Source organism: Aulonocara stuartgranti, assembly GCF_965226115.1.
Source record: "Aulonocara stuartgranti genome assembly, chromosome: 15".
Lineage (NCBI taxonomy): Eukaryota > Metazoa > Chordata > Actinopteri > Cichliformes > Cichlidae > Aulonocara > Aulonocara stuartgranti.
This window is the reverse complement of record NC_138951.1, coordinates 34,448,413-34,576,186: the sequence shown is the minus strand read 5'-3', so window position 1 is coordinate 34,576,186 and position 127,774 is coordinate 34,448,413. Positions and strand designations below refer to the sequence as shown.

The following is a 127,774-nucleotide window of genomic DNA, read 5'->3' as shown; positions in this document are numbered from 1 at the left end:
TAGTTCAGTGAGAGAGTCAAAAACTAATGTGTACACTTATGTCTGCACTTTTATTTTGTTAAATACAAACAAATGATAGCAGAAGTGCTGCCACGTGTCCGGCCAGAAAGAGAGGACCAATGTGTTTATTTGGCAGTTCAATGAAAGGCTTCAGTTATTCAGTAACTACTGACAATTATTGCACTGTCAGCAGTTACTGGAAGGTCAGGAGAAAACCAGTCTTACTCCTTAACACTTACAGTGCCTTCCACTATAACTATGCAGTCTAATGGCTGAATTATGCTTCAGTGGGAAATCTATAGTGTACCTAACATACATAACTGGAAACTCTTTTTAACCGCTGTAATGTTAAGAGCCGTTTCTGGTCATGACAGACTGTCTAATAACCCTGGCCTTGGTATCTGTTGTGCTGGTCACACAGTGGATATTTTCAGGAATTTGAACCAGAGATGACGATAACTGAACAGAGAATGGGGAAATGAATACAGACTGAATTTAAACCAGGGAGAGAACTCAAAGTTGCATAACTAAACTAACCGTCAAAATAAAGCAGGACTGAAAGAAGGACCAGGAAAAAGCTCACACCCAGAAAAGGGTGTAGAGCCTGCTTCAGGTCAGTGATGAGTTACTACCCCAGGTGGAGGAGTTCAAAGATCTATGGGTCTTGTTTGTGATTGAGTGAAGAGTGAAACGGGAGATCGACAAACTGATCATTGTAGCATCCTCCAGAGCAGGGGTCTGGAAGTCCAGTCCTTGAGGGCCGGTGTCCTGAAACTTTTCCATGTGTCCCTGTTGCAACACACCTGAATAAAATGAGTAGGTCGTACCAGGAGGAGGCTCAGTGGCACACCCAGGACATGCTGGAGATAACTCTCGGCTGGCTTGGAAAAGACTCGGTGCCCCCCAGAAATATAAACTGCCCTGAGGCAATTGGTGTTGTGAAATGCGTGAGTGATCCTGGCCATGCAGTCATTACTATTTAGGTTGGCGTAACCTCTCTGGAGCATGTAGATTAATGTATCATCCACTTCCAGATTTGGTTGATCTGGGAACTGCCCAGGTGAGCCAGGGCCAGTCTTTCCGTGACCCATGTGGACATGGGCTGTGAATGAAGAAACTGTTCAGCTCATTTCCTATCTCCGGGCTGCCCACCGGTTGTCACTTTAAACCCAGTGATTTTCTTCATTCCACTCCACACATCCCCTGTGGTGTTCTGCTGAAGCTTGAACTCCAGCTTCCTCCTGAAGGACTTCTTGTATTTTTCTGAGCTCTTAGGCTTTGCTGGACTCTCCTCGGAGAATAAACAAATCGTTTTATCTCTCTCTCTCTCTCTCTCTCTTTATATATATATATAAAAATATTTTATACAGGACTTCATGAGTATTGTGCAACTGATACATAATTACGTGAACATATCCACTGTGTTTGTAGCCCATATGTATTATCACAGCAGGGCTGCTGTACATCGAATGACCAGCAGATGTCAGTACTTCCAAAGGGGCTTCATCACACCTTCAGAGCAAAGCTTTACCCAGCCGGAACTTTGAGAACTAATTAGAACTATGAGAGGTGTTCCTCTCACAGTTCTAATTAGAAGTCACTCTATAGAACACAAACACCTGAATGTTGAATATAATATGACAGTCCAGTGTGTTTCAACTACCCAGTCTTACCTGTCGACAAGGACCGCCTTGATGACGACTGAAGACTTACTTGTTGTGCCCCACCTCCCACTATTGGTGACGTCACGAAAGGACAAATCATTTTAGCGCGAGGTCATTCGGCCTCTTCGAGCAGCCGGTTACAGCGAAGCGGAGGCGCCATCTTAGGACACTGAAAGTGAGTCGTGCTTTTCTTCTTCAGAGAGAACTGAGGAAAGAATTAATGGCGATTAGTTTGTTATGGACGTGTAACTGTCAAACCGCGATTCATGTTGAAAGGCGGGTTTATTTTATTTCTGTCTCTAATGTGAAGCGCAGACACTCCTCCTTTAGGTCGCGTTAGCTTGATGTAGCATAGCATTTTACCGTGTCGTTAAAGCCAGTGTAATGCTAGCCTGCCGTGCATTTTGAGCTCATGTACAGCTGGTTGGTAACCTTTCGGCGACTTTTATTAACGTTAGATAACTGTTGTAGTTTAGGTGCGTTGAGGTCATTAAGCCAAGATTTTCCTGCTGACAGTCAAACTAAGCTGAGCAGCACGTGACCCACTCTCGCGAGTGGGTTGGTTGTGTTAGCAGTTAGCTTAGCTCACGCTAACCTTGTCTCTCATTGCACTGCAGCTCCGCCGGCAGGACGCCACCATGTATCCCACTACACTGACGCAGATCGCCCGGGCCAACCCGTTCAGCGCCCCCCTCTTCACCCTGCAGAAAGTGGAAGAACCCCTCCAGAGCCATAAGGGCCAGAGGAGCCGACGATTGGCAGCAGCTGCCACCGTAGACGGTAAAGCCGGCCGAGACTCCGAAAGGTCGCTGCAAGGCTAGCGTTAGCTTAGCTGAGCAGATGTACCCGGTTGCGGCTAACTACTTTCGCACATTATATGTAGTCGGACTTACTATTTGAGCAGGCACGTGTACTCGATTTGTTTTATGTACGGGTTAGGTGGTCCGGAGGACTGTTGGATGATGATGTTGGAGCAGTCGGGCCTGCCCTGCATACAGGCCGCCCGTGGAGGACACGGAAGGACACAGCAGCGCTCAGCCTTTGCACAGCAATGCGCTGTTTGACACACTTTAAGGATTTTCTGAACGCTAATTATAACAAAAATGAATGTGACCCTGACTCTGAGCTGCTCAGGGGTCACCTTTGAAGGCAGATGGCGCAATGGCTGTGGTACACAGTACAACAGTGTTCTTATCTGGGGCCTTGCAGTCTGCAAACAGGTTTTCAGAGAACCAAGTCTCAGCACAAGATTTGAACTTCCTTCCCTGCTCAAGTCTAGGCCCAGCCATTTGACATCAAGCTTGGATCATTTGTTTTTGAAACAGAAACTGCAGTTTTTACGTTTGTTAGTGTTTGTTTAAGTTTGGAAGACAAAATATCCAATTTCCTAGTTAAATGATACGGGCAGTAAAAAGCTCTTTGGGTAAGAGGAAAAGTGGATGACAAACTTTCCATAAGCTCACTGCTCCAGACTCAGTCATGCTGAGCTCATATTGCCCTGTTCTTAAAGTCTGTCCTGTGTTTCTTCAGAGGGAGACAGTTGTGAGTTCGGCTCACAGAAGTATTTCATCCTGTGTGGCTTTGGTGGGATTCTGAGCTGTGGCACCACACACACAGCTGTCGTTCCCCTCGATCTGGTCAAATGCCGAATGCAGGTCTGTCGCTGCGGCTTGCTGCCATCGTCTTTGGCCCACTTACCATAATTCTGTTTGTCCTTTTAAAAAAAATTAATGCATCTTTCCATGGGAGAAATGTCACCAGCATAGTTGTGGTGAATTTGTTTTTGCCATTAGTTCCCATTAATCTGACATGTTGGAGTGATCATAACATACCTGCATGATTTTTCACGGTATTGTTAAATGAATGCCACCCACAGAAGAGGACCAGTGTCTGAAGGTCAGAAGGACCGACCTGAGGGAGAACAGTTTCTCTTTTGACAGTTTTATTACACACAGCTGAGTTTGGCTTAGGCAACACACTGACTGTTCATTAACAGGACTGCAAAGACAGCCGTACGTTTGATACGACAGTTTCTCTGCTGTGTGTAATCATTCCAATGAAATGAATATTGTTTTATTTCAGTTTAATCAGACCATGTTTTTAATCAGTTGGGGATCCTGCTAATGTTTTGCATTTGTTTTTAGACTTACTGACATATTGACGATCTGTTGGAAGTTTGAAGTGTGTTAAGAAAAGCAGTAAACGAGGAGAGAGAACTGCCTAACTGCAAAACATTACTGTGGTCCCTGACCGCTCATACTGAATTTGTACAGTGATTTGATCATACTGTCCTAATGATTGGTGGCATGTTGGTGACAGAGGCATCCATAATGGAAGGGTGTTGGCACTGAATTGAAACAGTTGCGACCTGGAGCAAAACACACTTATTTGGTGTTTCAGTGGTGACTCCTTCCATTACTTGGCCCTGTGTTTGTTGATTTTTGTCCTGTTGCATGTGACCTTGCATGCTGCATGTCTTTGTCCCCTCCCTTCTACCACAGAGGAAGTCAGCTGCGAGTTTGGCTCCTCAAAGTACTATGCTCTGTGTGGCTTTGGGGGTATCCTGAGTTGCGGCCTAACACACACAGCAGTGGTGCCCCTCGACCTTGTCAAGTGCCGTCTGCAGGTTTGTATGGAAGCTGAACCTCCCAGTAGCCAGCATCTACGCCAGCCTCTCAAACCTTCAACTAATGAGTATGTTAGCAAGGAGTCTACGAATTATTGTATATTAAAATAAATATCAGTCATTGAGTTGAAGTGACTTTGAACAAACAAAGACAACTGTTTGCTTCTTGAGAATGTGGATCCTGAGTGTACAAGAGCTTGTTAAACCAAGCAAAGCAGAAATGGACAAGTTTAATTAACAGTAAATGACTCTATTTGCCCTCACACAGTATTATTATAAGTGTTATTAACAGTAACCTGACATGAAAACAGACGTCTCCAGTCCAAGTATGTTCTTAGTGTCAGCCTTCTGGTGCTGGTTACCTGCAGACAACACTACCCCTAAAACCCCTGTGTTCAGAGCTGATATGGTGATCACACCAGTGTTTCTGTTCCTTAGGTGAATCCTGATAAATACAAGAGCATTGGCAATGGATTTGCAGTAACGGTGAGAGAAGATGGTGTCAGAGGTCTGGCAAAGGGCTGGGCTCCTACCTTCATTGGCTACTCCATGCAGGGACTCTGCAAGTTTGGTTTCTATGAAGTGTTCAAGATCCTCTACAGTGACCTGCTAGGAGAGGTGAGTGGAACTTTTTGACACTTGACTGGGAACGCCTGCCAAAGCAGGGTGGGCACGAGTCATGCTTCTGGTCTACAGAAGAAAGATGGGATGAGTTTAAAGGAGTCCTTTGAGCGTTTATTGACCATGAAGCTGCTCTGAGTTGTCACATTATTTTGGAGAAATCTGAACTGCCTTCTTCATGTGTGTAAATGCAGTGTAGGCTATGTGTGACTTGCTTGGAACTACTCTTATTTTCTCCCACTGTGTGACCAACAGGAGAATACGTACCTGTGGAGAACCTCCCTGTACCTGGCTGCCTCAGCTAGCGCAGAGTTCTTCGCTGACATCGCTCTGGCTCCAATGGAGGCTGCCAAAGTCCGTATCCAGACCCAGCCAGGCTATGCTAACACCCTCAGAGAGTGTGCCCCCAAGATGTATGCAGAGGAGGGCCTCTGGGCGTAAGTTTGTTCCATAACGTGTGGTAGCACTTGATTGAATAATTAAACGGAGAACAAGTTTGTGATGCTAACACGCTCCTTAGATCCACCTCTGGAGGGCGCTGTTCTCTGAGCAGAGCTCCTCAGCAGCTTTCTGGCTGTACAGTTGGAGGTGCTTGAGTCATTGGCGTGTGAGAACAGTCTACCTGTCCCCCAGCCCATCTGCTGCACTGGCAACCCTGTCACTGGGCAGGGATCTCCCAGTGCAGCGAGCCTGGGGGACGGACACATTCGACATAGTCTCTGCATAGAGCTGGAAGACAGTTTGGAGTGATTTTTTTTTAATTTATTTTTTAAACTACATTTAACCAGCAAAATGTGTAAGCTACACAGGTACCTGAGCCTAAAACTTACTTTAAAATTAGGGGATATTTATCTCTATATGAAGTTCTAGTGCCAAGTGTCTCTGAGCTCATTCCTTGTTTTTTGCCTGTAATCCCAGTTTCTATAAAGGAGTGGCTCCCTTGTGGATGAGGCAGATCCCCTACACCATGATGAAGTTTGCCTGCTTTGAGCGAACTGTGGAGATGCTCTACAAGTATGTTGTCCCTAAGCCCCGCAGTGAGTGCACCAAACCTGAGCAGCTGGTCGTGACCTTTACGGCTGGTTACATTGGTGAGTTTGGGGATGTTTCCCTGCTGATGTTGATTAAATGCTGCCATGTATTTTGAGTAACTACTAGACCTTTAGTTGTAGCATGCAAAGTAAACTCCAATCATTTTTGCTGTATAAGGCTAGAAAATCAAGGTTGAGGTTTCTAATGTCTCGTTGCTTTGTGTGCAGCTGGTGTGTTCTGTGCCATCGTGTCCCACCCTGCTGACTCGGTCGTGTCTGTGCTGAACAAAGAGAAGGGCAGCACTGCTATGCAGGTCCTCAAGAGGCTGGGACCCAAAGGTTTGTATCAACATTATTTCAGTTGTTTCATCAGCAGTAGTATGAAACGAGGTTTAAGACCATCCACTGCTGGAGGAGCAGAGCTTCTCAGCAGCTCCTATGTTGTGGGAGGAGTTTGAGTCATGGCATACCTGCAATCAGGCCTCAGTTGTGTCTCAGGGGTTCAGGAGTGCAACTTTGTGAACAATTCACTTTTACACTGCTCACCTCCTGTACTTGGTTTACATTCAAGTAGGGTTGAATGATGACTTTGTGTCTAGCACATTTTTTGTGTTCAGTGGATAGCAAAGTGGCTTTTGTGTCTACTGAAGTAGGACTTGATTGACCACTGTTTTGTGAGGTGAGGAATAACGGACTGCTGTCTCTTTCAGGTGTGTGGAAGGGTCTTATTGCCCGTATCATCATGATTGGTACTCTGACAGCCCTGCAGTGGTTCATCTACGATTCTGTGAAGGTGTACTTCCGCCTGCCACGCCCCCCTCCACCTGAGATGCCCGAGTCCCTGAAGAAGAAGCTCGGTCTTACAGAGTAACCCATCTTGTCACTGAGCTGCATTCTCCAGAAGCAACACATTTAAACCCCCAAATTCCTACAGCACACAGCAGCCACTGTATTTATGTCCTCAGCTCCTGCTGCTCTTCAGGGCCCAGGGGTGCTACTTCTCATGTATATTTAAAAGCAAAACGGGCGAGAAGATGGAGCCGTCACTCTTGGCTGATCAAGGGTCTGACATAATTTTTCTCTGTAGAAACATCAGTCTGGTTTTATCAGTTCCTGTCCTTAGATTATTTGGAAATTCTAATTAAATATTTCCTGGAAAACACCTGTTGTCTGTTTCTGCTTTGAATTAAAGCGTTTGTTTTTAAGGTTATACAACATCTATCACAGTGCATCTGCCCTGTGCAGGAATATCAATTTTAAAGGAGCGCTACTGCTATAACTGGGAAGGTTCTGTGTATTACACTGAAATTTGCAGTGGTTTAAGGTGGTGTAGTTGTGATGCATCATATGCTGCTAGTTTCAGTTGCCTGAGGTCATCAGCATGGAGAACCAGATTTCTGTCAACTGTTTGCGTAGTGTAATACACTCACTGGAAGATCGGTACATTTTAATTAGAGATGACTGACTAGTCTGTTCACTGTTCAAGGTGTTCTTGGTGGGCCTGTGTTTTAGAGTACCACCAGAGGGAGGTCTTACTCCACCTTCAGGCTGAAGAAGTTGAGAGGGATGTTTCTCCTACCGAAAATGCTATGGAATTATATTTGGGTACGAAGGGAGAAAAATATATCATCTGAGCAAATAACTTCATTTGATGGCCACATTTGTTGTCACTCATGCAATCAACAACCTACCCATGCAGAACTCTGCAGCAATGCACACAAACCATTCAATATGCTGCGCAAGCACTGCTGCAGTTTGATGCACTCACTCTATGAATCAAGTGACTGGAGGGCAGAGCCCAAAGGAAGAGAACTCACAATGCAATTGGCCACACATAAGCAGTGTTCAGAATGAAGTTTCCCAATTATCAACAGTTGCTGTGCAGTAGTAGAAAGATTGACCATTGTCACTTTAATGCTGAAGAACAGACCTTTTCTGATTTTTTTTTTTTTCTCCTTCAAAAAATTATAGTGAGCATCAGGAAAGATCCTTATTTAGCAAATATAAACCTGGCCATTTCATTACCATACCCCACAACCTTAAATTTGAAACTATTGACAATTTAAGTGTAAAGTTAAATGATTACTAGCATCTTAGCTGCCTTTTCTTTTAAAAGCCACACTATTAGCCATAGTTGATGGTCACATAGGCATTCATTTTACTCTTTTACCACGTTAATTTTACCTTAATCACTCAGCTGTTGGGACTGCGGTCCTCTACTTCTAGTTGGCTAGAAGTAGGCCCATAGGCTGTGCCTATGAGACCTGCTTACTATTTGTTGTTGGTATTTATACACCTCTCTGCATTTAATTATTAGTTATTATAATATCTGGAGTCCAGAGGAGGTCTTTGTCCAGTCTTCCTCCCCTCACGCCACCCAGTCGCTGCCCCTCCCTAAGCAAGTCAAGTCAAGTGGCTTCATTGTCATTCCAACCATGTGCAGTGGTACAGTACACAGTGAAACGAGACCATGAAGCTACATATGACATATAACAGACAATCAACACAGGACTTTACAAAGTTCAATGTGCAAAAATTGCAAATAAACAAAACAAAGAGTGCAACACCAGACAGAGCAGAACGATATAGACACAACAGTGGAAACTGAGCATTGTACAAAAAGTAACTTGGAGGTGTGTGTGTGTGTCAGTGCAGTTACTCAGTGTTCAGGAGTCTGACGGCCTGGGGGAAGAAACTGTTCGGCAGTCTGGCAGTGACGGCCCGAATGCTCTGGTACCTCTTGCCAGAAGGCAGCAGGGTGAAGAGTGTATGTGAGGGGTGCGTGGGGTCCTCCACAATGCTGGTGGCTTTGCGGATGCAGTGGGTGTGATAGGTGTCTATGATGGAGGGAAGAGAAGTTCTCCGCCAGGTGGACACCAAGGAATTTGGTGCTCTTGACAGCCTCCACAGATGCTCCATCAATGTTAAGTGGACAGTGATCTCTCTGTGCTCTCCTGAAATCTTTTGTTTTGTCCACATTCAGACACAGGTTGTTGACTCTACACCAGTCCATTAGATGTTGCACCTCCTCTCTGCATGCTGGTGTGAGATTATAGCATAACATATGATCAATTATTCCATTGTCCTCATCTCAGACTGTGGTTGATGGTTAATGTAGAAGTCAAAAGCTGGAATTGTGCAATAGATATTGTTCATTACTGATAGATCCTATTTTCTAGTACAAATGGCACAGTTTTGTGTGTGTGAGAGAGAAAGACAATTTAGAATTTTATTTTTATATTTTTTTGCTCTATAAAAGTGATTGATTCTACTATTAAATATCCAAGGAACCAAAAGTAAGCTGTCTGACAGCATAGTGCTGTACTCGGGTGATATAGTACTGTGAGGTCTGAGGAATATAAGATGGGGCCTGATTATTCAAGACCTTCTATGTGAGGAAAAGGGTTTTTAATTTGCTTCTGGATTACCAGGGAGCCACTGCTTCCTGTTAAATTTTGCAGATACATTTGCATGCATCCACTATCATACGCTCACGTTGTGCCTCATGATCCTAATAGTGTATTTGCTAAAATGATGTAGTAGAGCTGTGGAACATAAAAATCAGACACTGCATTTCAAACTGAGTTAAAAGGAACTACTGTGTCACAAATGAAATGATAGCGCCTAGCAGATATACCTGATGCTCATCTAATGGGCCTGAGCCTGGCCTGGGTCACAGAAACTCCCCCTTACACACACACACACACACACACACACACACACACACACACACACACACACACACACACACAGACACACACAGTGTGCTGTTGTACTGATGGTGTCATTACAATCCATTTGTTGCCCACAAAATGGGCAGCTTCTACACTGGCAGCAATAGTGTTGTCTTCTATTGGGATAAGGTTGCATCTCAGTGGGTACAACAGGGCCGCCTGGCAGGATAAGGTTGCCGGGGGTCATGGGAAATGGAGTCTATTTATGTGTTCCCTGTTTGTGAGGCAACACTGTCATCTGTGAATGATTGAATAAAACATCAACACTATGGGGGATAAAAAGGTTTGTCAGACGCTCAGTTTACTCATCTCCTCTTTTTGGGTGGATCGCTCCAGTAATTTCCACGTTTAGGTAGAATACGAAGAATCCATTGATTTGATAAACTAACAGGGTTATTGCACATGCTGCTTGAACAGTATGTGTGGCCTATTTTAGTACTCCATCTCCAGCACGTCCCACTGTTGATGGAAATAGCAGTGGCCTCCATCAGGGACAGTCAGGGTTTAGCCTTCATTATCAGGTCCACTTTCAACTATGTTTCCATTGCACTGCGCCAAGTCCACACAGACAGGCAGATCATGCACCGAGGACCCCGTAAACTTGCTTTTTTCCTTTCTTTCTCTCTTTCTGTTTTGAGTTTTAAAAAAGTGTTTGTGCACTTTAGAGTCCAAAAGATTTCAGTTTTTAAAATATTTTTACTGAACACTGTAATGTGTCCTATGAAAAAACATATTAGATAACCTGCAAACGACTAAAAAACAAATGTATATGGATTGTTACAAACTTTATCATTTAGTGTTATTTTACATTAACAGTATTTTTGCCAACGTGAATGGTTGAACGAGGGCACTGGGTATTTCTGTCGCACCCTGTCCAAAGATTAAACCAAAGTTGAACTGTGTAGCATTAACTTGACTCACTTTGTCTGAAGGAAGAGAAAACCTTCTAATTAGCAGATGATCTGCTCTACCTCCTTAGCTACAGGCACCTCATGACAACAAAGGAGTTGGAACATTCTGACTGCCCTCGAGTTGCTCAACCTGGGGTCCAGACTTAAAGCTGATTACTCCAGAGCAGGGGTGTCAAACTCATTTTACATGATAGGCCACCTATCACTCTTAAGAAATATCTTTAGCAGTGCACATTCAGGCCTGTGAGACTCATTTAGACACTCAGACACTGAGCCATAGCTGTGTGCTACATGCATACATTTCTGCATCTATGCCATTCAAAGACACTTTGTATATACTTTAAGTAATATTCAATACTAAACTGTCACTTTAGTCTTTTTCAAGGAAGCTAATTTTTAACTCTGTATTGTCAGAACCCCCCCCCCAACTATTTTTATGGATTTGCTACTACTAGGGAGACACACACGAGGTTTAAGGCCTGGACAAATTTGAATCCTGCACAATGGAAAATAGCTGAAAAGAAAAACGGGTATGACTTTATCCAGGTCCTAGTCTTATAAAGTCTGCACTCAGCTTTGCGGTTTACAATAACAATATTACTGAAATTTAGCCAGATGCTGCTCATTTTATGTTTTCTTTCGTTTCTTTACTCTTTCCCGAGATGCTTGCATTTAAATCCGGTGTTGTGCCAAAAATGATCGCCAGCTGCCAAAAACCGATTTCCGGTATTTGCCAAAAACTGATTGCTCCTATTTAAACTGCTATAAATAACTTGTTGGTCTATAATACGTGAAACATATGTCAAATGTATCCCTCATCATCTTAAGCCACAAACAACAATCCTGTAAAAAGGTAGAAGCCACAATCAGTATTTGGCAGTGGCTTTTATATATCCTTTATTTATCTTGACATTAAAAATGTCTTTTTTTTTAAGTTCAAGTTGACAGCGGAAATTGCAACAAATATAAAAAATAGTTCTGTAAACATATTTTAAGTGGACAAAAAGGACCGGATTGGTTATAATCTAAGTACAATAAGACAGAGCTATAAAGATACTTGAAAAACAGGTCATTTTTAAATTTTATATGTAACCCCTTTGTAAACCCTGTTCACCGAAGTCTATTTACCAACATACGTAAGGATATTACACATAAAAAAAACATACGGAAACATTGGAAAACAGTTTTGGGCGCAACACCGGCTCCCGGCTGTCCCCTATCTTCTTTTACATAGTGATATGTTCCCAGTCTGTCTTTGCATGTGATTGGCCGCATGATATGCCCATCAAAATAAAGTCCCGCCCCTGCTAGCATGGATCAGCAGGGCTCCAGGACTGAAGATTCGACTATTAATAACGGACATATGAAATTATATAATTGTTAAGCTGTGTCCCAAAACCTAGGCCGCATCTTTCGAGGACCCGGCCTTCGCGGTCTGCGTGGACCGGGTCCTAGTTTAATTATCACATGGAGAGGAATAACATTCCAAGTGGAGTTGAGATATTTTTGTACATTTTTTACCCAATTAATGATAAATGTGTTGTTTAAAGTGCTAAAATCCAGAAAGTTTAGACCGCCTTTATCATATGTGTTCAAGAGAACAAGTTTCCTTAAATACTGAGTCTTATTTCTCCACACAAAGCTAAAGAGCATCTTGTCAGTGTCATTTAGAATAGAGTAGAATAATCCTTTAATTGGCCCCTAAGGGGAAATTTGTGTGTAACAGCAGCAAGAAAGACACATATACAAACAAACAGTACACAAGACACAGAACAGAAACACACAGTTTTTACATATTTACACCAAGGACAATGGTTCTGTTGGAGTGAATTGTTAAATGTTGTCATTTTTATGCCACCTCTGATGAAAGGAATTCCACTGTCCTTCCCCCAAGATTCTCGAGGTTCTGGGTGGGGGGCTGTAGTGTTTTATTACAGACACATCCTTGTGCTTTTTGATCTAAGCTTCCTGTGGTCAGCAGGAGGTCACACACACACACACACACACACACACACACACACACACACACACACACATTTTCACATAACACACACACACACACACACACACATTCTCTCACACACACATGCACACACACATTTTCACATAACACACACACACACACACACACACACACACACACACACACACACACACACATTTTCACATAACACACACACACACACACACACACACACACACACACACATTCTCTCACACACACATGCACACACACATTTTCACATAACACACACACACACACACACACACACACACACACACACACACACACACACACACACACACACACACACACACACACACATACACATTTTCACATAACACACACACACACACACACACACACACACACACACATTCTCTCACACACACACACACACACACACACACACACACACACACACACACACACATTCTTACAGAAGTTCACACATATACATACAATGCCTGGTCTTAGGACCATGTGGGCGTTGCTTTGCTGTGATGTGTTTTGTGTGAACTGTCTCTCAATAAAAGGCAGCGGGAGGAAGCCAGATTTGGGGTCATTTTCGTGGTGGACACAGACGAGGCCTCCCTTGCGCAAGTAATCGATCGATCGACTGTCTTGTTTTCTTCATGATGAATAAGTCTCTAGAATTAGCGAGGCTTGTGGAAACACAGACCCAGCAGTTACCAAAAGCAGAGTACTGTATCATTATTGAATTAAATTAAATTAAATACAGATAAGAGGCAAAACCTGGTTATAGTGTGAATCGGTTGATAAAATAGTGCAAGTTACAGTGCTGATGTAAACATCTATGTTTGTTGGGAGCAGTTCTGAGTCTGACAGCTGCAGAAGAGGAAAGACCTGCGAAACACTCCTTCATGCATCGAGAATGCAGCAGTCTGTCACTGAAGGAGCTCTGCAGTTCAGCAACATTTAAGAGTTTTTTTCTCCTCATGGATAGACAGAGCTGCATATATTAATCGTAAAATTCGCTCTGCTTTGGTGATCAAAACTCTTCCTCTTAAGAAGAGATCTCTAGGGGCCACTGGTTTAGTCTACTTTGAGTTTTCTGGAAGACAGATTTCACATTTAAGGATGTTCCTCTTGGTTGATCCTTAGTAATTATTATTCCCAAGTATCTCACTTCATTTTTAACTTGTATAGTACAAATAGATGTACTGAAATATTCCTTAAGTTCACACTTGTTAATATTCAGATCTACGCCAGAAGCTCTAGAGAACGCTTCCAGAGCTGCAGACGTGTTTTTGGTTCATCAGAAAAACAGCAGTATCATCAGCCATTTGACTGATTATCAGATTTCTGTCCAGCAGTGAGATACATGTGAGATCTAAAGATCTTGTAAAAAGAGGTACAGAGATGCAGGGCATCCTTGTCTAATGCCTCTTGACAGATCAACTTTAGGACAGGTTCCACTAATTAGTTTCACTGAGCCATTGCCGTTTCTGTATAGAGTCTCTATGGATTAACAACAGTAACTTTCAAAACCAAATTTATGTAAGGACTGTACAATGGACTGGTGTTCCACAGTGTCAAAGGCTTTATAAAAATCTAAAAAATAACATGAATCAGAATCAGAATAATCAGGTAAATGGTCTTCGTGAGTTTGGGAATCAGTGTGGTCAGTCACTGAGTCATAGTGAGTGGAAGACTTTCTTCATTGAGACGTTCCTTCACATAAAAACGAGCTAGCTCAGTAGCAAAAACCTCATGAAATTCTGCAGCTAGACTGTCTGTTCCTGGTGATTTGTTATTTTTGAGAAGATTAATAGTGCTCTACACCACTTACTGTGACTGCATATCATTTAAGGTCCTAGTAGAAATGGAATTCAGCAAGGAGTCTGCTGAGGCCTGTGGGAAATTGGATCTTTAAAGTTGTTTATAGAAGATAAAGATCTCTCCTGGTCAAAAAAACACAGCATCATGGTCAGTAAAGCCCTACAGCGACTCTACTTCCTCCACAAACTGAGGAGAGCAAGAACTTCGACCCCCATTATGAGCACCTTCTAGTGAAGCATTGTTGAGAGTATCCTCGCCAGCTGTATCACTGTGTGGTACGGCTCCTGCACTGGGTCCTGTTGGAAAAAGCTACAAAGAGTAGTGAGAGCAGTGGAGAGGATTGTGGGTACTTCTTTTTCCTCCCTCCAGGACATCTGCTGCACCTGCCTCACCTTAAAAGCCTTCTGCATTACAGGTGACTCCACTCGTCCGTCCAACAGTCTTTTCAGTTTGCTGCCATCGGGATGGCAAACTGTTGTGTATATAAGATTGTATTGTTCTCAGGGCTGGACTGGGACAAAAAATCAGCCCGGGCATTTTGACTAGTGACCGGCCCACCATGGTATTACAGGAAAATCCATAAAGCCTTTATAATAAACTTAAACCTACACCAGCCTCCCTATTCTGGTATTCTAAACAGTACTTAGCAAAAATATAAAACAACTTAATTTATAATTACATATACCTAACTAATAGGGTTGCCAACTCCCAGCAAAAAAAGAAAAAAAAGGGAACCACTCCCGTACCCTCTGCCTCAAGATGCTTAATTGACAAAACTGATTTTAATTTAATGCACGTATAAAACAAATGCACAGAAATCTATTCTTTTTCTCCAGTAATTAAATAGATTCAACATCTTTCTTCAACAGAATTGCAGACTGCACAGATGGTACCTTCCCAAAGGAAAGAATACTATAACTTACAAGGGTATATACTAGACTTAATATTTACTGAATACTATAATGGATTTCTGTACATTTTACATCAGATGAAAACTTTGGTTGTAAGATTCAGATAATTATTTATTAAAAGCTAGACATTTTAAATAAGAATAAGAAAGAAAAGTATTTCTTTGTGCCCCCCTTTCCCTGTTAATGCCCTACCTGCCCCCCTGGCAAAACTTTGCTAGACCCGCCCCTGCACACGTAGCTGTCAGCTACTTAGAAAAGGATCCTGGTGTTATTTGTCTCTCAGAAACACTTCATAACTTCCCTTCACCTCATTCATGTCACCTAAAAGGTAAACCTGTTTCCCCGTCACCTGTTCAGCTCTGATGATTCAGTAAGGACATCTCCTGGTTTCATCTTCATGTTTCCTTCTCACCAGATATCCAAACCGACATCATGACCAGCAGTTTTTACAGCTGTGGCTCCAGCAAACATCAGCTGATACTAGAAATTAATATTAAATAAATTCTAACAACAGCTGATCAAGCTTAAACGTGCTGCTGTTGTTTAGCGCGACCTCCGCTGGTTTCCTCTTTCAGTCATGAAACTTCATTGATCAGTTTCATGACTGAATTAGCAACTTTCTAGCTGAAGTAGTACGGGACAAATCGCGTTCCTTTTCACCTCAACTTTAAAGTTCGACCTCCTTCTGTAATTGGTCCAGCCCAGAGTCGATCATGACCAACTGGCCAATCCACCACCATTCATTTATACCATTAAAAAAAGAAGAAGAAAAGAAATAAAACCCCGTCGGCCGATAAAAACGAAAAATCACGAGCGGCCCACCGGGCAAATGCCCGGTATGCCCGATGGCCATTCCAGCCCTCATTGTACTGTATTGCGCATATGATTTTTATCTTTTTATCTTTTATATTGTTTAAGTGTAACACTGAGGGCCTTTGGAGCAATGCAATTTCAAATTCCCCTGTTTGATCTGCACATACAAATTTTGACAATAAAGCTGAATTTGACTTTGACCTAAATGTAGCGTACTGCTGAAAATGCAATGTCCAGATGAACAGAATCAACTTTCTGAGATTTTCTTACCCAGGTGATTGAGCATGCATCAATATATTTAATTTTGTTTGTTTCAAACTAGGACCTGAATATTTGATTACTGTTTTTTGGGATTGTTTTTTTTGCGTATTTCTTCCTCATGGAGACAAACTGATGACTGTTTATAATGATGGCTGGGAGAAATATTGGAAGCCGTTGAAGTGTTAGAGATAAAGAGAATGAGGAATACTGATAAGGCAAGAATGCAGCTACTATGATGGGGGTGGGGTGTTTTGTGACAGACTTTTGACTCTGCATGTCTTCTTGCACTTTCCCCAATATTCCCTTTCTTACTTCCCTTTCTGTTCACATACTGATTTTCAGTGTGTCTGACTGGGTGCCTTAAGGTATGAATGTGTTGCTGGATGAAGAGGGCAAGGCTGCAACATCCTATTGTTTTCGAGTTCCTCTCTCAGTCCTTTGTATTTCTTCAGCTTTTCATGTTCCTGATGTTGCTATTATTTGGCATAGCTACAGCTATCACTGTCCGGTTGGTTCGCCATCACCAGTTTATCTGTTTGTATCGGGAAGTTCCAGAGGATCTTAGCTCAGTCATTCTCAGTCACCCTCGGGGGTGTGTCCTATTTTGACCTTGGGACTTCCAGGCCATATTCGGCACAGATGTAAACTATGCCAGCCACTTCGTTATGGAGTTACATGTATGCACTGCCTGCTAGCATCTTGCACCCTGCTGGTATGTGCTGGATTGTCTCAGGGGCATCTTTGCACAGCCTGCACCTGGTCTTCCTGTTTTATCATAGAGAGTCATTTGATTGTTGGGGTTTTCTCTGTTTTCTTAGTATTATTCACACCTTAAAGCTCCTTCAGGCAACTGTTGTTATGATTTGGCATTATATAAAGGGAAATGACTTAAATTTAAATTGAACTTTGTGCACTCGTCCAAACTACTGGTAACAGTCCTGAACACATCCCAGTTGGCACAGACCAAGTAGCCTGAAGATATTATTTTACCTCACTGGACCACTTTTTGGATTTCCTCACGACAATTTCAGAGATTTTTAGTTTCTGCCTGTATGCAGGAATAAACTGGGTCATGACATGGCCAGAATGAGGAAGTGAAGGAGTTAAATGAGGAAGTGAAGGTGGAAATTGTAGATACATTGCTAACTGTAGTGTAATGATTTTCCAGAGTCGTTTACTCTTTCGGTCAGGCATTAATTAACAGTCTGCATTGGGGGAACTCGTGCTTGATAGTTTATTTGTTACAATCACCAAGGAACAATACAAAGAGAGTCTAGGTTGGTATGGTCCATAGTGGGAAAACAAAGATGCCAGTTTAAATATTGCATTTGCCTTATGCATTGTTGTATTTACCAACAATGAGCAGTTTCCATAATCATTTTTATTAAAAGTAGTCCACATGTAGTTTACCAGTCTTTAATCGTAGCAAGCGGAGAACGAAACTTGGAACCAAGGGAACATAATTTCACAGCACACTGATGTGGAAATTAAAAGTCTTACACTTTAGATATCGTTTGACGTTCATATATTTAAATGATCCAAAGTAAAGTGCTTGTGAGTACAATGATGTTTATGACTGGACGTCTTTATTGCTACAGATGGCAAAACTGCAGCTGATCTGAATCACTGAACGAAAGTCTTCATCTTCACCTATAAACAGCGCATTGACCACCACTAATGCTAGAAAGGAGTCTGATTAAACAGGTGTGAATTCAGGCAAGCAGGCGGACCCGCACCACCTCTTTCTCATAGCCAGCCTATTCACATCCACCTCCCTCTATACCCTCCCCCTCCTCACAGCAGCCCTTTCAGCTCCACACCACATTTCTGTTCATCCTTCACCAGCCACCGAACATCACCTTGTTCCTCCTCCGGGACCAGATAACGAATATCAGGCTTTCTATAAACCTGTAAGTCCATGTTCTTGTTGTTGTGGCTGTTTTCTGAAGCGGCGTCGTGTTCGCATCAGAAATGGATGCTCCGAGTTAAAACGGCAGCTAAAGGAAACCATTTTCAGTGAATAGGAAGTTCCACTAGTGTCTGCGCAATCTTTGCAGCATCGTTAAAATTGGGGCGATTTCACGCTTGTTTTGCACAGCTTTAAACACTGTTTAATATTAGCTTTTTAAAAATGATATAAAAAAATTATTTCAATTGGAGAGGCCCACTCAGGAAGCTAGAGCCGTGATGCAACGCGAATGTCGTCGTCCTTCCCTTTATGTGCGTTCCACCACATCCGTGTCGACTTATCGTTATCTACAAGTAATCGTTTTTCCCGCTGTGCGCGTGACTTTGAAATAGTTTTCTCTGCGTGAAAGCGGACGGCAGGACTCGGGCCTGGACTCTTACGTAACTAAATTACAATGCAAAACCCTTGAGGCATAGCACAAACTGGAAAAACGAACTCGGGGCGTGTTGAAGACGTGATGTACGTGGCTGACGGCTGAATTGTGCAATGGTAATTTTTAAGAGGGTAGGAAAAGACGTGCTGTTCAGCAGCTACATCCTGTGTAAGTGTGCACAGAAGGTGATCCTTTATGGAGACAAAGCACCCCTCCCCCACGGCCTGTTCACAAATTTCTTTGACCTTGGTATAGCCGAGAGGTTGGAGCTTGTTGGTAGGCTAAATATGACACAAGGTGACCTCGCTGGCTTTGTTCTTACCACTGACTGGCAGCTAAGGTCAGTGGCTTCCAAACACAGGCCCTGTGAACTTCAGAGATCTCTTTTTGGATCCTCGCCTAGCAGTTTTCGTTCAAATCATGTGCTGTATAACTGTATCTACAGTTCACACAGTCATTTTATTATATTAGTCATTTTGTTGCACTGAAATGTTACACTGTTAATACATCAGATTTGGCAGTTTCTGCAGATTGGACGTAATATTTTGGTAAGGTCTGGTTTATTTTATTTTTGTCTTTGACTTTTTTGACCTTGATGTGTGAGCCACCATATTTACAGCTGCACAGGTCAGGACTAAGGCCTCAGCCCCAAAATACAACTAACTGTCATTTAACTGTTATTTTGAAAGAATAATTTTCTGTTCTTATTGAGCCTCACTGGCTGTTAAGAAAGTAAGCAGTGTAGTATTTGGAAAAAGGAAATACTTTTATGGCTTTCAGCTGAAGATAACAGATAAGATAAACCTATATTAGTTCCACATGTGGGGATTTTTTTGGTCATGGCACAGAAGGTACAATTTAAAAGCAGTAAGAATTAGAAAAGAATAGAATAACATACTTTGTTATATTGGGAAATTGCACTCGGTACTATTGCACATCAAGCAGACATGGCGAAAGTTATCATTGTGTATTGGGGGTGTGTGTGTGTGTGTCTGCACGTACGTGTGTGGTCATCTGGAGAGACCATGTTGTAGAGTCTGACAGCAGTTGGACGGAAAGACCTGCAAAATTTCTCCGAAACCATTTCTGTCATCAACTACATTTTTATTTCCGAGTCTCCTGATATTTTTTGTCTTTTCAGGCAGAAACTTGTGCTCCAATGTGAAAATGAAAGAAAAGAGAACGGAAATAAAACAGTAGTTGACTCGTGGAGATGATCTTATTTGATTATTCAGCTTAACAAATATTCTTTTGTTTTTTACAATGACGGACTGATGTCACATAATTTGGAAAAAAATAAAAATGTTAGTTGATATAAAGAAAATACTTGTAATAAAAATGATTTTATTGTTTAGTGGTAAAATGTGGTATAGGCCTGAGCCACATTGCTTTGGGGACTAATGATCTGTCCCATGATGATGTTCATCAGTCAATGTAATGTGCTTTATGGAGTAACCTTGGCAACCGGCTGACACTGTTGCCAAAATTTATACCCGTGTGGTCTGTGTCAACAGTAGCACATAGTTCTATTTGTGGGGAGGAGCAGTTTATAGGTTACAGTGTAAGGTTTCAGAAGAGTTTGCAGTTACAATGTCGCAGATTTAACTCCATCACAGTCATGCTGTTTCCTCAAAGCTGTCTCTGACCTCAACACTCCAAAACCCAAATACTTACATCTTTTGTGTTTATGGTGTTTTTTTTTTTGTTTTTTTTTGTTTTTTAATGGTGATGTCACATCATTTGTGATCAAACATATTAGCCAAAGTCAACCTTGAGTGTGGTAGTGTTTAATCATTTTAACTTAATAATGATTAACTAATGAAATGAACAGCTTGTGTCCAAAACTCACTTTGTTTGACTTTTTGATGGCGTTTATAAAACCAACCATTGGACCCAATGTAGGTCATTTCACAGTAGACCCTCTGCAGGTTACTGAGACATTTCAGCCCCAAATCACATTTACATATGTTATTATGGTTTGTAAGTGTTTCATACCGATTTAGATGGGGTTTTTTTAAGTTTACAACTCGTACCAAACAAACATAACAACAAAAAATCTTCTTTTTGTATATACAATAGAATTTTTGTTCTCACTTGTAGAAAATGGCTAATATTTGCATAGAAATGGTCTTACCCAGTTTTAAAAATTACAATCATTATAATTATTATAATGATAGAATACACAAAAGACAAGATTATTTTGTTTTAACCTCCAGTGAATCAGTCATTCTGAGACTGGCTCCTTCTTACTGCCTGCAGTCTGAATACGGCCACACCCCTGTGTAAAGCGCTTTGAGTGCTCAGAAGAGTAGAAAAGCGCTATATAAGAACCAGTCCATAAGGAAACATTTTACCTGTAGGTGAAGTGGAGAGAGCAGTATCAGTGTTGAAAGAATAAACCCTACACCAGTTGGTGTAGTGTCTGAGGAGAAAGCCAGAACCTTCCAAACTGTTTCCACTGGTGTTTGTGGTTTAAAACGGTGTGAGAACAAGGAGCACCTGGGGCCCTGTACCAGGAAGCATGGTCAACAATCACAGTTTAAAATAAAACTCCGAGGTGTTCCCGAACAGCTGATCACAGGTGGTTCAGTCAACTCTGAGTTTAGCACATGCATAAAAGGGGCTCCAGCACCTCTGTGCCTAAGGACCACCTTCCGTTCATTGTGTAGCTGGTTCCTTTGATTGTTGTTATGAATGTGCCAGAGTATGTGTTTATGTGGCTTAACTAGTTTTTCAGGGTTTTTCCTACAAGGACAGTTTGACTGATAAAATATAAGAACCCTCACCCAGTAATAGGCCCAGAATGTTTAAAGAGGACTGGGAGGAAGTAAACTGGAAATGGGACAGTTTTAGCTCAGGTGAACATTTGAGCAAACCCACAAACCTGAGCTTTTGTAGTCTTTCTGGAAGTTTTTGGCTGAGTTTTGGAATTAAGACTGGAGCTAACTGGAATAGGAGCACTTGTTTTTTGTTTTTTTTCTCTTCTGGTGCTTAAAACAGTTTAGAAGAACTTTTCACAGATAGTTTTGGTCAGTAATATTTGCAGTTAATATTGTGCTTTTCTAGTCACACTTACCACTTGGAGAACGTTAGGATACGTAAGTCACATTCATGGAGTTTTTTTATTCTGTATGCATCAAAAAAAAAATTTTTCCTGCACATGCCCAATTTAGAGTGAGCATTTAACCCAAAGTTCATGTGGTTTGAGCCAGGAGCCTTCAGTGCCCTCTACTCTACCACCGTGCTGGCCCATCTTCAGCAGCAGCAGTCAACACAATCTGTTTAAATTTTTTTTTCCCTTTGTTTTATTTTGTCATTTGACAAGTTGACTGAATTTCCTGTTTCTCTCTGTCTCCCTGCAGGTGCAATCATGTCCTCAGTGCTCCAAAAGCTTATCAGCCCTCAGGCCGGCAGCGCTGCTGAGCCTCCCAGGAACAAGGTGACGGTGGTCGGGGTGGGCCAAGTGGGCATGGCCTGTGCTGTCAGCATCCTGCTGCGGGTAAGACAAAACTCCGCCTTCAGCCAGTGTGTGAAGGAAAACATAAAGCTGTGATGAAATTTAATTATAAAATGACCTCCTGTTTCCACCATTTGATCTAAAGAAGTGAGCACTCCCTGGGAGGCTGCTGTGTCTAGAAAAAGAGATGAGTTGTCACCACCAAAACATTGTTTCTCATTGGTTAAACCTGAGATGTGGTAACACAAAGTACCGTTCAGTGTGTCTCGTCTGTGCAGACCCATGCTCTACTGTCATGTCTTTGAGGTTTGGAGTCAGTTTCTCTGACAGTCTTAACTCATCCTCTGTGATTTATGGAAATTCTGGCCGTTTGACAGTTTTTCACTGATTTTTTTCAGACGTCATGATTTTTATTTTCACCAAACTGGTGAAGAAACTTCCACAAACTCACTGCTGTCTAATTAAAAAACTTCTGGAACCAGCCATATTTCTATAATAAGCAGAAATCTGTGTCTCATTTATGATCAGTCCCATCTGAGAGTTTCATGTTTAGTGCGAAACTATATATATGTTTTCATAGCAACAATCCACAGTCACATTTGCTTCATATTGCATGTTAAAAAGCCCACCGGAAACCTGAACAGATCTCCTATAAGGACACATCCTCATACACCTCTCTGCATTGAATCATTAGTTATTATTAATCTCTGGCTCTGTTCCACAGTATGTCTTTTGTTCTGTCTTCCTCCCCTCACCACAACCAGTCGCGCCAGACGGCCGCCCCTCTTTGAGCCTGGTTCTGCCAGAGGTTTCTTCCTGCTAAAAGGGAGTTTTTCCTTTCCTCTGTTGCCAAAGTGCTTCCTCATAGGGGGTCAAATGTTTGTTGAGGTTTCTCTGTATTATTGTAGTGTCTTTACCTTGCAATGCTCTAGCCTGGAGGTAACTGTTGTGAGTTGGCACTATATAAATGGAATAGAATTAACAAATTGACAACAGTTTTTTTTTTTTTTTTTTTTTTCTCCCCCCCATCTTTGGAGTCTTGGGGAGCTCCAGAGTCTCCTGGAATATGGCGGAGATGTGGAGAAATGTGTGGAAATACAGTAGTGAATTTTCTCCTGTGGTCAGGACCTGTGTGATGAGCTGGCTCTGGTCGATGTGATGGAGGACCGTCTTAAAGGAGAGATGATGGACCTCCAGCACGGCAGCCTTTTCCTTAAAACCTCCAAGATAACGGCAGACAAAGGTCAGGAGCTGGACCTGCACTGACCCCCATGCTACAGAAAGATGTCTGAATACATGCCTGAGCAGATCATGTGTTACTCTTTCCTTCCTCCTTCAGACTATGCAGTGACAGCCAACTCTCGCCTAGTCGTGTTGACTGCTGGTGTTCGCCAGCAGGAGGGAGAGAGCCGCCTCAACCTGGTGCAGAGGAATGTTAATGTCTTCAAGTCCATCGTCCCTCAGATTACCAAGTACAGCCCCAACTGCACAATCATTGTGGTCTCCAACCCTGGTAAGTGCAAGAGTTTCATAAAGACCCTTAGGAATACTATTTATTTATATTCATTTGGTTTTCGGCATTGTGTGTTTGTGTTTAAATGCAGTTGATGTGCTGACATATGTGACCTGGAAGCTGAGCGGTCTGCCGAAGCACCGTGTCATTGGCAGCGGCACCAATCTGGATTCAGCCCGCTTCCGTTACCTGATGGCTGAGCGACTCGGCATCCACGCCAGCTCTTTCAACGGCTGGGTGCTGGGTGAGCACGGAGACACCAGCGGTGAGTCCACACCCGAATTAGCTTCTGTCTAATAACAGCATTATAAAATCATATCTGCATGTAAAATCTCCATGAATTCCTGCTTCAGTGCCCGTGTGGAGCGGAGCAAATGTGGCCGGAGTCAACCTGCAGAAGCTGAACCCTGATATCGGCACTGATGCCGATAAGGAGCAGTGGAAGGCCACACACAAGGCAGTGGTGGACAGGTTGTACTTTGAACTCTATACCCTTTTTTTTTTTTTTTTTCTCAGATATTTGTATTAAGTTTTCTGCATCCATTTTTACAAAAGACAAATTAAACAATATGCCGTTTTCTTTTTGAAGAACATAAAACAATATGAAACATACACTCCCACCTCATAATTATAGGAGTACCAGTGGGTGTACAAAAAGAAAAAAGAAAGGATCCAATCTAATAATACGAATAGTAAACCCTGGAGTACAAAATAGCAGTTCCTGAGTGTACAAGAGAGATGTGGAGAGTTTCAGAACCCCCACACATACACAGAAAAAACAAAACAAACCAACCAAAAAAAAACAAAAACATAATGAGTGGTCAGCTTAGTTGTAGAGATAAGTCAGATCGGTAAGAGAAAAGAAGTGTGTGTGTGTGTGTGTGTGTGTGTGTGTGTGTTACTGCTGATCAAAGGGTCATATAACATGAAGGCAAACATCCTTGGTCAGGAAGAGGGTAGACCCCCCCCCCCCCGGTGAGGAAGTCCAGCAGTTCATCTAAACAGAAAAGCACTTAGACTAGAACAGACGTAGCTACGTTAATCCTACCATAAAACAATTAAGACAAGATGCGACCTCTTCCCATGCTCCCAGGATGTAGGTGTGCATTCTAGTGGAATACACACCAAGCCTCTGTAGCCTGTTAAAGATCACACAACTTATCACTACACAATTGATTATACACCTCTAAGAATATATGGTTAAATGTTTCCTAATACAAATGACAATAATAAAATCTAAACCCAACAACCACTTTCTCTTTTTTGTCTTTTTTTTTTTTTTTTTTTTTTGTTCCAAATGTACCCAGAGAGAAACTTGTCTAATTTAACAAAAAAGGAAATTGGGATAAATACAGGGACACACTTAATTGTATTTATGCGCCCTGCTACAAATACCTTTTATTTTAAAGTCAAACTTTTTCAAACATAATCTTACTACCTAATGCAAATATGTGTGTGCCATCAGTATATAAGTAAATGAAATCCTCTTCAGCATTCAGTAATCGGTAATTATCTGCATCACAAGCATACAATCAGAAAAATGCTGCTGGGACACTTAAACTGACTGCTAGAAGTTAAAACAGAAAATGGTAAAGGAAGGCGCATGGTGATCTGACAAATCAAACTAACAGATGTTCTGTTTTTGAAGCCAGTATCCTTCTGTAATTAAATATGTGTGTCATTCTGGGAATGTCTGCAGTTATTCAAGGCCACAAGTAATTACAGTTATACAGAAGGTGGCTCCAGTGGGAATAGAACCTCTAACCTCAGTCGTTGTATTTAGTTAGTTTCAGAGCTGAAGCTAATGTAAGTGTGCAAGGACTCGCGTCAAGGTGTGGGTTCTGTTAATAATTGTGCATTTAAGACCAGAGAGATGTTATCAAATTATACATGAAGCTGCTACTGTTTATCAGAAGCAGCAACTGTTACTGTGTACTATAATGTGATTTATTACAACAGGCAAAGAATGTCATTCATTCAAAGTACTTTTTTTTTTTTTATATGCATCCAGCATCATATCGCTTCAAAAAATAAACATATTTTCGACTTGCTATAAGAAGATCGAAGGCTTTATACATGTTGCTCAGAATGATTTACAATCCTGTAACTTTTTCCCCATAATAAAAGCCTTCCTGTCAGTGTGCCTGGGTAAACTAATCGAGCTTCCTGTAACACATTTAATATCTAATTGCAGACAGATGCTAATAATGGTGTTTTGTATCTCAGTGCCTATGAGGTGATCAGGCTGAAGGGATACACCAACTGGGCCATCGGCCTGAGCGTTGCTGACCTCACCGAGAGCATTGTCAAGAATCTGAGCCGTGTCCATCCCGTCTCCACCATGGTCAAGGTCAGACACGCACACAGACTCTGTCTCGTACAATTGGGGTATATTGTCTTACTTTGGCATGCAGCGTGCATCAAACCACCAGCCTTCTGACCTGCTCTGCCTCTTGAGCCACCGTCACCCCATGAAAACCATTTTTCACGTGGCGGCTGTTACACAGAACAGCACGTTGGCTCTTTAGGCCAAAGCTACATTTGCTGTAAATCACCAGTTAATTCTGTAGTGAATTCTCAACATTAGTCATGATTTATGAATCCCCTTTGGGGTTTTGAATTAGAAAGGGCATCTGGTGTGTTTCTTCATTTTGTGTTTGTGTCTTTTCCAGGACATGTACGGTATCGCTGAGGAGGTCTTCCTGTCCCTGCCCTGCATTCTGAACAGCAACGGTGTGAACAGTGTGGTCAACATGACCCTCACTGATGACGAGGTTGCCCAGCTGAAGAAGAGCGCTGACACACTGTGGGGGATCCAGAAAGACCTCAAGGACCTGTGAACACACCACGTACCACTCCCATGATGCAGTGAGGCCTGTCCTCGCACACGCAGTCCTTTCATAATCTTGCCCATTCTTCTAGCTTTGTGTTGCCTTATTTTGAAGAACAGTACCAGTGTTTTTAAGACTGTCAGGGAACTTTTCAGTTTTACATCATGTTTCTGCTCACTCCATGCCAATCACCAGATTATTTGTAGGTCTAAAAAAACACTGGTATGCTTTTTTTAAAAAAAGGGCACATTTGCTTTCCGTCGTGCGCTAGGCCTAAGTTACTGTCGCGGTGATTGTGTTAGCACATCTATGCCCTTTGTTCCTGTACTGTCTTTGGATCCAGAGTGTCAGCCAACATATGCACTTAGAAGTCCACACAAAACCCCCAAGAAAAACACACAAAGTGTCACTGACTGCTTCAACTGCATTTTCACGTGTTGTTTTAATTTAGAGCAGGGAGTCACTGAGCAAAATAATCAACAAAGCCAAAGGACAGCCTTCCTCTGACGTTGCTTCTTTGAAGCAGACAAATCATCACATACTTGGGTCTAGATGGGAAATCTTTCTTTCTCTGTGCTGTCGAAGCGAGGTGCAGTAGCAGTGGAAGCATGTGGGTATCCAGCTAGGACTGATTTATGGATACGAGGTGTGATTTTTCTGGCCTTGTGTTGTAAACAGCAGTGTGTGACTTAATAAAACTACACCTCCTGAATGTGTCTTTGATGTTTGTTCATGTTAATGTTACAGCCTGTAGCAAAATAATGAATCTGTTCTATCATCTGGTGGAAAAGTACAAATAACTTTTGATTGTGTTTGATGTAAAAGACAAAATGCAATAATTTAGAAGTCATTTGAAGGCTTTCTTGGCAAAATGTGATGAAGACAACATATCAAAGTTAAAAGTGAAATAATTTTCATTTTCTGAAATATTCATTCTAAATCTTGTGTCAGGAGCACATTTCAAAAAAGTTGGCAGGGGAGCAGTTTTGTATTACCTGTTCATTTAGCTCCAAGGAGACACAAAGTTTACTATGAACAAAGTTCAACACAGCCAGCTTTCTTTGTCTTAGCTGGCTCGGGGGGAAAAAAAATCCCTAAATCTCCTTTTGGAGATGACGGACATCATAACCACTTTCTCTGTTAACCATGGCTCTCTGCTTTAGACTGTGTGCGCTGACTTAAAAAGAGGGGTTTCATAGGTCGTGATTTTTCTGCACTGCAGAGATATTATCAGACGATCTGCAAAGAAAATACAGCAAAGGACAATACTGTCACAAGTATGAGACAAATGCTGCAGAAACGGGTTCATCTGATGATTTGTCAAACAGAGGGGGGAAAAGAAACATCTTAATTCAAGATAATTTTTTGTAATTACTGGGTGTCCTCTCAGTGTTGCTGTTTAGTTAATGCGATTGCTTGTACATCTATTTTTGGTGTGTGTTCTGTTTTATTAGCTGCAGTTCCAGCAGAGTAAGATATTTGATGTGTTCCTTCTTCAAAATAGTTTATCATTTGGAATGATAACCTAAAAATAATACTGCAATATCTCAAATCGAGCTGATCAACATGTAGATCTATAAAATCTTAGGCATTCCAATGACTTGTTTATCTGTACTGATAAAACTTTACTTTAAAGACTTGGAAAGGTAGCCTAAATTTGTTGAGTTAAATCTGAAATATTTAGTATGACTAAAAGTTTCAGTGTGTCTAAAATTGTACTACCACACATACACAGTACATTTGCACAATAACTGAAACTAGCACCACTGAATGAACAAGAACTACACATGGGTGTGCCATGGGTTCTCCAGTTTCACCCACTGTGGCTGACTTGTACATGGAAGAAATGAAAAAGAGGGCCATGTTATCCTACCCTGGAACACAACCACACCATCTGTGAATTGTGGTACATCCTGAGATTTGATTTTCGCCCAGGTGTCATCCACATACCTGAACCAATGACTTTATGGGGATGTGTTTTTATAGTTATTAAGTAGGTTTTAAGCACATGTAGAGAATCCCTTTAACAATGTGTTTTATTTACATTGTTAAATAGTGTAAGGATAACTCTTGTGAATCAAATAAAGGAAATAAGCTGTAATAACAATAACCAGTATTCTGCCAAAAAATGGTCTCATGTTCTGTAGTGCTATAGTGGACAATTACAACATTGCAAAATTTTATTATTGTTATTGGTAAGAGGAAATAATTAATAAAAACAAACTACCACTGAAGCCAAGAGAAACTAAACTAAAACTGCTCAAACATTAAAAAAAACTAAACTGAAACAATTAAACTCCCTCTGGAACCTAAATGGAACCAAACTGAATGAATTAGTTTTTAAAAAAGGAACTAAAAATAAAAAGTAACTTGAAACTAGAAGAACTCAAACTGTCAATTGACTTGAAATGCAATAAAGAAAAAACAAGTATATAACCATGGAACAAATGACAAGAGGGTTACCTCAATGTCAACTTTTTTTGTTTTTTTTTTAAATGCTTTTTTTGTTTTGTTTTTTAAAGGTATTATTTAATATTGGTACCTTTCCATGTTTGTTATTGTTCTTAGCGTCTTGGAGTGACTGTGATCACCTAATTTGCTCTGCTATAAATAAAATATTCTGATTCTGATTCCCAATAGACGCTAAATGAACATACCTAAAACCGGAGTCATAGAGAATCTCAAGGGTCAAAGAGATGTTTTCAAAGGTTATTTCTACATATGTCCCGGTAATAAGAAGCGCTTTGATCTGGATTGATTCAGCATTTTTATTTTATTTTTTTTACAATTCTACTAAACACATTTGACTATTTTCCCTGTTATTTAGTTTGCAGTGCCCTCTTGTGACTGCAGTCAATTAAATCACTTCATTACTACTAAGGATCTCCTCGTATAACTCATCAGATTATTAAGACGAGACACAGGACAAGACATGCTCTCTAAAAGTATTTTATTTACATAGTTCTCCTCTCCATTGTAGCATCTGAAAATAATTTTACATTAAAGATAGGTGCAAAAGTTTTAATCAGGGAAACCTTTTTTAAATAAAGAGTTTTAAGAACACTGCTGTCGCCGTTTGACTTTCCACCACAAATAACATACTTCCCCAGTTCATGTCCTCTGTTTCAGGTGGGCACCTCCAGTTCTCGCAAGAACAGAGAGAAGGGTGAAACCTTTTTCGTTCTGGCTCTTTTAACAGCTCTTCTGTAAATGTAGCCGTTGTAGCGTTTTCCAAAGCGAAGGCTGAGAGGGTTGTAGTTGAAATTACTTCTGCGATCATTGCAAAGGAGCTGCCTCTGGTCCTCGTTCTCTCTCAGGGAAAAGCAGAGGCTCGGATCCTCTGCCAGGAAGTCGCCTGCTGTTCTCCTGAATGCAGAGGACACTGCTCCTGAAGGCAAACCCCAGACACATCAGTCCACAACTGCAAATACACAAACACAGCAGAGTACGTGCAGCTGCAACCTGCTACACAATCTATTGAATCAGTCATCACCACACACACAGTGTTTGATGAGGTAACTCATGTATTTTTTTTTCTTTTTTAGATTATTTTAGTTTGACATGTACTTTTGTTTTTAAAAAGAGGATTTTATGACCATGAAATATCTATGTGTCAATTATTTTTATACCAAATTATGGGTTTATTGTTTGTTTGTTTTTTAGCTTCATATCAAAATTAAGACAGTCAATTACGACATCATAATTTTCACTTAAAACAGCCACAGGAGTCAACAAAGCCTTCATGGTTGATGCAAATATTTCATATGGATACCCTGTCTATTACTGATTATGTCCAAATCCTCTGCTAATCCATGAATCATAAGGAAAATACAGTCCTAATGATAGTAAGACTGTATATTGCTTTCATAATGATGAGAACAGGAGGCTCAGCGCTTCATCCTACAGCTACAGTTACTCAAACTTTTCTGCCCCACTTCAAAAGATGGAAACAGTTCAGATCTCACAATTTTAATATCAGCATTTTGAACAAGCCTCAACATTTTCCTTTAAGTCTATTTTGTCTGCAAAAGTCAGATTCATTTGATTTAGTTTTACTCCACATTGTTCTGGTCATCGGTGCAGTGGGGCCTGCAACACTGAGAAGAACTGTATTACAACAAGATAGTGTGCCAAAGTATTACGAGAAGGAAACAGGCACAAACTGCAGACATAAACCCCATCAAGCTGCTTTGGCATGAAGTAGACAGAAAACTGAATGCAAGACAACCTAAAAGTGCAGCAGATTAGTAGGAACAAAAAGTATATACATTAGAATCCGTATACCTATAGCAGGCTCAGCTTCTGAATGATTCAAACATTTTGATTCAATTTAGGGCTGAGAATTTCATGATTTTTTGCACCCCTCTAGCCTGTATTCTGAGACGTGAAACTACATTTTTTCAAACCCTTTATTTTTAGTGTAAATTCCAAATTCACAAAGCCTATAAAAACCTAACTGGCTGCAACTCTTGAGGCGACACGTTTCCTGTCTGTACTAATAGTGCTAAATGAATAGCATAATGCTGTAATAAATAACAAATAAAAAATATTAGACTTCAGTAGCCACCTGTTGCATGTGTTCTCTGTGCAGGGTCGACTCCTTGCAGAGCTGCTCCCACACTCCGTCCATCCTGGATAGCAATGAGAGCGCAAACCACAGCCAAAGCCAGTAGTCTCATCTTTCAACACCAGATCCAAAAATTGTTTGTCTACTGAGCCTTCCCTCCATTCAAACCTGTTTTATGTCTCCACCAGGTGACCGCCTGCGCCGCTTGGCTGCCAGCCAATCACAGTGCGTGCATCTCTGTCCTGTAAATTGTAGAGCTGATTGATGCTGCTTAAGTCATTTATCAGCGCTTCTACGAAATGCTGAGAACATCATTCAGTACAAATCACTATGCTGCATAAAAAAACCAAACACTTAAATCAAAAAAGCGATGAAGCTGTTGAGTAATGTTGCAGTTCAGTTTTTAATCCCATCTGCAGTCAATCAAAAAGCTGGAGCGGGAATGTGGAATGAGTCGTCGCTATAAAAATATTCTAGTTTTTTTCATTCTCCGTGTTGAATGCTGTACAACTAGTACAGTGCAAAAGTCTTTAGACACCCATAATTTCTTTATATTTTGCTTCAAGTGAGTCTTTTGTAATTTTTTTAAAGTGATCTTGATCACTAGCAGCTTCGTGAAGGGGTTTCAAAGTGTGTATTTGCTACTTTGCTACTCCTGCATCCTGCATCGTCCCGGTCCCCAAAAAGAACCGGCCCAATGAGCTGAATGACTTCCGACCGGTGGCACTGACGTCACATCTTATGAAGACTCTAGAGCGGCTCTTCCTCAACTTCCTCTGACCACAGGTACAACATGCCCAGGACCCACTACAGTTTGCATACAAGGCGGGTGTCGGAGTGGAGGATGCCATCCTGTACCTCCTACACAGAGCCCACTCACACCTGGATGGGGGAAAAGGCACGGTCAGGATACTGTTTCTTGACTTTTCCAGTGCCTTTAATACCATCCGGCCCTGTATGCTTCAGGAAAAACTGAACAGGATGGAGGTGGACCCCTGCCTGGTGGCTTGGATCTCCGACTACCTCACCGACAGACCACAGTACGTCAGGCTGAAGGACATCACGTCTGACACTGTGGTCAGCAGCACAGGAGCACCACAGGGAACTGTGCTGTCCCCTCTTCTCTTCACCCTGTACACCTCTGACTTCTGCTACAACTCTGAATTATGCCATATTCAGAAGTTTGCAGATGACACAGCCATCATGGGGTGTATCTGGGATGATCAGGAAGAGGAGTACAGAAGTCTGGTGAGGAACTTTGTCGCATGGAGTCACACAAACCACCTGCAACTCAACACCTCAAAGACTAAGGAACTGGTTGTGGACTTCGGGAGGTCCAGAGAAGGTCCACTGCCGGTTCAGATAGAGGGGGAGGAGGTGGAGGTGGTCAACAAGTACAAGTACCTCGGGCTGTGGGTGGACAATAAACTGGACTGGTCATGCAACACAGAGTACCTGTATAAAAAAGCCCAAAGCCGACTGTACTTCCTCAGGAGGCTGAGGTCTTTTAACATCTGCAGGAAGCTCCTGAGGATGTTTTACCAGTCGGTGGTTGCTGGAGTACTTTTCTATGCTGTGGTGTGCTGGGGGAGCAGCACAGCAAAGAAGGACTCATCCAGGCTGGAGAAACTGATCAGGAAGGCTAGCTCTGTGGTCGGCATGAAGCTGGACACTCTGGTGACAGTGGCAGAGAAAAGGACATTAAAGAAACTGCTGGACATTATGAACAATGCTGGGCATCCTCTGCACACGGCCATAAACAACCAGAAGAGTCTGTTCAGTGACAGGTTGCTTCTCCCCAAGACAAGAACTAACAGACTTAAAAACTCCTTTGTCCCACACGCCATCAAACTGTTTAACTCCTCTCTGGAGGGGAGAGGGAGGGGAAACAGGAGGACAAAGGAGGGGGGAACAACTAAGCTGTAGTGCCTCTGCACCTCACTGTACAATACCTTGTGCAATACTTTTTGTAAATAGTCAACAGTGCAATAGACTCAATACTTGAAATGTGCAATTCACTTGTATTTTATTTTTTATTCCTATTTATTCTATTTATCCCCTTTGTATATTTTATTTATATTTGTCTCTGTATTTATGTGTGTGTGTGTGTGTGTGTGTGTGTGTGTGTGTGTGTGTGTGTGTGTGTGTGTATATATCAATTCTGTAACTGTAACTTCGGTCGTTGCTGTGCTTTTTGGAAGTCGAATTTCCCAGAGGAACCCACCCGAGGGATTAATAAAGTTCTATCTTATCTTATCTTACTCATTTTTTTGTCCAGCTCTTGTATGTCATCCTTCTTTCTTTCTTTTATTTTTTGTTAAACACTTAACAGGGACCCGAGTCATTTAAACATAAAAAAAACCACACATAACTGTATGGATGACTGTAGAAAATAGGGACGACCTAACAGCTCCCCCAAAATGAAGCCAAAACATCTCTATCGCCCCCTGGTGTCTGGCTGCAGGATAGGTCACACACCCCCCCCCCCCCCCCCCCTTTCTCAAGTCGGAGGGCCTGGGTTTGAGGTGAATCCATTCCATGCATACTCCAAGAAGTACTGTCTTTATCATCACCCACCTACTTTCTTTTAAATAAATAAATAATTTTTTTTTTTTCATTATTTACAATACCAGAAAAGAGAGGGGGACCCCCCCAATAAATAAATAAATAAATAAATAAATAATAACAATAAATAAACAATAAATAAAATAAAATGTATGAGGGACATTTGCAACACTCAGGTCAGAAAAAGCGCACGTAACATCATCAAGGACCACACACACCCACAGCACACACTGTTCACACTCCTGTCATCTGCCTGCTACAGGTGTGTGAAAGCAAGGACAATCCACAGGCTATCAGTGTGACAAACAGGGGCGGAGCGGGGGGGTGGCTTACGGGGCTTAAGCCCGGGTTGTTTTGTCAGAAGCCCGGGGTATTTTGGAGTGTAATTTTTTCATAGTTAGATGCCTGGCTGACAACTGTATAAAACAAAAAGTACACACAATATTCGAAGCACATAGTGCACACTGTGGGAATTTACGACTGTGCGTGAATCCCCCCCTGATATTGGTATGATCCAAGCTCAGGCACTAAGCGACTGAGCGAGGGGGCGGGGCAGCTGCTGCCCGTGAGTGCGCTGTTGTAGAGACGGAGCCAGCCATACTAAGGAGAGCTTAAGTTTGACCAGGTACCAAAGCAAATCATTCGTACCGTACAAATAATGTAAATATGACGGTGCATCACGAAAGATTGATATGAAACTGATCACTTGACCAATATTACGTTACTTGCTCTTCAAGTGAATCAACAAATGGCAAAATGAAAAGCCGAACAAATGCTATTTTTTTTTAGAGTCTTAGCTTACGTGTGTTTATTTCATATTTTCAGTTCTTACCCTCCCGACTAAATCGGTTTCAGTTATGTACTGAAACATAAGAATGGACATTAGAGGGTTCTTTCAAAGAAAAAACTCAGGTAAATGTTATTTTATATATTATGCTTTGTATGTTGTTCAGTATATTTCTATGCAAAACAAGAGGAATTTCAGTACACAGCAGGATATTCACATTTGTAACCAGATATTTACATACACTTTAGGGAGAAAACATAAAACATTTTTACTGCACAACATCAATTTAGAGTAAATTTTTGTTTTAGATAAATATTGAAATATATTTTGAATTAGTTAAATTTCAGAATAAAGAGAGACAGAGCTATTTTTATCACTTTCATCAAATGTAGGAGTACATGTACACTAAGTTTATTGTTAATTAATAAGAAACTGCAGACGATTCCATTCTGAGCTGAAGAAGCTTCTGATAGGTTAGTAGAGTCCATGTGAGTAAACTGGTGGCACAGCTGTGGATGCATATAAGGCAAAACACAGAGCCTGTTTCTGTGACATGGGAAAATCAAGAGATATCAACCAAAACACCAGGAACAGAACTGTGGAGCTCCATAAGTGTGGCTCAAGTTTGAATACAATTTGGTGCCATTTGCAATTAAGAAATACAGATAGTTTCTCTCTTTACTCTTAAAGTTAACAAATATGTTTTTATATTTATCAATCTAAAAAAATAAACATTTAGTCTGATTTGATGTTACAATTAAAAAAGTGTTTTTATCTGAAGAGTAAATATCTGGTTTCAACTGTATATTTGATGATTGTCAGCACAAAGAGGGAGAGAGAGGAGAACGAGGACAGAACAGATGAACAAGAGCAGGTGAGACACACATGTTAGTCAAATGGTTGTTTACCAAAAGTATCACCGTATCACAGGTCCTCATGTATCTCGTACCTAGTGTTTCTTTTTAGGTTTGTTATTTTTCAAATTCTGTATTTATTAAGTTCTGCAGGCTTGTTTGCACAACAAGGCTAAATAATTATATAAACTTTTCTCAATCTAAATAGTGGACTTTGGTAGAATTAAAAAAATAAGTGTAGTGCAGGTCTATGATGATTTTTAGTGCTATCATCTAGTTCTGATTCTGGTTCTGTCTTGGTTAAGTCCTCAGTAGTCCTGATTTTGAACTGTTGTAGTCCTGTTTTAATTCTGGATCAGTTCTGGGTCTGGTTGAATTGGGGTTTAGTCCTCATGTCTTGATGCAGCCCTGACCTTGTTCTGCCTTGCTGCTTAATTAAAAAACTAGTTTAAGGTGTCCTGCACATGTGATATATATTTTTCCCTATATGAAGTCATTCTTTTTTGAACAGAGCCTATTAATCTTTCAGTCATTTCTACCCCCCCCCCCCCCCCCAAAAAAAAAAAAAAAAAATCCCACATGCATACTACTCTTTGGGCTAAGCCCCGGGTGTTTCAAATGTCTGGCTCCGCCTCTGGTGACAAAGTGGAGAAGCAGTTGTAATTCTCTCCATTTGTCCCATATGTGTTTACCTTTTTTTTGCACATTGTACACATTATTCTGTTTCTATGTATTTGGTATGATTTGCTATTTGTCAAGTAACATTAGTGATGGGACGTTCTGTATCGAGGCTTCGGAGCGTGTGTCGAGTAATGGAGGGGGCGTTTCCGCGAAGCGCGTATCGAGGCTTGCTTCATTTATGGGAGGAGCTGAAAATGATGACGTCCGAAGCCTCGCTGCCCGGCTGTACCACGTGACTGGTTCATGAAGTGGTTCGAACTTTGCCGCGAGATATGACAGCGATATAAACCCCTCAGACTTCATTCAAAAATGTGGTTGTTTGATGGAGAGTTGCGGTTAGTGAGAGTTTGGAGACCGTATGGAGGTTTATGAGAGTGAGGAAAGTCAGGAGAGAATGGAGCCAGCTAAGAAGAGGAGGATGTCCTCCCCTGTGTGGGAACATTTTGATCTTATTCCTCCCAACAAGGTATGTAAATTTCTACAGAAGATGTATTTTCATGATACTGATGGTGCAATACAATTTATGTTGAGCTGTCTTGACTTTTGTACAAGGTGAAGTGTTTGCTATGTGCCAGGGAGCTGGGATATAACAGCAACACCTCATCCATGCTTAGGCACTACAGAGCTTTGCATGAGAATAAGGGGAACACCGATCGTGGAGCAAGACCAGGTGAGCCATCAAATGCCATGATAATATAGCATGCAGTAATGTTACTAAATGATATAACAATATTATACAACTGTTATAAGTTACGTATGTGATATTTATATTTGTGCTTTATCTTTATTGTCTTTCCTCAGGAGAACAATCTCAAATAGATGAAGACCTGGTCAGCATGGTGATTGAGGACTCCCAGCCATTTAGCATTGTGGAGGACAAAGGATTCAAAAGATTTGTTAAATCATTAAATCCTAGCTATGTTCTCCCCACTAAAAAGGTCATAAAAGCAGTGAAAATTTAGTTTTTACAGAATAAAATGTGAACAGGCAGGACTGAGGCTCAAAGCCTCAGTGTGTAGCTGTCCATACCTCAACGTTACAAAAGCACAACCACTGTCCACACCCCAACCACACCTCACCTCACAGTAAATGATCATTTCCATTTCAAGCATTTCCAAATAATCATTTCCCATACTGCCACTATAAATATACACAGTATACTGCCATCACTACAATATACATGTTTTACACACTCCTTTTGTTGTTGACATTTACAGGCTGTGTGCAAAATGCCACACTCTTCAAATTCATGCCAGCTATTATTTTTACGTCCAGTAGGTGTCCTGCTAGAGCAAATGAAGCTTCATGAAGCTTCGCGTTGGGGTGAACCAATTGGATGAAAAGCTTCAGTGCTTCATGGGGCTTCATCTGCCCATCACTAAGTAACATTGCTTCACTCACTATCCCGGGTTTGTTTGTGTAAGCGTTTTGTTGCCGGCAAATCAAACATTCTGCAAATTAAGACAAATACTAAGTTATGTTTCTTTATACTTTATTATGTTACAGATTAAGTCATTTGTTCATACTTACTCTGTTTGTCTTTTCAGTCATCATGAGTGTCAGGTGTGGGGAAACGCCCGCTTGGCATTTCCTCATTTTAAAGTCCTGATCATGTCACACATGACATCATCAGGTCAAACCATGTGGAGGGGTTTCTTTTTCCAGAGAGATGCTTCCTTTTGTTTGTGTTAATGTTTAAAGGGATTTGTTGAATGTTTTTCCTTTTGTTAATACTGCCATTTAGTTGTGTAAATGTGCATATTAGAAGTGTGTAGAGGTTTTGTGTTTTTAGATAACCTGAGTAGAGTTTTAGATCCCTCAGTTGAGTGAGTGGTACTGGCTGGGCAATTGGAGGGAAATTGATGGCCCTATTTAAAGCCAGTCTCTACCAGATGCAGGAGAGAGGAGAGGTGAGCTGTGTCACCAGAGCCATGTTATGTTGAGTTTTGTTAAATGAATTGATTTGGGGAAAGTTTTGTTAAGTTATACATTAAATTAAGTTCACTGCAAATAAATTGCTCACCTTGGAAACCCAAAATGTCTGCATAGTCTGCTTCCCTACCACCTTCCTTGACGTTCGAGTGTGACTACCTCACAATCAGGCTACTGAATCACTGACTTACGCTTGAACTGTGATTATCTTTGACCTGTTAAATTGTAATTTTTTACATCTATATCTAACATAACACAACTTCATACAGTCTAAACATTTTAATATAGCACATTCTGTATATATTACCACTGTGACAGTGTTGCAACTACTGGCACTTTAGATTCTGACTACACCCACACATAAGCTACATAAGCACTTGTTTTACTTTATTATTTTGTATGCTCAGACTTAAACTTATTCTTTATTTTAGTTAGTTGTTATTTAGTTGTGTGAAGGGAACCTGCAAAGTAAGAATTTCATTGCTCTGCATAACCACTTGTGTTTTGTGGTGTATATGACAATAATCTTCTTGAATCTTGACAGTAAATAACATCTGAACAAGATCATTTTGAACAAAACATCTGAAAATGAGCTGTGAACTATGAAGTAGAAACGTGAACTATGAGCTGTGAAAACCAAAGGGGCTGTAAATCGTCATAGCAGGAGCTAGAGAGACAACTCAGGGAGAGGATTGTGGCTCAGGTGAGGGTCAGTGGCGCTTGAACACACAGAGATGGCAGCGATTGGTCAGGTAAGAAGAGTAAGTAACCTGGAAGTGTCTTACAGATTTTGTAGGTGGAGGCTGGCGTGAGAGGAAGGCAGTCGAAGTGATCCAGGTGTCCAGAATCCGAGTGTCCAGAGGGAGTGTTTATCGTGAATCCTTTGAGAAGGAGCAGGGAGGAAGGCAGGCGGGTAAATGGATATCTAACAGAGCTTGGGCTGTGATCATGATTACTGAGCAGACAAGCGTTCAGAAGTGGTGAGTAATGTTGAGAGTGAAAAGATGTACCAGACGATTCCTGAAAACCACAGACAAACACCAGGGAAGCATACACCAAATACGATGATGCACAGGAATAACTTGTTGGTCTGGCGAAGACTTATTGAATTGATCCCTAGGGGAAATTATGTTGGTTACAGTGCTCCAGTCCAAACAGTAACAAAAACAGACAATACAAGAAGTAAGAAATAGCACAATATATACAATATATACATACACATAACTCACTTACTAATAAATATCTGAATAAGAACGAAGAACATGTGTTAAAAGGGTGTTGCTATAGCAGGATGTGTTTGAGTGTGTGTTGAGAGCGCTGGTCTTATATGCAGGCATTGGAATGAGGAAGCTGCGCCCAGAGGTGGGAACTCCAGCTCTGCGGAAAAACACACAGCCACTCACACGGACCATGACAGTAACATGTTTAATACCTAATTATCACATCAAAAATTGTATATACACTCCACACCAGTTGGTGGCGGTAGTGCCCCATGCATCAGATTTATATTTTTACTGAAATGAGACCAGGTAAAAGTTTCTGCAACATTTACTTAGTCAATATAAAGTCATGAGTTGTCACTGAACCAGTTCTATGCAATCAACTACAGTGTGTGCAATAGAATTCAATTTTCAATTCAGTTTTGCTTATATAGCCTCAAGGTGCTCTATATTGTAGGGTAAAGACCTATAATAATATTGAGAAAAACAATCAGATGAACCCCTATGAACAAGCACTTTGGCGACAGTGGGAAGGAAAAACTCAATTTTAACAGGAAGAAACCTCCAGCAGAACAACGCTCGGGGAGGGACAGCCAGAAGAGAGCCAGAGATGAATAATAACTAATGATTAAATGCAGAGGTGAGTGAAAAGGAAACAGTAACTGCATCATGGGAAGCCCCTAGCAGCCTAGGCCTATTACAGCTTAACTAACAGAGTATTCAGGGTTACCTGATCCAGTCCCAACTGTGTGCTTTGTCACAGTTTATTTTTTTTCCATACAGAGGCGTCTAAAAGCCGAAGGCTCTGCCTATCTTTGTACATGGAAGAGGAAAGAAGTTGCACAGAGGTGTGTAAGACTGCAGCTCTGCTTCATGGTCCCAACTCTGGATAGTTACATATTGGGTGGAAATGAAAGCACTCCATTCAAAGTGGGATGGATGCTGCCTCACCTAACAACACCAGACTTTTCCCAGAAAGTTTCCCAGTTATCTGTAAAGCACATAGCTTTTTGCAGTGCAGTGATTATCAGTTTCCCTCATAAGAAGAATATTCCACGCTCTAATCAAACCCTAGTGCTAGGACCCCTTGTTGTAGGGCTGCCAACGTTAACGCGTTAATGCCGTCATCAAGATTAAAAATTTTAACGCAATCAAACCATCTGCAGCACAGAATGGACAAAACTTTGGACAAAGTGCCCGAAATGCATTGACAGAGACATTTCAGGGATTTTGAGTCATTCTGCGCTCCAAATGGATTAATTGCGTTGAAAATTTTAATAGCATTAATCGTGACAACGGCGTTTACATTGAAAGCCCTAGTTTGTTGGTTTGTTTTTATTTTGTTTTATTTTGCAAGCTGGTCGTTAGATGCCGCTCCAGCCGGCCCGCCCCTCTCCTCCTGTAAGCAGCAGGCGCACCTTGCAAACAGAAGGGCGAGCAACTTTCTTTTTTTTTTTTTTTTTTGCAGATGCCATGATGCTGCCCTGGGGAACCGCCCATGTTGCCCATATCAAAAACTGCTGCCTAGGGGTATGTTCTCACCAGGAAGTCCGCATAGATGTATGGTTAGATGTGGCTGGTAGACTAAAGCACTTTGACTGGTCACAAAGATGAAAAAAAGCTACATAAATCAGTCAGCCAGTGTAAGAGCTCATTGAGGCCTGCAAAGAGTCTCAGTTAGATACAAATTATTTTACAAATTTTGATTTTTGCTTTTATTGGTTTTAGAAATTCAGATTACAAAATCATTCCTTAGTACAAACCATTACAAAAATAGTCTTAATTAGATAAAAGTAGTTGGGGTGAGTTTTTTTTGGTAAGGTTTAAGGAGAGAAGTGTCAGATTGGCACAAGCTGCTGCACCTTTGCTAATCAACTCTGCCTTGTTAAGCAGCAGCAGGGTGGTTCCTCACGGAGCACATGTGCATGCTAGCTAATATAGTTGACTCAGGAGTGAACAGCTTCCGCTGATATAATATCTGACTTTTCTGGAGTTTGACACTACTAAGGGGCGAAAACAGGCCTTATTCTGTTTTTTGCGTGAGCGAGGAAATTTCCCTGTAGATGTTCAGTAGTTTGTAGAATCCTTATTTGGTTGTATTGAGTGGAATGTAAAGGTGTTTTTTAGTATCTGCTCTAAAAACAACACTTTTAAGCTAACATGGAGTCAGCCTAAAGCGGATTGATCACTTTAGGCCTTCACTCCTCAGAGAGATAAATAAATAAATAAATAGTAAGACTGAGCACACAGCTGCAGTTTGTTTTTATCACACACAACCCCAAAACCAAACCTTTCACCCTGACATGATTATGGAAGGTAGGCGGGGTGGAAGTGCTTTGCCCTCGTGACTTTTTTTTTTTTTTCTTTTTTTAATAAGTCTCATCTTTGCCTTCGGAGAGGAAAGCTCTTTCTGGCCTCTAGCCACAACAGGTTCGAAGGTCCTACATTGAGATTAAGCGGAGCTTCTTCCCAACAGTGACGTTTGTTGGACCCCCAGAAACTGTAAGATGCCTCTGTCCCGTTCGCTTTCCATGACATCCCTGACCGGGGTGCTGCCGGCCTGGGAGGAGGACGAGCTGCCTGTGGAGGACCTGCTGCTCTTCGAAGTCTCCTGGGAGGTCACCAACAAAGGTCAGTTTCATCAGAACTGTATTACTTCTATTTCCATTTTATACAGTAAAACACTGGATGTATCATTGTAGTATTTATTTCATTTGAATCAGTTAGCTCATATTAATGTGTTTGAGTCAATATATTTCAGTGTGCGTGTGTATATATTTGTTTTTTTTAAATTACTCGTGGCTAGAAAAACAATATACAGAATGTATAAATATCTATGAATCAAAGGAATTAAAAAAAACTTGTGAAACCATAATGAACAGTAACAAATGTGTATCTTTAAAGTATCAGTATTTCAGTTTAAACATCACTTTAATTTGTATCTCTAATACATGCCATGTGACAATTTCCTGTTTAAAAAACCCCCTCTGTCTGTTAATATTAGTAATATTTTATGAAAGAGTCACTCTTTGCCCCTTGAAGAGCAAATATTGCACTGAGTGTGCTCCCTCTGAAGAGTTAAACATTAAGCTGATGCTCATGTAGTGTCCTAAACACAAAAAAGATAAAATGACTGAATATTGAATTGGTTTGCATGTGGACAGCAGGTGTCGTGTTACAGTACTAATTGTGGCTTTTGCCTCGAATCACTGAGAACATTTTATGCATAGTGAAGATTTCTGCTGCCTGTTTATTCACTCTTACTGGCAGTTTGGATTGAAGTTGGATATGGAAACTGCAACTTTTTTTTTTTTTAAAGATGTGACAATAGCACATTGTTTCATGTTGTGTTTAATTACCTTTAATTTCAAATTAATGAATCTAAAAATGTAAATATTAATTTGAACATTAAGGTTCAGAGGTTATCAGGCACTCTGCTGTTTTCTCTGGCTTTACTGTTTATATGATCCCTGCTCTCTGATGCAGCTCAGACGTCATTCTCCACTGAATGTTTTGGTGATAATATCAGTATTTGTCTTTATGCTGCCTAGTGAGACTGAAAAACATTACCACATGTGCTTTGACCCCTACAAACCAGAAATTTTGTGTCTGCTACAAATGGCACCAGTGCAATATCAGCTCCTGGTCAAAATGGGTTTGTATAAAAGATCTGTTAAAGCAATTGATGGCCCCTGACTATTTTCAGTGATTTAGTGTTTGACTAAATGACTGAACAGCTGATGATAATGTATGTAGGTATGTTTTGTGTCTTTCTTTCCATTTTTGTGTATTTTTAAATGACAATCTGGATTATGTCTCTGCACATAATAAGAGGTTATTTAACAAAAGTAAACCAAAAGCAAAAACACTGTATAGAAAAACTAGGAACATCTTTCATACTTCCATAGGAATTAGGAGACTGAAAAGCAGCCAGTTGCTGCTACTAAATGCATTTGATTAACTGATCTGGAAATGTGAACAGCTATAGAAGTAGCAGTAGTTTAATTATCATTCAGGTGTCTGTTCACCTAATGCCAATGAAGATGGAAATCAAAATTATGAGGAAGCAATTTTTGTTGCCCATCAGTCTGTAACCGGTTATAAGGCTGCTTCTTGAGCAATTTGAAATCAGTCATTCTGCAGAGAGGGCATTAGCAAGTCAGAAAGCACTCAAAACAGTTTTCAGTCTTTCAGTTGACATTCCAGCAAATTCACCCCAATGATACTCAGAAACTTAACCCTCTGGGGTTTAATTGGCCATTTTTTCAATACTTTTGATTTTACCTTGTATATTTCACATTTTTAAAACTGTTTACCTTACCTTGTTTAAAATAATTCTTGTCAGCACTCCTTGTTTGATTTGGGGGGTTTTTCTTTTCATTTTGACGTACTGTATTACCTCTAAAATCAACACACAAATAATATGAGGTTAGGAAAAGTTACACTTCTTTTTTTTTTCTTTTTTTTTAACTGCAAAAACTACAAACATGTTTGACAAATCATTTTCAGAACTTGAAAAGCAAAAGAAATTGTAAATGTAAAAGAAATTATGCACAAGTTTTGCAAACAAAGTTATATAGAAACTACTTTCCTAAAAATGTAGCAAGGCCTCAGGCGTTTTTATATAACCATTTAAAACTATTTACAGAATAATCAGGTGTTCTGCATCAAATAGTTAAAGTTCAAAATAAATAACTGGATTAAGAATTAACGTAAAAATGGCGTTGACTCCGACAGATCGCTTTTTACGTCACGTAGCTGCGCAATGAACGCAGTTTTTGTGGGTGGCAGAAAAAAGCGGCGTTCAAAGACCGGGAAAACTGCCCTTTTTTCCGCCACTCAGAAGGGGTGTTGAAGGCGCCCCCCACCCCACCCCCTTTTTTCTGACTAATTAAACGGCGATCTTTAACGCCATTTCTTAACCAGACGGGTTAGGAAAAGTGGCAAATTGTAGCACTATTGGCTTGCAACAGTTAAAAGTTTTTACCCTTTTCTTTCAAACACTGACAGTCTTTTTTTTTTTTTTTTTTTTTTTTTTCCTCCCCCCTCCACAGATTACTGTAGTAATGTGTTAGGAGTCTGTGAACATACAGACTGGTTCCTATTGGACTTTTTACAAGAATTTTTAAAAGACAAGTCAAGTCAAAAGTTTGAAACCTTTTGCAGTGACTTCAGGTCTTTTCACTTGCCCTGTGTGTCACTATAGTTGGGGGAATCTACACAGTCATCCAGACCAAGGCTAAGATCACTGTGGATGAATGGGGAGACAACTACTACATGATGGGACCATACTTCGAGCACAACTTCAAGACTCAGGTGGAGAGCTGTGAGCCACCAAATCCTGCCATCAGGAAGGCCATGGATGCCCTCATCCACAACGGCTGCCAGGTGAGGGATGGGAGAGGAAAGATTATCTGTGTACCAGTTGACACACCAAAACCTACTGAGTTGACAGGCATACAATTTGCTTAACCATAAAGGGGACTAGTGGGTCTGGGGGTTCTCACCCATGAAATTAGTTATTCATCATTGTGAAATGATGAATATCACTGTCATACAGTTTGGGCTGCCCTGGATGTACGCTGTGTATGATGGGAATGATGTGATTGCTGGATGAGGATGGTCACTGAATGGTAGTTACGCAGGAGGCTCAGATGCCAAATGCGTGTTTGACCACTAGAGGGTGCACATATGCTGATGAGACAGTTGCAGATCAGACTGTCAGAATACATTTAAGGAAATAACAATTAGCATGACTTTAGTAAAAAGCTACACTAAAGCTGCAAGGCTCCTTGGAGATGTTTAAAATGATCCCTAAGTTATATTGTCTAACTTTAAGAGCAGATAGAAAATGTGTTTGTAAGAACACAACTTGGCTGTATATTGCTGTCATGCAAAAAAACAACACAATATAGTGATCACTTTATACTTCAAATGCATGCATCCAAAATTTCTCTTAGCAAAGTGGATATAACCAGAATCTTCATACCACCTACGCCCTAAGTAGGGTTAGGGTTAGGCTAACCTCAGGCTAAAACTGTTGCCATGAAACTGAATGCATATCCTGGGATAGAAGCACAGAGGCACTTAAATCTGAAAGTGTCCCTAATAAAGCTGAACTTGTTTTTAATGCAGGTTCATTTTGGTCGCTGGCTGATTGAGGGCAGCCCCTACGTAATCCTGTTTGACATAGGCTCAGCAGCCTGGAACCTGGACCGCTGGAAAGGGGACCTTTGGGACACCTGCAACATTGGTCTGCCCTTCCATGACCGAGAAGCCAATGACTCGCTCATTTTGGGCTCCCTTATTGCATGGTTCTTCAAAGAGGTGCATTATAAGTGAACCTAATTGTCTTGTTGGCTCCTATGCTGAGTTTTGGATTTATAAAAATAAATAAATCTCAATATGCATCACTGAGATGGTTGGCATAAGTAAACATGGCAGCTTTCTTTTGTGTTTTTAGTTGACAGACCACCTTGGAGACAAACCTAATGTCATCAGTCACTTCCATGAATGGCAGGCAGGTCCTGGACTTATTCTCTCTCGCTCACGCAAAATTCCCATGGCGACAGTATTCACAACACATGCCACCCTGCTGGGAAGATACCTTTGTGCTGGGAACACTGACTTTTACAACAACCTGGACAAGGTGAGAGAACAAGAGAACTGCCTTACAGCAAACAGACACATAGTAACACTGTTTGTAGTTGGCCTATAACTGTCATGGACACCAAGCCATTCCCTTCTTATGACTCTAGTTAATAATACAGGCAGGGAAATTTGTCAATGTTTTATTGTGAATCAGAGCTTGATCTTTACAGCTGATATGTTGCCTACAATGTGCATATTAGATTCATTATAAATAAATTTCAGATAGTTGAATTGGGTAGTACTTAAATCCTTTTGACCCTAATAGAAGGGGGAAAAACATCAGTGTTTGTAAACATAGGGGCACTACAGTAGGCATGTTATTTATATTATCAAATCACAATAGTAATCACTTTTATATTTCATATTGCACGGCCTTTACACTACAATATGAAATGCAAAAAGTGAGCGAAGAAGAGAAGCCCACAGCATGCTGAGGCCTATTGCAGTGTACCTATGAAAACAGAACAAAAAGCAAAGTTCTTAAGAGTCTGTCTCCTGGCACCCCACGTCCATCACAAAATACGCGTGCAACTCACACTCGCGCCTCTCTGCCTACAATGACCAGCCATAAGATTTATGCTCATATTTAAAGGTTTAGCTCTTTTAGGACTACTTAGAGCATCATTAGTAATGTTGAGCTACATTTGGAGATGTCAATGCAATGTTTGTAATTGGCCACACAAGCTAAAGGTCAATGTGGAGCTAAAGGTTACTCCTTGACCGAATGGATAATTGACAGATGATTCTTAGGACCATCACTTATTCTGTCGATGGAATCTTGTTAACTGAGAGTCAGAAAATGCAGCCAATGTGGTAAAACAAAGCAGGATCATTTCCAGACTTACAAACTGTAAATGAACTTTAAAAGAGATTTTTTTTTAAATTCATTTAATTGAATAAATGAAATGCAATATTTTATTATGCTCTTGTTTATGCTCAACTATGCCTGAAATTGATAATTATACATGCTGTTATAACCAAACCTTTTTGTGGTCCCACGAGGGTAGTTGAGATCTTGCCTTGTAGGATTAATGAGGATGCGGTGAACTAAACTGGTGCAGTCTCATCCTCATTTTCCCAGTATATTTCATGACAAACGCTCATACTCGGACACTCGTGTCCTCTCTTGCTCATTTAAACATGTATGCACGCTCGCATCCACACACAGCATAACTCTGTATTTGTTTGTGTACCTCCCTCTGTTTTGTCTTTTAGGTGTTGTATCGTTGGTGTACTTTGTTACAGAGGAAGCACGTCTGTTTGCATCTATCTCTCCCTCTTTTTTTTTTGTCCCTTCTATTCTTCCACTTCTCCTGTCTTTTGCCTAGTCTTCACCCTCTGTCCACTCCAGCATTATATCCACAAGCGATAATATGAATAATATTTTCTTTTTTAAAATAATTGCAACAAAAACATTCAGATGAGAAAAGTAGACCCTCTGTAGGCTCCTCTTGTTACAGCAAATATATTTGGTAAAAAAAGGCATTCAGAAAAATATTCTGCTGCTCTGGGCAGGTTTAAAAAAAAAAAAGCTTGATAATTAAACAGGTTTTGTAAAGTAAAATGAATGTTTTTGTTTTTTCTGTTTTTAAAAATTGTGTGTGGCAGTTTAACATTGACAAGGAGGCTGGTGAGAGGCAGATCTACCACCGATACTGCTTAGAGAGAGCAGCAGTTCACTGTGCTCACGTCTTCACGACAGTCTCTCAGATCACTGCTGTGGAGGCCAACCACATGCTGCACAGGAAACCAGGTGGAAATTTTTCACTATACTATCTCCACAAGAACGTAGTTTTACGTTGTCTATTGGTTTTCTGACGATCCATGCAACACAGTCATGCAAGAAATGTTTTTACAAATCACACTACAGTCCTGTAGATAAATACATATCATGATTGACTCATTTGTAGTGATAACTAGCAACAGTAACTTGAAGTAATCAGTTTCTGTATGATGTTCACACAGTCACACAACTGTATTTCAGGGATTGATGGCAAAAATACCTTCAAGTTTGAAATAAAATGTTGAAGCTAAACACAAAGTAATTTTGATACCGCTGTCAACGGAAAATGAATAAAACCATCTTTTCCTTTGTTGGTACAGATGTGGTCACCCCAAATGGGCTGAATGTGAAGAAGTTCTCAGCCATGCATGAGTTTCAAAACCTGCACTCCACCAAGAAGGCCCAAATCCAGGAGTTTATCAGGGGACACTTCTATGGGTTTGTTGCTTTATTAAAAAGTAGTCCTGGCAGCTCTCGAAGTTTGTTGTACTTCATAAAATGAATTGAAAATTTCATTTTATTAATCTTTATTATCTCGGTAGTCACCTGGACTTCAACTTGGATAAAACCCTCATCTTCTTCATTGCTGGGCGCTATGAGTTCTCAAACAAAGGAGCAGATATTTTCCTTGAATCACTGTCCAGACTGAACTATCTGCTGCGGGTGAGGCTGTGTTTGTTTTGTGCCTTTTTGGTAGTGTTGTGTTGTACACATCTAATGGAAACCTATCGTCACCGTCTCTGCAGGTCCACCGAAACGATGTGACGGTCGTAGTTTTCTTCATCATGCCAGCGAAAACTAACAACTTCAATGTGGAGTCACTGAAGGGGCAGGCAGTACGTAAACAGCTTTGGTACGTCCTGCTTTGCTGATTACTTGTAGCAATTAAATAATTCTGTACAGTACATCCATTTTTTTTTTTTCCATTATATACTCTAAATGTGATGAACAATACCCGGGGGGGGATCTGGAAATCTGTTGGGATTTTTCTCCCTCACTGATCACTTGGGGAGCTGCAGTTTTTGGCAAAATTGTAAATCCCACAGGTTGTAGTGCATCTGCCTCCCAATTTAGAAGAAGGCTATAAAGAACGGCACATGAATGAAATCTGAAATGGAGCCTGGGAATTGCAGGGCCTTCTAAGTTGTCTCTGCCATGTTGTTGTTGCCATGCAAAAGCAGAGGCTGTATGCCAACAGGTAATAAGGAAGAAAGTGCACTAATGAATGAGACAAAGGAGTGTTGTTAGGAGAATTTATTTTTAGGCGCTACTGATGCTCAAGTTCCCTGAACTTCTCGTGTAGCTGTTCGCCACCTGTTTGTGGTGATCACCTGCACAACATTTATTGCTTCAAGCTTGGGCTTATCGACCTTTCTGGGCAGCCACGACACATCAGACAAATCCAATCTTCACTTGTAAATAGCAGACAGTTTGAGACAGCCTGGTATTGATCTGATTTGAAACACAAACCTGATTTAACTGCAGCCTGAACAAAGTGTTTACCTCCATTAGGAAGCTGTACTGAAAGACTCGTCATTATCCAACATTGATTTAAAAAATGTGTACTTCCTCATGAGTGGTTGCCAAGGTGGGCATGGTTCAGCAAAAATGCAACTTAGGAACTTTGCTCCTTCCCTGCTTTAACTCTTAAACTCTAAATAATAATGATTTTCTGTTACTGTTGGTGCTTCAAACTAACAACTGCAGTGGTGATAGATTTCCTTTGCTTTTAACAGGGATACAGCTCATGCTGTTAAGGAGAAATTTGGTAAAAAGCTGTATGATGCTCTGTTAAAGTAAGTATTTCTACTTGCTGAGGTATTTGATGTTGATATCAAAGTGTTGTGTAAATTTGCAGATCGATGATGATGATGTATGTATGTCTTCTTTCATTAGAGGGCAGATCCCTGATCTCAACAACATTTTGGACCGAGATGACTTCACCATTATGAAGAGAGCCATCTACGCCACACAGGTGTGCGTGCGTGTGTGCGTGAAATAATCTTTAATTCTACTTCCCCTCTTTCAAGTAACTGACTACCATTAGTCCTTATTGATGATGACTTAGAATGATTAATATCAGTAAATTGTACCAGTGTATTGTTTCCCAAGACAAACTGTGTTCAGCTGAAATCTTTACACCTAAGGTGACACTCTTGATAAGAAAATGTTAATATCTGTAAAATGATGTGGAAATTGGGATCTTTTCAACCAGACAGAAACGACCTTTTTACTACATAAAGGGCCATGTTTATGGTTGCGCCACTATTACATTTAGGCACATACAAATTTCAGGATAACTTATTTCAACAACATTAAAGATATAACTTTCATTTTGACTCAAATGTTAAAGCTATGCTGGAATATTTTATTTTTAATTTCATATAACATAATACAATTTTATTTTTTTAAATTGTCATCTTGCTCTGTTCATTTAATTTGTGGGTCCTTTTGTAGTCTGCTGTTAACAGTGTGGATAACATCGCAGGCTGTCGCAGTATTAGCAGAGAGTGCGGCACATGCAGTTATTCAATCTTCAATTGAAGTTCATACAGCACCAAATCACAACAGTTGCTGTAAGGTAGACCCTACAATAATACATGCAGAGTAAAACCCAACAATCATATGACCCCCTATGAGCACTTTGGCGACAGTGGGAAGGAAAAACTCCCTTTTAACAGGAAGAAACCTCCGGCAGAACCAGGCTCAGGGAGGGGCGGGGCCATCTGCTGCAACTGGTTGGGGCGAGAGAAGGAAGACATGTTATCACGATAACATATGTACACTCCCACAGTAGATAATACGGCCTCATTCTACTAGCTTACCAGCTCAATGTCCTTACTGCAGAGTGTCTTTTTGATAGTTAGATGGTGTAACTCTGGACACTTATCATTCAGAAACACAGCCAGACCCCCCCCCCCCCCCCCCCCCCCTGTCTTATTTCTGCTCTCCTTGGTCAGCCTGGATTAGATGCAGATAAACATGGACTGTCTTACTTTTTGGTGTTAGTGTGGTTAATTGGACGGATAAGATGCCCACTGATGCCAGGGCCACCAATTCATCCACGTTACTGTGAAGAAATCTCACATTCCACATGATGAGATGATGGGTCCGTATCTTCTCCTCTGGTTTCGATGCCTGATACCAGATTCCTCCTAACATCTTAGGGCAGCTCTGGACTAGAACAGAGTCCAGCTCCTGCCAAGGATGGTTCCAGATCCTGACTATATCTAGTTGATATCTCTCAACCTCTCACAAGCTCAGGCTTCAATTCCACCAGAGATGTGATGTTTTATTTCCTAATAGCCAGCCCTGGTATCTGGAGACTGGACCACCGCCCTCCTGTAGAGCCTTTGCCTTTGAACATCGCCTGTCACACAATGTACCCAATGCCTATAGCGCCTTCTAACCCTAACCTGCAGGTGGTGGACCTACTGGAGGGAAGCCAGTGTAGCTTCTTTGGGCTGCATCTGACTGGACCCCATTGCCTAAGGGCCTGGTCACCAGGCACTTTTTAAAATCACTCAGGGGTCAATTGAATTCCTCACTTTTATGTTTATCTATCCTAATCGCATACTTTAACCTCTTGGCTTGCAGAGGCACAGCCTCCCTCCAGTAACCACTCACAACATGCTGGACGACTCAGCAGATCCCATCCTGTCCAACATCAGACGTGTTGGCCTCTTCAACTCCAGGAACGACCGTGTCAAGGTAAACAAAACATTATGTCAGCCATGTCAGGTGTGATAAGATCTCTCGATCTCTCTATTGATGGAGATAGATATTAATTTTTAAAATATATATCTAAAATGTGGAGAGATCTACTGTGACTACACAGTTGGTCTTTAATCTATTAACTTGTAGTTATTAAAAACAAACAAACTGGCTTAACTTTTATGTTTTAATTTGTGCTATGCTGCCAAATAAGGACATGGGCAACTCTTATCTGTGTGTCACCCTCTCAGGTTGTTTTCCACCCGGAGTTCTTGTCCTCGACTAGTCCTCTGCTGCCAATGGACTACGAGGATTTTGTCCGTGGTTGTAACCTTGGAGTGTTCCCTTCCTACTATGAACCATGGGGCTACACACCTGGTAGACTGACCATCCTCATGTTGTAGCCAGGCATACATGTTTCTACACAAATGCTTTATACTTCCCCTGTGCATATTGTTTAGGGCTTCTGTCTTCTGTTCTCCAGGTGAGTGTACTGTAATGGGCATTCCTAGTGTGACCACCAATTTGTCAGGTTTTGGTTGCTTCATGGAGGAGCACGTGTCGGACCCTGCTGCATATGGTGTGTGAGTGCATTCACACTCATGGGTGCACAAACACTGTGAATTATGTGTGTTCATCCTTATGGATTATGTTCTTTCCCCCCTCCTCCTCTCTGTCAGGTATCTATATAGTGGACCGACGCTTCCGTTCTGCTGAGGAGTCCTGCAACCAGCTAACTCAGTTCATGTTCAGTTTCTGCCAGCAGTCTCGGCGGCAGCGTATCATCCAGCGCAACCGAACTGAGAGGCTGTCTGACCTTCTGGACTGGAGATACCTGGGACGGGTCGGTTTCTGATTCTGAAGCCCTGAATAGTTACTTGGTTAAAGTCAGAACAGGACACAATCAGAGAAAACGGGAGTCTACTACTGAACTATATTCTGGTTCAGCCAATAAATAATCAATTTCATTACTGCTTTTGCCGTTTACCAGATACAGGTATACAACAGTGAACAGCAAGCTGCCAACTTTGGTTGTGCTAGGCTATTCCACTTACACAAGTCAAATATAGGGCTACCATGCTGTGGCTCCTGTGAACTGTGGTACAATGTGCCATGTATTGATCTGCTATATAGTTCACCCTCTCCTTTAACAGGATAACGTGCTGACCTCCGAGATGATTGCAAAACAAGCATACAAGATTTCATAATTGGTCCATATGTAGAACAAAGCATGCACCAACTTTAAAACTACTTTCGTCGTTACTGAAGGATGTATTCTTATGGTCAAGATTAATTAGAGGTGGTAGTTCAGACGCCCACATTGCAAATCTTTCATTGAAATGTTTGTTCAGTTCTTAATGTATTTCTGGCTTGTTTGACAGTTCTACATACATGCACGTCACCTGGCCCTTAGTAGAGCTTTCCCAGACAAGTTCAAGATGGATCCCATGGCCCCTCTGAAGGTAAGGAATCCTTTACAAGGGATTTTGATCATAGTTGTGCACAAAACTTTATGTAGAGTAAGTGTTGAGGAGAAAGTAGAGCTTTGTGAAGTGATTTAAAGAGTTTACTGTTTGTGGGGATTATGTCTGATCCCCTTTTGTGCTCAGAGGACATCTTGGCCTTTCTCGTGTGTTTGGCTGGCCTCTTTTTGCCCAAAGAGGCAGGAAATGACAAAAAAATGTTAAACAGAAAAACTTCATTTTTTTTACATTTTTTTTTTTAATTCTTCCTTTCCCCTCAGTTCTCATGAGGCTAGGACCTTTGCTAGCTAGCTGTGATCCTGTGTTACATTTACAACCTAATTGAAAGCATGAGAAATGTACTGGCGTTACTAAATTCTGTGTGGTTCTTGTACCAAACAAGTTGATGCCATCGGATCCTAATGATCAGCGGCCCTCACATCACATGTGAGAAAGTCTGAGAGACTTGTTATGGTCCATGAAAACATCACTTGACCCTCTTCAGATTGTGGCAGGTAGATTGATTGCATTGTCGACTCTCATATTTGGTCTCTACATAAGCCTTGCTTCCATCTAGATGCTTGCTGAGGGTCATCTTGTTTTCTTTATCAAGTTTAACACAATTCAGTCAGATTAAGAGAGACATACAGGAAATGTTAGTAAACATCTCAGGATCTCATGTATCACAGTCTAACTGACAAACTGCGGTATGTGAGATAGTTTGTCTAATGTTCAATACAGCAACTCCAAGGGGAACTTGCTGCGTCCATTCTTGTTGTCCTTGTACACATCCCACTTAAAATCAGACGTAAAAATCTGGCTCATGACATCGCCAGAAATACTGATTTTTGTAGTGATTGGATATGTTGGGAACAAGAGGAGTACACAGGACTGGTGGATCATTTTTTTTGGAGCAGAGAAATCCTCTGCTTCTGAATGTGGGAAAAGACCAGAAAGGTGATGGATATCTAAACGAAGATGGTGGCTACACGTCCCGTGTCTATCGTAGGACAAGATGCCGCTGTGGTGCAGGAGTTGACATCCAGATACTTCTACATTAAAAGGCTGAATTGGAAGACCAACACAGAGGCTGTATACAAGAAGGGGGTGAGCATCCTCTATTTCCTAAGGGAGCTGAGATACTTCTGGAGAATTTCTGTCAGTTTCTTGTGGAGAGCGGAGTGGAGCTGGTGATGCCAACAGACTGAATAAACAGATTAGGAAGGTTAGTTCTGTGACTGGATGCAAACTGGGAGTCTGAAATACTACAACTATATACATTTTGTTGTTGTTTGTTTTCTTTTCTTGATGAAGTCAACTGCTGTAACAAGAATTTCCTAAGTATTTAAGAGTGCTTTTTAAATCCAATGTTTCTAAGCGATTATCAGATAAAAATGAGCATTTCATGGTTCTAGGCCAGCCTGCCAGCTTCCTTTTTACTTTATTAGGCTCCTCTGCTCACCTGGTAAGAGTTCACACACTAATCATAATTAACGATCTACTTCAACTTTAGATTAGTGTAGCAAAATTCACAGATCTGTTTAGGAATCACTGACTTACAGTGACTGGGCTCATTTGTCTCCACAGACGGAGGGTTTCCGGTATCCCCGGCCCTACTCGGTTCCACCCTCTCCTTCTGCCTCTATCCATTCCACGCCCCACCACAGTGATGTTGAGGATGACGATGATGAACCCTATGATGAAGATGAGGAGGCCGAGAGGGACCGGATGAATATCAAATCTCCATTTGTGCTCAATGCTGTGCCATAGGGGAAGAAGCAGCAACCAGGAGAGTCAAGAAACTGAAATGCTCCAGAGTAGCTATGGCCTTTACAGTTGGATGGACTTGACAGACAAATGTGTGCGGTGGGGGGGGGGGTCACTGCCTGGTTAGCCCCACAGTCTACACCACAGTAATGACGACCCCCCCCCCCCACATCATCACCTTTTGTTAACAATTGTTACACTTATTCTGCTGCCAGGCAATAAAGTCCACCCTGCATAACAAACTTTTTATAAAGTTTGTAGAAAGGTTAAATCTAAGTTTATCATCTGTCTTCAAATGCTAGCTCGCCAAAATAACTTTAGTCAAGCAGAGTCTGAAAAATGCTAACTGAACATTACAGTTATTTAAAATAAACTTGAGTAGAACAAAGTGTCTGTCACAGGCTTTCCATTCGTTTGTTTGTTTGCATGAAGCGATAGAGGGTTGCGCTTTAGGAGCAATTTAGAATGAGCAATGAATTTGACACTGTAGCCTTTTAATTTTAGAAGACTATTTTTCAGATTAGAGAAAGCAAAACCAAAAACGATGAGATGAGACGAGGGACTGTCAAAGTAAAACAGGAAGTATAACACAGACGTGGACTTTACACTGAACAAAGGGACCACTGAGCTAATCTGAAGGCCGAAAAGTTGAGGTTGGAAGGTCTGCAGCATTTGACTTTGCAAAAATTTGGTTACATCTGTAAACTATGCGTCTCAGTATCCACTGACTTTTTGTGATTGGACTTGTTGCACAAGTGACATTTGGAATCACTAGGATGATGCAACTACCACTTCACATAAGAAAGTGATGGGCAAAATCTAACGACTACTTATTGCCCTTTTTTTTTTTTTTTTTTTAAAAGTACACAATTTTTACAGTGCACTTTGGTGTTACCACACACCTCTACACAGTAGTTTAAATATGGCAATATAAGGGAACAAGCTACATGACGTGATTTGATTCAAAAGACGCTTTGCTTCACTCTGGACTGAAATGGTTTGTATATGTTTTGAGTTTTCCAAGGTAATCTTGTGGTCTAATATTGCAAAAATTCTGATGTACTCTATTTTATTATTTATCATCACGTTTACACTTATCTTTCCTTGAATTTCCAAGTAACCTAATTTCAGTTCTGTTTAAATTCTTGATTCATATTTTTTGAAATCTGGAGCTTCTTGATTTTGTTTTACAGGGATTGATTATATACCTGAAAAATAACACTGCCCATAAAAGTAGAAAATTTGCCCCAAACAGTTTCAATTAAACTCTTTTTATTAAAACATCACATTTCATATTTAGAGAATTTATATTTACAGCTTCCTTTTCCCCCACACAGAACAAATCAGAGGTTGTCTGGCAATGATACAAACATTAGAAATATTCCCTCTTCCACACTGGTAGCTCCTGGATATACACCTCATCTGCGTTTTCATCAGCTAGAAGAGAGGAACGGTAAAAGAAAGTATGGAATTGAAATTGAGCAAAAAGAAGAACAAAACACACATTTTGAACTAAATGCCACAAGATTTGAGATTTTTTTTTTTTCCTATTATTGCCTTTTCACTACAATCTGAAGTTTATTCGAACTGGAACAAATTTAAAAAAAAATTAAATCTCTTTTCTTTATTAGGGCATAAAGGCAAATTTGTGTTGCAAAAAACCTTCATAAAACTGCAATGACACAGCCATGCTGACAACTACCATAGTACCATAGTTCCCACAACTTGAACTCTAACACCTAAATCATCTGTTTTCTCACAGAGATATTAAAGGACAGTTAATCTTTTTTTTTTTTTTGTATATTTGGTCAGAGTTGCACTATGACAGTGTACAGTATATGAGTTACCCAGTCAGCTCTAGAAATATCTACCTTCTCTCAAAAACAGCTGAAGTGGCCATCATGGCATCTTGTGATGCTCAAAGCATGAAAAACATACATTTGAAAAACGTGTATATAGAACCCATAGGTCCAGATTCTGCTCTCACCTCCCTCTCTAGCTTGCTGTAGGAAATTAAGCAGAACAGTAGCAGCCTGGTCCACAGTCAGCTTCTCTGTGTTGTGACTACGAGTCTCTGACAATCAAGAAAACACAACACACAGTCCTGAAGGTGATTGCAGGTCAAGGTCCGCCATGAAAACCACTTACTGTGTATAAACATGGAAAGTTTTTTTTTTTTTTTGTCATTCTTTTAAATAATGAAAGTTACCTCTGTGAGGTCTAAGTCACCATCAGTGTTTACCATAAGCCCTGTGCAATCAAAATGTTTCCCCCCCCCCCACACATATCCAAAACCATTTTCATTTTTTTCAAGAGGCTATTTTGCTTTCAAATTAGAGTTATGGTTATCACCAATGATGACTAAAGGTTCTTTACTTTTTTTAAAAAAAAATTATTCATTTGTTATTACTTATTATACAAAGGGCAGCACGGTGGCACGGTGGTTAGCACTGTTGCCGCACAGCAAGAAGGTCCTGAGTTCAATTCCAACATCAGGCCGGGGTCTTTCTGTGTGGAGTTTGCATGTTCTCCCCGTGTTTGCGTGGGTTCTCTCCGGGTACTCCGGCTTCCTCCCACCGTCCAAAGACATGCAGCTTGTGAGGATAGGTTAATTGGATAATCCAAATTGTCACTAGGTGTGAATGTGCGAATGAATGTGAGTGTGAATGGTTGTCTGTCCCTGTGTGTTAGCCCTGCGACAGACTGGCGACCTGTCCAGGGTGTACCCTGCCTCTCGCCCTATGACAGCTGGGATAGGCTCCAGCGCCCCCCGCGACCCTGAAAAGGACAAGCGGAAGCGAATGGATGGATGGATTTGTTATTACATTTTACAGGATACTTTATTGTACCTAGGTGAAGAGTGTCGTAGACATCTCCTTCTTTTCGGTCCTCTGAGATGAACCTTCTTCCCTCTGAAAAAATGTTTTTAAAAACAACTTTATGGTTTATTTACATAACTAACTAAATAAATAGATAAATGGTGACAGTAAATGTTTATCGTCACCCTGTTCCTATTATGTCAGTAGCTAGATACATACGGGTGCCCTTGAGGTACAGCATAGCCTGCGGGGTCCAGTTTCTTCGCTGGAATGAGCCCTTTATAGAAGAAATAGTATTTGAAGCTCAAAGCTGGAGATATTTTTATGACTTTAGAATACTGTCAGAATATGAATAATTGTTTTGGTAATCTTGTAACAAAGCAGTTCAACAGGGGAAAAAAATTAAATCAAACCAGCCGTACCTTTGGCGTGCTCCGTGACTGGGAGATAAATGTTGCCAGTAATAAAAGTGTGAGTACATACGCTATTGTGACAGTCTTCAAACCCTGTCAGCAAAAAAGAAATGATCAAATCATGTCATCAGCATCCTTCATCTTCCTCACAGACCGACTCACTCAGATATGTGCCTTTATATTCACTTGAAGAAATCTTTTAATAATTAACTCAGTAACTGTGAAGCCTCAGTGAAAAATGTGTATATGCAATATATCTGTGAATACAAAGAAAAAAGTGAACTTTTAGTGAGGACATCTCCAAAATTACTTTGATATTGCTGATTGATTCATCTTTTAGAAAGTGAGATATTAAAATGTTTAGTTAAGATAACATTTTCCTAAATGACATTTTCAAGAAAGAATGCATTTCACTTTTTTGAGGATGCAAAAAGCCCAGATATTTTAAAAAAAATTTCCAATGAAACCTGTTTTAAAAGAAAAATAAATAAATAAATTCCTTCCACCAAAATACTGCAAACGTTTCATGCCTTCCACCTACCTTCATGGTATCACAGGTCCTGTAAGCCTGGCGCCTGCAGAGACGATGAGAGAGTAGAAGGTTCAGGGTAGCTGCTGGTGGTGTTTCCTCTGCCTCTACTTATATCCTCTGTGAACCTTCTATGCTCTGTCAAGATGCTGCCAGCAATAGGTCATGCAAGTTTGATGGAAAGGGGGCGGTTAGGAGAGTGAATGAATTGTGCCACTAATCGATCCAGTTCCTTTCACAGACAGCTGAAGTCTGTTGTAAAATACCTGTGAATTGAATCAAGCTTCTCTAAACACTTCCTGCTCCCCAGGGTGGTTTTTCAAAATTAGTCGGAGCTGCAGGCCATTAATATGAAATGTGGAGCACCCTGGATGTTCATAACAACAGCAATATTCTCCTCTGTGGTAATTTTTAATGTTTGCACCTTGCTTACTGGAGCAGTATACGGAGAGATGTGAGTTCATTTAATGAATCAAAAGGCAACATATCCACTAATGAAAGGAACAGTCCACAGCCTACAGGAGTGAATGAGTGATGTTCACTGTCAGTAATAGAAGAATATCACTAACTGCCCTATTTCCCACATTGTAGCTGGTTACTCAAAGATGCCACCAAGCATTTGTGTGCATTTTTTAATACGGTTACACTCATGGGGTGGCTGTAGCTCAGCAGGTCATCTGCTGATCAGAAGGATGGTGGTTAAATCCATAAGAATGGTTGGGCCGAGAACTGCAGGAGGTGAGATTTAGCTGTGGCGGTGATGTGAACGAGGAGGGACTCAAGGAGTTGGGTCACTGCTGCTGCTGCTGCAATGTGGGAAGGCTTGTCCACTGCTACTGTGATGTGGAAAGGATTTCCTGCTGCTACTGCTGCGAGGTGGAGGAATTGGGAATGTGGAGCTGATGAACAGGGCTTGGAGCGTCTCCTTAGCCTGGGTCAGAGAATGGGCAAACTCCAAAGCCACAGAGAGTTGGTGCAGGTGATGATTTTCCCAGAAAATGAGCCCTGGATGACTCATCTTTCAGTGGGATATCAGCAGAGTTAAGGATGATACTGCAAAAACTCAATACTAACACACCTCAATCTGTTAGGATCAACACCATCACATGTTTATCCATCCTTTATCTACAACACCGGCTCCCCTCAGGGCTGAGTCCTCAGCTCATTTCTCTAAACCCTGCTCACACATGACTGCAAAGCCAATTTCAGCAATAACCTCATAGTGAAGTTTGCAGATGACACAGCAGTGGTGTGGTCGGCTCCTCAAGTCAGTGAGACTCACAAACAGCTTCTTCCTCTGGTCCATTCAGATCGTCAACAACACTACCCCACCCACCTCACCAATCTGAGCCATGGTTTGAGTAGCCCCCATCACTCAGGCCAATCACACACAGGCCACTCTATTCGGTCTTCTCTTTGCACCACTTCCAAGCATTTTGCATCTTGTTTTGTAATGTGGGCCTATTCTCTCTCTCATTTTTGGATACATTCTTTTGTTTTGTATACTTTATATCCCACTTGATTGTATTTATTTCTCCTGTTTTATATTTCTTCCTGCTGTCTACTATTTCTTTTTTGTTTCAGCACAGTTGGTGTGGACACCCAGAATTTCATTGTACATGTACAACAACAATAAAGGGCTATTCTTTTCTTTTGTTCCTTGTTTGTCCTTGTTGTTTTTGGTTTTACTGGTGTTCATTTGACACTGCATTTACCTTGTGATGTACAGGAGTGTTGCTTTTATCTTGACATTAGTACTCATCATTTTGAATTCTTTCTTTTCTAAACTGCTCATATTTTAATATTAATTAGTGGACATTTTAAAAATAAAATAGGCCATTTAATTAATTTGCCTATTTGTAGTTTTTTTGTGCGTGTGTTCATCTTCATCTACTTATGAGCAGTGTGCATGATTTGGTGTTTGTGTTTAGGAGATACAGTGGGGCAAAAAAGTATTTAGTCAGCCACCGATTGTGCAAGTTCCCCCACTTAAAATGATGACAGAGGTCAGTAATTTGCACCAGAGGTACACTTCAACTGTGAGAGACAGAATGTGAAAAAAAAATCCATGAATCCACATGGTAGGATTTGTAAAGAATTTATTCATAAATCAGGGTGGAAAATAAGTATTTGGTCACCTCAAACAAGGAAAATCTCTGGCTCTCACAGACCTGTAACGTCTTCTGTAAGAAGCTTTTCTGTCCCCCACTCGTTACCTGTATGAATGGCACCTGTTTGAACTCATCATCTGTATAAAAGACACCGGTCCACAGCCTCAAACAGTCAGACTCCAAACGCCGCCATGGCCAAGACCAAAGAGCTTTCGAAGGACACCAGGAAAAGTATTGTAGACCTGCACCAGACTGGGAAGAGTGAATCTACAATAGGCAAGCAGCTTGGTGTGAAAAAATCAACTGTGGGAGCAATCATCAGAAAATGGAAGACATACAAGACCACTGATAATCAACCTCGATCTGGGGCTCCACGCAAGATCTCATCCCGTGGGGTCAAAATGATCATGAGAACGGTGAGCAAAGATCCCAGAACCACACGGGGGGACCTGGTGAATGACCTGCAGAGAGCTGGGACCAAAGTAACAAAGGTCACCATCAGTAACACACTACAACGGCAGGGAATCAAATCCCGCAGTGCCAGACGTGTTCCGCTGCTGAAGCCAGTGCATGTCCAGGCCCGTCTGAAGTTTGCCAGAGAGCACATGGATGATACAGCAGAGGATTGGGAGAATGTCATGTGGTCAGATGAAACCAAAGTAGAACTTTTTGGTATAAACTCAACTCGTCGTGTTTGGAGGAAGAAGAATACTGAGTTGCATCCCAAGAACACCATACCTACTGTGAAGCATGGGGGTGGAAACATCATGCTATGGGGCTGTTTTTCTGCCAAGGGGACAGGACGACTGATCCGTGTTAAGGACAGAATGAATGGGGCCATGTATCGTGAGATTTTGAGCCAAAACCTCCTTCCATCAGTGAGAACTTTGAAGATGAAACGAGGCTGGGTCTTCCAACATGACAATGATCCAAAACACACCGCCCGGGCAAGAAAGGAGTGGCTCCGTAAGAAGCATTTGAAAGTCCTGGAGTGGCCTAGCCAGTCTCCAGACCTCAACCCCATAGAAAATCTGTGGCGGGAGTTGAAAGTCCGTGTTGCTCGGCGACAGCCCCAAAACATCACTGCTCTCGAGAAGATCTGCATGGAGGAATGGGCCAAAATACCAGCTACTGTGTGTGCAAACCTGGTAAAGACCTATAGTAAACGTTTGACCTCTGTTATTGCCAACAAAGGTTATGTTACAAAGTATTGAGTTGTATTTTTGTTATTGACCAAATACTTATTTTCCACCCTGATTTACGAATAAATTCTTTACAAATCCTACCATGTGGATTCATGGATTTTTTTTTTTCACATTCTGTCTCTCACAGTTGAAGTGTACCTCTGGTGCAAATTACTGACCTCTGTCATCATTTTAGGTGGGGAACTTGCACAATCGGTGGCTGACTAAATACTTTTTTGCCCCACTGTATATATAAAATCTTTAGTCTATCCAAGCTGTCTCAGGGCGAGAGGCAGGGTGCACCCATAGACAGGTTGCCAGTCTGCTGCAGGGCTAATACAGAGAGACAAACCACCATTCAAATTCACATTCAAACCTATGGGCAATTTAAAATCACCATTTAGCCTAACCCCAGTCTTCTAAGTATTTATTTACTGCAATCTGAATCAAGAAATGCAAGAACTTGACTGACGCAGAGTGGGAATAGACAAACCTTGTTTAGCAAAGCTGCATTACAACAAGGACTTTTTAACCAAACTTTACACATGCAGGGATGGAACAATCAAGACCAGCTTTTTCATTTAGTTAAGAACATTTTTATTTATATAATTCTTTCCAAGATAAATATCACAAAGAGCTTCACAACAAAAACAGTAAAAAACAAAAAGGGACAAAAGGTTTCCCCCAAAAGTTTTTGTTTTTTAGCTGCTTTGTAAAAAAAACAGCACAGATGAGTCCACAGGTCACAGGCTCAGTGGGAAAGAGTTCCAGAGTCACTGTGGTAAAAGCTTTAGTTCTCTGATCACAGGGATCTGCTCGGGCTGCATCGGTGTCAAAGTTAAAATGTTGGGTTTTTTTTAATATAGCACTTTTTTTTCTAGACTGGAGAAACATCATCATATCAGTGATAAAAAAAAAGTTCTTAAAGGTGCTCAAAATGTGCTGAAAAGGGAGAAGATTTAACAAATACAATAAAAGCCCCCAGGTGGAACGTTATGGCACATTATAGGCAAGAGAGGTGGAAGAGGACCTGTACTGGGAAACAACACAGGAAAGGACTGTTCAGACAGATATAAGGAGAACCAATCCAAAGCAGACCCAGATACAAGCACCACGCATGTAGTAGTCAGCAGTTCAAAGGGCAGAGGTCAGGTCAAACAAAACAGAACATTCTTCTTCATCATTGGATCAAAGGAGGAAGACCTGTTCCAGTTAAATGAGCTTGATTAAAGACGGACTGAAAATGATCCAGAAAGCTGTATTTGTCCAAAACAGCTGTAAGCTTTTAGCCACACCCTTCTCTAACATCTTTGCATAAAAAATAATTTTAGATTGGCCTGTAAATGAGAGAAACTTGTTAAGCTTGTTTTTGTTTGCTTTTTAAGTGGCGGGATTCTTAAAATGAGTAGGCACTTAGCCAAAAAAGTGCTAACTATACAATTAAACATGTCAAAATCTTTCTATAATGCATCATCCTTTAATCGAAGCAGGTGAATGTATAAATGAGTTGAGTTCAACAAATGCTCCACTTTTTGACAAGAACACTTTAAACTGCAAATCCTGTCATTTGTCTAAAGTAAAGATTTTGGAACAGGAGCTGACCTCACTGTAACACGATATATGTTATCTGAAATGGAAAGAAGATCGTAAAACCACTGTTGGTCATTGTGAAGGAATAAGACTGTTCAAAAGCAGGGAATTTCACAGCCGCACAGGAATGTAAGACGCGAGCGCTAACCACACAGTAACATGATGATCACAAATAAAGATGTCCCCAGAACAAATACAGTCCTTATTAAATGTAAATAATAAAAGTAAAAACCAGGTCCAGTGTGTTTCCTTTGGTATATGTGAGGCCAGACAAATGTTGGGTGAAATAAAAATTGCAGGTTCCTACAAAACTGCAAAAAATATATATCTGATGGGGAATTTATCAGAGTACTTGATGGGCAACACAAATATACCCTGAGAAAAAAGAAGCATATAAGCAGGTGCCCTTTCCAAGAGTTGAGGTGTTGTAACTAAAATAGTTACCATCATCAGGCGAGAACGCTGAATCAAAATATTTTGATTTTTGATTTATTAGTAGCAGAACAATCTTCCATTTAGTCTGAGTGCTGGATTTCTATTTTCCTCTCAGAGGCAAGAACTTTCCACATGTAGGGAACCTTGCTCAGAAGATGCTGGCTCTCTTCGTTCAACCTTTTTATGTAAACAAACATTTTTCAGAGATAAAGTTTAACAAATCCATACACTGAGATACTGAAGACATTCAATCTGACTTTAATACACATTTTCAAGCCCAAAATAGCCTCGATCTTTCTCACTCATTTTGTTCACAATTGTTTTGGAAATATTGATCAAATAATGATTAAATGTTGGCATTTTTACTCGTGAAATCTAAATTAAACAATTAAAAATTTATAATGAAATAAATACTGAGCAGGCTTGAGTTTAGTTATTGGTGTGGCCCTCTTATGTCTTGTGTGTTCTTATACCTTTATAAAATGAATTACTTACCCCCATCTATGGTGTATAATGGTGACAAAGTCATTGAACATACGCTACATTTTAGTCTAGGTTAAGCTTTAGAGCTGTTAGTTAGTTAGTTATCTAAAGTGTTACCTTAGATAAATCAGTATACTGACTGCGGGCATGGGCTGTTGAATGATTCTTATGTGCACATCTCATAAACATGAGAGTAACTTTTTATGCACACCTATTTCAGCTAAGAATATTTGTTCACACATATTAGTGAATTAGGCCCAAAAACCTTAGAATAGATTCAAGTGTTGCTTTTTTTGATCACTGTCATGTCAACACTGAAAACACTGAAAAAGCCTCACAGGCGAAAGAATTTTACAAACCTACTCGCTTATCCAACTCAGTGTTTTGGGGGCTTGAGCCTATTCCACATGCTGTCCCCTTTGGTGGAAGCAAACAGGAAAAGATTATAAAAAGTAAGACGGATGGCAAAAATATTATTCAATATTTACTGCAAACTATTTGAGTACTCTTTGAAGACCCTCCACAACACTGTCAAAAAAAAAAAAATGCACATAGTTGTGCCACACTTGTGGTGCCTTAGCTTTATCTGGCCCAGCTGGGGAAAGTTGTTTCCTTTTTTATTTTGTAATAGTATTTTTTCAGTTCCACACAGAAGTTTTTATTGATAATAATCCTGTTTGGCTTTGTAGCCTTCTCTTATTTATTTAGCAACATCTAATATCACAGATCTGATGCCTATAGTTAGTAGCATGTCATCTTCTGTTTAAATGTCTAATAGCAGTCACCCAACAACATTTCCTACTACCGGTTATTAAAAAAAAACAAAAAACAAAAAACAAGTAAATCATAAAAGCTAAAAAAAAAAAAAAAGGCAGAAAATAATTTAAACTTTTGTTGTAATTTTAAATCCTAGCTCTCAAACAGTATATGATTTTGGTATAAAACTATTTTGTGCGTCAGTAAGGATTTACAATTTGAATATTAATTCATCAAGATCCAATGTGTCCTTAACTTGTGTGTTGCATGAACATTGTCTTTGAACACTTAACTCGAGAACTGTGTCTATCCCAACAAACGAGTAGACAGACTGCCACTCATAACAGATAAAGTCAAGCGATCATATTTAAAAAATAATTTATACAGAAACACTTCTAGCCAACACTGAACACAATCACAAAGAAATGGACAAAGTAAATATTCCAACAGCTGAACGGGGGTGTAACTGTAAACAAAATCCTGGATTTAAAAGCTTTTGTTCAAATTAGGTTAAAGCACAGGCACAAACGTGGCAAACATGGCAGGATGCACTTCCACTTCTTGTCCTTGCACTGGGTAGTTTTATCTGACAGTTCCACAGATTAAGAACATCATGTAGATAAAGTCGGGCCTTGAGGGAGTCTTCTATCCTCCTTTTAAACGCAAGATGCAGTCAATGGCGAAGGGATCGATGGCATTTGAAACATTTATTGTAGAGACTTTAGTGTTGACAGTAAGAAACTGATGGTGCGATACAGTGATGAATCTGTGATTGGTAGTGCTGACCACTGAAGTTACAGACAAAAACAGTCCTTGTCTGCTTGAATGTGGAAATCTGAATCTGATCTGTATATTTAGGTGCTTTTACTCAGCACCATGGGAGATTGTGATGCTTTATAAAACCTATAATCAAACAACTTTCTCTGGTTACAAAAAGTCACTGTTATACCATAGTGTTGCTCTCGCCCACTTTGTCCGCATACTGAAAGAAAAGAAAGAAACCGTGTTAAGTGACAACTTGTTGGCATTCAGGACTCATGTGGAGAATGTTTGGCACAGATAAATGTAGGCGCGGCTGAACTGCAGTGTTTGCGATTATCCTGCAACACTTTAAAGTGAAGCATGCATGACCTAAAGGGACACACCACAGCTGACAAGGCACAGTCTCAAAATTTCAGGTCATTTTTATAACCTGTTTGCAACGAGGTTGTGTGCACTACTTTCTGTTTAAACAAACAAAAAAGACGAGTCTAACAAGTCTGAATACTATACTTTCAGTACATAATCGCACACAACCTGATGGTGCAGGGAAACCCTTTCGTCCACCAGGGTAAAACAGGCAGCCTAGTATATACCAAACCCACCTCCCACTAGGGGAAACTCCAAAGTGGAACAGAGTCTAGCCCCTCTCCAGGAAACACTTTTCAGAACCTGAGCTATATGTGCTGATGTGAGCCTGATGAGTATATCTAACCTGTATCTCTAACCAAAAGCACTTAGTCAGACGCCTTCCCCACAAAAGAGGTGACACTCCATGTCCCTAGAGTACGGGTCTCAAACTCCAGTCCTTGAGGGCCGGTGTCCTCAAACGTTTCCATGTGTCCGTTGCAACACACCTGAATAAAATTAGTAGGTCATTAGCAAGAGTATAGAACTTGACTGCATGCTGAAATGGCAACCCCTAACCCACAGGTGTCAGACTCCAGGCCTCGAGGGCCAGTGTCCTGCAAGTTTTAGATGTGTCCTTGATCCAACACAGCTGATTTAAATGGATAAATTACCTTCTCAACATGTCTTGAAGTTCTCCAGAGGCCTGGTAATGAACTAATCAAGTGATTAGTTCATTACCAGGCCTCTGGAGAACTTATGTTGAGGAAAAGATATACGTTGAGGAGGTAATTGAGCCATTTGAATCAGCTGTGCTGGATCAAGGACACATCTAAAATGAGGACACCGGCCCTCGAGGTCTGGAACTGCCCGCCCCTGTTCTATACAGTCTTGCTAGTGACCTACTAATTGTATACAGGCGTGTTGCAACAGGGACACATGGAAAAGATTTAGGACACCAGCCCTCAAGAACTGGACTTCGAGACCCCTTCCCTAGAGCCAACGGGACCTCTGCCTTTGACTGCTGCCCAGTCCTTATTGCACTGAACCCCTACAGCACCTGCTATAGGTGGACTATTAAATACCAATGGAGAGAGAGCAGGTTAATGTCATTTAAGGAACTGACTTCCTTTTTAGATCTGAAGGCTATATCCACTTCTTTTATGCATGATACTGTTAAAAAAGAAGAAAATGTATGCACATATGCCCATAACTACAAGATTTTGTCAGGTTAGCCAACATGATAGTGGGAAATTGTGACAGCTAATCTTCCATAGAAGCTGGCTGTTTAGCTTGTTAAAATATTCAGTGGGTCATTGCAGACCAACTTTTTAAATCCTTTTGTCTGCAGTTTGTACAATTCATATTTCACTGCATTTTGCATGGTGCAGCCTTACTGTTAAAATCCACTGGGGCCATTCTGCGTGGGATTTGCAGGTTCTCTCCGGGTACTCAAGCTTCCTATCACAGTCCAAAGACAAGCAGGTAAACTTCACTGGTGATTCTCAATTGGCTACAAGTGTGACTGTCAATGTCTCTCAGTGCTATCCCTGCAATAGGCTGGTGGCCTGTCCAGGGTCACCAGCCTGGACAGGCCACCGACTCTTGCCACTGCAACCCTGAACTGGAGAAGTAAAAGACGATGGATGGATGGCTTGGCTGACTGGATGTACAACATGTCATCTTAAGATATATCAGTCTTCAGATGACATGCCTGTGGTGTGTGCCTTAAAGGTTAAAAAACAAAAGACAATTACCTGCTCCAAAAAGATGAGACTCAAAGCGTGTTAGATAAGTTAACATGCAAAGGAAAATCGGCAGTGACTGACCACGACTGCTGATTGTCCTCAGAGCCTTACGAAGGCTTAAGAAAAAAAAAAAAAAAAGACAGATGCTCACCTCAAAACAAAGCTTCCAACACAACAGCATGGTAGGGGTATGTTTATTAGCCACAAAGCAATGTGTGAGACAAGCTAAACACACAAAACTACATTTAATTTTCCAAACTGCTTCCATCCTAGCTGTGTATGCTGAGCTCGTGTGTCTGCTAAATTGATTTTCAGTTAAATAACCATGGCATTTATTTGGGCAGTCTGGTTAATCTGTTGTGCTTGAGGTGTTTGAATATGATGATTAATGAAGAAACCATGCTGTGTTTAAACAAAAGCTGCACAGCAGGTGTGGAGCTGGGTAATACTCACTGCACTGATAAAGGGCAGGTTTAGGATGGAGCCAAGGACTGGTATTCTCCTGATAAAGCCTACAACCACTGGAAAGAAGCCCCTGGATGTGATTAAAGAAAGGAGAGTAAGACAGAGGGGAGAAGCCAAAGACAATTCATGAAAAAAAGTGTTTTTTGATTATTACATTATTTGAACACGTGCATGTCTTTTTTAGTCAGAATTCTGACTTTTTTTCCATCAGGATTATTTTTTCTCAGAATTCTGGAAAAGAAGAAAAAAAAAAAAGACGTGCTCACTTTTCCCCCCCAGTAGCCTAATCCTCTTCCGTATGAACCAGACCAGATGACCAACTTTTATGCATAAATGTTTTTATAATGAAGATGGAAAGAATCATCCCACAGGTCGATTATTAACACCAAGTTGTTGCTAGCTCTCAAGGCTCCTCAGAACTGGGCTTGGTCTTCGTCTTTAAGCATTATCTGCATCTCTTGGTTCCATCTTAATTATCCGGTGATAATTTTGGAATTGACAGACTTTCCCTTGTCAAGTCTATTTTGAAAACATTTTCTAAACAACACTGGCTAAAATGATATCTACCACATATTAGCACTAACCTAAAAACTCCTGGGGCCTGTTCTTCGTACCTCGCTAAGTAAGTTAGCTGGATTAGATTGTTGACGATTTCACCTGATCTTGGATCGTTCGGTTCCCCGAAGCTCATCCGGGACTTGCTGTCATAGCAACAGAGCCGTAAGCGTAAACCTGCTCGGGAGCAGGTTTACTTTATGTAAACAGGATTAGATCGCGGCCACGCAGGTATGTCCGCGTCATTCATACGAAAGCAACAGCGATATTCCACCACTGTTCCACCATAAATAAATAACATCAATGTAACTAAAGATAATGCAGCACTTGATCCATTTATTGATTTCACACAGATACATACAGGTCATTTCCTAAAAAAGGGAAATGTACTATTAACATTCTATCACATGTATGTGATTATTACAGATGTAATTCATATTTCAGAGTAGTAATTGCAAATCACTTCGTGTAATCAAGATGAGAGACCACGGCTATAAAAGCGAAGGTGGATTTGGGAAGCCTGTCGCAGCCATGTCCTGTCCGTTTACGCGAGCCACCCATTGCGGAAGGTGCAAGATTGATAAGGAGAGTCCTCAGAATTCAGCGTATATTGCGGGACAGACAGGATCCTTTAGCTCAGCGCGACAGTGTGCTCATTGAGAGATATCGATATTCCCGTGAGGGTATTATTTACTTAACCAACTTGTTGACGAGGGGGTGCAGGACCACCACCTGTCTTTTTTTTGCTCTGCCCTTTTCTTGGTTGCTTTTATGAACAAACAAATAGATTATTCCAGGGTCTCTTTCCAAGAGACGAAAAGCAATATAAGTGATAAATATTACCATTCTGTAGAATATTCTTATATTTCACTTTTACCTGTTCCCATGTTCTAGTGGGTCCTGTTGTGGCTCTAATGTGTAAGGGGATATAATATAACATAATATAATATAATATAATGTAATATAATATTGGATAATATAGTGTAATATAATAAATCTATGAATAAATAATAAAGTGACTGAATAGTGGTATTGTCATGCGCTTTGGGTGCCTTGAAAAGCGCTATATAAACCCACTCCATTATTATTGTTATTATTGAATTACTTACGAGTTTGATTTGTCAGCAACTTTCTGCCAGCCCCTCTCTCCTTGCTTTTGCAGCCTTTGCAGTGTTCCCTTGCGTTTTAATTAAACTCTGAAACTCCTGAAATCCCTCAATCAAGAGTTCTTGCTCTGCTGCCGGAAAATACCGAGCGCGCCCCTTCGACATTTTCGCCGACCAATCAGCGGGTTGCCGATCAATGTTTCTACTATCGATGCGTAGCCCCTTTTACGACACCCAGTGATGTCACATTACTGCGTCCAGCTGTACTAATCGTCAACAACAGGTGTGTTCGGGGAACCGGATTAGCGAGCTCACGGTTAGCGCGATGGTTTGGTCTTGGATGTGTCATTTGATCTTGGATGTAGTGAGCGACGTACGAAGAACGGGCCCCTGAACTGAAAAGCTTCAGTTGAACCAAAATGCTACAGTGAAAATACTGACAGGGACTAGAAAGAGAGCAAATTTCTCCTGTATTGGCTTCTTATCACTGGTTCCCTGATAAATCCAGAATCGAATTTAAAATCCTTCTCACCACATACAAGCTCTTGAATATTCAGTCCCCATCTTATCTTAATAATCTCAAAGTACCATATTAACCCAACAGAGCTCTTCACTCTCAGACTGCTCGCCTATGTGTGGCTCCTAGGATATTTAATTCAATTTCATGTATATAGTGCCAAATTGCAACAACAGTTGGCTGCGTCTGTTAATGCTCCCTCGCGTCTCCTCGTTCTCTCAATATTTCCAAAGTGTCTCCAGGTATTCCCAGTGTTCCAGGTTTTCAGTTTGTTAGGAATTTAGCTTTTACAGTGTATATATATATTTTTTTTTAATGTTCATGCTTTGTTCTCAACCATAATAAATGGCTCGCCTGATCGTGACAGTAAGTCTATAGACCACAATTAATCAACCCAACCCGGTGATGTCATGTTCTGTGCAGACTCAGGATGGTGCTAAACTTGTTTTAAAGACTTTGAGCAGTTATTTCTTAAATCCAGAAATAAGACAGACAGTGCGAAATCCATGGCAGTTTTTTAAAGCATAGTACTCCATGTAGTGTTTCATGTCCACTTTAAGTCTTTAAACACACTGCAACTTTGATGAAAACAGTGCTTTCCAAAGTGCAATTTAATATATAAAATTTAGGGCTTTTCAGGACTGAGCCCAAGTTTCAATCAGATCTCTCAAGTCATCCTGCTTCTTTCATGTAAAGAATAAGTTTACTGTATCTCAGGTTTCAGTGTTTCGTGGGCTCTTTAAACAAGATAACTGTCAGTCTACTGAATCTGTTGTGTGCCTTTTGTATTCATCTTACCTGAATAAGAGAAAAAAACCATAGATCTCGAGCAAAACTCCAATAATGGGCCAGCCAATCAACACCACAAACACTCCTCCCAGGAAGAAACTGGTGGCCTTCATCTTGTGCTTCTGGAAAAAGAAGCGGAAGGTCCTCTCAAGGCCGATGACAAAGGAGAGTCCAGCAACAAAGAGAATCTGCAGAGACAAAAAAAAGAGTGGAAACATATTAGAGAAGGGTTCAAAACTGCAAGCACACGCAATCAAGTATCCAGTGTTGTCATCGGCATCATATAAATACCAAACAGACTGAAAGAAAGCAATTATTTGCACTAGTATGAATGAAGGAAAAAACACTGGAGTTTAATTTTATTGGTTTTAAATGATAATTGTGTAGCCAGTAGAGTTGCCACAAACCAAATGCATGCAAGTGGTTAAGAAACTTGTCCTCTGATTCAGTTTTGGGTCTGCCAGACCTCTTCCTGTTAGAGTTTGTTTCTGAGTGTCTTTTGATGTCTTTTTGAAACTATACTCACTGACACCTTGACTTTCTTTGCGATTTCTCTGTAGGAAAGACCTAAATTTTATGATGGTCTGTCTCTCTTCCATTGTTAATTGCCTTTTTCCTCACCATTTTTGTAGCAACACACTCCAACACTGCTTTTATGCAGACAGAGGGTGCTGTGAGTGATCTAGAAAAGTTGGAACACCTGTAAAAATTAGTAGCACCAGCTTTCAAGGCTTGATCCGAACAGCTTTAAATGGTTAACCCATTTTGTGTTTCCTGAAAAATGCCATCTGCAATTCTGAAATGTGCATTACTTTTTCAGTTTTGGGTAACCTTAGCTTTTTTTTTTTTTTTTAACCTGGCAGTTCATAACTTACCTTTGTACCTCGAACGACTTGAATTCCAATAAATAACTGGAATGTTGTTGTTCTAAACGTTTTGACTGGTAGGGTATATTTTCTGTGCTTACAGAGAATATTAGAAGGAACATTTTTAACACTGTGCAGCACTACAGAAAAATCCAAAATGCAATCCTTTTTACAAGCAGCCATATTGCTAACGACAAAAATGATGAATGTCATGATTTTGAACGTGTCAAGTCCATCTATCCAGTGTTAGAGTAAAAGCCTTCAAGCAATACTCCCGGCATGATGTATAAAAAATTCCAAGCAGGTCCTGTTTATTCTGAATTTGTTTCACGTTAGCAGGAAGAAAAGGTCTAAGAGACCTGCAGCAATAAACCATCTTAAAAGATGGTTTATTGCTGCAGCCCATGTGGCAGGACCCTCTGTCACAAAGACTGCTCAACTGGACAGTGTATCCGTACACTGCCTAACTGCCATTTACATTCAGATCTATGGGAAATATGTCATTAAATAGATTAGAAAGTATGAATTGCAGTCTGGCACATAACTGATTTAGTTTGGTAGCAAAGGCAAAGAGCAGCTCTTCCAATAATAGTCCATCATTAGTTCTATGACGACAGATATTGATATTAGTGTTACAGTGGATATTCAGAGCACTATAAAGCAAATAGAGGCCGTCAGCATCGCAAAAAGTGAGACACGCAGAAGTGAATACATTTTCAACAGCTAAAAAAAACCAAGAGATCATGCTTGAACCTTTGACCTCTATGGTGAGGTGATTGGGTGCTTCTCTTATGTTTAGCAGTAATAGCAATCCTGTGACATGAAACATTATTGTCCAAATGGGAATGGTCTTTTTCATGATAACATTACCCCCTTTCATGGGACGATTGGGCTCACTGGAAGGTTTATATGTGTTAAAATCACGTGAATCATAATTGCAGTCAGCTGAATATCTATGAGGGATTTTGGATTCAATTCAATTTAATTTTATGTATATATAGTGCCATATCACACAAGAGTTACTTTAGGGTGCTCTATACCATAAGGTTAAGACCCTACAATGATACAGACAAGCCCCAACAATCAGATGATCCCCTATGAGCAAGCACTTTGGTGACAGTGGGAAGGAAAATTTGCCTGGGAACAGGAAGAAACCCCCAGCAGGGCGGGGCGGCCATCTGCTGCGACTGTTTGGGGATGAGAGGAGGAAGACATGCTGTGGAAGAAAGTCAGATTTTAATAACTAATAACTAAATGGACCTAAAAAAAGGAAAGTGGAGAAGAAGCACTCAAAGATTTATGGTCACCTGATCCAGCCCTAACTATGCTGTTTATCAGAGACTAAAGTTTTCAGCCTAATATACATAGAGAGGTTGTCTGTCTCCCAAATCCAAACTAGGAGCTGGTTCCACAGAAGAGTGGCCTGCAAGTTCATAACTGAGACATTTTATTTTAGTTATATTTCCTGTGTAACTGAAATAATGCAAATGTGACACTGCTGAGAAAGTGAGGCACTTTGATGCTATTAATGATGCTGTTGCTATGTTTATGTGAAACTAAACACAGCTGGATCACACTAACAGATTATAATTAATAATAATTGTCACGTGTCACACAGTAATGCATCTGCGTAATCAGAAGTTGCACTTTTAGACATCCTTTGGAACAACAACAACAGGTTACTCACATTTCCAATAGCCAGAAGTGCTTTGTCAAAGAACAGGATCATCCCGAAGAAGAGGAAAAACACGCCGAAGCCTGTTAATCCCATTCCAATCTCTGAAGGACACACAAACCATCAGAGTCTGACATTTAAATCTTAAGATAACATGAAGAGATAATATTTTGTTACACGTTTTTCTACGTCGAAAGCAAACCAATTGGTTTACATCTCGTTACGGACACATTGACAGAAGCTATGCTCGGCATGTCAGAATGTAATCCTGCACATAGTCATAACTCTAACAGACTTATTTCAAATTAAAGCACACGGAAGTACTCCAATAACACATATGCAAACAAGGATGGCAGAAATATCCACAATAAGAATCACAGCAGGGCTTCCAAAGGAGCTCCGCTGCTCACGCTGAATGGTAAAGTTGTCAGAGCGCTTAATAATGTACTTGCACGTAACTCTGGTCGTTCTAGTGGCTACAGCGGATATTATCGGGGGGAAAGCTGCTGGCTATTTGTGCCACTGAATGTCATGAGAGAAAAATGAAAGGTAACTTTCTTGTACTGACAGTGCTAGTTAGCACTTTGAGCACTGCAGCTCAAACTAGGGTTAGCTCAGACAGCAGGAACCTACGGATACACTCAAAAACACAGCTCTTACTTTGGGAGTCCGTTAGAGAAATCATCTTGATAATGTAGCTGGATGAGACAGAAGCAGAACAAAAAAGCTCTTCTCAGAATAATTTTGGATGACAGCTGCCACTGCAGCAACAGCCACGTCTTCCGGAAACACACCTTCTCTCGCTGACATCTTCCGGAACAGCGTCCATGACGCATTCATCTTGGCAACTTTCGTTCATTAAGATTATAGTTAATAACATAACCTTCACTAGGACACATATACCACGTAGCTACCCTGCTCTATTATAACACAACATCTGGATTGCACATAGTAGAATATGTTGCAAAATAGTGGAACGTAACAACACATTTGTTCATCTTGAATGTACCACATTGTGCGCGCTTGTTTTAACGCCTGCGTTTGGTCTGTCAGGCAAACAATGTAGAAATGTGTAACTGCCTGATTGCTTTGTTTTCACCCAGACTTTCCAGTTTACCTATTAAACGCCGACTTCATGTATTTAAAATGTGTAATATATTAAAATTGGTTATAGTTGATAAAGGGTGTAAATCGTCCAGCAGGAGAAGGTATTTGCAGACAGCCTAGTGGATTAAGCTCGGGGCGAAAATGTCCCGAGTCTTCTCTGATGCATATGCTTCCGAGTTTCTTTTTGTCAGTCTGTCTGTTGTAGCAACTGAGTAGCTGCTCCAACGGGAAGACGTGGTCGTGGATACAGTGTTTTTTCAATGGTTAGTCGATTGAAATTTGTGCGTTTCGAAGTTTTGTCGCAGAGGCTAAATTCACCAAGAAAGTGAATGAATGACGGTGGTTCCTTTGAGCTAGAGGAGACTGAGTTACTGAACAGCACTCTCCAGGCTCCTGATGCTCATTACCATAACAAACTAGCAGCTAGCTACAATGCGATCAAACAGGTGCACCGCTTTAGAGTCTAGCATGTTACCTTTATTAATATTCATTATATGCACTTTATGTGCATATAAAAAAAATCTGTGACATAGTGTCTTTTACTGCATGTAGTAACCATGAGTCTTTTGGCGTTTTCACTATTTTTCTCATTTATTATTTTTTACCTATTTAATGTAATGTAATTTAATTAAATTTTACGTCCAGACCTTTGTGCTGCTGTAACAGGTTTGTGGGATTAATATTAGTCTATGCCTATTAAGCCTGGACAGCGTAATGAATTTCACGTGGCTGGCTAAGTCTCAGTAATATGGAGTAACTTTAGCTGTAGTTCTGATTCTGAATTTTTAATTAAATTTAGAAGTAAATCGTCTGCTTAAGAAATTACAACATGAACGTTTCCCCGAATTTTAACACGAGTAATAAATTTTAAAAAAGAAATTACTCCAAGTACTCATTCACAGAAATAAATAGAAACAAAATGGTCTGAACACCACTGATAAAAATGCAGTCCGCTTTACATTCAGATATCTCACTGGCAAATAAAAATGAAACTTATAGATGTAGAAAGACGACCTTTTCTGTCGACTTTGTACCGTTGTTTCCGGTCATACATATTATCATACAAAATCATGAAGTTGACTGTTTTTTAAAGTTTATTTTTTATATGGTTTATGTCTGTGACAGCCTGAAAGCTGATTTCCTCCTGAGCACATCAGACTGTGAAATATGAATACAGGTAAGTATTTCTGTTTATACTTTTTAATATTTTTCCAATTAATTGTTTGCTGAGTTTTTTGTGGAGCAGTGAACAATGAACAGTACTGATATGCATACATGTGATAAAATAGCTGTGATAGCTTTTGTATTGGAGACAATGTTGTTAGCATGGCGACTGGAGACGATAACACTGCCACAACTCCAGAGGGAGGTGAAGGAATAAGATCATTAACTGCGGGGGTGTGATTCTCAGGGCTCTTGTTACTGTGTAGGTGTGAGACCTGGCTGTCTACTCTGCCCACTCTAACAACACCAGTCCACTGAGAGAACATGCTGCACATTTCTGTCTCTATGAAAGGAGCTGACGGTACATAACGTATCGCAGATATAGCCAACACAGTAATGAAAGTGCTCCTTTGGTTTTCAAGACGTCACTGTCAGTCACACTGTCATAAAGATGTTTCTTTATTTAGATTCTATTTTGGTTGAATCCTTTATGCCTTTTATTTTTAATTTAGATGACTGTGTTTTAACAAAGGCTCTCTTCCGATCTCCTTGGGTCAGCTAAAGGGTGAATGAATTAAAGCAGGTAGGACCAAAAAGTGCACCGCTAAAGATAAAATCAGACCCTGGTAGAACCAGGGTTGGGGGAGGCGGCCATCTGCCGCGACCAGTTGGGGTGAGAGAAGGAAGGCAGGATAAAAGACATGCTGTGGAAGAGAGCCAGAGATTAATAACAAGTATGATTCAGTGCAGAGAGGTCTTTTAACACATAGTGAGTGAGAAAGGTGACTGAAGAAGACTGAAAGTAAATGCAAAAAAGTAAAAATAAATCATTGTTACTGGTACTGACCTTTAACGCTGACTGAAAACAATTATATGATGACAAAATGAGAACGTTATCCTCTTTTTTTCTTTTTCTTTTTTTTTCTAAAAAAAAAAAGTTACTGGTAATAGACAACCTAACTAGCATTTAGAGGGTAAATTTATTTATTTTTGGTTTTAATGACAAGGAATGATGCCAATTTGAGAAATCGAGTGGAAACTGTTTTAATATGTATTAATTTTATAACATTTTGTGAACGTAAACAGGTGGTGGCCACATTTGTCCACTAACAAGCTGAGTGGGAGTTTTTTGTTTTTTTTTTCTTTTCAAAAAAGTAATGACTCATATATAATCGTAAAAGGTTAATTATTGATATACATTTAACTGCAATCATGGTTAGAAAATAAATCAGATTGCTTGTATTATTTGGTAAAAAATAATTATTTTATCCTTTTATCTCTTTGTAAATCATCAGAATGATGTGATGTAACTGGTTTTGAAAGGGTCAAAATTCTGAATTTTATGACTAGGACTGGTGCTAATTTAAAAACTCAAGTCAGACAAAGTTTCATCCATCCATCCATCCATCCATCTTCATCCGCTTTATCCGAGGCCGGGTCGCGGGGGCAGCAGCCTAAGCAGAGAGGCCCAGACCTCCCTCTCCCCAGCCACCTCCTCCAGCTTATCCGGGGGAACACCAAGGCGTTCCCAGGCCAGCTGAGAGATATAATCTCTCCAGCGTGTCCTGGGTCTGCCCCGGGGCCTCCTCCCGATGGGACATGCCCGGAACACCTCACTCAGGAGGCATCCTTGTCAGATGCCCGAACCACCTCAGCTGGCTCCTTTCGATGTGGAGCAGCAGCGGCTCTACTCTGAGCCCCTCCCGGATGGCCGAACCTCTCACCCTATCTCTAAGGGAGAGGCCAGCCACCCTTCGGAGGAAGCTCATTTCTGCCGCTTGTATCTGCGATCTCGTTCTTTCGGTCAGTACCTACAGCTCGTGGCCATAGGTGAGGGTAGGGACGTAGATCGACCGGTAAATTGAGAGCTTCACTTTTACACTCAGCTCCCTCTTCAACACGACGGACCGGTGCAGCGTCCACATTACTGCAGCTGCAGCCCCAATCCGTCTGTCGATCTCCGGCTCCCTTCTCCCATCACTCGCGAACAAGACCCCGAGATACTTGAACTCCTCCACTTGGGGCAGGAACTCATCCCCGACACGGAGTGGGCACTCCACCCTTTTCCGGCTGAGAACCATGGCCTCAGATTTGGAGGTGCTGATCCTCATTCCCGCTGCTTCACACTCGGCTGCGAACCGTTCCAGTGCGAGCTGGAGGCCCCCACCCGATGAAGCCAACAGAACCACATCATCCGCAAAAATCAGAGATGAGATTCTGAGGCCACCAAATTGAAAGCCCTCTGCCACTTGGCTGCACCTAGAAATCCTGTCCATAAAAATTATGAACAGAACCGGAGACAAAGGGCAGCCCTGGCGGAGCCCATCACCCACCGGGAATGAGTCCGACTTATTGCCGGCAATGCGAACCAAGCTCTTGCAACGGTTGTATAGGGATCGAATGGCCCGTAGCAATGGGCCAGACACCCCATACTCCCGCAACACCTCCCACAGGACACCCCGAGGGACACGGTCGAATGCCTTCTCCAAGTCCACAAAACACATGTAGACTGGTTGGGCAAACTCCCATGCACCCTCAAGTATCCCTGAGAGGATAAAGAGCTGGTCCAGTGTTCTGCGACCAGGGCGAAAACCGCATTGTTCCTCCTGTATCCGAGGTTCGACTAGCGGACGAACTCTCCTTTCCAGCACCCTGGCATAGACTTTCCCAGGGAGGCTGAGGAGTGTGATCCCCTGTAGTTGGAACACACCCTCCGGTCTCCCTTCTTAAAGATGGGGACCACCACCCCGGTCTGCCAGTCCAGGGGTACTGCCCCTGATCTCCATGCAACATTGTAGAGGCGTGTCAACCAGTACAGCCCTACAACGTCCAGAGCCTTCAGGTACTCGGACCTCATCAACACCAGGGGCTCTGCCACCAAGGAGTTGTTTAACTGCCTCAGTGACCTCGCCCCCGGAAATTGGCGGGTCATTCCCCTCATCCCCAGACTCTGCTTCCTCCTCGGAAGACGTGTCAGTGGGATTAAGGAGAAGTATTCCTTCCACCGCCTGACAATTTTCTCAGTCGATGTCAGCAGCGCTCCGCCAGCACTATACACAGTGCGGGTAGAGCACCGCTTTCCCCTCCTGAGATTCCTGACGGTTTGCCAGAATCTCTTCGAGGCAGTCCGAAAGTCTTTTTCCATGGTCTCTCCGAACTCCTCCCACACCCGAGTTTTTGCTTCAGCCACTGCCCGAGCCGCATTCCACTTGGCCTGTCGATACCTGTCGGCTGCCTCCGGAGTCCCACAGGCTAACCAAGCCCGACAGGACTCCTTCTTCAGCCTGGTGGCTCCCTTCACCTCTGGTGTCCACCATTTGGTTCGGGGATTACCACCACGGCAGGCACCAACCACCTTGCGGCCGCAGCTCAATGCAGCAGCTTCGGCAATGGAGACGCTGAACATGGTCCATTCGGACTCAATGTCCCCAGTCTCCCTCGGAATGCTGTTGAAGCTCTGCCGGAGGTGTGCATTGAAGATCTCGCGGACTGGGGCCTCTGCTAGATGTTCCCAGCACACCCTCACTACGCGTTTAGGTGCACCGGGTCTGTCCAGCGTCCTCCCCCGCCACCTGATCCAACTCACCACCAGGTGGTGATCAGTTGACAGCTCAGCCCCTCTCTTTACCCGAGTGTCCAGAACATATGGTCGCAGGTCTGGTGATACGATTACAAAATCGATCATTTACCTACAGCCTAGAGCGTCCTGGTGTCACGTGCACTTATGGACACTCTTATGTTCGAACAAGGTGTTTGTTATGGCCAAACTGTGATTTGCACAGAAGTCCAATAACAAAACACCGCTTGGGTTCAGATCAGGGAGGCCGTTCCACCCAATCACGCCCCTCCAGGTCTCGCTGTCGTTACCCACGTGAGCATTGAAGTCTCCCAGGAGGACAACAGAGTCTCCAGGTGGAGCACCCTCCAGCACCCCCCCAGGGACTCTAAGAAGGCTGGGTACTCTGAACTGCCACTCGGCGCATAAGCGCAGATGACAGTCAGGGCCCGTTCCCCGACCCTAAGGCGCAGGGAACAAACCCTCTCGTCCACCGGGAAAAACCCCAACGTACCGGCAGCAAGCCAAGGGGATATTAGAATACCCACCCCAGCCCACCGCCTCTCACCAGGGGCAACTCCAGACTGAGACAGAGTCCAGCCCCTCTCCAGGAGACTGGTTCCAGAGCCCAAGCCATGCGTAGAGGTGAGCCCGACTATATCTAGCCGGTACCGCTCAACCTCACGCACTAACTCAGGCTCCTTCCCCACCAGAAAGGTGACATTCCATGTCCCTATTGCCAGTCTTGGCAGCCGGGGATCAGTCTGCCAGGGCCTCCGCTCCTGGCCGCCACCCGGCACACAATGCACCCGACCCCTATGGTGCCTCCTGCGGGTGGTGGGCCTGCGGGAGGATGGGCCCATGTCTCCTCTTCGGGCTGTGCCTGGCCGTGCCCCATGGACTAAGGCCCGGCCACCAGACGCTTGCCCTCGGGCACCCTCCCCGGGCTTGGCTCCAGGGCGGAGCCCCGGTAACCCTATCCCGGGCAGGGTAAACTGTTCCCTCGATGTTCTCTTCATAAGGGTCTTCTGAATCGCTCTTTGTCTGGTCCCTCACCCAGTACCAATTTGCCATGGGAGACCCTACCAGGGGGCAAAAGCCCCCAGACAACATAGCCCCTGGGATCCCTGGGACACACAAACCCCTCCACCACGATAAGGTAGCGATTCACGGAGATATCACCTTTCTCACTCAAATATATATATATATATATATATATATATATATATATATATATATATATATTATTGTATTTTATGAATGTAAACAGGAGGTGGCCACTTTTGGGAGTTTTATCAACTTTTGCTTTACGTGCTTTACGTGCACAAAAATAATAATATATGTTGTTGTTAATCGAGGACATGTCTTAAACTCTACTATTAACAATATAAGAAATCCAGTAGCACTGCAAATATAGGAAATTGTCATTTTTGAGGTTGTCTTCCAACAAGGGCATTGTACAAACAAACTGGTGTTTTATGGGTTTATATTTATGAAAAGAGCTGATGTTAGTTAAAAACTTTATGCAGTAAGAATAGCAAAAGAAAACCATGCAAATAAAAAAAAAATTACAGACTTAATTAGTTGGTGGCCACTTCTGGACATGCGCAAGCTGAATGGATGAGTGATTTTGAACAAACCAGAATTGATTGCCCAAGAGTAGTTATTATCTGGGCATTGCTGAACTGTTTGGGGTCCAAAGACACAACAAATAAGTGCTTGGAGCCTGCTACCAATGTTCCTGGTGTTGCTGTTTAGATATGCAGGTCGAGCTGGACTCGATCGAGGCCGAGCTGGACACAGTGGAACTGCAGCTCGCAGAGATCCTGCAGAAAAAGGCTGAGCTCACTTCTCGGAAGAATGCCCTGCTGCAGCAGCTGGAGGAGGCCTGTGACACTGCACAGCCTTTATCTTCTTCTGCCTCAAAGGCATCTGAAGCCAAGCCAGCGATGAGCAAGCAGGAAATGCAACGATATGATGGCACAGGTACTCGACAGACAGACTAGACAACTAGTTGTAGAAATATGCCACGTCTGTGCACTGTGTTGACATGCAGTAACATCATGCTTTATAGATTTTCCATGGTCCAGCAACGTGGAGCAGCACCTGAAGGCCACATTCCATCTCTCTAACTTCAGACCTTTGCAGCTGAAAGCCATCAACCTGACCATGTCAGGCAAGGACCTGTTCCTGGTCATGCCCACAGGAAGAGGGAAGAGTCTCTGCTATCAGCTTCCTGCAATCTGTTCTAATGGTACAGTGAGACACACATGCAGAGTTTTGGAACAAAACATCTGTCCTTCCAGTTTTATGCTCTTCTTCTTACGACTTATTTCTTTTACTTTTATCATTTATCAGGCTTTACACTGGTCATCACTCCACTTGTATCCCTGATGGAGGACCAGTTGATGTACCTGAAGACTATTGACGTGTCGGCAGTCATGCTCAATGCATCCAGTAGCAGAGTAAGAACTGCCTGCCATGTAGAAAAAGATTATTTGAGGATTATGCGTGTGTGCGGAAAGAAAAGAATTGCCTTTTGTAATCCACATTTTGGATACAAGTTGTAACTATGTGTTTGTTTTACTGAAAGGGTGCAGATTTTTGGAAAGGAAAAAAATCTGCTAGCCAACTGTGTTATGTGTTGTGATTCCAAAGATATAGAGTGGAAAAAAACTAGAGGTCATACCCACTCTCCCTCCAGGTAGCCTTCTTTTGTGACAGCCTGAGCCATAGCTTTTGACAGATGTACACATCTGTCAAAAATTCACACATACACATGTGTTGATAGTTTAATAGTATGTCTCATGAAAGTGAACTTGCAAATGTGTGTGTGAATGCACAGACTAGCAAAACAGAGTTTTAGGGAGAAAATAAAACTACACGTACAGGTACTATCTTCTATTCAATTCAGTAACATTTGATTTGTACAGCCACAATCACAACAATAGTTGCCTCAAGGAGCTGTGATCTTGTTTTCACTGGTTTACAAAACTAATGTGAGAGATCATCCAAAATCATTCATTCTGTATATTCCATGACTGCTGTTCATATCTGATGAGTAAACTGACTTTCTTGACAACCGCTTTTAATTTTGTATCCATGTCTTCATTTTGCTTTAAGCAACAATGAAATAACCATGGGAACTGCACTCACTGTTCACCAGTGTGTCCAAGAATCGTTTAGTGACATTACACACACTTCTGCTGTGGACAAGAAATGAAGACTGAGATGGCTTTAGGGCATCTAAACAACATGGATGGATCATCTGTAATGATCCACAACAACTGCAGAGCTTTATGTTTCTGGCACTAAACTGCAGCTTGTTTTTTGTTTCCATCATTCGCAGGAGCATGCTAAGACGGTCATGGCTGGAATGACAGATCCAAAGGCCCCCTTCAAGCTAGTGTACGTGACTCCAGAGAAAATTGCTAAGAGCAAGCTCCTAATGTCTCGTCTGGAGAAAGCCTACAAAGCAAACCTCCTGAATCGTATTGCTGTTGATGAGGTGCACTGTTGCAGCCAATGGGGTCATGACTTCAGACCAGGTGAGTATTCTGACCTCAGATCATATTTAGTAAGCACCCCCCCCCCCCCCCCCCCGTCGCTATGATGTGCTACATACTGGTTCACCTGTGTGCTTGTCGTTCAGATTATAAGATGCTAGGCATCCTGAAGAGGCAGTTCCCCAAAGTGCCCCTCCTTGGCCTCACAGCCACAGCAACCAGTAGTGTCCTGAAAGACTGCGAGAAGATCCTGTGTGTGCCACAGGCAATCACGCTCACTGCTTCCTTCAATCGAACTAATCTCTACTATGAAGTAAGCACTGTCACTGCACTCAAAAATCCACTTAGCCAGTCAAATGTTTTAATATAAAAATATGTGTTTAGAAATGTACATTTTTACCCTAGCAACAGGCAATACCGTTGTCTGATTGGCTGGTAGTTTGCTAAGCCGCAACAGCTACGAACTCTGTGAAGAAATTGTTAATTTCTGTATATTAGATTGAAATTAGAATCCCCCACCTTTATACCTTAATACGTCTTTAACTTTCAGTATAGTCCATTGAAGGAGTGGTGGCCATCTTCAACAAATATGCTCATATTTAACTTGTAGCAAACGTGACACACCAGCTGTCAATCAATAGTATACATCCTGCCCATCCCTTCGTGATCAGTGCCCATAACACAGTTTAAAAAAATGACCTGGGGAAAAAAAACAACCCAAAAACAACAGATTTGTTTTTATTTTTAAATTAAAATAATTATTAGAAATTACATTGACTTTATTTAAATGGGTGACAAAGGAAACTGAAGACATTTCTGTCTATTATGCTGTCAAAGACATGTCAAGACAAACCAATGGGTGACAGCCAATATAGTATTTCCGAGTCATTCACTTTATGCTATAATGAAACATTTCTACCCTGAAATGTTTATTTATGATTTTTTCCTAAAAATCTACATAAAAAATATTCTGGAAATAAAATCCAGTTTTGTTGTCACCGTACAGAACAGGATTTATGAGATGTCCAAAAAGCAATTTGATCTCATACAGACTGACATGCCAAGAGGTTTATGATATATCAAATGAATAGTTATTGCAAACATGAAAATGCATCAGTTTAAAATAAACAATTGATTAACAACAGTCAATACAATGTCATTGTCACATGCAGGACAGACACCAGCATCACCGGGCGGGGATGTCACAGTAGACTTACATGAATCTCGATATCCAGTTTGAAACCAACACAAAATGATTATCCCTCATACTCAAACATAAACTGATTTATGGTGGTAGCAGGACATATGCTAAACTGTTGGGAAAATATGCTGAATAGACCACTATTGTTATTCCAAGGTATAACGTCAGTATGTACATTACATTAGCCACTGAAAAACACTTTAGTCCAAAGGTGTCGAACTCCAGACCTCGAGGGCCGGTGTCCTGCAGGTTTTAGATCCAACACAGCTGATTTAAATGGCTAAATTACCTCCTCAACGTGTCTTGAAGTTCTGGCACTGGAGTTCAACACCCCTGCTTTAGTCTGTGGACCATTGCTGATTTTAAAAGGCCAGTAAAATAAAAAAAGAAAATGCAGGATAATATAAGAAAAACAATATTTTAGATGTGGTTGGATGTTGAAAGTCTCTGAACCAATCTGTCAGTCTCTTTCTTCCCTGTGAATTTGGGACAAAATAGTGTGCTGCTTATTCACAGTCGGATCACACAGTTACTGTGTGGTGTGCTTGACATCATCTGTCTTTGAATCTACCTAATATATCAGGTGGAAGGCAAACTCTCTGAATAATGATAGAAAGATAAAAAATAAATGTGCTTATGAAGTCAGCTCAGAGTTAATAACTGTCACCTCCACTGTATAATCATTAAATAGAGCAGAGGTTCTTAACCTTTTTTACTGCGGGTCCCATTTCAGATATTAACACTGTATTGAATAAATTGATGTTACTTTTGGTTTGATTTAATAACTAAATCAAATCGACTTCATTTTAACGGTTAAAACCTTGTCAAATAAACATGATGATGACATGATACGATGTAATAATCACAAAGACATTTATTTATTATGTGTATTTGAACCTGCACATAAAAGAAAATGCCAAACAGCAAGGAAGGATTTCTGCTCCGAGCATTCAAAGAGCTTTATACAACTTGCTTTCTCACACATCAAATGTGTGAGCTGAGTATAGTTACATTAGTTATGTCTGCTAAATTGGGCTAACACTAATGTGACCAACTCTGTCAGATAACTCCAACGCTTAACACAATTTCAGTCAAAATGTAGAGCTAGTATTTTTTAACATGGGACTCTATTGGTATTTTGCTGGCTTTTAAAACCAGCCTGAAGTGCCTGTAGTTTTTGGCTCCATTTTCAGCCCCTTGACTATAACTTTGGACTGTAGAAGTGCCCTTTATAGAAGTTAAGTTATACAAATTCTCAACAAGACATGGTTTGGATCATGCATTGATCTAACAACTCTTACTGACAGAAGATACTCTATGAATACACAAAGTTCGAAAAGGCTGTAGAGGAATTCTCTAGAAAAGGGGTGGTGAACTCCAGGCCTCGAGGGCCGGTGTCCTGCAGGTTTTAGATATCGCCCTATTTCAACACACCTCAATCAAATGATTAGTTCATTACCAGGCCTCTGGAGAACTTCAAGACATGTTGAGGAGGTAATTTAGCCATTTAATTCAGATCAGCTGTGTTGGATCAAGGACACATCTAAAACCTGCAGGAAACTGACCCTCGAGGCCTGGATTTCGACACCTGTGCTCTAGAAGTTAAGAGTTAGGGTTCATAAACTTCTTTTTACTATGCTCCCCATCTTCATACACACTTAACACGTGTTTCATTTCCTTCTCAGGTTCGTATAAAGGATTCTGTCAGTGAAGCATCAGTAAATGACATAGCTGCTCTGATCAAGAGTAAATACAAGGACCAATCAGGTACTATGACAAACAAGACTGCTGCATATATAAAACATTACTAATGCCATTTTTCCACTAGTGCCGACTCAATTTGATTCTCTTCTGTTTTGGTGATTTTCCATTAAAATTGAGTACATGCATGGGTTGTTATAGCAACGTGGTTTTGTATACTACACAAACAGTGAAGGACGCTGAGGCGATGGTATACCTTCTGCTCAGCCTACGGCTTACTGTTAAACTTGCGGACCATGGTATTGGTTTTTGTGTAGCCATTTCCCTCAGTGCTGGGTTTCAAAAATAGTGGTTTTGATTTTTGAGAAGGAGTCACTCTCATGACCCCAGTGACACCACTGACTGGCCAATTGGCGTCATCCAGTTTGTTCCATTTTCTGATTGTCTCAGATTGCTTGGAAGCCTTACCGAATAGGTACTAAAAAAGTACCTGGTTACCACTTATTACCACCTAATGGAAAACCCTTAAAATTGAGTTGATTTGAGCCAATCCGAGCTGAGTGGGCACTAGTGGAAAATGGCTAAAAAAGGTTAATATCCTCAATTCTGCAAAGTATTTTTAGTCATGCTAGAATAGACAATTATAATGTGAATATTTCTATACGTAATAATCATGTATGAATATTTTCTGCTTTGTTCATACATGCCACAGGAATTGTGTATGTATTCTCTCAGAAGGATGCAGAGTTGGTGTCAGCAGAACTCCAGAAAAGAGACATCTTGGCATATCCTTACCATGCGAACATGGACTCTGAGGACAAGTCCCGGGTTCACCGCAAATGGACCTCCAACAAAATTCAGGTCAGTAAAGAAACATATGCACAACTGCATTTCTGCTGAGATTTTCTATAAGAATTGGGTCAAGATTTTCTGCTCATGGTTAATATTGCCTGGAGTGATTCCACAAAAAATTTTTAATATATTTTTTTATTTAATTGCAATAAATGGTTCAGCACATAGCTTTTAGATATTATTAAAACTAATTTTTGGATTTAAAATATTCTTCTAAAAAGGGTTTTAGTGGATTTCTGGACTTCTGTAGTGTTGTAGATGGCAGCAGCTTAAACTACAGTCAGTGCTCCCCAAAATAAATAATTAAGTCATAGCTTAAAATGTAGATTTAAATAGCATAAAAGGGGATAATAGGAATTTCCTTCGGGATTAATAAAGTATTCTGATTCTGATTAAAGGGAGAAATCAACATGGCAAAGTCAGAAAATGAACTATAAATTACAAAGGAGCTCAAGGGGGATGTGAGCATAGCTTATTTCCTGGAATATGGAACTAAGGAGGTGGTTTGCATGGAAAAAATGGAGATCAAGTAGAGTGGAAGGAGTGTTCTTTAAACAGCACTTTGGGATTTAGATTGCACTTAAAAGAAAAGCATATAATGCAATCAGAATGACACTCAAGGAAAAATGAGTTCATCATCAGACACTATCCAGGAAAACTCAGGGTGTTTTATGACTCCAGCTCCGTGATCTACAGCAGCGCATCCAAAGCCACAAACGACCTGGAAAAATGGGATTACAAAGTCCAGAGCCAGTTCCCTCTTAGCAGTCACTTTTAAATGGAGATCCTATCATTGTAGGTGGTAAACAGCTGGAAGTAATCCATGCGATGATCTGCTTGAAACACGTTGAAACTGAGAGGAGTTCATCATAATAACCAATGTACGGAAGAGGATTAGGGCCACTGGGGGGAGGGGTGGGGGGTGGGGACGTCTTTTTTTTCCATATATATATATATATATATATATATATATATATATATATATATATATATATATATATATATATATATATATATATAAAAATATATAAAAAAAATTGACACCACTTTCCTAAACAATTGAGTTTAATAGCCTGATATCAGCCTTTATCCAGGTCAAGATAACATGTAGGCTTAGGTCACAAACTCTAGAGCTAATGAAAGAGGAGGGAGGCATAACTCTGGCTTGCTTAGAAAATTATTAAAAGATAGCTCATTACTCTTTTGAATACAGTAGGACTAAAATCTTTATAAGAAATATTTATTTACACTCAATAAGTGGATGTCAGTACCTCTAAAGGTCTGGGACATGCCAGAGAACGAGCAGTAATAAATCTGCAGGTCTCTTCCAAATCTTCTGGGATTGTCCAAAGCTGTCCTACTGTACAGAGGTGGTAGCAAACGTAATTTAACAATTTTTCCACAATTGGCCTTTGATTTCACTTTAATTTATCTACTTAACCTTCCATCTGGACTTGATTAAAAAAGATTGTAAATATTATATAAATAATGTGATCCGAACTAAAAATCATATCAATTTTGTTCAAAATCAGCACTGAAGTTCCCCCATACATAGAGAGGGGCAATACCTCTGATTGGAAAAAAAAATTCCATTCCATGCTTGTAAACAGCTCACTGAATAATGCATCTGTAAAACACATGAGTTGTTTTTTTCGTTTTTGTGTGTTTAGGTTGTGGTAGCCACTGTGGCATTTGGCATGGGCATTGACAAGCCTGACGTCAGGTTTGTCATCCACCACACCATCAGCAAGTCCATTGAGAACTACTACCAAGAGAGTGGACGGGCAGGTAGACGGCCTATAATTTCTATTGGTAGCATAAGCAATACCGTTCTAGCATTACTCACGGTTATTATTCCAATGTTAAGTGTTTCCGTTGTGTCTCCAGGTCGAGATGACTCTCCGGCTGACTGCATTGTCTATTTCGGCTTCGCTGATATCTTCAGGATCAGCACCATGGTGGTGATGGAGAATGTTGGTCAGCAGAAATTGCTACAGATGGTAGATTACTGCCAGAATGTTAACAGGTAGCACAGGATGTCAGTGCGGGCTGCCCAATTTGCACAGTCTTAAATGTAATATATATTCTTAAATGTAATATCTGCTTTGTGAAGGTGTCGGCGCTCTCTCATGGCAGTTCACTTTGATGAAGTGTGGGATGATGAAGGATGCAACCAGATGTGTGACACTTGCAGTCAAGCAAAAGGTGTGGGTGGTGAGGAAATTTATTGCTTTATGTGTCAGCCATATCGATCATATGCCCTAAATCCATCACCTCACTTTTAACACCCCCCTCCAGATTACCCCACTGTGGACATTACCCAACATGCCAGGCAAGTGGTGCAGATTGTGGAGCTTGCAGCCTCCATGGATGAGAAACTGACCCCACTGAAACTGGTGGATGCATGGATGGGGAAAGGCCCTGCAAAGCACAGGAAGATGATTCAGACCACCACGCTGTCTCGGCGACAGGCTGAAGTTGTGATTGTTCACCTGCTCCTGCAGGGATACCTCAGGTGATTCATGCTTCGTTTCTTTCTGTGGATTTAGCTTAATTCAATTTTATTTATTAAGTATCAATTCACTACAGTTTTTCAAGATGACTTTGTTTATTGTTCTGTTTTTGTTCATTAATTGACCAGTGTGTGCATGTCTGTGTGTCAGCCTGTCTGTAGAGATGATAGCTGGAAAAGTTTTGAATGAATTCTGATAAAACCTTGGATGGGGTTTAGAGAAGGCTTGGCTTAACGATCCATTAAAATTTGGCTTCCTCTGATTGTATTGGCACAGGAAATGATACTGGTATATAAGGATTCTAAATATCGCATTACAGTTAGATCCAAATATGTCACATTTGATCTCTGACATCACTTTTCCATTTCACATGTGCACTTCTTTAAAGTTAACCCCCAAATGCATTATTGTTACTGCACTGCAATCTTCTTAAAATACATTTAAAAAGAACAAAGACAACAAAATGCAAATATAATGTACCCCTAAAAGTAAATACTGAGGAGAAGAGAGTGAGCTGCCTGGGCAGAGGTTGGTGCTCTTGGAGTGCTTCTTGGTCTAAAAGAGATCATCTTTGTGTGACACATCTCTCTTTTCTGACACGTCAGAAAAAGATGTTGATTTCATGCAAAGAAATGCAAAGAAAACCTACTGGTGTCAATGAAGTGCCTCCAAACTGCTAACCAAGTTTGGATACCATTTTCTTCCTCTACACTAGGTTAGCCTTCGAGCTAGCAACCGGTGCACTGTTGCAGATGTGGGGCCTAGGAAATGCAGAATAAATAAAATTGAACTCAAAACATCAGGCCCTTTTCAGAATATCCATTCTAGCTTTTCTAATTAGGATCAGACCTGTCACAATGTAAAGAACAAAAATGCATTGAGAAGTTTCCCTCAAATCACACAGCCTCTGCAAATACATTGTGTTGGAAATCGGACCATATTTAGTCTATAGAGAGGAGTAGCTGAAGTTAAAGGCCAGACGTGCTTTTCACTTTTACTTTCTTTGAATAAAGCTTTAAACTCACCTTAACTTGACCTGACTGACTGTGGCAAACCATCAGGCTGTGTAAGTCTCTAGTTCATGGGATTAAAGATAAAGCTCTGATCCTGTGACCATTAAGTCTGTCTGACACAGAGTTCTTCCCAATGTGTTGACCTCAGAGAGGATTTCAGCTTCACACCTTACACCACCTACTTCTACATGAAGCTGGGCCGCAAAGCTTCTCTGCTGAAGAACCCGACACACACACTGAGCGTGAAGATGAGAGATGCAGGGGCCGGAACTGCTTTGGTAAGTTTGAAGGAAAAAACATATTCTTCTGTTACCATCATTTAGGAGAGTTTTTTAGTATAACACCTAACCCTAACTACAAAGTAAGTTACAAATCACATCTGTTTTCATGTCACAGTTGGGTGTAGTTAGGCCTGAATTTTAAAACACTCACTTTAGTTAGTACATCACACTGTCTTTGTTTGCAACAGGTTTGAACAAACATTTCCAATTTGTAAGATATTACAGCTACAATCAGACTGAGTGCCAGCACAAACAGATCAGAGTGAGCAGACTGCACTGTACTGTTTGGAATATTTTTTTTATTAGTAACTAATCCAAAAGAGCCTAATAAACCATTTATGTTCTATTTAAAAGCTCTAAGTGAATAAAAATGTCATAAGGACACTCTAGTCAAAATAAACACTTTTAGATCCCTGTCTTACTTCTCTCACCCTAACCTATCGCAGCAGATGGCCCCGCCCCTCCCTGTGCCTGGTTCTGCCGGAGGTTTTCCTGTTTCCTGCTTCCTGTTAAAAGGGAGTTTTTCCTTCCCACTGTCGCCAAAGTGCTCGCTCATAGGGGGTCATATGATTGTTGGGTTTTTCTCTGTATGTATTATTGGCACAATTTGATATCCTCGTGTTGTAGTCGCAAAAGCATGACGTCACAACTATGTGATTGGTCACTTGCAATGTTGACCATTGTGATGATGTGGGAACAACACCAACACAACGATATCAGGTCATCCGTATTATTGTAGGGTCTACCTTACAATATAAAGTGTGCTGTTGTTGTGATTTGGCGCTGTATAAATAAAACTGAATTGAATTGGAAATAAAGCTATTTAATATAAATGGGTTATAAAAGGGTTAAACAGGTCAATGGTATGGGTACAGGGTACACAGAAAAATGCGTGACTTTCATTACTTCTGTTCGGGACATAAACTTCTGCATGTATTATTTATGCCACATGTAAATAGTCCTAAAAATTGGTTGCAGTAAAAATGTTCAGCTGCTTCTCTTCCTGGAGTTTCCAAGCATTATCAAAAAAAAAAAATTAGCAAAAAAAATATAATTGCTTCAGAAAAGATAATTAATTTTTTTTATGAATAAACTAAGTAAAACTACTTGTCAATGTACTCTTCAATTCAACAGCTACACTCACAGAACTAGCCAACTAAAATATGCTCTCCTCTGCACAGTCCTCTTTGCTTTACAGTGCTCTACACACCCGAACATTAAAGCTAACAAGTGGATTTTCCCGTTTAACGGGAGGAGGGATCTGTGTTTATATAAACAATGATGGTGGACAAATCACACTGATATAGAAAGCTACAACTCCTCAGACTTGAAATACTTAATACTTGAATGCAGAGGATCTTTTCTAACTTTTTTGGAAATGGGGTTGTAAATTAGATCTTTACAGCAGTACCGTTCTGAGATCTCACGGTTTCCTGTTTTGGCACTGAATCAGATTCTGTCCTGGATTGTTGCATGTCCTCCCCTTCTAGTGTCGACTCATACATTCCACATCGGTGTGAACCTATTCGGATAAAGCACTTTTGTTAATGACCTGCAGGTAAAAGTCTCCAGTGGCAAGGGCAAATCCAAAGAGGGAAAGAGATCAGTTCAGAGCTGTGGAGATGCCACTGTGTCCAAGAAAATCAAGACACATCTCCCATAGCCCTCTCTCACCTGCCCAGAGGACAAGTTTACAAAGTACAGTTCATCATTCCCTACTCTGTTCACAGTTGCTTGTGTATGCATGGTGCTATGAACACTGTTACTTGTTACCGCATTTTTAAAATCCTGATTTTCAGCCTGTTGCTTTGACTTCCATGGTGATGAAAACTTTTGAGAAGCTTGTAAAACATGAGCTTTTGCATGCTACTCAGGATAAATTACACCTCCTCACCCCCTATAGAACAGGTAATAGGTAGGGTAGAGGATGCTGTGTGCACCTTGCTCTATATGGTTTTGAAGCACATGGATGGTGTAGCAAACTTTTATTGCCTGCTTTTTGTCTTCAGCCCCATATTTTAGCAAGACATCTCATCCGTACATTTAATGTTGATTCTGGACTGATTTCTTGGCTTATTGACTTTTTAACAGATAGACCTCAGAAAGTGAGAGTCAACAATATTTTATCAGATGTGCTTTTATCTTCCACTGTTTCCCCCCCAAGCGTGTGTCCTTTCTCCACTTTGGTTCTTTATACAAATGAGTGTCAGAGCCTCTACCAGGACGGACATATAATCAAGTTTGCAGACGACTCCGTTATCGTCTCTCTCTGCTCCACGATACAGATTGTGACTGTGGCCCAGTTGTAGATGACTTTGTAAGCATGGTGTGGACAGTCTTTTCTTGACATTAATGTGTTTAAAATAAAGGAAATGGTTGTTGATTTTTTTCTAAATAAAAAATGTCATCTAACCCTGTTTGTATTCATGGGCAAGAAATTGAGGGGATAGAGAAATATAAATATCTGGGCACCATACTTAATTAAAAGTTTAAATTTGATGTGATTACAGACACCATATGTGCAAAGACTCACCAGCGTATGTATTTGTATCGGAAACTAAGTGGTTTTAATGTGGATAATATTTTTTATGAAAATGTTCTTGTTTTATTGAGTCTGTTTTCATTTTCTTTAATCTGCTGGTTTGGGTCTCTTAGCCTGAAAAATAAGAAAAGGCTGGAGCTCATTTTTAAATTGTGTAGCAAAGTGGCAGCTAAATGATCTTGCCCTCATGCATAAAGGGAGGGCGACCCTGAAGTCAGAACGGATTCAGGGTGCTATGACACCCTCTGTTTTTTTTTTTGTTTTTTTTAAGAGTATCAGCTGTTGCCTTCAGGGAGGAGGTATTTCTTGCCTCGTTGCAGAACAAACAGATTTAAATTCTCATTCGTCCCTACCACTATTCATTTTTGAAATTCTGTTATGTAATTTTGGGTGGATGTGTTATTTATGCAGCTGGCTACAAAGCAAATTGCCCCTTGGGCATAATAAAGGTTATCTTGATTATATTTTCTCGCCCACGCCTGTTGGGCTTAGTGTAAAATCTTAAATATTCAGATTTTACACTAAGAAGCATGTTTCACCAAGCTCTCGCTAACATTTCATCAAACTAACACATTCCTGGTTACTTGTAGGTTAAATATTCTGTTGCTGTATACACTTTATGAACATGATACTTTAAGTTTCTCTATTTTGACACATTCACCTCTTTGTGTACATCCAGTGGCTTATTCCAGAATGAAGACTTCACTAACATTGAATTTCATGTTTACAGGACACCTCAGCTGTTAAAGTGAATGAAGAGGATGTCAATATGACCTTAGACTCCACTGTTGTGGAGGACAGCTGTCCCCCACAACCTAAACAGATAATATTTAAAGAAAAGAGGAACGTATCGAGAAGACAAGACCTGAAGCCAGTCAGCCAGACAAACAAGCAGATGGCGAGACCGGACAGATATGGGAAGGCAGAGGAAAAGAAGAATAAACCTATCGTATTTCAACATATAATTGAGGCGGATGTTGAAATGAACAGAGTACATCATGTAGGAATCAGTGATTGTCAGAAAACACCGTCACATTCAGATAAACCTTGTTCCAGTTGCAAATCCAGCACCCCTCAGAGAATGCGAAGGAAAGCTTGTGCTCACACAGCAGCAGCCACAGGGCATGTTCCCTGTCCATCCACCTATATCACTGTGCCTAGCTCTCCTTCCCAGACCTCCATCATCTCTGACACAGCAGCTGAGGAGCTCTGCGACCTCAGGAATTATTATGGCGAACAGCTGAGGAGAATAAACTACATTTCCCACGAGTACTTGGGGCAGCCCACACATCCAGGAGTGCTGGCCTGTATCAGGGAGCCTTTGAAGAGCCTCCGCCTGCCCCGTGGACTGATCATTGCCCAGACAGCTCGAACCCTGTGGACACGCATCAGTGGCAGGAGAAAGCTGGTCCGCTGCTGACTTTTGTTACTGTTTAAATATAAAAATAAAATGAACTTTGTTTGGATGTCTTGTATATTTTTATATTTATTATTATATAGATGGAAGAGAGAGAAATTACCTACTTCGTGTCAAACCAATGTTTTATGGCCCCCGTGTCAAATGATTTATGCCTCAGGAAATTGTAACGGAAGTAATAAAAGTTAATTTTCTATTTTCATGAATATCATGAAATTATGATATTACATAACTCGGTAATAATCAATCATATGCGCAAAAATTATGATCATGAAAATGTAGACGAGGATGATGAGTAGGATGTTTGAGATCGTTGGAGTTTGTCACTTTAAGCCAAAAAGTTTAAGACAAAGACAAAATTAAGACAAATTGCCAACTCAAACATTCTGAGATGAGCTTACACACTTGCTTTACTTCTCTGGGATAACTTTCTCGTAGATTAAATGCCGGTTTGGAAGCACGTAGCGAGGCTCCAAATGCTGAACCAGACCAGGTCTCACACGCCACAGACGCTCTATCACGAGATGCATACTCCTCCGACATGCTAAGGTTATGAGCTGGGTTGCTATGTTGCAAGTTTTGTGAGGTGCTTTTGTGATATTGAATTGATCGGATTACATTTTTTATTTCTCTCCGATATCCAATCCAGTAATTTAGGTCGGTATCGGACCGATACGTAATATCGGATCGGTCCATCTCTACTTATGTTGAGGAAGAAATCCCCTTAAAATGGGTGTTTCAGCAGGACAATGACCCCAAACACACCAGCAAGCGGGCAACATCCTGGCTGCAGACCGAAAAGACTGATGTCGCGAAGTGGCCAGCCCCTTCTCCTGACCTCAATCCGATTGAGAATTTGTGGAATGACCTCTAAAATTCTGTTTTTGATGCAAAACCCAAAAATGCAGAAGATCTGTGGATTGTAGTCCAGTCAGCCTGGGCTGCAATTTCTGTTTCTAGGTGTTAAATGTTAGTTGACTACATGCCACACAGATGCAAAGCAGTGACCAGAAATAATGGTTATACAACTAAATAATCAGTGCTTAAAGGAAAAGCAAAATCCTCATTTTATTTTCAGTTTATACTGTAAATATTCCAGTTTGTAAATTTAATTTTTTTAAACAACCCATTGTTTTTCTTCATTTTCAGTTAAAAAAAGAAGAAGAGAAGAACAGACAAAATTGTTCATGTTTTCATTTGGGATTGAATGTGCACGGCTCCCAGTTCCTTTGTATACATGGAAATAAATGCTGCTGGAATGCTAAATGCTATGGAAGTAACGTGGAACTTTTCCTCTGTTGTTTTAAATACATTGCTATTATTTTGCACATAACTGTACATGCTATATGGTCCAGTGGTTCTGGACATACAACATGCCACTCACACAAGTAGGGTCTTGAAGGGGAGGTCATGGACTGCATAGGTTACAGTGTGTAAGGCTATTCATGTGGCTTTGCTTGTTCCTCATGACCCTCCTCCCTCCTTAATAACTGGTAATAGTGACAGAGGGAATAGTGACAGATGTGCCAAGTATAGTATGAAGGAGGGGGTTGATGGATGTGTTGCAGGTTGAACTTGAAAGGCTTGGGGTTGAAGTGGGATTGCAAAGGGAGGAAGTAAAGGTGGAAGAGTTAAAGCTGGGATTGATAAAGGAGGGAAAGGCAGATTAGTCATTAATTACTGGGAAGAGAACTCAGTGTAATTGTTATTACACTGGGGTTAATCTAGTTTAGCCCACTGAAAGCTCTCACCACCTGAAAGCCCCCCTGAAAGCTTGTGTTGATCTTGAGCTCGCGGTGGTATCAGGTCATGCAGATACTTTTAATGACATGACACATCACTACAGTCCGAGACAGCAATCATGTAATTCATAACCATTTTGTTTCCCAGTTTCTACATAAGGGTATCAAATAAAGATTGTTAGTCATTTCTACTGTGCAATGTTTTTATTTAAAAACAAAACAAAGCAAACAAAAACATCTACGTTATGCTTAGTTAAAATCACATCATTTCATACTCAAATCTGAACAAACCACCCAAACCCAGTGCCTTTGTGCATACAGGAATTTGTAAAACTTTATCATGTTTGGTTTTTTTCTTTTCATTTTTTCTAAATATTTGCAAATGTACCCTACGTACAGCACAGATGTCCTCTTAGGACAATAAGTCCTTAAGGCTGGTGGGTATAAATTATGGCCAGACATTGTGGAGCGTGAGTCAGTATTAACCCCAAGCAGCAGCTACATTAATAAACAACACAGACGAGAGTGTGCAATCAATTGTCACCTTGAGGCAACTGCATTTGTGCTTTGGTTCTGTATGAATAAAACTGAACTGAACAGAAGTTGCCCTACTACAGGAATGTGATTTAAGTAGTGGTAGCAAGGGTAAATCTGATGTGATTTGTGTATTGGAGGATTAGGTGAGCACACAGTACTCTCTGAAACATGGATTAAAGTTCAAAGTGGGTCACACAGGAAGATTGCATCTTATACAGTATTCCTGGGAGCTATGCTTTTGTTTTCTTTTGTTTTTTTGAAATAAACCTGCTTTACTTTGTGAGTGCGCATGCGCCATTAGCGTGCTGCCTGCTGTAACCCCTAATTTCCCTCGGGATGAATAAAGTATTCTGATTCTGATTCTGATTCTGATTTTCAGGCCTCTCAGGTAATGATGAATTAACAAATCCTGAGACTGAATGTTATGGTTAGACTGATTATCCATAGCTATAAATTAGGCATCAGTATAATGTGTGAAAGAAAGACTTTAAAGTTTATCTTTCACACAATTTAAAAAAAAAATTGCTGCAAAAGCATTACATTCTAAATATTTTCCAAAGATCAAGGAATAAGTGGCATCCGTCTGGAAACTGACTGTAAGGGTGCTTGCCTTTTTCATTAAAAACATTTTTGTGTGTTATTGGGGGGAAAAAGGAAAAGAAAAAGAAAGAAAAGAAAAGTTGATAAGATCAAATACAGAAATGATAATTAAAAAAACAAAAAACAAAACAAAACAAAAACAAAAAACAGTCATGCAATTGAGCTCAAACAAAGCAGTGTTAGAGTCTGGAAAGAATATAAATGTTAGTGTCTATGTTTTGATATGATCAGCCTTGCAATGGGATCAGTGATGCATTGTGTATCAGTAATTTATTCAAGCTCTGTATTCAAGTACAGTTCTCAGATACTTATACTTTTTTCTCCCTGCTACTTCATTCTTTCATGTCACATTTTATTAAAAATATTGATTCCAAAATTGTTTTCATTACAATCACCTGAAAATTGATATCACCTCTGTACTGCTACTTCACAGAACTTCTTCCAAGACAAGGTGAAAACACTGAGAAGTTAACAGTGTATTAGAAAGAATTGCCACTCTCTACAGACTGGTAAAGCAAAACTAAGTAAATCCATTCACAAACAGACAACGCTCATTATCATAATGTTAAGTTGAACAAAAGAAGACAAAATGAACAGACTACAGCAAATGTAGTTTTAACAGTCCGAGTACTAATCAAAGGGGACCTAGATGTATCTCCCCGTCCTAGATAGGTTCAAATTAAGTGTGACCAATGTTTCAAGTTCTGAGGTAACAATATAAGTATATAAGATAAGATAACCTTTATTAGTCCCATGCGTGGGAAATTTGTTTAAAAAAAAGTGAGGGGAGAGCGCGAACGCAGTCCTCCACTACCACAAATTATGCAGTTGAGATTCCCGCATTTGGGGAATTCACAGGGGTCAGCACAACCGCAGTGCTGGGTGAGCCACCTTCGTGATCATGGTATCTCCCCTGCCAGGTAAGTATAAATATATACAAGTAAATATATATAAAAGTATATGTTTACCTTACTATTTCTGGCTCACATTTTCAGGTTTCAAGGAACAGAAACTGAAATGTGTTATAAACAGTGTACATACAATTCTCCGACAGTGGGGGAAATAATGATTTCATTACCTGCTGTATTTATAGGTTCACTCACTTACAAACAAATAAACAGTCTCTAATTTTATGGAAGTTTTATTTTAATGGAGAGAGAATATCAACCAAAATTCCACGAATTACAACCAATCAATCAATTAAAGATATTCCTGATGTCAACTATGTATGAAGTACACCTGTCTACAAAATCAGGTTCCTTCAATTTCCATTCTAACCGCTCCACCAAAGAGCTGTCAAAGGGCACCATGAACAGGACTATAGACTTGCAAAATGCTAGAACAGGCTACAAGACCATCAACAAGAAGTTTGGTGAGAAGGTGACAACTGTTGATGCCATTATTGAGGAATAGAAAAATATAAAATGACCGTCAGCTGCACTCAGTCTTGCTCTCTATGCAAAGTCTTGGCTCGTGGGTTGAGGGTGATCATGAGAAAGTGGAGCCATTTTTTGTGTTGGTACATTATGTATGCCATTAGGGGTTACCTTTTGTGTTTTACGATATGGTGTGTTGACGGGAATGTATTTAGGGTAGACACACGTAATTAGCGGCAGGTGTGTTGTTGTTCAGAAGGAGCAAACGGTTTATGATAAATGGTGTTGGATAAAGAGAACTGTTGACAACAAATGCAACTGATGGAAGTGGAATACAGATTCTAAACGAACAAGATAAGTACGGCTGGAGTTATCGGACTGTGATAAGTTTCATTCATAACAGTGGCATCGCGTCACCCCAGCCAACGAACATCTCAGTGGCTTCAAGCGTGGGCTCAGCCTCTACAGTGGTGGATCAGCCCCAAACTACACAGGAGAAGCTTGTTGATTATCTGAAGGCAGTTGGAACCACAGTTACCAAGAACACAACTGGTAACACACTATGCGATAATGGTTTGAAATTTTGCTGTGCTCACAAGGTGCCCCTATGCAAAAATGCAGACGTGTAGGCCTATCTTAAGTTTGTAAGACACCATTTAAAGGATTTAGAGAAGGCTTGGGAGAATGTGCTGTGGTCAGAATAAAACCAAAATAGATTTTTTTTGGCTTCAACTCAACCCACCATCTTTGAAGAAAAAAAATTGTATGATGCAACTACAATGATCCCTCCCACTCTTAACCGCATTGGAGGACTCTGGGTTCAGTATCTTACCCAAGGGTACTTTGGCATATAGACTGGAGTAACAAGGGATCGAACCACATTGCTTGCAACTAGTACGTCTTGTGCCACAGCCACCCTTGTTTAGAGAGTTTCTGTAAAGGGGAGTGGCCAAAATCCTGAGATAAGTACAAACCTAGTCACCAACTACAAGCAACATCTTAACACTGTACTTGCCAACAAGGGTTTTTCCACCAATTAATGAGTCATGTTTTGCTTGAGAATCAAATACTTATTTTACTCAATGACGTGCACATCAGCTGATAAAATTTAACTACCATACATTTTAGAGCCTGTTGTAAATGAGCAAACTTAAATGTTTTTTACCCCACTATAAATGAGGATTTTTCTTTATGTGTGAATCATGCAAAAGTACCCTGGAGTGGAGTACCAGAATAAAAATGTACAAACACCAACTTGAACTAGGTTTGCTATTTTACGTACCTTTGCTTTATGCTAAGCTAAACCAATTATGTAAATAAATAAAAGAACTAATCTGTCAAACTGTATATCTGTCAGAAATGTATACAGCACGTAAAATAACTATTGAACAAGTCATGAGTTTACTAAGTAAATATATTTCTGAAAGTGCTATTGACATACAATTTTCACCAGATGCTGGTAATAACACATTTCAATCCACACAAGGTAGACAATAATAAGGTAGACCCTATTATTGTAGGGTCTACCTTACAATATAAAGCGCCTTGAGGCGACTGTTGTTGTGATTTGGCGCTATATAAATAAAATTGAATTGAATTGAGCTAAAGAAATCAAACCACAGATGTCATAAATTATGTGTAAAATGAAAAATGACACAGGGAAAAAGTATTGAACATGGTTACTGAAATGTATTTATAAAAGCTGTTGGTGGTGATGACAGCTTCAAGGCGCCTCCTGTATGGAGAAACAGGAGGTGAAAAGTTGCATGTATTGCTCAGGTGAGTTTCTTTCATACAAACAGTCTTCAAATCCTGAAGGTTCTGCGGGCCCTTTCTGTGAACTCTGAGCTTTAGTTCTCGCCATAGGATTTCAGTTGGATTCAGGTCAGGTTATTGACTGGATCATTCTAGCAGCTTTGATCCCAAACACACAGTCAAGGAAACTCAGCTGGTTTCAGAAAAAGAAAATATTGTCTTCCTGAGATATCCAGCTTCCATTCATTCTTCCTTCAGTTATGTGAAGCGTGCCAATGCCGTATGATAAAAAACATCCCCACGCCGTGATGTTCCCACCTCCAAACTGGGGGGGTATATGCATTGCCTGTTGATCTCAAAACATGATGTGTACTATGGCATCCAAAAAGTTCAATTTTGGTCTCATTTGTCCAGACTATCGGGCGACCGTGGCTCAGGGGGTTGGGAAGCGTATCTGTAATTTCTTAATATCTTAATTTGCAATAGGTGGCAGGATTGCTTTCTAATAACTGATAGATTTCAGCTGGTGTCATCACTTTACGTGGCTTTCTTGCACCTCCCATTGTTCATGTGTTCAATACTTTTCCCACGTGTCATTTCTCATGATTATACATAATTTATGGACACATATTATTGGATTTCTTTGCATGTAAGGATTGGATGGGTTGTTACAGGCATCTAGTGAGAATTTCATGTTAGTAGCACCTTAGAGACATATTTACTTAAAAAATTGGTGAAGTGTTCAATAATTTACTCACTGTATCTTTGTAGGAACTATCTGCTTAAAATACAGTAGTGTTGTGATGGATGAATTCACACACATCATAGCACAATCAGTCTAATGTTAACTTCTAGTTACCTACATGATTAATGTCAATCATTGCTCTGAAATTAATTAAAAACAAAAAATCTATCTTGTCAAAATATGTACATGAAAACAATGTTCACTTAAGGCGGTTCAAGTTGATTACATCACTGGTAAAGCTTTCTATGTTTTAAAGTTCTTTCTAAGAAAAATACATATAGGAAGATATTATATTCCATGTCTTGCAGCATTCACCAACCAGTTTCTGTGTAAGCCCTGTTTCCTGCAACTTGCCTGCAATGACACATGGATCCAATACTGGTGCAAATAAATAATAAAACATTAAACAAATAAAATGTGGTGAATTTAAAAATCCTATAAATAGATAATCAAAATACTTTGTTCAGCAACAGTAATGAATTGTACTTTTAAAGTACTTTTAAAGTTCCAACTGCTTTGGACAAATTCAGATACATGACTCAGTCAAATCCAATGACTACAGAGGCAATAGCAGCCAAATTATATTCTCTTAATCTTTTTAGTCATGACAGTTGAGAGGTTCAGGTTGAAGTGTGTTATTCCAGGAAGCCTGGACAGGGGCTGGTTGCAGAGAGACAGGCTAGATTTAACTGTCCAAAAGTACTTTTGTTGTGCAAAATCTGCAGGTTAAACTTCCATCTAAATGAAGAGCAACTCCAACAAATCACAAGAAAATGAATAAATGTTTCTTTCCACAAATGATATTTAAATATTGGGACCTAGCTGCTCACTGATTCACTGGTCAGTAATACTAAACCATTGCAGAAAATGTGCTTATATGTTTTACAGATCAAACTGTGAAAAATAATGTGAAAAACCTTGACAAATTGAAAAAAATAGAAAACAGATTTTTTTGCAGGGTCTATACCCAACAACATAACATGCCTTGGGGCAACTGTTTTTGTAATTTGGGATTATATAAATACAGTAGAATTGAATTTAATAGAAACAGAAAACAACCATATTATTACCCACAGAGTATATTGCAAGAGTTCTTAGCAAGAGTTACCCCAGTTATCATGTTGACTTGGTAACAAAGGGATAGACCGTTGCTACTAATAGTAAACAACCAAGTTACACATGTTAGACAGAGTGAACAAAATAAAATTGAATAGAATATCAGTCCATCAAACTTCACTCATGTCAGACAATCTGACATATCTGATAATCACAAGTGAAAGTACCTTAACTGCAGATAGTGCAGTTCCATCAGGTAGTTGAGTTAAGGTTTATATGTGAGCCAGCATGAATGGCAGAGGTCTGAAATTTGCTCACCTAAATGGAATAAAAATAGTTTTTCATGGTATGTGTTACACCTGTACTTAATCTTTACAAGCCAAAATATCTGCTGTGAAAACAGTCTGTTTTAAAAAGTCCAAATGAACATTTGAGGTGGAATAAACCACTTAGATTATTTGTAAACTTGTAAACTGAGCTAAGTTCTATTTATTAAGGTGAAACTGTATATTACTGAAAGACCAACAAGGACAAAATTCAGTGGTGAGAGATTGTAGATGAAACTTTCTGCTGAAGTTACCATAAAACAGAACAAGATGCAAACAAGAATGTATCCAGGAAACTGACATCTTTGTGAAAGAGCTAAAAGTATCACCACTGTTACCCTTAGGGTGCTGTAGCAATCTTTTTAGGCTCATGATTAACCTGTTTATTAGAGCAGCGGTCCCCGACCTTTTTTGCGCCACGGACCGGTTTATGTCTGACAATATTTTCATGGACTGGCCTTTAAGGTGTTGCAGATAAATACAACAAAATAAAACCAGTACCAGTACCAAAAAAAAAGATTTATTCATAACACACGGGAAAAGACCCAGGGAAACCGAGTTAACTATAAAAAATAACAATAAAAACCGATAAAAGCCCTGAAGACCATGAATTTCACACCCGAGCCTCAACTCTTGCGGCCCGGTACCAAACGGCTCACGGCACCGGACTGTGGCTCGGGGGCTGGGGACCGCTGTATTAGAGTGAATGTGCAACCAGCCCCATGAGTTTTCTCTCAGCGTGACTTGGGTACATATTAGCTTGTGAGGCAGGAACAGGTCTTTTGCTGCCATGATGCCAGGTCTTTCTTGGAAATGAGTTTTGAATCTCAGTGAGATTTTTACCTGGATAAATAAAGGATTCATTAATAAAAATTAAAAAATAAGCTATATCGAATGTCCAGTCCAACAATGAAATGGGTAGTATTCACTCCCAGATGTCTTTGATAGGCCATCCTGGCAAACTTGAACAGGTAAACCTCAGGCTTACGTCCCACAGAATGGTTTCACAGTAATTTTCTTTCACTACTACAATTTGAGCTAAAATTCTCAACAGTACACACACCAGTAGATCAGGTTGAAGAGGATATATGAGCCTGGGAAAATCATACGAGAATATGTGTCAATGGTGTGGGTGTTCTGAATGATCCGGAAGCCACGGATGCCCTTCTTCTTGGTGCCAGTGGACTCGTTGTCCAAAGACAGATGCACTACCATCTGTTCCTGTTTATCTGATATGTCCTCGGCAACCATCGAGGCTCTTGTGTATCCCGCCAGACTGTTGGCATCTTCCTCACTGTATGTCCCATCAAGCATCATGGTCTTGGTATGGGGCATGCCACATGTGCAAGGGAGTGTCTGGGACTAGGTGAAATAGACAAAAGGAATCATAATTAAAAAGGTTTGATCGCTGTTTGAGATGTGTGAGTTTTGAAAAAGGTGCCTGTACCTGTTCCTTAACCTTTTCTCTGAGTTTGCGGTCTTTCCCATCCCTCAAAGTTGTCAGGTAGTTTACGGCAGCGTATTCTAGCACAGACAGGAAGACGAAGACAAAACTGACCCAGAGGTAAATGTCCACAGCTTTGATGTAGGAGACCCTGGGCATGGAAGCATTCACTCCAGTAATGATGGTGGACATGGTGAGCACCGTAGTTATACCTGAAGAGCATACAAGGTCTTGTTAGCGCAGCAGTCAATGAACTACAACAGAAGGTCATTTTAATGGCCAAAAAGAGCTAACTGATTTCCATTTTCACATTTTCACATCTGATGTCCTTAGGAAACATATTCAGTTTTAGCAGGTTACAATGATGCAGATCCTCTTACCTAATGAGACTCTGGCAGGGACAGCCCTGCGGTCAATCCAGAAGGACACCCAGGACAGCATCACCATTAGAGTAGCAGGGAAGTAGGTCTGCAGTAGAAAAAAGAAGATGTGACGCCGCAGCGTGAAGTTGATGTACAGACGGTTGTACCAACCTGGAGATAGAATAAGTGAGGAATAAGTAAAACACAATATACTTTTCGCTTTATGTGTTAGAGGTAAAACAGAAAAAAACAAGGTAAAATGACAGAACATGAGGAAATTAACAATCAATTAACAATTAAAAGCTCTTGAAAGCTATTTGATCTTTCCTTAGGTTGGAATGGAAGAAATTGCTTCTTCTCATGTGCTTTATAAACATAACAAGTTGAAAAGAGGAGTTTCTGTAATTAATTGATTGATTGCAGTGTTGTGTGGTGGCGTTTACAGAAAGGCAAGCAGAGATGATTATTAGCAACTTTATCACAGTCCATCTTCTCTGCATCATACATGTTAGGCAAGGTGGTTATTTAGAAGTAGAATGGAACTCAGAGCCTTCAGTTTTCAGGCTCCTCTTCTATGGAACCAGCTTCCAGTTTGGATTCAGGAGACAGACACTATCTCTACTTTTAAGAAAGAACTAGTGGCAGCAGATGGCCCCGCCCCTCCCTGAGCCTGGTTCTGCTGGAGGTTTCTTCCTGTTAAAAGGGAGCTTTTCCTTCCCACTGTCACCAAAGTGCTTGCTCATAGGGGTCATATGATTGTTGGGTTTTTCTCTATATGTATTATTGAAGGGTCTACCTTACAATGCAAAGCGCCTTGAGGCGACTGTTATTGTGATTTGGTGCTGTATAAATGAAATTGAATTGAATTGAATGAAGGTGGTTAGCAACTGCAAACTTATCTGTTCTGCTGCTAAATCACTGAATCTTATTTACTTGCTAATGCTAGCTGAGTTTCCATAACACATTGAAATTGATCTAAGAGCAGCAAAAGTCTTAAGTTCCTTGAGGCAACTGTTGTTGGGATTTTGGACTATAGAAATAAAACTTAATTGAACTAAAAGCTGAGCCTCGCGTGCTCCTCTCTCAAGGACCAGAGATTTATCCACAATGCACATGTGCAAACCACCAGAATAAAGCTGCTGGCCTCTCAGCCTAGCCAGCTCCAGTCATTGTTACTGGGAGATGGACATGCCCTAAGAGACACACACTTTGCTACGAGATGAAATATGCACAGCTTCCAGCTGCAATATCTGACTGTGGCCACAAGATGGCAGTAATGTAAGGGCCAGATGTACATATCAATTGATAGACTAGGACTTTTTGACAGAACTGTCTGAGATGAAAATTGCTCTACTTTGGTAAGTTTTAACATATAAATTTCTATTTTTAGGTTTGACAAGGCAAATGCACTTGTACTAATGTACTGATGGATAGCCACTCTAATCTGTTTGCCACATGGGCACACAGCCTACCTGTGGGAACCAGAAATCTACTTATTACTTACCTATGTATTTTACTCAGAGACATCCGAATTAATTTATAACTTTGTTATGTTTGCATTGTGTTGCACTGTTTATTTATCTTTCTGTTGATATTCTGGCTCTTCATTAAATGAAACTACCATAAAAATAAGATATTTTTTAATTTCTTTGTAAGTCTTCAAACTGACAAATTTAGCAAGGAATCAAAGAGTTTTTTCCCTCCACTCTAGGAACATGTTTTGGGATTTTTTTTTTAACTTGCCCCACTGAGGTTCAGCTCAGTCAGCAGGATGACTTCTGACTGTAATAGCTGGATCTGGTTGAGCCATCAGCAGACATCAGAGGAAATATGTAAACCTCTCCCAACTTAGTTTGGCTTAGTTTACTGATTAAACATGAAATTAACTGTAGAATCTCTCCCAGATAATCATAATGTTGATGCTAAAACGGGACTTTCATATATGGTAGTTTACAACAACTTCAGATTATTTCCCCTAAATCTTTGGTTTTTGTGGAGCAGTTGTAATAGTGACCAATCTAGTATTACACAAAATATGTATGTGTAAGTGAAATCTGGGTTTGTTTTCCTTCTCAACCTGTGCTGCTGTAGAAAGCCAGCCTGGAGGTAGTGTGAAACTTCTGAATCAGGAACTGAGACAGAGAAATCCTGTCATCTGTGCTCAGGGACTCATCGCCACTTTTCCAATAAAGCATCAGGTCCTCATCTGTGTAAGCATCTGCAGGACAGAAAGTAGGAATGGAAACAGCAGTCATCTGAATGAACATAGCTGGACCTGGATAAGCAAACAGAGCAAATTCATAAATTCAATAAAAGCTTGTATTCTGCTGATGGCTGAGTTTCAAATAAGAACTAAACTAATACTAATACTAATAATCAATTCATAATTTAGTAACCAAAGCCCCTTTTTGTTGTAGGTTTGCTCATTTACACAAAAATAAACAGTCTCTAATTTTTATGGTGTCTTTTTAATGAAGAAAGACAGAATATCAACCAAAGAGCTGTCAAAGGATATGAAGAACAAGGCTGTAGCTCTGCATGATGTTATAGAGGGCTACAAGACCATCAGCAAGAAACTCGGTGCGAAGGTGACACTTGTTGATGCAATTATTTGAAAATGGAAGAGTGGAGCTCAATGCAAGATTTTACTTTATGGGGTGAAGACGATTATGACAAAGGTGGTGGATCGGCCTAAAACTACACGGGAGGAGTCTGTTAACGATCTGAAGGCAGTTGGGATCACAGTCAGCAAGAATACCATTAGTATAATACACTACACTGTAATGGACTGAAATTTTACAGCACCTAAAAGGTCCCCCCGCTCAAGAAGGCATCTGTGTAGACCCACCTTAATTTGGCCATGAACATCTAAACGATTCAGAGAAGGCGGGGGAGAAAGCGCTGTGGTCAGATAAAACCAAAATCGAGTTCTTTGGTATCAACCGTGTTTGCAAAGAGAAATGCTGGGAATGACCCAAAGTCTCCTCCCCACAGTTAAACACAGATGTGGAAACATCATGTTGCGTGACTTTTTTCTGCTAAGGTAGACGACTTCACTGCATTGACACCACAAATCTTGGATGACACCGTCCTTCTAGCATGACAGTCACCTAAACCACACCACAAGGCAACAAAGGAGTGGCTAAAGAAGAAGCAAATTAACATCATGGAGGTGCCTAGCCAGTCTCCACTTTTGGTTTGGATTTTTGGTTGACATTCTCAAACTGTTAATTTCTTTGTGAGTGAACTTAGAGATTTAGCAGATAAAATTATTATCTCCCCCACTGCATAGCAGCACAAGAAGGAGTCTCATGGTCTAAGAATACTTACAACTCTCCAGCTCCAGTGTACATGTCTGTGAGTCCAGAGGGAAACGACTAAAATCCATGTTGCAAGCTGCAGTAACTGTTACTCTGTGGAATTAAAGCAGAATATAAACCTTAGTAACTCTAGACAGGGGGCCCTTTCTTGCAAGGCATTTGTTTCCTGTCTTCACCTCAGACTGTATAGAACATGACCATCTGGGAAGACCCTTAACATGATGTTGTCAGTAGTGGTGTCGTGGATGAAGGACCTCTTGGAATGGACAAAGAACACATCAGGTACCCATATTTTCTTCACCAGGCGACCATCAAAGGTCATGCTTTTGTTTGTAGTGCTTGGGAATGCCAGCCTTTCATCTTTCCAGTAGTGCCTCAGGTACAGAGTCATGGTGAAGTCCTGAGATAATGGGAGAAAGAAGACAGCATCGGAATGAAAGGGTCTTGCTATCCCTAATTTATTTAATTTTTCCTGGGATTACATCACTGCAGCCAGTGGCTGCTGGATTATTGAAGTTGTTTATAGATAAATGTACAGTAAGCCAAAATGCTGAACATATGTTAACCAAGTACAGTCCACAGGCTTCATTTGGTCCTAGAATACCCTCGTTTTTTTCCTCCTTCATCCTCTAAGTTGCTCTGCAGGCAGGAATGGTTACGCCCGTGCATGCCCCCCTCCACACCACAGATAATCTTTTGTCCTGTTCTCATAGTATTACAATTATATAACAACGGATTTATAATGACTAATGACTGTAGCAACATGTACTCTTGGCACCAAGTGAACAAGTACCTTTGATGTTGCATAAGACCAGTTTAAGGGCATGTCTGAGACTTTCACATGATTAATAACTTATGTCTACTAATCAGAGATGATTCCACCTTTAAAGATCTAAAGTATGTATTCTTGCATATTTCAAGTTCATGGTTTTAATAACCCATATACTGGTATACTGGGTCATGTAAAATTTTGCTTCATGGTTTTTTTTTTATATATCTCTGTCAAAAGCAAAACTGCTTTGTAAGAATAAATTGAATTTTCTGTCTTTTATTTATTAAAAATTGGATTTAACAGAAACAAAATAGCACATTTTCTCATGTCACTGAATACTGTGCTGAGGGTTTTTGTTGCTACAGTCTGGTATAATTTAGTGTCTAATGCTACCTAATAACAGTGAGTGTTAGACAGCAACTGCTGGAGTATTACAGAGCATGTTTTCTGTCTTTATGGCTGTCATTAAAGCACACTGAATGGCTTGCATTAAGCAATGAAAAGTAAACTCTGGCCAGAAATATACCGTATATTATGTTGTCTAACAGTGGGTTCAGTGATATACATGAAACACAACAGACAGTGACTACATCCATCCATTCATGTTCTTCCACTCATCCAGGCTGGGTTGCAAGGACACCCAGACCTCCCTCTCCCCAGTCACCTCCTCCCGCTCATCTCCCGCTCACAGAGGCATTCCCAGGCTAGCTGAGAAATTGAATTCCTTCAGCATGTCCTGGGTCTGTCCCGTGCCCTTATTCTAGTAGGACATGCCCAAAACACCTCACCCAGGTAGTACCCAGGTATGATCACAGCTGAGGGATCAGAGTGCAGACTGACTGGTAAATCTTTGTTATTATGCTCTTTATCACAGCGGACCAATGCAGCATCTGCATCACAGTAGCCATAGTCCCAATCCATCTGTTATTCTCCCACTTCCTTCTTCCCTGACTCATGAATAAGACTCTGAGATACTTAAACTCCACTTGGGGCAGTAACTTGTCCCTGGCCCAGAGACTAAAATGACTCCGTTTGTTAAAATTGTGAAGTGACACACAAGCGCGGTCAGTTTTAGTTCAAAATGACATGCCAAGAGCCGCATTATTTAGCATAAGGTCACAAACAATGAAATTTACCACCAGGACAAGTTTTACTGCTGCTGGTATTGTTTTGGTTGGAGGTCATCTCTAAGTTAAATGAGAAAATTTAAAATCAGGAAGTTTGGTAATCCATTTTCTTTTATAACATCTTCATCTGACATTCCAAATAAATTGGAGAGATGTCTAACTCTTCTAAGCATGCACTCTTAAACCTTTGCAATGCCTCTTCCACACAGCAGTAACTGCTGCAATATCAAGCTCAAAAATTAAGACGTGCCTTTTTAGCATTGAAAACTGGCACAATTAGCAGTTGAGTAACTAATTTACAGAAATGCTTGTGCAATATGGTCAGTTTAAAAAAAATCCAGTTTCCATTTCTTACACACAGTTGTCCATGTTCTCTTTGCAAATACCAACAATACTTTCTGCACAGCAGTTTAAAGTCACACACCTCCAAAGATACAGCTGAAATTAATCCTGACAAACAGTTTTTGCCTTGTGTACTTCAGACTGTTTTCAGTGTGTAGGACAGATTTGGGCTGGTTGGCACGTTGTTTATTACTGCCACACTAGAAGGCACTGTGAAACTTTGTTGATATCACATATTTAACCATTACGAGCTGTCCATTTTACAGCGATCATTTTGTAAAACAAAAATAGACCGAGTTGAGGAGGTATTCAGAGTAATTTCACGTGTTGTTGTGTGTGTTTTTGGTTTTCGTTATTAAGAGCTTTGGCAGTATTAGACACTTAATAATAAGGTAAAGCCATGGTTAGGATCAGTTTGGTGCTATATAAATAATATTGAATTGAACTACAGAACACTGACCTGTTACTACCAAAAAACATCTACCGAGAAGAAGTGAATTAAACTATTTCATATGTGCAAGTTGGCACATAAACAATTGTCAGTTTGTCGGCACTAATCAAGAAAAACTACTGGAAAGCTCCATCATTAAGGCCTCTGATATTTAATATGACTTTGCACCAACAAAAAGTCCATAAGTGTGTATACAACATTGCAGTGGCACAGAAAGTCACAATCTCAAAGCCCTGGGCCCTATTTCAGGAAGCCGGTTTAGAAAACTCAGAGTGAAAAACGATACTCAGGGTTGAGTAACCCCGAACTGTCCAACTCGGAATATTCGGTTTCAGAAAGGCTGATAACAATTAGTTCAATCAACGTGGAGTTGCTTTAACCTCAAGTTAAGCGCGCGCACGAGGATACATAAAGCCCTGATCAGTGGAGCACAGATTAAGCGAGTCACCATGGAGACGGAGGGAAAGAAGGCGCGGTCAATGTATTTTACAGCGCTTGAGGCCGAAATTCTGATGGCAGCATATGCTGATAACATGCAAATTTTGCAGAAAAAAAGTAACACAGCCTCAGCTGCAAAAGAAAGGGAGCATGCATGGCAAAACATAGCCGACAGAGTCAATGCGTGAGTGTTAATTTAAACATTGATCTAGGGATTTCCACCCATTTAACACGTTATTTTATTATATTTTATTTTGTGATGTGATTTGAGCGCAGGTGCAACCCAACAGGCCCCCAACGTTCCTGGCAGCAAGTAAAAATGAAATATAAAAATATAGTCCAAACAGGTGAGGTGTAATTGTATTATGAGCCATAGTGCTTGGTCTGTTTGTCCGATGTAAATCAATTGCAGTTAGAGGCTACATTAATTTCCCCTCTGTAAGCACTTATTGAAATTATCTGAGCACATTACAAGTACATATTTGCTTACTCTGTAAGCTCAAATGTGACCCATTATGGCCACTAGAAAAAAAGCGGAGGCCCGAAAAACAGGTGGGGGTCCTCCACCACCACCACTCACAGAGCCTGGCCACTTGGCTTCCACATTTGTGATAATGTTGGCAGCATCACATATGATCTTCACAGTGCAGAGAACACAAATTAGCATCCATTACTATAATGAAATAATTTGTTAGTTTGAAATGCTACAGGGAACTATGTACCTGTACATTAATGCTGTGGAAAGACTTCCTGTTCACATAGTCTCCTTCATTTACTGAAGGAGCAATGATTGGAATGTGAGTGCCATCTATACAGCCAATCACGCCTGGGAACCCTGAAAATGAATGTAAAATTTAAGTAGTAGTTCAAATATCACCACATCATGAATTAAGTTTCGTTCATCCTGATACCTGCAATTTTGTGGCAGTGTGTGTGTGTGTTTGTGTTAAATTTGTGTTATGTTGTGTGATTAGTTTCATTTTTAGGCACTAAGAACTGCTTAGCAAGATTATGGCATGGTTGAAAATTTGCCCCCGGCTGCACATGATACTTATGCTGTGTGTCTAATTGAGGTACCAAGTGGACTGTTGGGATTATTGCCATAACCTGTTGTGTTTCACACTTCCTTCATTGCAGTAATGAAACCACTTTTTTATATAGCTCCAGACATCTGGACATTACTACAGCAGTCTCCTACCAGCTCTGGAAATTTTGATGTCCAAGTCACTGGCACTGTTTTGTGTTTGTGCCACAAATTTAGATGACGAGATGCTGGGTGCACTACAAGAACCAGCAGTTTCCATAATCACTATTCCAGTATTCTAAATGAATGGGGTCACATGTCTGATAACACAGTCAGTTTTGCATGTCTCTTAAACTTCAGTGTCAATTAAACATTCAGCCTTACAGGTACTTTATCCAAATACTTGTTAAGCTACATTTTGTGTAATGCAAATTTACATTTAATGCATTTAAAATACTTACCATGTCTACCTCTGATATGCTGTCCAAACTCTCCACCTGAACGTCCACCCCAACAGGGACAGCTGGACCTTCAGATATAAACAAACAAATCTGAAGTGGTGCCAAAAGTACATACATTCTGTACTTAAGCAGATACTAGTGTTAAAAATACTCCAGTAAAAAGTTGAAGTACTAATTCAACTTCTTTACTCAAGTATGAAAAACTATCAGCTCTGAAATGTACTCAGAGTAAGAAAGTAAAGTAGCTCAGAGTAAGAAAGTAAAGTAGCTCCTTGAAGAACATTTTTACCACCTATTTTTATGCAAAACTAACTGAATCCTTTGCTATATTAATGCCATGATAAAATAACATTAGTATATAAGAATACCAACTTTATTTCAGTCTAAATTTTAATTCTAATACAGTTCCTCAGCTTGAATCAGTTAAGTGGAACAAAATAAAAACATAGCTCTGTTTTCTGTTGCCTGCGTTGTAGTGGCTGATTTTGCCTATAAACAGGAAAATGAGCAGGGAAGAGGTTAAAGCAGATTTGTTAAAATCAGTTCAATAAGAACATGTAATTAAAAGAATGAATTGATTTATTGATGAACAGAAGTTAGACAGATGTATTTAGTGGTTAGACTCCGATGGCTCGTCTTGGCAGAACGGAACCCCAGCTGTGAAAGGGACAGGGATGTTCAGTGCTCTTTGAGGATTTACACAACTGAACTGAACAAGATACAGTGGGGCAAAAAAGTATTTAGTCAGCCACCGATTGTGCAAGTTCCCCCACTTAAAATGATGACAGAGGTCAGTAATTTGCACCAGAGGTACACTTCAACTGTGAGAGACAGAATGTGAAAAAAAAAATCCATGAATCCACATGGTAGGATTTGTAAAGAATTTATTCGTAAATCAGGGTGGAAAATAAGTATTTGGTCACCTCAAACATGGAAAATCTCTGGCTCTCACAGACCTGTAACGTCTTCTGTAAGAAGCTTTTCTGTCCCCCACTCGTTACCTGTATGAATGGCACCTGTTTGAACCCATCATCTGTATAAAAGACACCTGTCCACAGCCTCAAACAGTCAGACTCCAAACTCCCCATGGCCAAGACCAAAGAGCTTTCGAAGGACACCAGGAAAAGTATTGTAGACCTGCACCAGACTGGGAAGAGTGAATCTACAATAGGCAAGCAGCTTGGTGTGAAAAAATCAACTGTGGGAGCAATCATCAGAAAATGGAAGACATACAAGACCACTGATAATCTCCCTCGATATGGGGCTCCACGCAAGATCTCATCCTGTGGGGTCAAAATGATCATGAGAACGGTGAGCAAAGATCCCAGAACCACACGGGGGGACCTGGTGAATGACCTGCAGAGAGCTGGGACCAAAGTAACAAAGGTCACCATCAGTAACACACTACAACGGCAGGGAATCAAATCCCGCAGTGCCAGACGTGTTCCGCTGCTGAAGCCAGTGCATGTCCAGGCCCGTCTGAAGTTTGCCAGAGAGCACATGGATGATACAGCAGAGGATTGGGAGAATGTCATGTGGTCAGATGAAACCAAAGTAGAACTTTTTGGTATAAACTCAACTCGTCGTGTTTGGAGGAAGAAGAATACTGAGTTGCATCCCAAGAACACCATACCTACTGTGAAGCATGGGGGTGGAAACATCATGCTATGGGGCTGTTTTTCTGCCAAGGGGACAGGACGACTGATCCGTGTTAAGGACAGAATGAATGGGGCCATGTATCGTGAGATTTTGAGCCAAAACCTCCTTCCATCAGTGAGAACTTTGAAGATGAAACGAGGCTGGGTCTTCCAACATGACAATGATCCAAAACACACCGCCTGGGCAACAAAGGAGTGGCTCCGTAAGAAGCATTTGAAAGTCCTGGAGTGGCCTAGCCAGTCTCCAGACCTCAACCCCATAGAAAATCTGTGGCGGGAGTTGAAAGTCCGTGTTGCTCGGCGACAGCCCCAAAACATCACTGCTCTCGAGAAGATCTGCATGGAGGAATGGGCCAAAATACCAGCTACTGTGTGTGCAAACCTGGTAAAGACCTATAGTAAACGTTTGACCTCTGTTATTGCCAACAAAGGTTATGTTACAAAGTATTGAGTTGCATTTTTGTTATTGACCAAATACTTATTTTCCACCCTGATTTACGAATAAATTCTTTACAAATCCTACCATGTGGATTCATGGATTTTTTTTTCACATTCTGTCTCTCACAGTTGAAGTGTACCTCTGGTGCAAATTACTGACCTCTGTCATCATTTTAAGTGGGGGAACTTGCACAATCGGTGGCTGACTAAATACTTTTTTGCCCCACTGTATGAGCAGATGTTTCATGAGGTGTCCTGGCTGATTTCCATCCTCTACACGGACAGTACACTGTTTATGCTTTATATTATACACTCTACAGCTGGTAAGGTTGAATAACAGAACAGCAGAACAGCATGAGAGAGGTGTGGAGTGGCATGAAGACTGTGGTGGGGCATAGCCTGCGGTGTCATGCAGGGAAGGTGGACATACCTGCACGGCATCCGCAATCACTTAAATATGGTACTGGGCCCTGCAGTACTGTTGTTGTTGTCAGTGTGTGTGGCTGGCAGCAAAAGAGAGCTGCAGCCAACTGTGTGTATACAGAAACCAGCAAATAAATGATGCTGCAAAGCATGAAGGTGCACCCGAGTCTGCTGTGGGTTTGTTACAAAGACAATCACTGGATTCAAGCCATCCAACAGCAGGGGAGCTGGGGGTGGTGAGGACAGAGCCAACGAGTAGAATGTGCTTTTCAACAGATTCAACACTGCAGTGAATGCTCAGCCCCCTACTGACTTGCCTGTAGCCACACCACTGTCTCTCCCTCCCTCTCAACACTGCATCGTTGCCTCCTTTTTGAGTCCTGACACCCCTCCCCCACCTATCACACTAACGACCAGGTTCAGAGGCAAATGAGGAGACTCCACTCAGGCAAGTTTGCTGACCAGACGGGGTGAGTCCTCATGTTCTCAAGGCTTTGTCGAGTCTTTCATAAACTGTTCATGTTGAGTATGAGTCTGCAGAGGGTCCCAGTGCTGTGGAAGATATCATGCCTTGTCCCTGTACCAAAGACGCCACGTTCCAGTGGTCCCAGGATTACAGGCCTGTGGCACTGACTTCCCACATCATGAAGACCTTGGAAAGACTCATCCTTGACCAGCGACCTATAGTCAGACCACATCAGGATCCCCTTCACTTCAGAGGAGCTGAGGACACCATCATCTACCTACTCAGTCGTGTCTACACCCATCTGGACCAGCCAGCGAGCACTGTGAGGGTCATGTTTTTCGACTTTTCCAGTGCATTCAATGCCATCAGACTAATCCTTCTGGGTGATAAGCTGACAGCGATGTAGGTGGATGTGTCTCTTGTGTCCTGGATTGTTGATTATCTAACAGGAAAACCACAATGTGTGCATCTTCAACACTGTGTTTCTGACAAGGTTATCAGCAACACAAGGGCACCACAAGGGACCATCCTCTCCCCCTTCCTCTTCACCCACTACACCACAGACTTCAGCCACTGCACAGAGACCTGCCATCTTCAGAAGTTTTCTGAAGATAGCACGAGCAGAATCATCTGCAGCTCAATGTGACAATGACCAAAGACTTGACTGCAGACTTTAGGAGGACCAGGAAACCCGTGACCCCTGTTTTAATCCAGGGGATCAATGTAGACATTGTGGAGGACTATAAATACTAGATAGATAAGTACACATAGATAATGAACTGGACTGGGTTAAAAACACCACTGCACTCTACAGGAAGGGCCAGAGTCGTCTCTGAGGACTTTGAACATCTTTTGGACAGTGCTCAGGATTTTCTATCAGTCTGTTGTGGCCGCTGCCATCCTCTATGCTGTTGCATGCTGGAGCAGCAGGTTGAGGGTTGCAGATGCCAACAGACTCAATAAACTGACGACAAGGCCAGTAATGTTGTGGGGACGGAGCTGGACTCGGAGACGCAGATGTTGTCCAAGACAAGGACAATGTTGGACAATACCTCCGACTCACTCCATGATGTGCTGGCCAGTCACAGGAGCATGTTCAGTGGGAGACTTAGATTACCCATAATGCACCACTTAACATCACAGGAAATCATTCCTGCATGTGAATATCTCTGTACAACTCCTCCATCTAATGCACAGTACACAGTGCAATAGTTACACACTCTTTTGCATATGTTCTACAGTAAAATAACAAATAACAACGTTTTACAGTTTAGAGTAAATGTCTGTTATATATTTAATCTCTGTAATATTCTGGATATTTATAATTGAGCTATTTGTATATATATTAGAGCTATTTCTTATATTTCTTACTGTAATATATTGTATTATTTCATTAGTTCAGTCTGTTACTGTTGTTATCTTGGAGCAACAGTAACCCACATAATTTCCTTAGGAATTATCAAAGTATTCTGATTCTGAATTTACTGAATGAATCTCAACATCATCAGTTTAACTTCAACTTAATCACTGCTAGCCTTTATGTACCTAACTGACCATGAGCACCACAACTGCTGTGCACCAGTCCGACACACTATTCTTTACTTTGAATCTGTCACAGTACAGCAAACTAACCTGTTTATTGTGCAGTAACCTGCAAAGTATTTTCATGCAACCTTTCAATAGCACAGTCTACCTTCTCAACATGAAAAAATGCAATGACCCATTTGAAATTACCTGCCACTTTATGTTCACTCTTCTTCTATAGGACTAGCTGGTACTGCAACTGCAGTTTATGGAAACATGCAGTTGTTCTGGTATTGTGCCAAAAAATAAAATAAAATAATAACAATGATAATAAATGAATAAATAAACACTGGCCCACTTTAACCTCTGACTATGGCACATCCCTTTCACCCTTGGTGATTAATACATGAACGGGACTGTCTTCTGTGTTACTGTTTAGGCTCAAATCACCGTGATTTTTAAAGTTAAAATAACACATTAAACCAAAGGTAACAAGTCTGTTTTGAAAATGTAAGGAGTAGAAATTACAGATACTTCTTAAAAAATTAAGGGAGTAAAAGTGAAAATTACAGTACAGTTCAAATACTTCATTACCTCCCACCTCTGTAAATAGTATATTACAACACTGGAAATAAGACAATGAGAATAAGTAGAACCTAAAGTACTTTCATTATTGTCTTTAGTCTTTATTGCCCAAGGATAGAAACTGTGCAGGCGCATATCTGTGCACAGAGGAATAAGCACACTTAAAAAGCTATTTACAAATTAATAATAGTGAAGACATCTATTAAAATCACATTGCTTTTGAAACTTTATCCAAAAAGTTAGAACCCTGTGCATACTGTAAATAAAAAGAGGTACAGATGATTTTCTAATATTCTCTATATTCAACTGAAATAATAAAATGGAAAAAGTAACCAGATTGTCACTGACATTTGAAATCCTGCAAACAAATTTTAAATTTGTTGTTAACATATTTCAAAGATGCTAAGACAATGATTACAAGCCCAGGAAACACGCTACCTTATTAAGTTCACCTTGACCTTAATAAGTAAGTAATTAATAGTAATAGTTCATCATAATTCAAAAGACTGAACAAGGCCTATACAAAAAGTTTAACCAGTAAATAATAGTATTTCTCATTGCCAAACTGCAAAAAAACTAGATTTCATCATCTATAGTACAAATTCTTAGAGAATCAAGAAAAATCTGTGCATAAAGGTCAAGCTGAAATAATTGGCTAGCAGGTAGCACTGCTGTCATGGTCCAGGGTCGCTGATCCAGTGTTTTAAGTTTTTGTTGTAGACTCATTCTTCTTTCTTTTGGATTTAAAAGATGACTTATGGTCAAATTTTGTAATATTTAGTTTTGAGTATAATATTTTGTAGTGCATCTGAGTTCTGTTTTAAGATTTTGGTTTCTTATTTTATTATGTTATATATCTGTCGTGTCCAGTCTGTCCCAGCTTCGTCTTTTTGTTTTGTCGTCACTGTCTCCTGTGACATGTCAGTCTTGTCTCCTTTTTTATTTACCTTTCTTGTTCCCCCATAATGTCCCTGTATCTTTCTGTCTTGTCTCCATGGTCCCTGTTAAACTGTGTCCAGTTTCTATGTCATAGTCTTGGTTGCAGTGTTAGTTTTATTTTGACAGTCCCTCATCTTGTGTGCATTATATTTGGTTTTGCTTCCCCTTGTTTAATTAGTCAGATTCAATTCAGCTGTGTTTGCAGGTGTTGGCACTCTGACATAATCACCTCTTGTTTATTTAAAGCCTCGGTTTGCTTCTGTTATTTGTCACGTCCACCCTCAAGCTGTGTCTCTCGCTGTGTGCCTCCAGTTAGGTGCCTCTCGTCAGATTATTTGTTCCTGCTTTATGTTATGTTTACTTTGAAGTTCTCAGCAGTAAAGCTCCTTTTGAATTTTAAATCTTGCTTTGTGAATCCTGCATTTGGGCCCTACTCTCAACACCACACAGTGGAGCCTTGACAACAGCTTTAAGAAGCGACCTAGATCTATATTGACTCAGAAACTCTTCTATAAACTATTGCTTATGAACACAGTTTGTCACTGCATCCACAAATGCAAGTTTAAACTCCAGCAGGAAAACACAAGATCTCAAAGTTGAACACTGTCCTGAAAATGTCTTCCTTTTGGCCAGACTCTGGTCTGACCTAAACGAAGACATGTTGAAAACGATGGACACCGAATCCTGAGGGGTAAGGTCTATGGTGCACTAATGCACATTTGGTAACTTGCACATCTGTAAAGGCAACAATAAAACTGAACTATGCACAGGCATTTTTTTCCATGCTTATATCAGTAAGATGATGACAAACTGGACATCCAACAACATGGCCCCATGGCAAAACAGCATGCCTGCCTACAGTTCCCACTGAAATTATTGGGTACATTTTGAAATTTTAAAAAAAAGAAGCCAGTGAGGGCCCCAAAGTGTTGAGCAGCTGAAATTCCACAACAGACAAGAACTTTTGGCTTTCATAACTATAGCATATTGTCTCATGAATGGGTAAGTGTCTAACTGTTTGTTTCTGATGACACAAACTAAGTGTGCTAAGATCTTCTTTGATTTCAATAGAAATGTGACATCAGATGTGATGCAGTCACTCTTATGATCTGCAAACTTGCTTTCAGTGCATTCCTTACACAATCCTAGAATAACAGGCTGGAGTATCCCGTTAAAGCCAGTAGTAATAACTGGTAATTTCACATGAAAGGTTGAGTTAGGCAGAACACAGCATTCTCATGTTTGTTCCTCTGTGTTGTTTAGCTGATGAGATGATTATATTTAAGGCCAGTCTGGGATTTAGAGGGATATGGAAGAGTATCCTAGCAGGCTCATAACAGATAGAAACAAATTCACACAGCAGTCTGTCGTTTCTGTATGAAAGTCACATTGGCTGCTGTGGTGTTGTTAATCTCTGCAGCAGTGAGAGAGTCAGCCTTACATAACTGGTTGCACAGCAAAGCTGCTACCTGGAAGAAGGGATAGTAACTCGTGCCCAGCTCCAGCTGTCAGTGTTCTCCCCTCTCTTACTCACATCATATGTCACATGTCACGTTCTGGACTCACTATAACTCCTCCTGAAGACACGCCCCTTCAGCTGACATAACACTAGATGCCTGCAGAGAAAAAGCCTCAGCTAGCAGTGCTTTTGGAGCAGGATTGCCTAATTTCTGGCTACAGTCAAAGTCCATTTTGAGCCAAACAGAGTGACAAGGAAATAGCGGTGGTCTATCCAGAGGACGAATACAAGTTTTCATGTTCAATAAATTACTGAGAATGTAAAGCAGGTATCCGTTCTTCTTCCAAACATTTATAGACTGATGAGATAGTTGCATGAAGTGTCCTATGTGTGGATTTGCCCACAAATCAAAAGTGCATCATCACTATGGATCCATCATGCTACATTCGTGCTGTGGAAATGTGTTTGATTTCTTATTTTTTGGTATATTTGTCACAAATACATGTTTGAGATCACAAAACAGTATGTACAAAATGTGCCACAGTGTTGGCGTGATAGGTTTTCACCCAGGGGAACCAGGGTTTGCATTTCCTGTTAGTTTAACTTTTGTTTAAAATTTTAAAAATACATAAACATATATACGTTTTCAGTTACTGTTGCTGTTAGATTGGAGTCATATAACTGTGTAATCTTTTTTGTAAAGATAAGGAAAGTCTAGTCAACTAGTAGACTAACATTTGCTCATTCTAGAGTAAAATTATTAAACAGATTTTATTAGTAGTAGTAACGCATATGCTTTTACAAGTTTGTTTCTTGGGATGAGCCTTTCGTTTTCATTTCTCCATTATCATCAGTAAATTTCAGCTCATGTCATAGGGAAAAATACTTTTGCTGTATGGCCTATGGAGCTCTAAGGACCTTGGAAAGAAAAGCGACTGGACTTCTTTAAGTTTCTTGAAGACATTTCACCTCGTATCCAAAAAGCTTCTTCAGATTTAAGGGCAATTGTTGGAGAGTCCAAGGTATTTAAGCCCTAGTGGGGGTGTCCCACTATTATTGACCCCTGCTGAACAGGGTGATCTGAAGGGCCAGCTCTGTTCTAGGATGCCCTCTGGACCCAGTGGAGGTGGTGAGTGACAGGAGAACGGCGGCTAAGCTGTCATCCCTGATGGACAACATCTCCCACCCCATGCAGCAGACTGTGACAGCACTGAGCAGCTCCTTCAGTGGGAGACTGCGGCACCCACGGTGTGGGACGGAGAGATTTCGCAGGTCTTTCCTCCCCACTGCTGTCAGACTCCACAACAAAGACTTTAACTGATCAAGCACACACATCCATACATATGCAATAATACTAAGTGCAATAATCCTTTCTGTCATCGTTGTATTTTTACTCAGTTGTATATAGTATTTGTATTTGTATTCTATTTTTATCTTATTGTATATTTATTTTATTTTATTCTACTGTATATAGTATTTTATTTTATTCTATTCTGTACAGTTGTGTACTGTATTTATTCTTATTGTATTCTAATTTTTGCCTCATAACTTTTGCACTGTCCACTTCCTGCTGTGACAAAACAAATTTCCCACGTGTGGGACTAATAAAGGTTATCTTATCTTATCTTATCTTATCTTATCTTATCTTATCTTATCTTATCTTATCTTAATCCTGTGCCTCAGCACATGTGGGGCTGCTATTTATCTAGTTCTTTTGTGTGCTAAATTGACCAAACCCAAACCAAAAAACCAAACCCCTCCATCAATCTTTCCTTTGTTTCTATCTATTCAAATGGTGCAGTGCGGATTTTAAGGAGTGTCTCCCTACATACATAATGTGATTGATTCTGAAGCATGAGTTCATTTTTAAATACTAATAAACTGCTTTTTATTTTTTCACATATCTAAGATTGCAGCTGTAATTTTTCCTAGTCAGCCTTAGTTTTGAGAGCTTGAATTATTATCTTGTCCGTTCACCAGAATAGAGAGAGAAAACACTTTGTCCATTCCATGCTGAACTCTGTGTGGATTAACAACTGTAAATCCACTGTTGGTTGACTGTGCTTAGATTAGACAACTAGGCCTGTGCATTAAGCAGTGATTTTACTCTGCTGCGAACATAGACACAGACAGCTGGAGGAATAATCATTCCTGTTATACTTCTTTGAAGTCTTTGCAACACATGCATATTAAGTGCATTGCATTGCCTGTGGAACATAAAGTCCCCGCTGATGGGGCCGCACATTCCTAAAGAAATTGTCGTGCACGTAGATGTCCACTCCAAACCTCATGCTCCATGTCTAATGATGACATTTATGCAAACCTTTGCAGTTCACAGACAATGAAAATGTAACACACAGTAAAACCAGAAAGAAATCCCACTGCAGAGTTCCTCAGAGTGACATTGGTGACATAAAAACCAGACTGTCTCAATACTACAAATAGAACCAATCCATACAAGTGTATCTGCCCTGTTTTGTAGACAGTCATGAAGGTGGAGCTACATAAATACATTGCAGATTGATGTCATATGAAATATTCCAAATATTTCACCAAACTGTCTGCTACTGTTCATCTATTAAATGTGTCTCACCACAGTCCAATGGGAGCAGTGCAGGTGCTTTAATTATAAGCACAGAAACCTTATTAGCTCTCCTTATACACTGCTGACGATAAACCTTGTGTACTGTCACACTCTGATATACATTTTAGAAGCAGTTCAAACACTAAACACTTCTTTCATTAGTTACACTGCAGTCGCTACTTTTAAAGCCAGAAGGGACTGCAACAGCTGGTGCACACTTTGACTTCTTCCTCATTTAAATGACTGCACGAGAGTCTCACAGGAGTCACGTGTTAAAGAGCACAAGTGATCATGGAATGAATCTTTTTTAAACTAAGGGTTACAAGGGTCAGTCAAGAAGGAAAGAGTCAGAGTGGTATCAACATTGACTTTAGGTTGAACAAAATTTGGAGAAATAGACTGGGAGACTATGTTAGTGAAGCGCTGAGCTGACATATCCAGTTGCCTCTGTAGGTTTTCTATATTTCTCAGAAAACACATGTCTTTAAAGAAATCAAGAACACATTACTCTTATCATGATGGAAATTAGCAGCTATTGGAGCTTACCTGCAAATGCGGGCCTCATGGTGAAATCGTGTTCATCAATGCGCAGGAGGTGGCTGGTCTTTACCTTCCGGCTTTTAGTTCCATCCACAACTTTCTTTGATAGAGGACTGATGACAAAAACCAGACAGAGAAAAAAAGGGGAACTAAAAGATAGGATTAAGAAGTAGTGAACGTTTGCTAAAAGCAAAAACTGTCAGGTGCCCATGACTCAAATCATTCTTACTCCTCATATTCGTCAGTAAATGATTCCTTCATATTGATCTTTCAATTTAGCAGTGGTGAACAACATCCACAATCCTCACTCATTGCAAAACACATACCACATTTTCTATGAACCCAACATGATGATGATTAACAGCTGAACATTTGGGCTTAATTAGAAGGAGACTGCTCTGTGACAAAATAAGTCAATAGTTCAGTTGTGTAACCAGCTTATTATTACTTATTACCTTTATGATTTAAAACTAAATGACCTCTGCCTACATGTGTGAGCTGAACCTGTCACCCTGGTTGCCTAGAAACCTCAACTTCCTAATGTGATAATTTGTCTATACTAGGCCAAACCATCAGCTTTCCTAACTCTGACTAAAGAAAGGACAAAGAAAGTAAAGATGAAATCAAGAAGTAGTACCACATGAGACTCTAAAAGTCGTGTGCTGTTTACTAATGCGGACGTTGTCACCCTTAAACTAGAAAGACTGCTGTTGTTTTATTAATGGTCACAATGATAATTCTGTTAGGAACAAACAACCATTACACTATCCAAACAACAATAAATAAAATAAAATAATATCTAATATCTTTTCAAACTTTGCTTTTATGACCCGTAATTAATTTGCAAATATTTTTTCTTGAAATTTACAAATGTAATTGTGATTGAGTGTGATGAATACATTTATAATTATAATTTTTATTATGGAAAGATTGTGGTCACAGTTAAAAACAAATGTGAACAATTAATTGCAACATTGGAATGTTGGGCATAAAAGACAAATGTGTTACACACCTGTCCTCCATCCTGGTCTCAGAGCCTGGCCTTACAATAACAACAGTGTCAGGTGTTCCAGCAAGTTCCCTATAAGACATATATTTATATTCAAATGAAAAATATTTAGGAACTTTGTGCATTAATAAAAGTCAACTAAATTAAATCACACAATATATTGCAAAGTTACAAAATATAACACAATAAATCTAATACATATAAATAGCTCAATTAATAAAGACATTTTACTCTTAAATCTTGTGGGAGGTGAGTTGTTGCAAGTTAAAGTCACACAGTTAAATGCAATGCAAAGGTTGATGGATGCACATTTCTGAATTTTGGTGACAAAATAACACACTATACTAAGTTGCTGTCACTTGTGGTATGAATGGATCATGTATGAATGGTGACCCTTATGAGTTGCAACCAACTCTATTTACATATAAAATGAAGGAAAAAAAGCAGTTAGCAAGTGTCCAAATAATTATGATCCACAAACACTGTAAGAGCCCAGTTTGAGGTACAGCAAAAATAAAATTAAAAAACGAGTATTAAAATACCCTGAGAAACTACTGGATGGGCAAAAGGGACACAGGGGAGACACAGGGGAGACACATAGCATGACGGTTTATGACACGACCAGGAACTGAGGGAAACTGGGGGATTAAGTACACATGTGACATAATTAACTGGAGCTGGAACACACAAGAAAACACGAGCTAAATCTGAGAAACAAGACTGAAACTAAGCTGAGCACAAGGCACACAAGACCAGGGACTGGTGGTAAATTAAGACAGGAAGTGCAGAACGTAGACTTGACATGTAAACAGCCAGAGAGAATGCTGATATACAAGAGGGATGCTTGGAAGGAAAAAACACAAAGATGTGATTAAGACAAACTGGACATGAGGGGGAACTAGCTGAGACTAGAAACTAGAAATATCCATAAGTCAACTATGAACAATGGGGCATAATACTAAACATAGGGGGAGACTTAAAATGAGAAGCTGGAAGGAAATCATAACATCAGAACTCAGAACTGAATCAAGAACACACAAAAACTGGGGGAAACAGGAACTATGACACATGTGAAATCAGGAATAATCAGCAACAGATCAACAATGAAAAGGAAAACTGAATTATTACGGAAGAAACTAAAGGAAACGTGAGTCTGTAATCAGACGTTACACGATCAGCATCAGTAACTTGCACAGCTTGTTAGCCAAAGAGATTAAATCCAGGATATAGAGTCATGGAGTGCTCCTGGTAGAGAGCTGACAATCAGCGAACGATAGCAGCTAAATAACAGGCAGAATGATAATTCCTAAAATTCTTGCCCCCCACGGACCCGTTCCTGCTCCCTTCACAGAAGTCCTGATAACTAAAATAACATCTGTATAACACGCTGTATCTCCAAGCATGGTTTTCTTTGCTGTAGATGATTTCTCGAAGCTCGAGGACAGCGGATTGCTGTTCTGTGGCTGCTTTTTACGCACGGTTTGGTTGCATAAACACACAATTAGTTACCATTCAAAAATGAACCGGACTGCAAATTGGTAAAATGTATTTAGCCACGGGGAATTTACACTTGAATGCTGTGATTCTGTGTGTTCGTAGAAAGAAAGACTAAAGACTTAAATATGCTGTTCAGTGCCACACTAATGTTTTAATATGATGGATGAACCACGAGTGAATTATCTAGACGTGCAAAAAGATTTACGTCACATTGCTGTTTCATTTCATTTGGGGTTTTTGTTTTTGTTGTTGTTGTTGTTGTTGTTGTTGTTTTTCTTTTACTTTAAAATACAACGAAACAGAGAACTTACTTTGCTGGCTTATGAGTCCCGGCCGGTGCCGACCACCGTTTTTTCCTACTTCTGTGTTTCCGGCATTCCCCGATCAGACTCACACACAAAACTAGAAGCAGGACCCTGGTGTAACGCGGCATGATGAGTTAGAAGTCCAGCTGAGAGTCGATTAGCGACGTTTTCCTTCCACGCGCAGCACCCTCCGTGAGCCGTACCATGTTTCTGTCTAAAGCAGGAAGACAATCGAGCTTGAGTCTAGAGACTGTGGTGAAGGAGTGCGCCAGTTGCTTCGCAGAGAGAGACTGATGGTGAAGACTGAAAAGCGCCGTGATTGGTCATCAAACTCCAGAGGTGCTTTTCGTGGATAGGAGCGCGCAGCTTCAGGACCACATGTAGCGTCACATGAAATAATCAAATATATAAACAAGCACATAAACATAATGAACGCCTGACGAGCTGGGAGTGATCGTTGTATTAATATTAAAAAAAAAATAACAATGAAAAACAATATTTGCGAGCTACACTCCTTAGATTAATTCCAGTCAGCTGTATGTATGACTGTCCGGCATTTGCGATATCATTTTCAGTTTACAATAGGAGATATATACATTATAAAATCAGAGGTTTCGCCAAAATCCTCTACTGTCAGTCAGGACATGATTCTCTACAGTAAATTTCTTCCCAGATAATCTGACGTCAACTCAGCACCAAATTTTCGAGCAGTCTTTGTGGGTGTTGAGGACGATGTGCTCTTAAATGATTAGAATGCATTATCCTATCAAGTGTTTGGAGAAACAAACAGATGATGATTTTCTTTAAGCCCGCCCGGGTTCACTACTGCTGCTGCTACTGCTACTGGCAAGAGTAGATTTTACAATTAGGCAATAAAAACAAGCACAGTAAAAATGGAGGCTGTCCTCCTTAAACAACTTTTGATGTTGTTCAAATGTGAAAAAGAAAAGCCTACAAAAGTCCATGATAGCAGGAGTTGGACCCAAAAACACATTGAATAAAATCAGGATAGTACAGCTGTTTATTCTAACATTGGTATCTGTATTTTTAATTTTCATATGTTGACAGAAATTTGAACACAGTCTCTGTAATTACTTTTACATCTTTATATGACAAGGTTTGATAAGGTTGTATGAAGGCTCGAGGAAGGGGATGCAACACTGTGAAAGAAATACTGTATGTAATACTGAAAGAAATGATTCAACACTGGACATCTCTCGGGCAAAGAGAGCCGAGTTTGCAGTATACCATTGTGGAAGAAGCTTCTCCGATGAGAGGTGAAACGTGCGGTCGCTTTTCTTTCCAAGCTCCTTAGACTACGATGACCTGGATGACCGAGAACCGTCACAGACACAGTGTTGAACATAGAGGAGTTCAATTTACCCTTTTGTAATTCCTTACCTTAACACCAAGCGTTTCATATTTTATACATGACTTTGGCATCCTCAGTGTGATTTTTTTCCCCTTAAAAATAAAAATTGCACTCTAGCTCAGGGGGCGATCACGTGCCATATGGATGAGAGCAGCCGGTCCACCGGTTCAAGTCCGACCCTTTCCCCTTCTCTCTCTGTCGTTTCTTCCCTGTGTCTATCAAATAAAGCTGAAAAAAAAGTAAATTTTCTGAAAGTAATCATGGCCTGTCATTTCTCTTTACTTAGCTGATTGGTTCTTTCTGATTTTAATCTATAACATACTTTGACCATCATCATGGCATGCATCATAGCTTCACTACAAAAACAGCATCAATTCAATGTCTTTAGAAGACTAAAAACTAGATATCTGATATGTCCTTTGATCATTCACTGTGGAAAACTTCAAAAAGTGGATATTGGGTGAGCTTTTAAAAGGTGTGGGTGGCTTTACTGTACACTTTGATAGTCATCTGGCTTTAATTTTTTCTGTGTAAAAATAATGTTCATAAAATAATGCCATTTTAATTCTTAAATGTAGGGTATGGCTATCGA

General features: G+C 40.5%; 9 protein-coding genes and 1 long non-coding RNA gene across 23 annotated transcripts; 6 read left to right on the top strand and 4 right to left on the bottom strand.

Annotated features, from left to right (window-relative positions):
• The first annotated feature begins 1,704 nt into the window (after positions 1–1,704).
• On the top strand, positions 1,705–7,104 carry slc25a3a (solute carrier family 25 member 3a). Of its 2 annotated transcripts, none has more exons than XM_082505972.1 (8): positions 1,705–1,839; positions 2,282–2,444; positions 4,166–4,290; positions 4,729–4,908; positions 5,167–5,348; positions 5,830–6,002; positions 6,171–6,281; positions 6,653–7,104. In XM_082505972.1, exons 2-8 carry the CDS (start codon positions 2,303–2,305, stop codon positions 6,811–6,813), a joined length of 1,074 nt encoding a protein of 357 aa, XP_082362098.1. In that variant the 5' UTR covers positions 1,705–1,839; positions 2,282–2,302; the 3' UTR covers positions 6,814–7,104. The 2 variants fall into 2 exon arrangements, with proteins under 2 accessions (XP_082362098.1, XP_082362099.1); XM_082505973.1 differs by lacking the exon at positions 4,166–4,290 and adding an exon at positions 3,195–3,319.
• An 11,037-nt stretch (positions 7,105–18,141) lies between these two features.
• ldhba (lactate dehydrogenase Ba) lies at positions 18,142–27,232 on the top strand. Its single transcript, XM_082505002.1, has 8 exons — positions 18,142–18,287; positions 22,082–22,218; positions 23,302–23,419; positions 23,516–23,689; positions 23,781–23,954; positions 24,043–24,160; positions 25,916–26,039; positions 26,362–27,232. The coding sequence occupies exons 2-8, from the start codon at positions 22,090–22,092 to the stop codon at positions 26,527–26,529; spliced, it is 1,005 nt and encodes a 334-aa protein (XP_082361128.1). The 5' UTR covers positions 18,142–18,287; positions 22,082–22,089; the 3' UTR covers positions 26,530–27,232.
• On the bottom strand, positions 26,613–38,115 carry kiss2 (kisspeptin 2). 2 transcript variants are annotated; one of them, XM_082505004.1, is made up of 3 exons: positions 37,505–38,115; positions 31,088–31,329; positions 26,613–29,908 (listed from the first exon to the last, which is right to left on the bottom strand). In XM_082505004.1, the coding sequence occupies exons 2-3, from the start codon at positions 31,197–31,199 to the stop codon at positions 29,646–29,648; spliced, it is 375 nt and encodes a 124-aa protein (XP_082361130.1). In that variant the 5' UTR covers positions 31,200–31,329; positions 37,505–38,115; the 3' UTR covers positions 26,613–29,645. The 2 variants fall into 2 exon arrangements, 1 of the variants encoding a protein (XP_082361130.1); XR_014271203.1 differs by lacking the exon at positions 31,088–31,329 and having other exon boundaries at positions 29,822–29,908.
• LOC309688945 lies at positions 33,950–35,930 on the top strand. Its single transcript, XR_014271209.1, has 3 exons — positions 33,950–34,277; positions 34,478–34,564; positions 35,262–35,930. It is a non-coding gene; the product is annotated as an uncharacterized lncRNA (long non-coding RNA).
• Positions 36,304–37,219, top strand: LOC309688921 (uncharacterized protein). Its single transcript, XM_082505003.1, has 3 exons — positions 36,304–36,440; positions 36,527–36,644; positions 36,776–37,219. The coding sequence occupies exons 1-3, from the start codon at positions 36,333–36,335 to the stop codon at positions 36,934–36,936; spliced, it is 387 nt and encodes a 128-aa protein (XP_082361129.1). The 5' UTR covers positions 36,304–36,332; the 3' UTR covers positions 36,937–37,219.
• Positions 38,116–39,490: 1,375 nt separating the features above from the next.
• Positions 39,491–54,896, top strand: gys2 (glycogen synthase 2). Of its 8 annotated transcripts, none has more exons than XM_082506860.1 (19): positions 39,491–39,766; positions 39,910–39,974; positions 40,595–40,656; positions 41,603–41,757; positions 44,333–44,514; positions 45,262–45,453; positions 45,590–45,775; positions 47,386–47,530; positions 47,881–47,998; positions 48,103–48,223; positions 48,307–48,413; positions 49,297–49,356; positions 49,457–49,535; positions 51,158–51,271; positions 51,526–51,652; positions 51,759–51,854; positions 51,955–52,118; positions 52,657–52,737; positions 54,325–54,896. In XM_082506860.1, the coding sequence occupies exons 4-19, from the start codon at positions 41,634–41,636 to the stop codon at positions 54,505–54,507; spliced, it is 2,079 nt and encodes a 692-aa protein (XP_082362986.1). In that variant the 5' UTR covers positions 39,491–39,766; positions 39,910–39,974; positions 40,595–40,656; positions 41,603–41,633; the 3' UTR covers positions 54,508–54,896. The 8 variants fall into 8 exon arrangements, 5 of the variants coding, with proteins under 5 accessions (XP_082362986.1, XP_082362985.1, XP_082362987.1 ...); XM_082506859.1 differs by having other exon boundaries at positions 41,504–41,757; XM_082506861.1 differs by lacking the exon at positions 40,595–40,656.
• A 966-nt stretch (positions 54,897–55,862) lies between these two features.
• Positions 55,863–58,305, bottom strand: spx (spexin hormone). Its single transcript, XM_082506511.1, has 6 exons — positions 58,278–58,305; positions 57,746–57,829; positions 57,543–57,600; positions 57,354–57,416; positions 56,492–56,578; positions 55,863–55,941 (listed from the first exon to the last, which is right to left on the bottom strand). The coding sequence occupies exons 1-6, from the start codon at positions 58,281–58,283 to the stop codon at positions 55,877–55,879; spliced, it is 363 nt and encodes a 120-aa protein (XP_082362637.1). The 5' UTR covers positions 58,284–58,305; the 3' UTR covers positions 55,863–55,876.
• A 6,363-nt stretch (positions 58,306–64,668) lies between these two features.
• golt1ba (golgi transport 1Ba) lies at positions 64,669–74,450 on the bottom strand. Of its 3 annotated transcripts, XR_014271170.1 has the most exons (6): positions 74,313–74,450; positions 73,665–73,756; positions 71,121–71,299; positions 68,133–68,214; positions 67,329–67,392; positions 64,669–65,806 (listed from the first exon to the last, which is right to left on the bottom strand). XR_014271170.1 is itself a non-coding variant. In XM_082504778.1 (5 exons), the coding sequence occupies exons 1-5, from the start codon at positions 74,335–74,337 to the stop codon at positions 65,768–65,770; spliced, it is 417 nt and encodes a 138-aa protein (XP_082360904.1). In that variant the 5' UTR covers positions 74,338–74,448; the 3' UTR covers positions 64,669–65,767. The 3 variants fall into 3 exon arrangements, 2 of the variants coding, with proteins under 2 accessions (XP_082360904.1, XP_082360905.1); XM_082504778.1 differs by lacking the exon at positions 67,329–67,392 and having other exon boundaries at positions 74,313–74,448; XM_082504779.1 differs by lacking the exons at positions 64,669–65,806; positions 67,329–67,392 and adding an exon at positions 67,404–67,795.
• Positions 74,451–74,682: 232 nt separating this feature from the next.
• Positions 74,683–93,931, top strand: recql (RecQ helicase-like). 2 transcript variants are annotated; one of them, XM_082504758.1, is made up of 16 exons: positions 74,683–75,022; positions 75,885–75,936; positions 81,238–81,465; positions 81,554–81,733; positions 81,838–81,944; positions 82,829–83,027; positions 83,132–83,298; positions 85,872–85,953; positions 86,600–86,748; positions 88,410–88,527; positions 88,627–88,765; positions 88,853–88,944; positions 89,038–89,254; positions 90,414–90,543; positions 92,105–92,244; positions 93,819–93,931. In XM_082504758.1, exons 2-15 carry the CDS (start codon positions 75,927–75,929, stop codon positions 92,207–92,209), a joined length of 1,923 nt encoding a protein of 640 aa, XP_082360884.1. In that variant the 5' UTR covers positions 74,683–75,022; positions 75,885–75,926; the 3' UTR covers positions 92,210–92,244; positions 93,819–93,931. The 2 variants fall into 2 exon arrangements, with proteins under 2 accessions (XP_082360884.1, XP_082360885.1); XM_082504759.1 differs by lacking the exon at positions 74,683–75,022 and adding an exon at positions 75,048–75,205.
• Positions 93,932–98,456: 4,525 nt separating this feature from the next.
• LOC309688798 (gamma-aminobutyric acid receptor subunit rho-2-like) lies at positions 98,457–127,368 on the bottom strand. Of its 2 annotated transcripts, XM_082504764.1 has the most exons (11): positions 127,212–127,368; positions 125,817–126,024; positions 124,012–124,080; positions 123,006–123,112; positions 112,384–112,451; positions 107,945–108,168; positions 107,779–107,861; positions 106,526–106,666; positions 104,467–104,619; positions 104,090–104,298; positions 98,457–104,004 (listed from the first exon to the last, which is right to left on the bottom strand). In XM_082504764.1, exons 2-11 carry the CDS (start codon positions 125,936–125,938, stop codon positions 103,690–103,692), a joined length of 1,491 nt encoding a protein of 496 aa, XP_082360890.1. In that variant the 5' UTR covers positions 125,939–126,024; positions 127,212–127,368; the 3' UTR covers positions 98,457–103,689. The 2 variants fall into 2 exon arrangements, with proteins under 2 accessions (XP_082360890.1, XP_082360889.1); XM_082504763.1 differs by lacking the exon at positions 127,212–127,368 and having other exon boundaries at positions 125,817–126,107.
• Between the last annotated feature and the right edge of the window lie 406 nt (positions 127,369–127,774).

Excerpts from the sequence above, each read along its gene's own strand:
- kiss2 (XM_082505004.1), bottom strand. The coding sequence starts at position 31,199 with ATGAGACTACTGGCTTTGGCTGTGGTTTGCGCTCTCATTGCTATCCAG. Across the intron at positions 29,909-31,087 it reads ACAGAGAACACATGCAACAG|GAGCAGTGTCCTCTGCATTC; the intron begins GTGGCTACTGAA and ends GTTTGCCTTCAG.
- LOC309688921 (XM_082505003.1), top strand. The coding sequence starts at position 36,333 with ATGGAGGTTTATGAGAGTGAGGAAAGTCAGGAGAGAATGGAGCCAGCT. Across the intron at positions 36,441-36,526 it reads ATCTTATTCCTCCCAACAAG|GTGAAGTGTTTGCTATGTGC; the intron begins GTATGTAAATTT and ends CTTTTGTACAAG. Across the intron at positions 36,645-36,775 it reads CGATCGTGGAGCAAGACCAG|GAGAACAATCTCAAATAGAT; the intron begins GTGAGCCATCAA and ends GTCTTTCCTCAG.
- spx (XM_082506511.1), bottom strand. Across the intron at positions 57,601-57,745 it reads AGTCACGGAGCACGCCAAAG|GGCTCATTCCAGCGAAGAAA; the intron begins GTACGGCTGGTT and ends TCTTCTATAAAG. Across the intron at positions 55,942-56,491 it reads ACAGCAAGCTAGAGAGGGAG|CTGATGAAAACGCAGATGAG; the intron begins GTGAGAGCAGAA and ends CCTCTCTTCTAG.
- LOC309688798 (XM_082504764.1), bottom strand. The coding sequence starts at position 125,938 with ATGCCGCGTTACACCAGGGTCCTGCTTCTAGTTTTGTGTGTGAGTCTG. Across the intron at positions 123,113-124,011 it reads GAGACCAGGATGGAGGACAG|TCCTCTATCAAAGAAAGTTG; the intron begins GTGTGTAACACA and ends TTTTGTCATCAG. Across the intron at positions 112,452-123,005 it reads CATGAGGCCCGCATTTGCAG|GTCCAGCTGTCCCTGTTGGG; the intron begins GTAAGCTCCAAT and ends TTATATCTGAAG.
- slc25a3a (XM_082505972.1), top strand. The coding sequence starts at position 2,303 with ATGTATCCCACTACACTGACGCAGATCGCCCGGGCCAACCCGTTCAGC. Across the intron at positions 4,291-4,728 it reads TTGTCAAGTGCCGTCTGCAG|GTGAATCCTGATAAATACAA; the intron begins GTTTGTATGGAA and ends TCTGTTCCTTAG. Across the intron at positions 5,349-5,829 it reads GCAGAGGAGGGCCTCTGGGC|TTTCTATAAAGGAGTGGCTC; the intron begins GTAAGTTTGTTC and ends CTGTAATCCCAG.
- recql (XM_082504758.1), top strand. Across the intron at positions 81,734-81,837 it reads TCCTGCAATCTGTTCTAATG|GCTTTACACTGGTCATCACT; the intron begins GTACAGTGAGAC and ends ATCATTTATCAG. Across the intron at positions 90,544-92,104 it reads CAGGGGCCGGAACTGCTTTG|GTAAAAGTCTCCAGTGGCAA; the intron begins GTAAGTTTGAAG and ends AATGACCTGCAG.
- golt1ba (XM_082504778.1), bottom strand. The coding sequence starts at position 74,337 with ATGATTTCTCTAACGGACTCCCAAA. Across the intron at positions 71,300-73,664 it reads CACTTCTGGCTATTGGAAAT|ATTCTCTTTGTTGCTGGACT; the intron begins GTGAGTAACCTG and ends TTGTCTCTGCAG. Across the intron at positions 68,215-71,120 it reads GGTTTTTTTCTCTTATTCAG|GGGCTTCTTTCCAGTGGTTG; the intron begins GTAAGATGAATA and ends AATCACATCCAG.
- ldhba (XM_082505002.1), top strand. The coding sequence starts at position 22,090 with ATGTCCTCAGTGCTCCAAAAGCTTATCAGCCCTCAGGCCGGCAGCGCT. Across the intron at positions 22,219-23,301 it reads CTGTCAGCATCCTGCTGCGG|GACCTGTGTGATGAGCTGGC; the intron begins GTAAGACAAAAC and ends TCCTGTGGTCAG. Across the intron at positions 24,161-25,915 it reads CACAAGGCAGTGGTGGACAG|TGCCTATGAGGTGATCAGGC; the intron begins GTTGTACTTTGA and ends TTTGTATCTCAG.
- gys2 (XM_082506861.1), top strand. The coding sequence starts at position 41,634 with ATGCCTCTGTCCCGTTCGCTTTCCATGACATCCCTGACCGGGGTGCTG. Across the intron at positions 51,272-51,525 it reads CCAGGAACGACCGTGTCAAG|GTTGTTTTCCACCCGGAGTT; the intron begins GTAAACAAAACA and ends TCACCCTCTCAG. Across the intron at positions 51,855-51,954 it reads GTCGGACCCTGCTGCATATG|GTATCTATATAGTGGACCGA; the intron begins GTGTGTGAGTGC and ends CCTCTCTGTCAG.